We start from the raw sequence: 144,179 nt of genomic DNA, 5'->3' as shown, positions 1-144,179 counted from the left end.
TTTCAGGCTGAGTTTGCACCGGTGATTGAGGTTCGGCAGTTGGCGAGGGAGTTTTAGGACCTTCGCCACGCTATTTTCTGTGAAAGGGTATTGCTGGTTCCGTAGTATGTGGTGGATGAGGAGATGAAGAAGGCGAGATATCAAATATGGGCAGTCATCTACCACACCGTGGGGAACTTTTGTTCATCGAGTTTTGGCTTGCTTAATTCAAATTGATTACGATAATTACCTTAGTTAATATTATTTTAATTGTGTAAAATTTGAATATTTAACTGGGTAATCTGAAATCTGAAATCTTGAATTAGTGAATTATTCAAAATAAATTAACTAATTTCATTGATTGTTCAATTAAAAGATAAAGATAAATCATAAATGGTTTATTATTAATTAATTAAATGTTTAATTCAGATAATTAATTTTTAAGCCTTGTGTTTTAAAAAGTTTTAAAATACACCGGATATATATATATATATATATATATATATATATATATATATATATATATATATTGTTTTGGTCAAAAATTGATCAAGTGTAATTCGACCAAATTGTATGAGAGGCTGTGGTGTTAGTGTAATGTAAGTATCAAATGGTAATCAAAGTGAGACAAATGAGTTACAAGGAAAGTCCTTGATCCTTTGTAGGATATCTGGCATAAAACCTTGGGAGGTGATAACAATCACCTACCTTGATGTGTTTTATTGATTTTAATCCGAGGTTACAAAGATTATGAAAGTAATATGAGTACAAGAGTAATGCTAGGGCTAATCGTGTATGTTGTGTACTAGATACATGTGTTATTTATAGTTTAGTGTAAATAACAAGAAGTCCGATAATTTCGGGATCCTCTAGAAATCAGCATAAGAATGTTATTTGACTTGGTATTCCAGGTCTTTTGTCTGGTTGAGATGATTCTCCGTTGAGAATGGGTCTTGTGTTGACTACTTCTGCACATGTGAGAAAAATAAAGAAAATATAGTGATAGGGCTAGGATCCTCAACACATTTAGGATCCTCAAACCTCATCCGATATTCAGGATCCTCAACTATCTCAAGATCCCGACTATTACCGTTATTATTAATTTCTAACATTTATAACGGTTATTGTTAGGGCCAGGATCCTTACGATATTCAGGATCCTCAAATACCCAGGATCCTCAGCTACATCAGGATCCCAGTTAATTATCGTTATTATTTTTATAAATATTTATAACGGTCACATTTTGTCTATAACTAACACGTGTGCAAAAGTAGTCAAAGGAAGACCAATTCTCAATGAAGAATCATGTCATCTATGCTAAAGACCCAGAATACTTGGTCAAATAACGTTCGTGAAGCTGGTCATAAAGGATCCTGGGAATATCGGACATCTTGTTAGCTAAATTAGACTATAAATTGACACTTGTAATCTGCACACAACACACTGTTCTTTAGCTTAAGCTTACTCTATGAAATTCTCTGCTTATTATTATCAAGAACTCACTGTAATCTTCATATTTCATATCAATAAAATCATCAAGGCAGGTGATCATTATCACCTCCCAAGGTTTTATGCTGGAGATCCTAGTAAGGATCAAGGGCTTTCCTTGTAAACCATTGTGTCACTTTCTTTTACCACTTGCTTTTACACAATCTGAACATCACAACCTCTTATTCAATTTGGTTGGTTAGTACTTGTGTAATTTTTGACCAAAACAATTTGGCGCCCACCGTGGGGTCGTGGTGTTCAAAATCTTTGAAAAAATCATGTCTACACAACCAATCCTCTCTTCGTCCTCTGCTCCTTCCATTCCAACCAAAAACCTACCACCTCCTCCGAGTGGACCGCCCACTCAGAAGAAAACGCCCGACACTTCCAAGAAAATCACCCCTACAATCGCTAATCCAGGAAGTTTAGGATCCTCAGGGCTCCAGGATCCGACTGCCTCAGTCACTACTGCAGAACTTTTCGCTATGATGAGGAAAATGACGCAACAGGTGACCCAAGAGCAGGAGGAGAATAGAGCACTACTCAAAGAAGTGGAGAGGATGAAGGAGAAATTTTAGAAATCCCAGGAAACTACGCCCACAGTTGTCCAACCAAGTATCCTGGACTTCAATAATGTAGGATCCTCAGAAAATCGCCAGAAAGACACAATTCCTACCACTGTGGCGTCACCCTGGGGGGCAACTATGGACAACCGAGCATCCATGATCAATGATCTCAATGAGCCTTTCAACACTCCTAGAAACCTTTACTCTAGCAACTTCTTAAAAAACAATACTATTAATACTAACTACACTAATATTGATGCAGGAATAAACCCGAACATGGCTAGGGAACTTCAACAATTAAGACAAATGATCTCCAGCGTACCCGGAGTGGTCCAACCAATAGCAGAAGCATCCCCTAAAAGCCACATGATCTCGAGATTTGCTCCTGCGATAGCCGATACCAAAGTTCCTAAGCGCTTCCAAACTCCCAGCATGAAGCTATATGATGGGACTACAGATCCTGAATAACATATAGCCCAATACAGAGAAAGGATGGAGATCATTCCCATCCCAGGGCAATTGAAGGAAGCTTGCCTATGCAAAGGGTTTGGTTCGATTCTTATAGGATCAACCCTCAAATGGATACTAAACGTTCCCCCATACTTTATTACTTCATTTGCACACTTAGTCAATATCTTTAATAACCAATTTTCTTGTAGCAGAACCATTGAGAAGATCACTAGTGATCTCTACCGGGTGGTTCAGGATCCTAAGGAAAAACTTAGGGACTTTGTTAATAGGTTTGGCAGGGAAGCTCTGAGCATCCCCAACATTGACATGGCCACCACTGTGGAAGCTTTTAAAATGGGATTAAGAAAGGATTCACCCTTTTACGAGGACCTAGTGATGACCCCATGCAAAAGATTGGATGAAGTCAGGTGCCGGGCATTGAGGTTCATAAGGCTCGAAGAGGATAAGGAGATCCAGAAGAGAAGCAACCCTTTAGATCAACATGAGAACCCCAACAGGAAGGCCGAATCCTCGACTCAAAGATCCTACAAATCGAAGCCTTATTCCAAACCGGATCATCACAGGGTTAATTCCCTTGAAGATGGAGAAGAAGAAGAGCTTCCTAAATCCACCAACTATTGTTTTTCTGTGGATGTTTTAGGTGTAATTCATGCTATGTAGGATCTTGGAGATAAAGCAAGATGGCCAAAGAGAGATAACAAGTCCACCACTTGGAAAGACAAGTCCAAATGGTGTGCTTACCATGAAGACTTTGGCCACATGACGGAGGACTACATAGCTCTACAAAAAAAATCAGCTACCTCCTTAGCAAAGGACACCTCAAAGAGATCCTCGGGAGAAAAAGAGAAAAATCCAAGGAAAACAGCTAGGATGATCACATGATCCCAGAGAAACCAGGATCTCCACCCTCTGACGCTAAGATAATTAACGTTATCTCAGGCAGATCTAACATCTGTTGCACCTCTTATTCTTAGGCTAAAAGACACGCCAAAGTCTCCAAAACAGAAAAGGAGGATAGGCCACGAAAGACTACCATGGTTAGCAGTGAAAAAGAAATTACATTTGACGAGACTGACAAGAAAGGAATTCAGGATCCACATCATGACGAACTCGTGATAACACTGTACATGGCCAACCATTTCGTCAGAAGGATCCTCGTTGACGGAGGATCCTCGGTTAATATCGTACTCCTAGACGTGCTGAAAAGAATGAACATCCTAGAATCAGAGATAGTCAGAAGATCCTTAGTCCTCATAGGATTTAGCGGGGAAACAAAACACACAGTTGGAGAAATAAAGCTACCAATATACATAGAAGGGACCATGGATCCACGAGATGAAAGCGGTTCCATCAACATACCATCAGTGTGTGAAGATGACCACTCCATGGGGGATAGTGAAGATCATGGGAGACCAACAAGAATCGAAAGAATGCTACAAAACCTCTATCAAATCTACGACCAAACCCCAACAAGCATAACAATTAAAGTAGGGGCATGGCATGTTCTATAGACAAAGGAACAAGACGTAAAATAAGTGCCCCTGGGCATCGAGGATCCTGAGGCTAAAGTCCTCATAGGATCCTCAATGCCTGAGCAGATCGAGCAGGATCTACTGAATTTCTTAAGAACCAGAAGCAAGACATTCGCATGGAAACACTAAGATATGATAGGTATAGACAAGAGTATTATTACTCATAAACTTCATATTGACCCTTCTTTCAGACCAACACACCAAAAAAGAAGGAAATTTGCACCCGAAAGGATCCAAATCATCCAAGAGGAAGTAGAGAAGCTACTCAAAATAGGAATGATCAAGGAAGTGAAGTTCCCAAGATGGCTAGTTAACGTGGTTGTTGTACAAAAGAAAAACGGTAAATGGAGAGTGTGTGTAGATTACACGGATCTCAACAAGGCTTGTCCTAAGGATTCTTTCCCTCTACTACATATTGAATCTATGATAGATGCGACGGCTGTCCATGAACTCCTGACCTTCATGGATGCTTCAACTGGATTCCAACAAATCCAAATGGAACCATCAGACCAAGAAGATACTGCATTTATAACACCAATAGGTATATATTGTTACACCATAATGCCTTTTGGTCTCAAAAATGCAGGTGCGACATATCAAAGATTGGTGAATCGGATGTTCAAAGACGAACTGGGGGACACCATGGAAGTTTATATTGACGACATGGTAGTGAAGTCGATGAAAGTCGAAGATCATCTTAGAGACCTCAAGGAAGCGTTTGACATCCTGGACGAGTAAAATATGAAGTTAAACCCACTCAAATGTCACTTTGGAATGAAGTCAAACAAGTTCCTTGGATACATGGTAACCAAAAGAGGGATAGAAGCAAGCCCATAACAAATAAAAACAATCATGGAACTAAGATCCCCGTCTTCAACAAAGGACATCCAGAGGCTAACCGGAAGAGTAGCAGCACTCAACAGGTTCATTTCAAGATCCTCAGAAAGGTGCAAGCCTTTTTACTATATCTTGAAAAGGAACAAGAAATTTAAGTGGAAGGAGGAACACGAGAAAGCCTTCCAGGAACTCAAAAAATATCTAATCTCTGCTCCACTACTAGTGAAACCTATAGATGGAGAATCATTTATTCTCTACTTCTCAGTATCCTCAAACGCGGTAAGTGCCGTTCTGGTTAAGGATTTTAACGGGGAGCAACATCCTATCTACTACGTAAGTAAAAGTCTCATGGATCCTGAAACCAGGTACTCTCATCTTGAAAAATTAATTCTTGCCTTAGTAACTGCTTCTACCAAATTAAGACACTATTTGAAACACACACTATACATGTAAAAACTAACTATCCTATAAAAAATGTCATGAGAAAACCAAAAATGTCAGGAAGGATGGCAAAATGGTCGGTGAAATTAAGCACATTTGACATTAGATACGAACCAAGATCCGCCATAAAATCACAAGCATTAGCGGACTTTGTGGTTGACTTTAGGATGATCTACAAAACGAAGTAGACATGAAAGCCAGACGACTCCTAGAAGATGAACACCTGGTAAGATGGATGTTGTTCACAGATGGAGCTTCAAATCAGAAAGGAACAGGCCTTGGGATCATACTAAAGTCGCCACAGGGGGACATCATACCCCATACAATTAGTTGTGAATTCAACACTACCAACAACGAAGCAGAATACGAAGCACTCATCATGGGACTACAATTAGCTAAGGATCTTCAGGTATTTGTTGATTATTTATTACTAACCAATCACTACACTGGATCTTATGCAGTGAAAGGTGAAAAATTAGCAATATGCATAGAGATCCTCAATAAATTAGCTTATGATTTCGAAAACTTTAGCCTAACCCAAGTTCCCAGAGAGGAAAACACAGAAGAAGATGCACTAGCCAATTTAGGATCCTCCCTTAGGATCCCACCAGAGACGAAGATTAATATAACTCACATAATAACCCCATCCATAGAAACCCTCTCCGACAAGTCAGAAGATCCTAAGCGTCCAACAAGCATAGCAGCTATTTAAGATCCTGACCCTAGGATCCTTCCTCAAAGAGATCCTGACGAACAGGATCCTCAAAGAAGTCCGCGATCATGGACGCAACCCATTATGGAATATCTCCAAAATAGCATAATCCCAACAGGAGAAAAAAGTGAAAAAGCATTCAGGACGAGAGTCTCAAGATTGGTGTTAATCCAAGGTAAAATTTACAAAAATCTATGGCAGGTCCATACCTAAGATGCTTGGAAGATCCTGAAGTTGCAGAAGTCTTAAAGGATATACACGAAGGAGATTGTGGCAATCACACCAGGGGCAGATCCTTATGCTCCAAAATACTGAGAACATGATACTACTGGCCAACCATGAAGAAAGACTCCTTTCTACATGGTCAGAAATGTGATGCTTGCCAAAGACACAACAACATCCTGCACCAACCGGCAGATCCTCTACATCCTATTATCTCCCCATGGCCATTCATGAAATGGGGGATGGATATTGTAGGAAAATTACCAGTAGCCTCAGGAGGAAAAGTCTTCATGTTGGTGATGACTGATTACTTCCCCAAATGGATCGAAGCTGAAGCTGTCGCCCAGGTAAGAGACAAAGAGGTAGTATCATTTATTAAACGTAATATCTTGACCAGGTTCGGGATCTCGGCTGAAATCATATGCGACAATGGATCCCAAATTTATTAGTAAAAGAACAAGAGACTTTTGCACAAGCTGGGGGATCAAAATGATAATGTCCACTCATGTTCATCCCAAGCTAATGGTCAAGCGGAGTCCAACAACAAAATCATAGTTAATAATTTGAAGAAAAGACTGGACAAAAAGAAGGGAAGATGGGCAGAAGAACTTCCTTTCGTTTTTTGGGCAGATAGAACCACTTCCAAAGTGGCCACATATGAGACCCCCTATTCCATGGTGTTTGGGATAGAAGCAGTAATCCCTACCGAAGTAGTGATCCCAACGGCAAGATACTTGTTGCGAGACCAATAGAATAATGACAGGATCCTAGCACAGGATCTTGACACTATTGACGAGCTTAAGGATCTTGCCAAAATACGCATTACTACTCACCAACAAAGAATCACTAAGGCTTACAATAGGAATATAAGGGTCAGAAGGTTTCAAATAGGAGACTTGGTATTAAGGAAAACATTCCAAAACACAAGGAATCCTAGTGCAGGAAAATTGGCTCCCAAATGGGAAGGACCATATCTTGTAGATGCTGAAGTAGGAAAAGGAGCATACTGGCTAGAAACACCCGAAGGAGACGTTCTGACAAGATCCTAGAATGCCATACACCTTAAAGCATACTACATGTACGTAGGTTCAAATGATCCACAACAAAACCAAGGTACACATGTCCTTTACCTTAAAACTTTTATTATTACTAATTTTCTCCTCGAACACATTACTAACTTAAGCATCGGAGGGGCGTTAGCTAGACTAACGCACACCCTTAGCTAACGTTTCACACCCCCAAACCGGAACGACGGAAACGTTCGGGGATGAATGACTTCATGAGTAGTATTACAACAATGCATAATAGTAATCAAAGTACAATATTCATTACATTGATAAAACATAACTTTACATTCTTGTTCAAATAATTGAATATTTGACACCAAAAAGTATAATTAAAAGACATAATTATATGAAACTCTGTCTTCCTAAAAACTTGTGGATACCTGTTTATCGATTTCCTGAAATACAAGTAGTTTTGAAAAGAGTGTCAACAATTAAGTTGGTGAGTTCATAAGTATTTTTGTAAAATAACACTGTCATTTGTTTCTTAAAACGATAAGTGTATTCACCCAGAAAATCCTATATTTTCTGTTGTATATGTATTTGTGTTCTGAACTAGTATTATATAGTTTTAATTCACATAAAACTATAAGATGAATCTTTTCCCTGTAGTAAAATAGTATTTTGTGTCTTATACTATTATGAATTCTCTGTAGAAGTCTAGGTTTACCATTTGTAAAATACTGTTATAGTTTCATTATTTAATAAAACTATATAAAGTTGTTTCCTTATTCATACACTAATCGCGTTATTCAATACCAAATTGTGAGTTATCATAACCATGCTTGATGACCTAAGCCTCGCTTGAAACACGACGTTCTTCAGGCGTCGAAATATGGTACGACAATTGTCACCACATGTCTGCCGACCTAGTTGTTGCAAGTAGCTCTGGTGCAGGATTGTCAGTCCCGTATAGATCTATACACAAGTGTCACGCTCTCCCTCAAGGAGACTCTGGTTATAATTTTCAGGAGTTTTGTTTTATACTTAAATAAGTATTTGAAGCGTGTCTCACAAATGCTATATTGACGGTTACGTGTAAAATAAAGAATAATATGTTTGTAATAGATAAACCGTAAATCTCTAATAAATTATATTTAATATAATTTATATATTTATTTTTGTAAGTTATTCTGAATATATAAAGCAACACGTAAGTTCTATAAAGTGTATTAATAAGTGTGCATGAATCATAAATTATACCTATTATAATTTATATGCTTGTTTTTGTAATAAATCCCAAACTAGTAAAAAAAGTATGTTTATTTTGATAAAAATAACAATCGTAAATTATTTGAATAATTTTGTTATTTATACAAGATTTCCTTGTATTTTACTTGTATTACCGCTCCTAAAATATATAAAAATCATAAAAATGTAGAGGTATGAACTCACTTGATAGCAGTGGTGATTAGAGTAGCACTTCGTTGCTAGAAAAGGCTTTACTGCTGAAAACCGGGCTTTACGAGGGCCGGGTTTAGAAACCGAAAGACTCTTTTCTTGCGGACTTCTGGTGCCTCGGGATGTTCTTCGGGTGTTGGATATGTTACCGGGGCTTCGGGGGGGGGGGGGTGTAAGAAGGTTTGTGGAGGTGAAAGAAGTGAAAAAGGATGAAAAATGGTGTAAAAGTGGTGTAGGAACCGGGAGGGTTCACTCTTCCTTTTATACCCTGCGAGGGTTCTCGGCCGAAGGGAGAAAGGGATAAGAAGGACACGCGTCAGACTCGGAAGGGAGGCACGTGTCGGACCTCGGACGCGCCACAGACGCAACACGCGTCGGAACCGGAGTGGACCGCGCTTCAGATGCGTCACCAGCTCGGACATGGGGTGGACACGCGTCTCGCATGCGAAGGTGATATGTGGCCGAACCCGGAACTTGTCTATGCGAAATTTCTCGGTTTTTGTGCCCCGAACTTAAAAAATTCATAACTTTCGCATACGAGCTTCATTTTCGACGTTCTTTATATGCACACGTAGGTGAAATTATACTCTACGACTTTTGTTTTGATTCCGTCGGCTAATTTTGACTTTATTTATAATATTTTTATTTTTAACAGACCGGGACAGGAAAATCCGTTAAAAATTCATAACTTCTTCATCCGATGTCCGTTTTCGTCTGTCTTTTTACCGTTGTACTACTATTGACGAGACCTTCGATTCTCGTTTAGGTTGCGTCAGGTAAAAATCATCCGATCTTTATTTCGAGTTTCGGGTTGTGTACTATTTTGGCAAATCTTAGAAAAATCATAACTTTTTCATACGAATTCAGATTTGGACGTTCTTTTTATGGACACTCTTGGTTTAATGTATGCTAAAACTTTCATTGAGAGAGTTAAGGCTAAAAAGCAATTTATTGAAAAATCACTTTTTACGCTAAACAGTGTTTTGCCGGTTTTGTTGCGGATCTTTGATTGGTCATAACTTCTTTGTTATAACTCGGATTTCAGGGGTCTTTATATTTTCGGAAACCTTGTTACGATCTCTACCACTTTATTCATCCTATTTAAGATTATTGAACAATTTATTTTTGACGCCTATTTTCGTCTCAATAAACTTCTATTTTTATTATTTCAAAATAAGTTACAATTTGACCTAGACTATTATATTGACTTGAAATATCAGGTTGTTACATTATCCCCCGTTAGATGGAATTTCGTCCCGAAATTATTTCTAAAGTGGTACTCATGGACTAGGGCAAAGATGTGGATATTTTTGTTTCATCTGATCTTCCCGTTCCCAAGTGAATTCAGGTATTCGTTTGGCATTCCAGCAATCCTTCACTATCGGGATACGACTTTGCTTGGTTCTTTTGATTTCCCTATCCATTATTTATACTGGTTCTTCTACAAAGTGTAGACTTTTATTTAACTTGATTTCATCGAGTGGGATAATAAGTGTTTCATCGGATAGACACTTCTTTAGATTAGATACGTGGAAGGTGGGATGAATGTTACTAGGTTCCTGTGGTAGTTTGAGTTTATAAGCAACTGGACCAATTCTAGCAAGAATCTCAAATGGTCCGATGTATCTCGAATTTAGTTTCCCACATTTTGCCTAAACGTATTAAGTCCTTCCATGGTGAGACCTTTAACAAGACTCAGTCACTAACCTGGAATTCCAAGGGTTTTCGTCGTTTGTCCGCATAACTCTTTTGTCTATCCCTAGAAGCTTTTAGTCGTTCCCGGATTTGTACAATCTTTTCTGTGGTCCCTCGAATGATCTCATATCCAGTTAAAGTACTGTCGGGTACTTGGTTCTTGGCTAGTTGCGTATCACCCACTTCAGCCCAGCACATCGGTGATCTGCATTTGCGGCCATAAAGGGATTTAAATGGAGCAACTTTGATGCTGGTGTGGTAGCTATTGTTGTATGAAAATTCAACTAGTGGTAAATGGGTATCCCAAGCTTTACCAAAATCGATCACACAAGCTCTCAACATGTCTTCTAAAGTTTGAATCGTTTTCTCACTCTGCCCATCAATTTATGAGTGGTAGGCTGTACTCATGTCCAACCTGGTTCCCAAGGATTTTTGTAATGACTGCTAGAATCCTGAGGTGAATCTACTATCTCTATCAGAGATAATAGATATGGGTACACCATATGTCGTACAATCTTTCTAATGTATGTTCTGGTAAACTTCTCCATCTTGTCAGTTTCTTTAATTGGTAGGAAGTGTGCGAATTTGGTTAATCTATCGACGATTACCCAAATAGAGTCATGACCACCCGTTGTTCTGGGTAACTTGGTTATGAAATCCATAGTTATCCGTTCCCACTCCCATTTGGGTATTTCTGGTTGTTGCAATAAATCCGAAGGCTTTTGGTATTCTACCTTGACTTTGGCGCAAGCCAGACACTTGCCCACAAAGGTAGAAATCTCAGCTTTCATGTTCGGCCACCAATAGAATTTCTTGAGATCTAGATAGATGGGAATGGATAGTCATGGTTAGAGATTTTTCTCGGCAGCCCGAGTATTCTTTCTGACTTAGGGCGTCAGCTACTACATTGGCTTTACCAGGATGATAACGAATTTCACATTCGTAGTCATTTAGTAGCTCGACCTACCGTCGTTGTCTCATGTTGAGCTCCTTCTGATCGAATATATGTTGAAGGCTTTTGTGATCCGTAAAGATAGTGCTTTTCGTACCATACAAGCAGTGTCTCCAGATCTTCAGAGCTAATACTACTGCTCCTAACTCCAGATCATGCATAGTGTAGTTGACTTCGTGTGTCTTAAGCTGCCTTGAGGCATAGGCAATGACCTTTCTCCGTTGCATAAGAACACAACCAAGCCCTTGGTTTGATGCATCACATTACACTATGAAATCTTCTATCCCTTCAGGAAGGGATAATATCGGTGTGCTACATAGAGCTTGCTTTAGTGTTTGGAACACATTCTCTTGTTTTCCTTCTCAGCTAAAAGTCACACCCTTCTGAGTTTTAAAGCGAGAGATGATGTGGAGGTTTGTGTTGAGTTTGTCGTTTATATATTTGAAAAAGATGTTGTTATACGGTCGTTTAAGGTGAAGGGTCTTTATGTATCATAGGAAGTTGGTATGGTGAGGACCAAACCAATACATTTGTAAAGACGCCATTAGAACTTCTTATCCTAACAGATATTAAGTTGATTTGAAAGAAGTGATTATTAGAACGATGAACCATTCTATGTATATGTTTTCAGTGCTTTTAGTTTTATCCTTGTTATTACTACTGCGAACATTATGTACCGTATTTAGCGAGTACTAGCAGTACGAGTGTTCTGATAATCGAAAATGATGAACTTTCATAAAATAATCCCTAACAAGTCCTTCTATAATCGCTTGGTGTATACAAGTCATGTATAATTAAGATTGAAAATACTGTTGACTGAGTGACTCTGCCCTAAATCCACAATCAAACAAGGAACAGGAAGTGAGGTGGAATCACTCACTCTAAGCCTACAAATCTTAATTATAAATGACTCTAGTGTATACACTAAGCCATCCTAGCTCACCTGCAAGGATATTTAGTTTTTATATGAATGACGTGTTAATTTGAACAAAAAGACCATTTATGATTTTTAAATTTTTAATTGTCAAAAACTTTTGTGAAAATTCGACGCTTAGTTATTGTTAATTGGATACGTACCAAAGATACTAGTAGGTTCCTTGTTGCTCCTTTATGTCCTGTCATTAAACTCCTCCTGATTCTCCATCATTTCTCTCTATTGGACAATTTCTCTTGAAATGTCCTATTTCACCACATGCATGGCATACTTGACTTATACTAGCATCAGTGATTGAAGTGATGTGTTGGGCCGGAGTCCTACAGTGGATGGTGGTGTGCCCCTTCTTGTTGCACCTATTGCAATACATCTCCCGGCAGACTCCATGATGATGGTAGTTGCACTTGCCGCAGTGTGGGAGGTTTCCATGATATGTTGTTGTCCGTGTTGTAGTAGCAGGGCTAGAGGGGGTATTGACTGACACAACTTCTTGTCTTTTGGTAGACCCTTGAGTTGAACTGCCTCCTTTTTCATTCCCAAACTTTCGTTTCATGCTCTTAGGTTTGGGGTGTCCTTATAGACAGGCACTCGTTGGTGTCCTTGGTTATCACTGCGTTTGGAATTGTCGACATTATTTTCCACTTCCATTTGCGTTGTTGAGGTGTGTCATGACGGCTGCCACGACGGCTGTGACCGCAGCTTGAAAAGTAGCAGAGTCTATCTGTAGAATTGGTGTTTCACCGGTTGGCTGGTTATTTCCTTGTAAAGGCATGATTCTGTTACAAGGTGTGAAACAAGTTCGTAAATAACTATGGTCGTTTCTAATTGTATTCTCTCTATGTATATATACACATAAAATTTCATGTTTTGCTATATGATTCTCAATGTTTCGACCAACATCCCTGTTATGTTTTTATGGTAAAGAGTAAAAGTAGATATTGTATAAATGTTAATTTACCAAAACATATTATAGGCATCAAGGCCTTTAGTTGGCTCAAGTTTCATAGGTTTTGGAAAGGTATATCTCACTTGATTTACTAATACTAGTCGTGATGAAAGATGCGATAAGCTTAACACATGATGTGAGTAGTGTAGTCACTAACTCACTAGTCCATTTTAGTTAATTAGTTATTAAAGTAGTACATAAGGTGTCCTGCTACTTTATACATTTCGCGAGTAGTCTCTTTTGCTCTCTGTCCGCTATGATTACTCTAGTTTTAGTTGTAACGATTGTTATTTCTGGGTGGCTATTTCTTCCTATAAGGATTGTAGGTGATTCGTATTATTTTCCTGATCTTCCTGTATGTTTGGCATAGAAATCATATGGTCTCTTTGTTTTTCGTAGGTGTGTTGAATTTTGCACCGTCGTGTCCTGAGTTTCGTCATCGATCTTCGTTACTTCATGATAGAGAGTTCGAATTCGAATGTCTAAGTGGGCTTCTCATAGTAAAATTTGAGGTATTGCTCAATTATAGGGAGCATGGTGTAACGGGTGTATGATGAATGTGGATCATTGGTTGTCTTCTCCAGTCTATGCATGTAGTTGGGTTGCACATTGTAGGGATGTATCTTAGAAAGAGGTGAAAGAGTCTTATGCTTACTTCTGGTAAGGCAAGGTTCATTAATGATTTCACTAGCGCCTTTCCCTTTGTTTGATACTTTCTTAGAATCTTTCTCCTGAATCCCTTTCTGGTTCTTCCTCAACTCCTCTGTTGGTTGTTATGGTAAGGTTGCGATGTCTAGATATGTTGGTGCGAGAATAGGTGTGTCTAAAGGATCTATTAGATTACTAAGACATTTCTATTTAAATTTCTGAGGAGTGATCCTTATTGGGTCCTTCTATAATTACGTAGTGCATACTAGTTATATATAACTAAGATCGAATAGACCTTCAAATAAGTGATTCCACTCCAAGACCACAACCAAACAAGGAACAGGAAGTAGAGTGAAAATCACAAATTCTAAATCTATAAAATCTCAATTATATATAACCTTATCGTATACACTCAACAATTATAGACCTACTAGTAAGGGTCTTTTAGTTCTCACATATGTTATCTATACTACCTTAAAATATTCCTATAATATTTTAACTTTATGTAAGAGTTTCTTGGTATACGGAGTTGATATGTTTTTAGACTTGTTGTTATTGTATAGTATCATAAAATACTCATATAGTATTTTAAAATTTATGTTTGGTTCTAGTATTCCTTTGTATATAGAATTGGTAAGTTTTAGACTTGTTGCCACACCACAATCACTCCCAAACACATGTTGGTCGTATCTCAAATAAATATAGTTGATCAAGATATATTTATCCCAGATATAATTACATAATTGTCTAGGTTTGGTTGTAGTGTCCAACATCTAAAAACTTTTGTTTTGTTCCTGTTGTGATACTTGTTCTAGTATATATGTATGCGTGTATACTTTTATAAAAATATTATTATATTTAAAAGTGTAACTCTTGGTTAGAGTGTTTTAGCCCCATTGTATTTATAGTTGTATATCTTTTATGGGTTGATATACTTAGTTCACTATAAACATTGCTCTGATACCAATCTGTCACACCCCCAAACCGGAACGGCGGAAACGTTCGGGGATAGATGACTTCATGAGTAGTATCACAACAATGCACAATAGTAATCAAAGTAAAATATTCATTACATTGATAAAACATAACTTTACATTCATGTTCAAATCATTGAATATTTGACACCAAAAAGTATAATTAAAAGACATAATTATATGAAACTCTGTCTTCCTCAAAACTTGTGGATACCTGTTTATCGATTCCCTGAAAATACAAGTAGTTTTGAAAAGAGTATCAACAATTAAGTTGGTGAGTTCATAAGTATTTTTGTAAAATAACTCTGTCATTTGTTTCTTAAAAAGATAAGTGTATTCACCCAGAAAATCCTATATTTTCTGTTGTATATGTATTTGTGTTCTGAACTAGTATTATATAGTTTTAATTCACATAAAACTATAAGATGAATCTTTTCCCTGTAGTAAAATAGTATTTTGTATCTTATACTATTATGAATTCTCCATAGAAGTCTAGGTTTACCATTTGTAAAATACTGTTATAGTTTCATTATTTAATAAAACTATATGAAGTTGTTTTCTTATTCATACACTAATCGCGTTATTCAATACTAATTTGTGAGTTATCATAACCATGCTTGATGACCTAAGCCTCGCCTGAAATACGACGTTCTTCAAGCGTCAAAATATGGTACGACAATTGTCACCACAGGTCTGCCGACCTAGCTGTTGCAAGCAGCTCTGGTGCGGGATTGTCAGTCCCGTATAGATCTATACACAAATGTCACGCTCTCCCTCAAGGAGACTCTGGTTATAATTTTCAGGACTTTTGTTTTATACTTAAATAAGTATTTGAAGCGTGTCTCACAAATGCTATATTGATTGTTATGTGTAGAATAAAGAATAATATCTTTGTAATAGATAAACCGTAAATCTCTAATAAATTATATTTAATATAATTTATATATTTATTTTCGTAAGTTATTATGAATATATAAAGCAACAAGTAAGTTCTATAAAGCGTATTAATAAGTGTGCATGAATTATAAATTATACCTATTATAATTTATATGCTTGTTTTTGTAATAAATCCCAAACTAGTAAAAATAGTATATTTATTTTGATAAAATTTACAATCGTAAATTATTTGAATAATTTTGTTATTTATACAAGATTTCCTTGTATTCCCCCCTAAAATATATAAAAATCATAAAAATATAGGGGTATGAACTCACTTGATAGTAGTGGTGATTAGAGCAGCACTTTGTTAGTAGAAAAAGGCTTTACTCTTGAAAACCGGGCTTTGCGAGGGTCGGGTTTAGAAACCGAAAGACTCTTTTCTTGCGGACTTCTGGTGCCTCTGGATGTTCCTCGGGTGTTGGATATGTTATCGGGGCTTCGGGGGGTTGTAAGGAGGTTTGTGGAGGTGAAAGAAGTTAAAAAGGATGAAAAATGATGTAAAAGTGGTGTAGGAACCGGGAGGGTTCGCACCTCCTTTTAGATCCTGCGAGGGTTCTCGGCCGAAGGGAGAAGGGGATAAGAAGGATACGCGTCGGACCTCGGACGCGCCACAGACGCAACATGCGTCAGAACCGGAGTGGACCGTGCTTCGGATGCATCACCAGCTCGGACACGGGGCGGACACGCGTCTCGCATGCGAAGGTGATACGTGGCCGAACCCGGAACTTGTCTATGCAAAATTTCTCAGTTTTTGTGCCCCGAACTTAAAAAAATTCATAACTTTCGCATCGAGCTTCGTTTTCGACGTTCTTTATATGCACGCGTAGGTGAAGTTATACTCTACGACTTTTGTTTAGATTCCGTCGGCTAATTTTGAATTTATATTTAATATTATTATTTTTAACAGACCGGGACAGGAAAATCCGTTAAAAATTCAAAACTTCTTCATCCGATGTCCGTTTTCGTCTGTCTTTTTACCGTTGTACTACTATTGACGAGACCTTCGATTCTCGTTTAGGTTGTGTCGGCTAAAAATCATCCGATCTTTATTTCTAATTTCGGGCTGTGTACTGTTTTGTCGAATCTTAGAAAAATCATAACTTCTTCATACGAAGTCAGATTTGGACATTCTTTTTATGGACACTCTCGGTTTAACGTATGCTACAACTTTCATTTAGAGAGTTAAGGCTAAAAAGCATTTTATTGAAAAGTCACTTTTTACGCAAACAGTGTTTTGCCGGTTTTGTCGCGGATATTTGATTGGTCATAACTTCTTTGTTATAACTCGGATTTCAGTGTTCTTTATATTTTCGGAAACCTTGTTACGATCTCTACCACTTTATTCATCCCATTTAAGATTATTGAACAATTTATTTTTGACGCTTATTTTTGTCTCAATAAATTTCTATTTTTATTATTTCAAAATAAGTTACAATTTGACCTAGACTATTATATTGACTTGAAATATCAGGTTGTTACATAACGCTTGCTATGCAAAACGACATACAGTTAAGGATCCTCAAGAGTGGAGATCCTGAAACGTCGGGATCCTCACAATCGGAGATCCCGAAACGACTGGATCCTCAAGTTTGAACACCCCGAAGCACAAGGATCTTGACACATAAAGATCCCAATACTTGGTAAACTCCACTATATTTAACAATATAATCCCTAAACTATCATGTACACAAGCTAGAGACTGATCATCTCTCCTATGCCTAAGGGTACTTAATCCCCTCTAAGGTTTAAAGAGCTAATTACCTCTTTCACACGAACTAAGGTTTATACACCTCGCTTGAACGCATGATATCTAACTGTGGGATACGGATAAGGGGATCATTTCACGATTCAGTGGCTTGGCAACCCTCTTATCTTTGAACACAAGTTGAGATCCTTATGGTTTATAGCATTTTCATGTTATCCAGAAATCAGGATCCTACCCCAGTGATTACTTAAGGCTTATAACATTTTCATGTTATCGGGATTTTACCCCAGTAACTACATAAGGCTTATAACATTTTCATGCTATCAAAGATTGGGATTTTGCCCCAGAAATTACACAAGACCTACACCAACTTCATATTGTCGCATGTTGGGAATGTTCCCCAGAAAATCCTGTCAGATTGTAACATTTTCATGTTACCTACCCAATGAATTATATCTCAAGTAGGGATCTTCCCCAGAATATAACATTACCATGTTATCTATTTTGTCTAAGTGTATAATCCAAACAGGGTTATCCTAAGGAAATATTTCCCTTACAAGATCCAAAATCTTTAATTTTTAGGATATCTGACGGTAAGGATCCTCATCGACCTTCATTGGTAAGGGACCTCATTCCCAACATTGAATCAAAGTTCTCTCCTGAGTGGGAATTTATCCTCGGTAAATTACAAAATTCAAAGACTCATAAAGCTTAAAGAGAAAATCGAAGACAATTAACCATAAAGAAGAACCACAAGAGGAATATAAAAGGAAAATGACATATCATTCAAAAGAAAAAAAAGTTGCATGTCAACACAACCAAAAGGTTAATTGTCTTACATCACTAACAAAAACAAAAACCACTCAAACCAACTTTTTGCAGGCCTAGACCATAGTCTGGGCATCATCGGTCATGACCTTCTTTTCCCCTCCTCCGGTCAACATAAACACATGATCCTGATTGGAAACAGCAGGCTTATCAATCAGCTTGGCCAACGCCTCACGCCATCCCTCCACGTCCCAAGAGCTCGCATTTTCCAGATCCTCAAACAACGTGATCTTAGCCTGCAGAATAGCTATTGCGCGCTCGTCTTGGCATCAACAATCACCTCCTCGAGATCCGCAAGATGCTATTATTCCTTTTCAATTTTCTGCTTGCTCAATAACTCTACCCTTTGGAGAAGATCCTCATTGGTGACCCTCCATGTCTTTTCCTGCTCTTTTAGAACAAACTCAGCTTTATCAACACGGACCCTGAGGTCGTTGGTAACATGGGAAACATGAGTGAAGACCTAGAAGAAACATAAAAATCAGCATGATAGATAACAGGTATGATAGATTAATATGAATAATTCCTATGCAAAATCCTTACAGCTTGGAAAAATGAAGACAACTTGCCAAGAGCATCCTCGATGCTGAGATTCTCTAGACCAAAATCCACAGCTTCAGAAGTCTTTCGTTTTCGAAATCCTGAAGTCTTAACCGTAAGATATATTTGAGACCTCTTGGGAAGAAGAAGAATGACGCCTTTTTCCTGTTTAGCTTTGATTGAATAACTGTTCATATCATCTTCAAGATCTGCCAAACCAAAGCAGGCCTTGGATCGGGTAGTCTTAGAACCTGCTAGAGATCCCTATCGAGTCAGGATCCTCTAAAAAGATGTATCCAAGAAAAATAACGTTACCAGTGGCCATAGAAGCAGTAGTGGAAGAACCCTCTTGAAGGCTGGAATATTCAAGCTTAAATGATCTTTCAACTGCAGGAAGTGTGAGAAATCTGAAAATATTGTCCTCATAATCACCGGCGGTAGGAATAAGCTCCTCAAACCTAAACGCTACATCAAAACAAACAAAATAAGGGAAGTAAATTTCAGGATCCTTGATATCTAAATTTGTTTCCTATCCTTTTTATCCATGATCTTGGCAGGGAATCCCCCTCAGGAATCAAATCGCGCCTCACGAAGAAATATATTTCTTTCCAAGCGCCATCGTTTTGTTTAGATTTCAGAATGAGGTGGGGTTTGTTTGTCTTAACTCTTAACAGGAAACGAGAAGAACCAAAATAGAAAGATCATAGATGGAGGCAAACTCAGGTAATCCAATGTCCATATTTTTGGATTGATTCAGGTGATCAATCCAAAAGAGGATCCTCCAAACCACAGACATAGTTTGAATATAAGAGATTTGGGTACACAGAAAGAAATCACGAACAATACCAGTAAAAGGATAGGTTAAACCTAGAGTGAATGGATATTCAGGAAAACAAACCCATGTTGGAGACACAAAATCAGGTTGAACGGTAGCCTCGAAAGGACGAAAAACCACATCATAAGGGAAAGCCCCGATGGCTTTCAACGATTCCATGTCTTCATTGTCATAAGAACAAACCCCGTCAAAGCTTAAGATTCCTTGATTATTAATATCGTTCTCGGAAGGAATAACAATGCCAACTCGAGAACGCCTAATTTTCTTAGCCATGACAAGGAAAATCAAAACAACATGAGAACGAATGAAAGGGAAAAAGGATTACCTTCACAACGAGATGATGGCGACTTGGAAGAGTAAAAAGAGGAGTTACCGAAAGCCCTCATTTATAGCTAGAAAAAGACGACGGAGATGATTTTACCATTTCTCGATTATCTCAATAAAGATAAGACTTATCCCTTAAAAAATAAATTCAAATTCCTTTTACCTATTTACTTTAAGTTATCCCTTTAATATTTACAAAACTAACCCCAATATTTTCAGGAATAACTTGGGGGCAATTGTTAAGGCCAGGATTCTTACGATATTCAGGATCCTCAAATACCTAGGATCCTCAGCTACATCAGGATCCCGGTTAATTACCGTTATTATTTTTATCAATATTTATAACGGTCACATTTTGTCTATAACTAACACGTGTGCAGAAGTAGTCAAAGGAAGACCAATTCTCAACGAAGAATCATCTCAACTATGCTAAAGACCCGAAATACTTGGTCAAATAACGTTCGTGAAGCTGGTCATAGAGGATCCCAAAAATATCGGACATCTTGTTAGCTAAATTAGACTATAAATTGACACTTGTAATCTGCACACAACACACTGTTCTTTAGCTTAAGCTTACTCTACGAAATTCTCTACTTATTATTACCAAGAACTCACTGTGATCTTCATATTTCATATTAATAAAACCATCAAGGCAAGTGATCATATCACCTCCCAAGGTTTTATGACGGAGATCCTAGTAAGGATCAAGGTCTTTCCTTGTAAACCACTGTGTCACTTTCTTTTACCACTTGCTTTTACACAATCTGAACATCACAGCCTCTCATTCAATTTGGTTGATTAGTATTTGTGTAAATTTTGACCAAAACAATTATATTTCGTTATTAACTAACACATGTGCAGAAATAGTCAAGAGAAGACTTATTCTCAACATAGTTTCGTCTCAACTATGCTAAAGACCCAGAATACCAAGTCAATCAACATTCACAAAGCTGGTCATAGACGATCCTGGGAATATCGTACATCTTGTTAGCTAATTTAGACTATAAATTGGCACATGTATCTCACGTACGACACACTCTACTTACTCTTAGCTTACTCTACAAACTTTTTCACTTGTTCGTACTGAAATACTCTTTGTAATCGTCATTTTATATTAATAAAATCATCAAGGCAGATGATCATTATCACCTCCCAAGGTTTTGTGCCGGTGATCCTAGCAAGGATCAAGGGCTTTCCTTGTAAACAATCGTGTCATTCTCTTTACATTTTTCTATTGCACAATTCGAACTGTTGGATAAGGTGTCTAAGTCCATAACTATATTTGGTATGTACTTGACCCGACCCGACATGGTCCCTATGGGTTGCACTTCACCGGAACAAAATTTATGGACATTCTTTTGAGAATAGTATATTTATGATTTATTAATATATTATATGTTACAATATATTAATATGAAATCATATTATTTAATTAGTATTGATCAAAAATTAATTTGGAATTAATTTAGTGATAAAAAAGAAACTAATTAAATATGGACTCTTATATATATGGAATGGGCCAATGTTCATTTAGGATGGGCTAAGCTTGCATGGAAGTCCATGGATAGTCCATGGAGCTTTTAACCCATGGATCCTATGGAAATGAAAGGTCATGGGTATTAGGGTTTACATGGATGTAACCCTAGTCCACCATACAATATAAAGAGGTCTTTGGCATTTCAAATGGCACTAGTGTGTGAGATAACAAGGGTGGGCTGATTTCTAGAGTGCTTCATATTCTCTCAAAGTCTTCAAGTTGTTTTGGGTGATTTGTAATTCCACTTGAGGCATTCACATTATTGGTGCTAGGCTCTTAAATCTCCAAGCAATCAACCACAAGAAAAGGTATGTCATTCTACTAGTTTTATATTACAAGTACCCCATGATATGCTAGTTAGGATGAGAACCTTGGAAAAATCAAACTTTGCATGTATAATAGAGAAAACCTAGATCCAAGGTTTCTAGGGTTGCATGCACACCATAGAAGTGTTAGAATGCTCAAAACCCATCAGTGGTATCAGAGCCTAGGCTTGTTTCCATTATACTTGATGCAAGTTGCTGAAAAAAGTCGAAAATCTACTCACTGTTCAGTGAACTCGCCGAGTCCATGGGGGACTCGATGACTCCAAGTGGAAGTTCATCCTACTCGTCGAGTAGGTTCATACACTCGACGAGTAGGAGGCCCAGAGTGCAGAATTTCGAGTTTTATTGCTGGAATTGGACTAGAATCATTACCCTAAACTGTTTTGGACTTATAAAATCTGTTTTTGATGTGGTAATGATTATGCTAATCCATTTTCAAAGGTTATTATCAAAGTTTAAAGTTTTATATATGTTTATATGATTCTTGAAAACTGTTGATATGAATGTTCATGCTTATGAGTTTTGGTAGACCATAGGAATTATTTGCAAATTGTTTGTTAGTGTAATTCTTGATCTAAATGCCAATTAATGACCTCCTTAACTTGTCCTTTAGTTATGGAATTCCAAAAGTATTTTCTTTAAAACCATTAAACCTCATAAGTTATAGAAATGAAAAGTTTTGAATAGTTTCAAAACTTGCCCTCATGTTTTGGAATTTGTAAAGTCTCACACACACTTTAATTCCAATCCCTAGAATTTTAAAAGTTTAAAATTCAACCCTTATACTTTATAATATTATAAGTTAATAATATATATATATATTTATAAGATCAAGTCTGTCTTACCGTTAGTAGGCCTCGTTCACGAAGTCGTTCTATAAGGGGGGTATAAGGTTGTTGCCTATAAAATGACAGCTTAATGGGTGTCCACTCTCACCCACCGCTTCCTTGACTGGTGGAGGGTCGTTAGCCGAACGGGTAGGACAAAGACTATAATTCTCATTAAAATTATAATGATTATAAAGTAACTAAATGTTTAATAAATTCCCAATCTTAGTTACTTTAGGAAAATGTGAATTTCCTGCTAACCCATGAAATTACACTTTATACCTTACCAAGTCGTTAGTTGAGCGTGTGTGGTTAACCAACACACTAACATGGACTAGTAAGTGTGGCAAAGGGTAACTTAATGTTTATCATAGATTGGTGGAGCGCGTGTGGTTAACCGGCACATCGATTAGGTGATAAAATTAAGGGTACCAAGTTAATTTGCATGGTTATTCACACCTTGTTTGTGATCCTCGGCATCCTAGTCACAAACTTCAAAGGGCACAATCGAGATTTAAACATGCCATTGAATAGTTCAATGAATCTCAAAAGAATCTAGGAGTTTCAATCCAATTAAAACCTAATAATTTATTTCGTTTTTCATGTTGGAAATTGGTGAATCGTCATTCGCCTACCTTCAAATATTTTATAGCTTGGATTACGGCATCCCTCTTCCAAGTTATAAAGTATTATGTTGGGTCCTAGCCTTAATATTACATTTGGGTGTCTTATTAAGGACTCTTTATCTAATCTAAACTTGTCTTTCTTCTTTTCAGATGTCTTCCAACAATGCTTCTGGCTCAAACCCTACCGGCTCCTTCTCTCTCATGAATCTTTGTGGGAGAGTCATCTTTGATGGTTCAAACTTTAATGATTGTATTAGGAACATCAGGATGGTCACACGTTACAGGGACAAGGAATATGTCCTCGACAAGGAGTTGATGGAAATTGATGAGTCTTTTACTACTCACAGGAGATCGCTGACTTTAGGACTCGTGAGAGAGATGCCATGTGACAACCCGAAATTTCTATTTTGTACAACACTTAAACTCAATCAAATTCACACTTGTTTTCTGCTAACTTTTAGCACTGATAAGAGTCTGTTTGAGCATTCTGAGCCTAGTGCACCAAAGGAATGAGTGAAAGGAAGTGCCAATTGAAGTTGTAACCTACCAAACAAGCCATAAACCCTCAAATGAGGAGTTTACGACCAGTGATCATGAGTTTACGGCCAAGACTCATGGTGGCTGTAAACTCCATACTATATATATGGTCCTTCGTCATTTTCAATCACTTTTCACATTTCAAGCCTAGAAATCGGATTTTCTCTCAAGTATCTTAAGAACTTTCATCAAAATCTTCAATCTAGTAAGTAATCTTTCCAATTTCAACTTGATATCCTTCCATATCTAGTGAATATACATGATTTCATCCATAAATCTCTTCTTTTGGTTAGATCATCAAGTGTTCTTCATTTCACCAAGAACACCAAGAACACACTAGTGTTTTTGGACCTTAATCACCCTTTCAAGCTTCTATATCGTAAGTACTCTCTCCTAAGCTTTTTGTATACTTGTAATACTTGAAAAACACTTAGAAAACATCCATTTGAAAAGAACAAAGGGAGTTTACGGCCAAGACAATCTCCCTTGGCCGTAAACCCTAAAATGGTGCCATATTGACCGTAAACTCTTCTAGGAGCTAAACTTGTGAACTAGAATACTTCTTGGAAGACCATTAGACCTTGAAAGCATCTAGAATTCAAGAACAAAAGGTGTTTACGGCCAAGACAATCTTCCTTGGCCGTAAACCCTAATTAGTGTGGCATAAGGACCATAACTTCTTCCTAAGGCTTAGACATGAGACTAGATCACTTCCTTCATGATTATAAGACCTTATCACACAAAATGGTACAAAATACCATGAGTTTACGGTCGTAAACTCATAGGGCCGTAAATCCATGGGCCGTGAACTCATGGGGGTATTACCTTTTGGGCCGTAAACTCCTATGTGAGGCCCTACATCCCTTATATGCAACCCTATGTGGTTTAACACTTCATTACAAGTGTTTCCTAGTCCCTAAGTTTGTTCCATTTCAAGATTAGTTGTATAAACACTAATTATATACATATATGTATCATTATATACTTATTAGGATCTGTTGTGCTCAAGTCTTCACTTGACACTTAGCATCCTTCAAACTGATCTTTCATTCACATCACTCACTACAGGTGAGTTCATACCCCCGTATTTTCATAGTTTTTACTGTTTTAAGGGGGGGGGGGGGGGGAATACAAGTCTAACACAAAGATTTTGTGTTATAACAAATAATTTCAAATGGATTACAGTTATCAAAACAAATGGTTTCAAACATCTTATCGAAATAAATTTCAGTATCATCAAATCAAATGGTTTTAAGTGATTGTTTCAAAAAGACATCAAGTCACCAAAATGGATTTCAAAATATGAAACTTCTTTTAAATATTTATAAACTTATATTTTTCCCCAAAAATCATACTAGTATACATATATTTATATAAATAAGATTTAAAAGATTTAGGACTAATAACCCACTTTGGTTCCTTTTCCTTGTTTGGATGTGGGATTTCAAGTATCAATTATTTGTCCGAGTGTCATTTAAATTTTACTTATATATATATATATATATATATATATATATATATATATATATATATATATATATATATATATATATATATATATATATATATATATATATATATATATATATATATATATATATTGTATATGTATACAAGTATAAAAGTTTATTCATTTAGTTTCAATTACCCTTTTGTAACAAGTTGAGCAAGGGGTTGTATTCATTAAGACTAAGTATCAATACATAAAGTACATATAAATTATAATATGTATAATTTATGATTCACAGAACATTAATTCATGATTCAAGCATACTAGAGTACATTGTTTTACAAGAACAAAGGTTTAATTCAAAACTATCCAAGCGTATACACTCTTTCAGATACAAGTTAAGAGTACTAATTCAAGAACATACTAGTAATCATTTATTTCAGAATGATTGAGTTTTCATAATTATTATACATGTAACGTTTATATGCTTTTATGAGTCAAGTAGTACAGTTTGTTTAATTCATTTTAAACAATACAGTAAAGTCCTGATATTATGACCAGAGTCTCCAGCAGGGGATCGAAACAATGTGTGTATAGATCTATATTGGGATTGACAACCCCGCACTCGGACTGCTAGCTACAGGCAGGCATACACGCCTGTGAGTGACAACTGTTATCATCAACTTTCAGCGCACTCATAGCGTTGGGTCAGCCCACATAGTCAGTATGGTTATAATAACTCATTAAAAGATATTAACAATACGTTAGTGTATAGTTAACTAAACTTATGTACTATTTCAAAGTACTAGTTTACCCGATACAGTTTACAGTAATACATTACAGTTTACAATTACAGTTAATGAATTCAGACATACTCATAGATACAAGTTTACTAAAGGATTACAAATACAGAACATTGGTTTACAAATAGAACAATTTTATGCAACTAAAACTACTTTTCATATACAGCAGAAATATAAGGTTTTCTGGAAACAGTTACATATTCAAGAAATAGAAGACATTCTTTCAAAACATAAATACTTATGCACTCACTCAACTTTATGTTGATACTCTCTTTTCAAATTACTTGTATTCTCAGGGAACCGGTAGGCAGGTACACCCCGAGCTTTTGAGAAGATGGAGCTATTTATGTCTTATCTTCTTCTTTTGTACAACTATTTAGTTTCATAATACAAGGTTGAAACACATGTAAATATTTATACTTTTTAAAATACAGTGGTTGTTTGTACTCTGATTACTATAATGCATGTGTTGTGATACTAAAAATGAAGTCCTCCACCCACAGACGTTTCCGCCGTCTGGTTTGGGGGTGTGACATGCCACCAAGGTGGCATGTATCATGTTGGCCACAATGACAGCTGAACTCCAAAAGTCCTATGAGGACTGTTACCCTTTTGAGATGCACATGGACCTGATGGATAGATACCATCAGAGTACTCGTCAAGAGAGGTATGAAATCTTCTCTTCCATGATAGCAACCCGAATGAAGGATGGTGAACCCATCACGGGCCACATGCATAAAATGCAAAGGTTGTGGACCGCTTGCTAAAGTTGAATGGGAACTTCCCTGAGGAGCTGGCTATTGACATCATACTGCACTCCTTACCTACTTGTTATGATCAGTTCCGAATGACCTATCATATGAACAAGGAGGAGGTCACACTCAGCAAGATTCAAGGACTTTTGAAGACCGCCGAAAGTGGTCTCAAAGGTAAATCGGTTGTTACCATTCCTACTCCAACCACCGCCCCTGTACTGGTAATCGGGCAACGTAAAAGGAAAAAGAGGAAGACCCCTTCGAAGGGTACCAAGGGAAAGTCTCTTGATGGCTCCTCTTTGAGTGGAACCAAAGGTGGTTCTGCCACTCCCTCTGCCAACCCTAAAGAAGCTGAATGCTTCTATTGTCATGATAAGGGGCACTAGAAGCGAAACTGCCCAAAGTACTTGCATGATGTTAAGGATGGGAAAGTAAAACCCACCCATGCATGTATTTACTCTATATTGTCTAATAACTCACCACATACTAATTCTTGGGTCCTTGATACAGGGTGTGGAATTCACATTTGTTCTGATTTGTAGGGCCTAAAAATAAGTGAGGATGTGGAGCACGGGAAGATAAACTTAATCATGGGGAATAGGAAAGCTTCACCTGTCACCAAGATTAGAGTTTATTCTTTATTGCTGAGTAGTGGGTTAATGCTAGATTTGAATAAATGTTGTTACTCGTCTGAAATGGCGAGGAATATTATTTCTTTTCACGGTTTGTACAAACAAGGATTTACTTTTTCATTTGATAATGAATGTGGTGGTATTAATGCTTTTTATAATGGTGATCTTTATTTTAAAGCATTACCTTGTGATGGTGTATATGAAACTGTGTCGGTTGTAGACAACTTAGGAAATAATGTATTGCATATCGATTCTTCCACTAGTTTGGATAAGGCATCCTTGTGGCATTTTCGTCTTGGACATGTCAACAAGAAGCGCATAGCCCAACTCCAAAAGGCTGGAGTCTTGGAGTCATTTGACTTAAGGTCAGATGATAGTTGCGAATCTTGTTTACTTGGAAAAATGACTAAGTCACCCTTCACTGGTACTTGTGCTAGGGGTGAAGGTTTGTTGGACCTCATACACACAGATGTGTATGGAACCTTCAGAAATGCCACAAGGAATGCTAGCCGCTTCTATGTGACTTTTACTGATGATTACAGTAGATATGGTTATGTCTACTTAATCAAGCATAGGTCAAAAACCTTTGTGAAATTCAAAGAGTTTAAACAAGAAGTGGAGAATCAGCTGGGCAGGAACATTAAGATGCTACGATACGATCGAGGTGGAGAGTATCTTAGTATAGAGTTCCTTGACTATCTTAAGGAATGTGGAATCGTTTCACAATTGACACCTCCTAGAACACCACAGCTTAATGGTGTGCCTGAGAGGCGCAATCGAACCTTGTTGGACACGGTTCGTTCCATGATGAGTTGAGCTTTGTTACCAATCTCATTTTGGGGGTATTCCTTAGAGCCTGCCGCCCACATCCTTAATCTACTCCCAACTAAAAAGGTTGCCAAAACACCTCACGAGATGTGGACTGGGAAAACACCCACTTTAGACCACATCAAGATTTGGGGTTGCGAGGCTTTTGTGAGGCGTGGGACTCACGATAAGCTCGAAGCTCGTAGTGAGCGATGTATTTTCATCGGCTACCCATAGAAATCCTTTGGTTACCTCTTCTATAGACCCAGTGAAAATGTGGTCTTGATGGCAAGGAGATGAGTCTTTCACGAGAGAGAATTCATAAGCCAAGGAAACAGTGGGAGGCAAATTGACCTTGAAGAGCTTCAGGAGTCAAGTGGTGAAGGAACCTCAAACCCTAGCAATCAACCTGAGGAGGAAACTCCTGTTGAACCAACTGACGAGTTTGTACCTCTGAGGCGTTCCACTAGAGTTAGAAATCCGCCTGAGCATTATTATGGTTTCCATATTACTGCGGAAGGTGATACATTTATCAGTGATAGTACACTGGTAAATCTAGATGAACCTAACAGCTTTAAGGAAGCCATGGAAGGCCCTGAGTCTGCTAAATGGAAAGAGGCTATGCACAGCGAGATTCAGTCCATGTATGACAATCAAATTTGGAACTTGGTTGACAATGTACCTGGTCGTAAGACAGTCGGGTGCAAATGGATCTTCAAGAACAAGACCGACATGGATGGGAAAGTGCATACTTATAAGGCACGATTAGTTGCGAAGGGCTTCAACCAAACTCAGGGAGTTGACTATGATGAAACCTTCTCACCAGTAGCAAAAATTAAGTCTATTAGGGTTATGCTAGCCATTGCTGCATTTCATGATTATGAAATACGGCAAATGGATGTCAAAACCGCTTTCCTTAATGGAAAGTTGGCTGAGGATGTTTACTGTTGGATTAGATGTCTAAGCCCATAACTATTATTGGTATGTACTTGACCCGAGAGTAGCATGGTCCATTTGGGTTGCATATCATCAGGACAATTTGTTAGGATAGACTCTTGAGAAAAGGTTATATATGATTTATTAATATATTATAAGTTCTAATATATTAATATGAAATCATATGTTTTAATTAGTATTGATCAAGAATTAATTTGGAATTAATTTAGTGATCAAAAGAGACTAATTAAATCTATGGGGACTAATTATGGTAATTAGTTATATTTATATGTGTTGGGCTTTTGATCCATGTTGGACCAAGTTTATGTATGGACACATGAAGAGTTGGGCCACATGAACCATGGATCATAAAACCCATGGGTATGGATTTGGGTTATACCCATGACCCTTGGAATCCTACATATAAATAGATGAGTACATAGCCGAAAACGTGACACATGTTCTTGGAGTTCATATGGATGGTTTTTGGTGTATGAAGATTCTCTCTAAAATGTATTCCTTTGTCCATGATGTGTTGTGACTTCATTTAAGGCTTCCACACTATTGGGGCTAAGCTCTTAAGGCCAAATACATCAAGACTTCAAGCTACATAAAATGTATGTTACCCTAACTAGTATCTTATATGGTTTATGTCAAATGCATTCTAGTTATAGGTTTAATGCCTTGGAAACCATTTGCATGTATAATTAGTGAAAACATAGATCTAAGGTATTTAGGGTTGTATGTGCACCATAGGATGTTGTAGCATAGCAAACCCATCACTGGTATCAGAGCCAAGGCTTGGTTTTTAATTATACTTGATGCAATTGCTGAAAAAATCGATTTTATGGCTGTCTGGACAGTAGACTCGCTGAGTCCACTGATGGACTCGCCAAGTCCATGAAGTAATTCATCCTACTCGTCGAGTAGGTTCATAGACTTGACGAGTAGGAGGCCCAAGGTGCAGATTTTTGACTTTTAAGGCTGGAATTGGACTAGAATCATTACCCTAAGCTGTTTTTGAACCTATAAACCTGTTTTTGATGTGGTAATGTTCATTCTAATCCAATTTCAAAGATAATTGTCAATAGATTCATGTTTTGTATTAGTTTAATGGTTAGTCTAATTACATGAAAAAGTTTATTTGAATTGTCTTGTTCTTATGAGTTGCTTAGATTAATAGAAAAGTTATGTGAAATTGTTGTTTTTAATCCATTTTAATCTAAGAGTTGATTCTAAAATGTGTTTTTGTAACTTGTCCTCAAGTCACATGAAAAGCCACATTCAAGAATCATAAAACTCATAAATATTTCATAAGTTATGGAATTGAATAGTTTTGAATAGTTTCAAAACTTGCCCTCAAGTTTTGGAATTTAAAAAGTTTTCCCTTATGAACACTTTAATTCCAAGTTAAGCCCTTAGAATTTTAAAAAGTTAAAATTCATCCCTTATACTTTATAATATTATAAGTTAATAATATATATATGTATAAGAGCAAGTCAGTCTTACCGTTAGTAGGCCTCATTCACGAAGCCGGTCTATAAGGGGGGTAACAGGTTACTGCCTATAAAATTGCAGTTTAATGGGTGTCCACTCTCACCCACCGCTTCCTTGACTGGTGGAGGGTCGTTAGCCGAACGAGTAGGACAAGGACTTTAATTCTCCCTTCATTATAAGTATAATGATAAATACTAAGTAACTAAACACTTATAAATTTCCAATCTCAGTTACTTAGGAAAATGTGAATAAGGTGCTAATCCATGAAATTACACTTTGCACTTTGTTTGAGTTGTTAGTGGAGCGTGTGTGGTTAACCGGCACACTAACTGGTTTTAAAAAAGTAGAAAAATGGTTTCTTAAAGTTTATCATAGGCCGGTGGAGCGTGTGTGGTTAACCGGCACATCGATTGAGTGATAAACATTTAAGAGTACCAAGTAATTTGCATGGTTACTTCACACCTTGTTTTGTGATCCTCGGCATCCCAGTCACAAAACCTGAAGGGCACAATCGAGATTGAAACATGTCATTGAAAAGTTCAATGAATCTAAAAAGATCTAGGAGTTTCAAATCCAATTAAAACCTAATATATTATTTCGTTTTCATGGTGGAAATTGGTGAATCGTCATTCGCCTACCTTCAAATATTCTATAGTTTGGATTACAGCATCCCTCTTCCAAGTTATAAAATATTGTGTTGGGTCCTAGCCTTAGTATTTCATATTGGGTGTTATATTAAGGACTTTAAATCAACTATCTTGAATATCTCCCAAAAGATGTCTAGTTCAGACATCTATGATCTTCCCAAATCTCTTAGAACTTCACTTCCTCCACTTCCTCCCATTATTCACCCTAACCCACAAGTTCAAGGTCACTCAAGCCCTATTGGCAAGAAAGGTTTATGTGTGATCGCATCTTGGAGATGAAGTCACATATTGACAAGCCGGGAGAGTTGGGTGTCAAAGTCTTAAGAAAGTTGGATGTTCAATCACTTTCTAAGTCACATAGTGAGTTCCTTTGGGACTACTATGAAAAAGACTTTGAAATGACCGTTAAATGATCTTATCTATTTGCTTGGTGCTTCTGAATCAGCAATGATTTGGAGGACTAGTAAAGCAAGTTTGATTAAGAAGATCAACTTCCCAAACCTTAAATGGACATTGACAATGGTAACATTGGATATTCAGGAAAAAAGCTTTCTCTTCCCAATGGAAAGGGATCGGCCATAGTCAACTTGGTTGACCAAATGGTAAAGAGAAAGTCTAAGTCTATGATAGTCCCATGTAACATTTCCATAGGGTCCATATATGTATATTGCCAAAGGAAGGGGCATTGGTTACAAAACTGCCTATTTACCTGAAGGATCATAGGGTTGATCAAGTCAAGATGTTTTATTCCACTTCAGGTAAAGTCCACTATCTAACTCTGTTAAGTTTCTATTCTGAGATTCTTATTACATGATGTGACTGGGTCACATGTTGATGTTTTAAGAATCAAAGAAAAGTGAAGATAATTAAAGGAAGTATATGTTGATTCTGATCGCGAAGATGGATTTCGATCGCATGGTTCGATGATCAGAATTTTTGAGCTGTTGCTTAGGAGTTATGATACATTGCTTAGGAATAGATAACAACAAGTTTTTCATATGCTTTTGCACTGTAAGGATAAGTTTTTCCGCAAAGTTTTAAAATAAAAGGGAATTTTTTGATTTCATTTATTCTAAGTATCCTTACAATGGCATTTGTGAAAAATTGTTGCTTATATGATTCCATTGATAGCAATATTGGAATATGAATTTGATTATTTCATTTGTGGTAGTGTCTAAATTTACCAAAAAAGGAAAGATTCTCATCACCCAAGGTTTCAGTTGGATAGAAACTTGGGAATCATGCAAGTTGTATAGTATGATGAATGAGAATTTTCATTTTTTTGGAAAAATTAAGACTAGTTGCTTGTTCACATGTATATGTGACTCAAGTGAAGGACTAAGGGACCGAGTACAAATTCTTGTGCACTGGTCAGAGTTTACCACAAAAGATCGATAAGACTATTCGTCATGATTTACTAAAGTTTAGTAAAAATGGTTATACTTACAAGTTTAAGTATAATTCTGAAGCATTGGAAAAGTTTCGATGTATGGCAGAACGAATGAGAAGAATCAAAGTAAGCAGAAAGACAAAAGTTTCTCAAATCTGAAAAGATGGGAGAGTACTTTAATATCATGTTTTGTGATCATCTTAATGATTAAAGAACCATATCACAATTGGTCTTCTAAGGACATCTTAATGCATTCTTATGGCTAAGAAGAGGAGTCATGAATTGTTGAAATGGTTAAATCAAGAAGATGAGTCATACTTCATTCCAAAACAAGTCTTAGAGACATACTCCAAGATTGTAACTTGAGTGACACATCTTAAAGAAGGTTTATAACACTTGTCAAATGTAAGAGTAAAAGGTTCCTACTCTTGTACATTTGAAATTGCTAAGCTGTGATGTTTTGGATAAAACAAAGACCAAATAAGGCCAATTGTGTGAAGTGTTTTTCTTGATAAGAATCCGCACGATCTCTTGAATATTTGGCAAGAGGACAGTGGGAGTTTTAAAGATCCTGAAACACTTCAAGATCTAATCAAGAGTAAAACCTGTCGTCTATCACTAGCACACGACTTGAGGTTTATAACCTATCGTGTTGACATATTCCAATTTCTATGCCCATTCCAGTGAAAGTTGGCTTTGCATATGAGTTCTGAGAGTTCTCAATTGGTTGCATAACAACTTGGAAGCAATGGCAGGCACTGGTGCTGCCAGGTGGCAAGAAGTTAAGACTGCACAAGTTCAATCCATATAAGTTTGGATTTGTCATTAACCGTATCTTGTGATTATGGTTTTGACAAATTCACAAGGATAGGAACACATACACCATAAAAATCTAAGTGTCATAAGGTTTCTCTCCGGTTCATGAAAATGATGGTGAGGAAACACCTTCACTAAGTAGATTTTAAGTAGATAACAGTTGTGATATTTGCATTCTCAAAGTCGTTAGTGGAGCGTGTGTGGTTTACCGACACACTAACATGGACTTGTGAGGAATGGAAAAGGTATGAAAAATTGAGACTATGATTACGACATCCCTTTTTCGTAGTTCTAAAATTGTTTAGACACACATGTGTGCTATCTAAGGAAAGGTGTATGATCCTGATAAAGTTTTATCAAAGCATCTCGTATCAGAAATTTGAACTTTGGTAAGAAAGTCAATACAGTATTGATTTCTAGAAGTCCAACTGATTTCTGAGTACATGTCAAAGTTAGTGGGAGCATAAGTGTTATGCTAATAATTCTCATGTTAGAGGGAGCATGATAATTATGATTAGTATTGCAAGAAAACAATGTTAATTATAGAAAAGAAAAGTTTCAATTCGTGAAGTTGTAGGGGTTGAAAAGTTGTTTTGCTATAATTAAGGGAGAGGAAATTATACTTCATTTCAATTCTAAAAGCTTAGATTGAGGTTTTAATCATATTTAGTCAAGGATATATATGAATTTTGTATTGGAATGGCTCAACATAAGGAAATTCTATATATGGGTCCATTATTTGCATTCTAAAATTCGATTATGATTACGTCATCCCTTTTCATATTCTGAATTATGAGAACTTGGCAAATAGAAATATTGTAGCAAAAAGACTGGTCTAGTATCATGTCTTTATGTGAGACACCATGAATTGTCACACCCCAAAACCGGAACGGCGGAATCGTTCGGGGGTGGAGGACGTTATGTACAGTATCACAACAATGCAAAGTAGTAAACAAGCAACAATATCATCCATTGCATTAATAATATATTTTCATACAAGTGTGTTCTGTCAAGTTATATAGACACCAAAAATAATATACATCAAAATAAAGATGAGTCCTGAACGAGCTCCATCTTCGCAAAAACCTGGCTCCGGTACCTGTCTACTGGCGACCTGAGAATACAAGTTATTTTGAAAGAGTTTCTCAGCTTGAAAGCTGGTGAGATCATAAGTATATTAGTGTCTGTAGTTGTATGAAAGTGTTTTGTAAGTTTTTAATTGTATATGTTTGTAAAAGTTTGTAATTGTTTGAACTCTCCTAGAAAACCCTATGTTTCCTACTAAAAGTAGCCTTCTACCAAGGCATCTAGTATATGTGCGTGTGTCTCTTGTAAGAGTGTGTATTTTGCCAAATCCGACTATCATTAACCAAAAATATAGTTTTTACATTATTGTTTATTGTGTAAATATCACAAAGTAAATGTAATGGGAAAATGATATAGTACTGTAGTGTTGTATTAAGTAACTACTGCTGTACTAACTACTTTAAACCAATTGTTATTTAAAGTACCATGTGATCGGCCTGTATCCTGCTACCGACTCAATAGAAAAACGACGATGTAAGACGTCGTAAGAAATGACGTTTGGCACCCGTAGACTTGCAAGTCCCACTGTAGCGAGCAGCAAGGTGTAGGATAGTCAATCCAGTATAGATCTATACACAAACTCATACGCTCCCCATTTAAGGAGATTCTGGATACAAAAACGGTCATGGCAGGTAGTGCCATGCCCCGTTAGGTGGCTCACATAATTATAATAATGTATATGTAATGAATGCGCTAGCTGTATTGTATGTTCTATCTTTGTCTAGCCTGTATGTTCTCTCTGTATGGTATTGTTTGTTATCTCTTTCTCTGTATGGTATTGTTTGTTATCTCTTTCTCTGTATGGTAGTGTTTGTTATCTACTCTGTATGGTATTGTTTCATGTATGAACTGACTCTTTGTATGTTTCATTGTTCTAGTGATAGTATTAGTATCTTCCTAAACTACTCCTATAGTAGCTTACTAGTAATGTATGAACATGTTTGTATACCCTTGCTACCCAAAGGTATGGATCTGAATGAAAGAAGGAACCTTTGTATCTATATACATATACATAATATATAACTAGGATTCAAACGACCTTCGGACATATAACCCTAATAGCCTAAGTCTACAACCAAACAAGGAACAGGATGTAAGGTGAGCTATCAGTCCTAAGTCCTTTCAATCCTACTTATATAACTATATCTATATAGATACACATTTAACAGAATATAAGTTTAAAAGAGTTTAAATAAAAGTATTTGACATGAAAAGGAGTTTGTAAAACAGTTTGAAGTAAAACAGTTTGGTAACACAGTTTGAAAAGTAAGAAATCCACTTGTTTGGTAGTTATTAATCACATGTGATTGATATAATAACTATAATAATTCAACTTGTATTCCCCCCCATAAAAGCATTTAAAAACATTTAAAAGGTTAATTAAGGGGTATGAACTCACCTGTAGTGTGTGGTTTGGATGAACTGATGATATAGGATTGCTAGGTGTCAAGTGAAGACTTGTACACACACAATGATCCTAGTTAACATATAATAACACATATATGTATCCAATTAGTCTTTAAACAACTAATTAACAAAGTTAAGACATCCTAGGGCATGAAAAACACCTTATATAAGTGTTATAAGTGCTAAGGATTGAATCTAAATGTTGTAGGACATTGCTATTGAGTTTAGGGTTCAAGGGAACCCTTTATATGAGTTTACGGTTTTGTGACCATAACTCATTGAGTTTATGGTCGTAAACCCATGAGTTTACGGCTGTAAACTCATGCTTCTTTGACCATGAGTTGTTTTGAAGCTCTACAAGTGCTTAGAAGCATTTCCACTTGAAGTATAAGCCTATGGAAGTGATTAGGGCACTATTTCACTCCTAAATGGAGTTTACGGTCCCTGGACCATTTTCCTTTAGGTTTACGGCCGTAAACCCAAATGGTTTATGGTCTTTTGATGTTTTCATGTACTTAACTCATTAGGGAAGGGATCTATGCAAGTTTCCAAGGCTTAGAAGGGACTAGAGCACACTTTGGCACCCTTTTTAGGGTTTACGGTCCAAGGTGTTCTTGGACCGTAAACACCTTTGATCCTTGGTTTCCTTGGTGTTTTCTTGATGTATAGAAGTGTAACAAGCCTTAATATACTATAGGATATAAGTACTTACATGATAGAGGCTTGAAAAGGTGCTAAAAGTCCAAGAACACTAGTGTGTGTTCTTGGTGAAACTTAAAGATCTAACATTTTGGAATGATTTCACGGATGGAAGTGTGTTAAATCACTAGATTAAGTAATATATCAAATTAATAGGGCTAGAAACACTTACAAGTTGAAGATCTTGAAGAATTGTTGGATGATACTTTAGAGAGAATTGAGTTTGGATCTTGAATTTGTGAAAAATGGTAAATAATGACTAAGTGTCATATATATACCCCCAATTTAGGGTTTACGGCCGTAAACACCTTTGTTTAGGCCGTAAACTCCAAACTCTTGGAGCTTTGGGACTTTATTGTTGCACAATAAACCCTAGAGCATCCTCTCTCCTGGTACCTCCTAAAGTACTAACTTAAAAAGACTCGAACTTATTCCAAAAAGCTTGAAAGTTAGCAGAAACTGTTCTGACTTCTATTGAATTGAAATGTTGTATAGAATAGAAATTTCGGGTTGTCACATCATCCCCCCCTTAGAAGGAATTTCGTCCTGAAATTAGAGCTTAAGCACATAAGTAGTTACAAATAACTAAGTAAAAAGAAGAGGATATTTTAGTTTCATCTGATCCTCTCGCTCCCAAGTGAATTCAGGTCCTCGCTTGGCGTTCCAGCGAACCTTCACTATCGGGATACGACTTTGCTTCGTTTGGTTGACCTCCCGGTCCATGATCTCTACTGGTTCTTCCACGAAGTTGAGGCTCTCGTTGATCTTGATCTCGTTGAGTGGGATTACAAGAGTCTCGTCGGACAGACACTTTTTCAAGTTCGAGACGTGGAAAGTAGAATGTACGTTACTGAGCTCGCGCGGTAAGTTAAGTTTGTAAGCTACAGGGCCGATTCTTGCGAGAATCTCAAAAGGCCCTATGTACCTTGGATTTAGCTTTCCACGCTTTCTGAAGCGTATCAAGCCCTTCCAGGGTGAGACCTTCAATAGAACACGGTCGCCCACCTGGAATTCCAACGGTTTCCTTCGTTTATCAGCGTAGCTTTTTTGTCGGTCTCTAGAGGCTTTCAATCGTTCACGAATTTGAACGATCTTCTCTGTCGTTTCCTGAATGATCTCCGGACCTGTGAGAGTGCTTTCAGGAACTCGTCCTTTAGCTAACTGGGTATCACCCACCTCAGCCCAGCACAGAGGGAATCTGCACTTGCGGTCATAGAGGGCCTCGAATGGAGTATCCTTTATGCTTGTGTAATAACTGTTGTTGTAGGAAAATTCGACAAGGGGTAAATGAGTATCCCATGCTTTCCCAAAGTCGATCACACAGGCTCGCAGCATATCTTCCAAGGTTTGGATAGTCCTCTCACTTTGCCCGTCTGTCTGCGGATGGTAGGCTGTACTCATGTCCAGCCTAGTTCCTAGGGAACTTTGTAACGACTGCCAGAACCTCGAAGTGAATCTACTATCTCTGTCCGAGATAATGGATATAGGAACACCATGCAGTCGTACAATCTCCCTAATGTAAGTTCTTGTAAGCTTCTCCATCTTGTCTGTTTCTTTGATAGGCAGGAAGTGTGCGGACTTGGTCAATCTGTCGACGATGACCCATATGGTATCAAGTCCACCCGTTGTCTTGGGCAACTTGGTTATGAAATCCATAGTGATCCGCTCCCACTTCCATTCCGGTATCTCTGGCTGTTGTAGTAGACCGGAGGGTTTCTGGTATTCGACCTTGACCTTGGCGCAAGTAAGGCATTTACTTACGAAGGTAGCAATCTCTGCTTTCATGTTAGGCCACCAGTATAACTTTTTAAGATCCAGATACATCTTATCTGAACCTGGGTGGACGGAATAATGAGTGTTGTGCGCCTCGTTCATGACCAAGTCTCTGAAACCACCAAGTTTTGGGGTCCAGATCCGATCCATGAGATAATAAGCTCCAACACCCTTAACCTCCAAGTTCTTATCCATTCCTCTCAGGGATTCACCTGCCACATTTTCAGGTTTCAAAGCGTCGAGCTGAGCCTCCTTAATTTGCGTGGACAAGTGTGAATGGATAGTCATAGTCAATGACTTAACTCTACGACCATAATATTCTTTCCGACTTAGGGCGTCAGCTACTACATTGGCTTTCCCCGGATGATAACGAATTTCGCATTCGTAATCACTGAGTAGCTCGACCCACCGTCGTTGTCTCATGTTGAGCTCCTTCTGGTCGAATATATGTTGTAGGCTTTTGTGATCTGTAAAGATTGTGCTCTTTGTACCGTACAGGTAGTGTCTCCATATCTTCAGAGCAAACACAATTGCTCCTAGTTCAAGATCGTGGGTAGTGTAGTTGACCTCGTGTGTCTTCAGCTGTCTCGAGGCATAGGCAATGACCTTACCTCGCTGCATCAGAACACATCCGAGTCCTTGATTTGACGCATCGCCATAGACGACGAAGTCTTCTATCCCTTCGGGGAGGGATAGTATTGGTGCGGTACACAAGGCTCGCTTGAGCGTTTGGAACGCTCTCTCCTGCTTCTCTTCCCAGTCAAAGGCCACGCCTTTCTGGGTCAGTGTTGTAAGACGTTTCGCAATGCGGGAGAAGTTCTAAATGAACCTGCGATAGTAGCCAGCGAGGCCTAGAAATTGACGAATTTCTGTAGGCGTCTTCGGTGCTGACCAGCTCTCAATGGCTTTAATTTTGGAAAGGTCCATGTGTATTCCCTCTTCGCTAACCACGTGCCCTAAGAATTCGACTCGTCGGATCCAAAATTAGCATTTCGAGAACTTCGCATAGAGCTTCCCCGAACGAAGGGTTTCTAAGACTACTCGCAGATGTTGACTATGCTCCTCCTTACTACGAGAGTAGATAAGTATGTCATCGATGAAGACGATGACGAACTGATCCAAGTAAGGACGACACACCCTATTCATTAAGTCCATGAATACTGCGGGCACGTTTGTTAATCCGAACGGCATCACTACAAATTCGTAGTGCCCATAACGAGTTCGGAAGGCTGTCTTCGGAACATCCTCCCCTAGAACTCGTAGTTGGTGATATCCGGACCTTAAGTCGATTTTTGAAAAGAAATTCGCCCCTTGAAGTTGGTCAAATAAATCGTCTATACGAGGCAAGGGATAACGATTTTTGACGGTCAGTTTGTTGAGCTCCCTGTAGTCGATGCACATACGAAACGATCCGTCTTTCTTCTTGACGAACAAGACTGGAGCTCCCCAAGGTGAGAAACTTGGTCTTATAAAGCCCTTGCTGAGCAGTTCGTTAAGTTGACAGGACAGTTCTTGCATCTCTGCAGGTGCTAGACGATAGGGCGATTTGGCTACGGGAGTAGCCCCTGGAACTAAGTCGATTCTGAACTCGACTTGACGTTGTGGAGGTAATCCTGGGAGTTCTTCTGGAAAGATGTCGGGAAAGTCGCGTACCACTGGAATGTTCTGAATGTCTTTCGTTTCTTGGCTCACATCGACCACATGAGCAAGGAATGCGCGACATTCCTTTCGCAAGAATTTTTGAGCTTGAATGCTCGAGATGATACAGAGGTTCGTGCCGGGTTTGTCGCCATATACTACTAGAGTTTCGCCAGATGACAGATTAAGGCGGACAGCCTTTTCATAACACATGATGTCGGCACGATGAAGACTCAACCAATCCATGCCGATGATGACGTCGAAACTTTTAATAGATACCGGCATGAGATCGATCGAAAATGAATGGCTATCTAAAGTTAGGGTACACCCTATGAATATACTGTTAGTGCTCTCTGTCTTTCCATTAGCCATTTCTACAGTGAACGGTTCTTTGAGTGCTCGTGATTTTTGCTTAAGTAAATGAGCAAATCTTTGGTTCACGAAGCTCCTCTCCGCTCCACTATCAAATAGTATACACACATATGAGTTATCGAGGAGAAATGTACCAGTGACCACCGTGGGGTCGGTAACCGCTTCCTCGTGGCCTATGGCCAGAACTCTTCCAACTCTACCAGAATTCCCTGCCTTTGGGCAGTCCCTCTTGTAGTGGCCCACGTCGCCACAATTGTAGCAAGCCTGGCCCACACCAGCGCCGAGGACTTGGTTGAGTGGTCTCGCCGGAGCTTTACAGAAACGGGCGGTGTGCCCCTTCCTGCTGCAGTTCGAGCACTGCATTTCCCGGCAGGCTCCTGTGTGGTGGAAGTTGCACTTGTTGCACTTGGGCAAACTTCCGGCATATTGCCTTACTGGAGCAACAGCGGCAGGTGCTATTGCAGCATGTACTGCCACAATCTGCTGCTTTTTGGCAGCCTTCTTCTTTTTCTTGTCATCCCAAAACTTCCGCTTGGAATCATCGGTTCTGACGGGTTCTGAGATGGCCAGGGTTGTTGTTGCGGCCGAGGTACGAACCCCATGGTCTATGAGCCGCTGTGCTAATCGCTTGGCACTATCAAATGTAGTGGGGTGTGATGCCAAAACATTTCCCTGGTATGGTGGCATCAGCCACCATATATATCTCTCGATTTTCTTTCCCTCAGTATGAACCATGTTGGGACAGAGGGCCACCAGTTCACATAACCTGGCGGTATAAGAGACTACGTCGGAGCCCTTCATGGTTAGGCTCCACAGTTCCTCCTCCAGCTTTTGGATCTCGCCCCTCGGGCAGTACTCCTCAATCATGACGTCTTTCAAAGTTTCCCAGCGCATAGCATTAGCCACTATAAGAGATAGTGACTTAACATGGCTATTCCACCATGTTAGGGCTTTTACTTCAAAGGTGCAAGCAGCAAACTTGACCTTGCTCTCCTCTGGATAGGAGCAGATTTCGAAAACCGATTCGGTTTTCTCGAACCATTGCGAGAGGGCAATGACTCCGCCAGTCCCCTTAAAGGACAATGGCTTGCAGTTGGTGAAGTCCTTGTAGGAGCACTCTCTGGAGCGCACAGGGATTTCACCATGAGTAGATAGGACAGGGGTTCCTCCTCCAGTGGAACCTGAGGAATGATATTGAGCCATGGCTGTAGCCACAGCCGCAACTACAGCAACGTTTAGAGCTGCTGTATCGAATTGAGGAGCAGGTGGTGTCGGTGCGGGAGGATCGCGTCTTGTTGATTTACGTGGGGGCATATTTTAACTATAAGTTTAGAAAGATGAAGATATTGATAAGAATTTAATAGGAAGTAGATAAGAATGACTCATGGACTAACTCTCCATAGCCCAACAGCACAAGTGAATAGCACGATTGAATAGTATGATTGAATGAAGATCTAGAACTAGCAGATGATAGCAATTGCATATTGATGTCCATAAGATTAGATATCTGCCAATAATACTGGGATTACAGATGTAATGAGTTCGGGAAAAATGACCTAGAAGTAGGTCTTACATCAACCAAGATGGAAAATTTTGACAGACTACTACCAAATCAAGACCTAACGGGTCTAAGATTTACAAAGATAGGAAATTAGACTAGAGTTTTTACACAAACTAGGTTATATCCAAAAGAGAAGTCGATAAGACTCTATCGGCGATGAGAACTACTAGAGTGAGTTCTTGAATCTGACAGAGGGCGTTCTATGTCTCTCATGCGCCTATCAGATCTTGCTTGCTGAGCTCGAAGTTCCTTGACTTCAGCTTGGGTTTCAGCAAGTTCCCTCTGTAGAATTGCATTGCGGACCTGAGTCCTTTCATGAGCAAACTCTTGTTGGCGAATGTGGACAATGTTAATGCCAGAGTTGGCGTCAACCTCCACTACTCGGTCAATAGCTGCTCGACCTTGCTCAGTGTTCCAAGAAATCCTACAGACCATTATGGGTAGGACCCTGTCAGCTGAACCTCCCTCAGTGAGGTTGTAGAAGCTTTTGTCTCCATGGTAGGGCATAGGCTGCCCCTGTTCCTGACTCCACTTATTCAAGTTTGTGGCCCACAGAGGTGTGGGTCCTTGAAATGCTGGACGAGGGTTTGGGTTTTGGACAGCTGGGGGTTGGTTGTTGACTTCAGGCTCTGAGTCAGAACCATCAGAAAAGCCTTCAGCTTCGTGATCTACCAAAAGGATTGGGTGACCATCTTCTGGCTCTTCTCCCAGCCATCCTGCATTGCCGTTGTTGGGATAGTACGGGTCTCCGGGAAAATGGAATCCAGCCATTATATCTATGCGAGAAAAGGGATAAGGAAATAATCAATAGACGAACTAACTAGATAATTATAAGATGATCTTTATCAGTTACTCCAACATTTGCGTAGTGCATACCAGTCATAGGTAACCTAGACAGGATAGACCTTCGAATAAGTGACCCTAACTCTAAGTCCACAACCAAACAAGGAACAGGAAGTAAAGCAAAGATCACAGATTCTAAGTCTATGATATCCTAGACACATATAACCTTAGCGTATCCACTCCGCAACTATTGACATACTTAATAAAGACCTTTAGTTCTAAGATAAGTAATTAATAGTAACACAAAATACTCCTATATTATTTTAAGTTTATGTTCTGTTCTACTGTTCTCGTTGTAGAAGTGTTGGTAAGTTTTTAGACTTGTTGCAACCTCACGACCACACTTAGGCACATGCTAATCACTCCTCGGATAATGTAGTTGATCAGGCTACATCTTCTCAGGGTTGACCATATGTCTCTAAGTCTACTTGTGCTGTCCAACAATCGTAATACTTTTGTTCTGTCCTAGTGACACTGATTTTAGTATGAATGCAGGTATGTATACTTAGTTAAATATTTTATTATTTAAAAGTATAAACACTTTATCAGACTATTTTAATCCTGCTTGTGTTTATAGTTTGTATATCTTTTATGGGTTGATACACTCGATTCACTATAAACAATGCTCTGATACCAATCTGTCACACCCCAAAACCGGAACGGCGGAATCGTTCGGGAGTGGAGGACGTCATGTACAGTATCACAACAATGCAAAGTAGTAAACAAGCAACAACATCATCCATTGCATTAATAATATATTTTCATACAAGTGTGTTCTGTCAAGTTATATAGACACCAAAAATAATATACATCAAAATAAAGATGAGTCCTGAACGAGCTCCATCTTCGCAAAAACCTAGCTCCGGTACCTGTCTACTGGCGACCTGAGAATACAAGTTATTTTGAAAGAGTTTATCAGCTTGAAAGCTGGTGAGATCATAAGTATATTAGTGTCTGTAGTTGTATGAAAGTGTTTTGTAAGTTTTTAATTGTATATGTTTGTAAAAGTTTGTAATTGTTTGAACTCTCCTAGAAAACCCTATGTTTCCTACTAAAAGTAGCCTTCTACCAAGGCATCTAGTATCTGTGCGTGTGTCTCTTGTAAGAGTGTGTATTTTGCCAAATCCGACTATCATTAACCAAAATATAGTTTTTACATTATTGTTTATTGTGTAAATATCACAAAGTAAATGTAATGGGAAAATGATATAGTACTGTAGTGTTGTATTAAGTAACTACTGCTGTACTAACTACTTTAAACCAATTGTTATTTAAAGTACCATGTGATCGGCCTGTATCCTGCTACCGACTCAATAGAAAAACGACGATGTAAGACGTCGTAAGAAATGACGTTTGGCACCCGTAGACTTGCAAGTCCCACTGTAGCGAGCAACAAGGTGTAGGATAGTCAATCCAGTATAGATCTATACACAAACTCATACGCTCCCCATTTAAGGAGATTCTGGATACAAAAACGGTCATGGAAGGTAGTGCCATGCCCCGTTAGGTGGCTCACATAACTGTAATAATGTATATGTAATGAATGCGCTAGATGTATTGTATGTTCTATCTCTGTCTAGCCTGTATGTTCTCTCTGTATGGTATTGTTTGTTATCTCTTTCTCTGTATGGTATTGTTTGTTATCTCTTTCTCTGTATGGTATTGTTTTTATCTACTCTGTATGGTATTGTTTCATGTATGAACTGACTCTTTGTATGTTTCATTGTTCTAGTGATAGTATTAGTATCTTCCTAAACTACTTCTATAGTAACTTACTAGTAATGTATGAACATGTTTGTATACCCTTGCTACCCAAAGGTATGGAGCTGAATGAAAGAAGGAACCTTTGTATCTATATACATATATATAATATATAACTAGGATTCAAACGACCTTCGGACAGATAACCCTAATACCCTAAGTCCACAACCAAACAAGGAACAGGAAGTAAGGTGAGCTATCAGTCCTAAGTCCTTTCAATCCTACTTATATAACTATATCTATATAGATACACATTTAACAGAATATAAGTTTAAAAGAGTTTAAATAAAAGTATTTGACATGAAAAGGAGTTTGTAAAACAGTTTGAAGTAAAACAGTTTGGTAACACAGTTTAAAAAGTAAGAAATCCACTTGTTTGGTAGTTATTAATCACATGTGATTGATATAATAACTATAATAATTCAACTTGTATTCCCCCCCATAAAAGCATTTAAAAACATTTAAAAGGTTAATTAGGGGGTATGAACTCACCTGTAGTGAGTGGTTTGGATGAACTGATGATATAGGATTGCTAGGTGTCAAGTGAAGACTTGTACACAGACAATGATCCTAGTTAACATATAATAACACATATATGTATCCAATTAGTCTTTAAACAACTAATTAACAAAGTTAAGACATCCTAGGGCATGAAAAACACCTTATATAAGTGTTATAAGTGCTAAGGATTGCATCTAAATGTTGTAGGACATTGCTATTGAGTTTAGGGTTCAAGGGAACCCTTTATATGAGTTTACGATTTTGTGACCATAACTCATTGAGTTTACGGTCGTAAACCCATGAGTTTACGGCCGTAAACTCATGCTTCTTTGACCATGAGTTGTTTTGAAGCTCTACAAGTCCTTAGAAGCATTTCCACTTGAAGTATAAGCCTATGGAAGTGATTAGGGCACTATTTCACTCCTAAATGAAGTTTACGGTCCCTGGACCATTTGCCTTTGGGTTTACGGCCGTAAACCCAAATGGTTTATGGTCTTTTGATGTTTTCATGTACTTAACTCATTAAGGAAGGGATCTATGCAAGTTTCCAAGGCTTAGAAGGGACTAGAGCACACTTTGGCACCCTTTTTTGGGTTTACGGTCCAAGGTGTTCTTGGACTGTAAACACCTTTGATCCTTGGTTTCCTTGGTGTTTTCTTGATGTATAGAAGTGTAACAAGCGTTAATATACTCTAGGATAGAAGTACTTACAAGATAGAGGCTTGAAAAGGTGCTAAAAGTCCAAGAACACTAGTGTGTGTTCTTGGTGAAACTTGAAAATCTAACCTTTTGGAATGATTTCACGGATGGAAGTGTGTTAAATCACTAGATTAAGTAATATATCAACTTAATAGGGCTAGAAACACTTACAAGTTGAAGATCTTGAAGAATTGTTGGATGATACTTGAGAGAGAATTGAGTTTGGATCTTGAATTTGTGAAAAATGGTAAATAATGACTAAGTGTCATATATATACCCCCAATTTAGGGTTTACGGCCGTAAACACCTTTGTTTAGGACGTAAACTCCAAACTCTTGGAGCTTTGGGACTTTATTGTTGCACAATAAACCCTAGAGCATCCTCTCTCCTGGTACCTCCTGAAGTACTAACTTAAAAAGACTCGAACTTATTCCAAAAAGCTTGAAAGTTAGCAGAAACTATTCTGACTTCTATTGAATTAAATGTTGTACATAATAGAAATTTCGGGTTGTCACATGAATCATGTCCCATATGCTTCGGATATAGGATCGATTACATGTGCTATAATATTCATCCGTTCTAAATTTTCCAAATGCTCAAGGCATTAAGAAGGGAAAATTCTAGAATTGGAAATGACTAAAATGATTAAGCAATTGTCGAGGACAATCTAAGGTTTACCAAAGATTGGTTGCTCAGGGACAGTTGGAAGTATAGTGTTAATTTTGGAAGGACCATATTGACATATTATGAAAAGAGGTAACTCTTGTTCAGAAGTGATAGTCAAAATGGGAATATGGAAATGTTTCCACAGGTGGAAATTATTCAATCTGTGTAAGATTAGAAAAACTTAATGCAAGAAGGATATTTCCATGAAGTTGATCTCCATTGGAATACTCTGTAATGTCTGTTGACAAGTCTTTGTGACTTTGTGCATAATCATTATAAGAGGATCAATGCATATAAGTTTATAATCTAACAGATTTTGGTAAATGGCAGAACTTGGAATTCTTGCATTTGCGGTAAGGAATTGGGATTGTGAAATGAGAATCATTGGAATTATGTTCAATCGATCTATTTAACATAGTAAAGATCATACACAAACTTAGTGTGCATACTTGATGTATGGCATAACTAATGTTTAGACAAACATAGTGTGCATACTTGGTGTATGGCATGACTAGTGTTTAGAAAACATAGTGTACATGCTTGGAGCATGGGACAACTATTGTTTTAATTCAAGTATAACGTTGATAGTTGAAACAATATACAATCAATAATGGGTAATCAATATGGTGATAAATAATAGGTGTTTTATTTATATTTATAAGTTCTGAGACCATATTGGATTCGATTATTCTTGTGTTTCACTTTGCATGTTTTGACTTCCAGAATAACTAGGTCGTTCTTCCTGAATGACTAAGTTATTCAAACCATCCAAAGTCGGTCATATGTTGGAAGCAGATATGAATCAAGACTGTCATGGGTTGGCTTGTAGAGGTCTAAGATGTTGGACAAAGTGGTGCTACAACACTCATGAGTGCTCATAAGTTCTGAGTATTGGATTCAACCCGTGCTCATTTGAATAATTTCATGGATTTTATCACGAGTGATCATGAGACGATAATATATTATATTCTTCAAACCTAGAGATATGAGTTGTTACTATGAGTTGGTTGTACATTGATTGCACGAAAACGCATTGGTAACTCGATGTTATAAAACGTGCCGTTATGTATGATTCAAAAAGTAGTAGAACAAGCTATATGAGTCGAAGTTTATCCATTCCTTTTACCTTCGGGATAAAAGCGATATCTGTGGGCCCCTCGATGATTTAATGATGATACATGTGAGTGCTTGGCCAAGCCAGGACTGATTTGATCTGTTCAATCAGTCAGTCGTTATGAATCAGAAATCGGGAAACAACAAATGGACAGAGAGAATGATTTATAATCCATGTCTCAGTCTATATGATATCTAGAATGGAGGAATATATGATCCCTTATCTAATGGACAAGTCATTGACGAGATCAGAGTTCAGTTACAACGTCAGAGTTCAACAGCGGCTTTTGAGAGCTACGATTGCCAGTTGGTTCTTGAAGCCATACGCAATAATAGTTTTCGACTTATCCAAGTGGGAGACTGTTGGATTAATGTCTAAGTCCATAACTATAATTGGTATGTACTTGACACGACTCAACATGGTCCATTTGGGTTGCATGGCATCAGGACATTTGGATAGACCGTTTGTGAGGAGTGTTTTTCATAGTTCTAAAAAGTGTTTAGACACACATGTGAGCTATCTATGGAAAGGTGTATGATTTTGATAAAGTCTTATCAAAGCATCTCATATCAGAAATCTAAACTTTGGTAAGAAAGTCAATAAAGTATTGATTTTTAGAAGTCCTGCTGATTTCTGGATACATGTCAAAGCTAGTGGGAGCATAAGTGTTATACTAATAATTATCATGTTAGTGGGAGCATGATTATTATGTTAAGTTTTGCAGGTTAGCAATGTTAATTATAGAAAACAAAAGTTTTAATTTGCAAAGCTGCAGGGGTTTGAAAAGTTGTGTTGCTATAATTAAGGGAGAGGAAATTATGCTTCATTTCAAATCTAAAAGCTTAGATTGTGAGGTTTTAATCAATTTTGGTCATGATTACATTATTTGCATTCTAAAATTCTATTATGATTACGACATCCCTTTTCATAATTTGAATTATGAGAACATGGCAAATAGAAATAGAAATATTATAGCAAAAGACTGGTCTAGTATCATGTCTTTATGTGAGACATCATGAATAGTGTCCTATATGCTTCAGATATAGGATCGACTACATGTGTTGTAATATTCATCTGTTCTAAATTTTTCCAAATGCCTAGGGCATTAAGAGGGAAAAAGTACTAGAACTAGATATGACTAAAATGATTAAGCAATTGTCGAGGACAATCTGAGGTTTACCAAAGATTGGTTGCTCATGGACAATTGGAAGTATAGTGTTAATTTTGGAAGGAACATATTGACATATTATGAAAGGAGGCAACTCTTGTTCAGAAGTGATAGTCAAAATGGAATATGGAAATGTTTCCATAAGTGGAAGTTATTCTTTAAATCTGTGTAAGATTAGAAAACTTAATGCAAGAAGGATGTTCAAAGGAATGTACTTTGAATGTGAGACTTCGTTTCCATGGAATTTCTCTCCATTGGAATGCTTTGTAATGTCTGTTGCCAAGTCTTTGTGACTTTTGTGCATAGTCATTACAAGAGGATCAATGCATATAAGTTTAGAATCTAACATATTTCAGTAAATGGCAAAGAATCTTGTATTCTTACATTTGCGGTAAGGATTTGGGATTGTGAAATGAGCATCATTGGAATCATGTTCAATTGGTCTATTTCACAAAGTAAGGATATTAGACAAACATAGTGTGCATACTTGGAGTATGGCATAACTATTAATTGGACACACATAGTGTGCATGCTCGGAGCATGGCATGACTATTGTTTTAGTTCATGTATTAAGTTGATTAATCGAAATATTATACAATGAATAATGTGTAATCAATATGGTGATAAATAAAAGGTGTTTTATTTATATTCATAAGTTCTGAGACCATATTGGATTCGATTATTCTTGTGTTTCACTGTGCATGTTTTGACTTCCCGAATAACAAGGTTATTCAAACTCTCCACAGTCAATCATACTTTGGAAGTAGGTATTAATCAAGATTGTCATGAATTGGGCTTGTAGATTTCTAAAGTGTTTAGACATAGCAAAATTTGCTGCAACATTCATGTGTGCTCCTGGAATGAGATTCGAGTATTGGATTAAACCCACACTCATTTGAATCACTTCATGGATTTTATCACGAGTGATCATGAGACGATAATATCTTATATTCTTCAAACGAAGACGTGTGAGTTGTAGTTGCGCGTCGGTTGCACATTGACATATGTAAATGCAACCAGTAACTTGGTTGTTATAAAACATATCGTTGTGTGTAATTTGATGAATAAGTACACGCGAACATTTGGGTCGAAGTTTATCCATTCCTTTTACCCTTGGAGGGATAAAAGCGATATATATGGGCCCCTCGATGATTTAGTGATGACAAACGTAAGTGCTCGACCGAGCCTGGACTAGTTTGAATTTGTTCAATTAGTCGGTCGTCATAAATCGGAAATCGGGAAACAACAAATGGACAGAGAGAATGATTATAATCCATGTCTCAGTCCATATGATATCTAGAATGGAGGAATATATGATCCCTTATCTAACGGACGCGTCATTAACTAGGATAGAGTTCGACCACGGCTTTTAAGAGCTACGATTGCTAGTCGGGTTTTGGAGTCTTACTTGCAATAATAGTTTTATACTTATCCAAGTGGGAGACTGTTGGATTAGATGTCTAAGCCCATAACTATTATTGGTATGTACTTGACCCGAGAGTAGCATGGTCCATTTGGGTTGCATATCATCAGGACAATTTGTTAGGATAGACTCTTGAGAGAAGTATATATATGATTTATTAATATATTATAAGTTCTAATATATTAATATGAAATCATATGTTTTAATTAGTATTGATCAAGAATTAATTTGGAATTAATTTAGTGATCAAAAGAGACTAATTAAATCTATAGGGACTAATTATGGTAATTAGTTATATTTATATGTGTTGGGCTTATGATCCATGTTGGACCAAGTTTATCTATGGACACATGAAGAGTTGGGCTACATGAACCATGGATTGTATAACCCATGGGTATGGATTTGGGTTATACCCATGACCCTTGGAATCCTACATATAAATAGATGAGTACATAGCCAAAAACGTGACACATGTTCTTGGAGTTCATATGGATGGTTTTTGGTGTATGAAGATTCTCTTTCAAATATCTTCCTTTGTCCATGATGTGTTGTGACTTCATTTGAGGCTTCCACACTATTGGGGCTAAGCTCTTAAGGCCAAATACATCAAGACTTCAAGCTACATAAAAGGTATGTTACCCTAACTAGTATCTTATATGGTTTATGTCAAATGCATGTTAGTTTTAGGTTTAATGCCTTGGAAACCATTTGCATGTATAATTAGTGAAAACATAGATCCAAGGTATTTAGGGTTGTATGTGCACCATAGGATGTTGTAGCATAGCAAACCCATCAGTTTACATGAGTCATCAAGAGGGTTTTGTCAATGCAAAGTACACTAATAAAGTGTGTAAGCTTGAGATATCCATTTTTGGATTGAAACAAGCATCTCGCAGCTGGAATCTTTGTTTTGATGAGAAAGTCAAAGAGTTTAGTTTTTCAAAAAGCAAGGATGAGTCTTGTGTATATGTCAGATCTAGTGGGAGTATAATTAGCTTTTTGGTACTGTATGTGGATGACATACTACTCATAGGAAATGACATCCCAACTTTGCAGGAGATTAAGTCCTGGCTTGGGAAGTGTTTCGCTATGAAGGACCTTGGAGAAGCTGCCTATATCCTAGGGATAAGGATATTGAGAGATATGAGTAAAAGACTAATTAGACTTAGTCAGAGTACCTACTTGGACAAGGTGTTGAAAAGGTTCAACATGCAGAATTCCAAGAAAGGTGATTTACCGATCCAAAGCAATGCCAAACCGAGCAAGGCTTAGAGTCCGAGTACAAAGGCTGATATAGCTGAGATGAGTCGATTACCATATGCTTCCGCTGTTGGCTCGATCATGTATGTTATGACCTGTACCCACCCTGATGTGGCCTTTGCTTTGAGCATGGCCAGCAGATACCAGGGAAATCCTGGCAAGGCTCACTGGAGTGCGGTGAAGAACATTCTCATGTACCCGCGGAGGACTAAGGACTGGGTCCTTACCCTTGGTGGGAGTGATGATTTGATAGTAGTGGGGTATAGTGACGCTAGCTTCTAGACTGATATGGATAATTTCCGCTCTCAGTCGGGCTGGGTCTTTACCCTAAATGGAGGAGCAATTACTTGGAAAAGTTCCAAGCAGGAGACAGTAGCTGATTCGACATGTGAATTAGAGTACATAGCAGCAAGTGAAGCGGCAAAGGAGGCGATATGGATGAGGAACTTCATCGGAGACCTTGGAGTTGTACCAGCTATAAAGGAGCCTATGGAGATTTTCTGTGACAACAATAGTGCGGTTGCCTTAGCCAAGGAACCGAGAGATCATGGCAGATCCAGACACATTGACAGAAAATATCACTTCATAAGACACAAGATAGAAGAAAGACTCCCTGTAGCAAAGAGGGTATCGTCAGAAGAGAACCCAGCAGATCCCCTCACGAAGGGACTCACTAGGGTTAGGCAGTTGCAGCATGCGAGGCACATCGGGCTGAAGGACGATATTTGTTTTACTGATTAGATAGCTATTTCTGAAACTTGTAAAATGTAATTGACATTTGATGATTAAATAAAAGTTGTTATTTGTTTATGAGTAAAGTGTTACTATCTTGTGTCAATCGTTTACTATTATTTCAACTTTGCATGTTTTGACTTCCAGAATAATTACTTTATTCAAACTGTCCACAGTCAATCATACTTTGGAAGTAGGTATGAATCAAGACTGTCATGAATTGGGCTTGTAGATGTCTAAGGTGTTTAGACATAGCAAAAGTTGATGCAACATTCATGAGTGCTGATAAGTTCTGAGTATTGGATTAAACCCACGCTCACTTGTATCACTTCATGGAATTTATCTCGAGTGATCGTGAGACGGTAATATCATATAAGTCTTCAAACCTAGAGATATGAGTTGTTGACTATGAGTTGGTTGTACATTCATTGTACGAAAACGCATCAGTAACTTGATGTTATAAAACGTGCCTTTATGTATGATTCAACAAGTAGTTAGTACAAGCATATGAGTCGAAGTTTATCTGTTCCTTTTAGTCCTTGGAGGATTAAAAGCGATATCTGGGCCCCTCGATGATTTTGTTTTGACCTATGTGTCGGCCCCGGTCAGAACCAAATTGATGTGTTCAGTTTAGTTCTATGTCAAACAAATTGGAAATCGGGAAACAAAACAGCTGGACAATAAGTACGACGTTGTTCCATGTATTTGTCCAGCTGATATCTTGAGAACAGAGGATTATATGATCACTTATCTAAAATGGCACTTCATAGTTCAACAGAGTTTTAAGAGCTACGATTGCTGGTCGATTCCTGAAGTCATACTTGCAACTATAGTTATCAGGCTTATCCAAGTGGGAGACTGTTGGATAAGGTGTCTAAGTCCATAACTATATTTGGTATGTACTTGACCTGACCCGACATGGTCCATTTGGGTTGCACTTTACCGGAACAAATTGTATGGACAGTATTTTGAGAATAGTATATTTATGATTTATTAATATATTATATGTTACAATATATTAATATGAAATCATATTATTTAATTAGTATTGATCAAGAATTAATTTGGAATTAATTTAGTGATAAAAAAGAAACTAATTAAATATGGACTCTTATATATATATATATATATATATGTATATATATATATATATATATATATATATATATATATATATATATATATATATATATATATATATATATATGGAATGTGCCAATGTTCATTTAGGATGGGCTAAGCTTGCATGGAAGTCCATAGATAGTCCATGGAGCTTTTAACCCATGGATCCTATGGAAATGAAAGGTCATGGGTATTAGGGTTTACATGGATGTAACCCTAGTCCACCATACAATATAAAGAGGTCTTTGGCATTTCAAATGGCACTAGTGTGTGAGATAACAAGGGTGGGCCGATTTCTAGAGTGCTTCATATTCTCTCAAAGTCTTCCAAGTTGTTTTGGGTGATTTGTAATTCCACTTGAGGCATTCACATTATTGGTGCTAGGCTCTTAAATCTCCAAGCAATCAACCACAAGAAAAGGTATGTCATTCTACTAGTTTTATATTACAAGTACCCCATGATATGATAGTTAGGATGAGAACCTTGGAAAAATCAAACTTTGCATGTATAATAGAGAAAACATAGATCCAAGGTTTCTAGGGTTGCATGCACACCATAGGAGTGTAAGAATGCTCAAAACCCATCATGAACATCATAACCTCTCATTCAATTTGATTGATTTATACTTGTGTAATTTTTGACCAAAACAATTTGGCGCCCACCGTGGGCCGTGGTGTTCAAAATCCTCGAAAGATCATGTCTACACAACCGATCCTTTCTTCATCCTCTGCTCATTCCATTCCAACCAAAAACCTACCACCTCCTCCAAGTGGACCCCCTGGTCAGAGGAAAGCGCCTGATACTTCCAAGAGGAACACCCCCTCGGGCACTAACCAAGAAAGTTTGGGATCTTCAAGACTCCAGGATCCGACTGCTCCGGTCACTACTTCTGAACTCTTCGCTATGATGAGGAAAATGACGTAACAGCTAACTCAGCAACAAGACGACAATAGAACACTACTTAGAGAAGTGGAGAGGATGAAGGCGGAACTTCAAATATCCCAGGAAATGATGCCCATAGCTGTACAACCAAGGATCCTGAACTTTAACAATGCAAGATCCTCAGGAAATCAACATGGGAACACATCTACTGCTACTGCTGCATCACCCTGGGGAAGGACTATAAACAATCGAGCGTTTATGATCAATGATCTCGATGAGCCTTTCAATACTCCTAGAAACCTTGAATCTAGTAACTTCTTAAACAACAACACTATCAATACTAACTCTATGAATGTTGATGCAGGAATAAGTCCAAACATGGCTAGGGAACTTCAGGAGTTGAGATAGATGATCTCAAGCGTACCCGGGGTAGTTCAACCCATACCAGAGGCATCTCCAACAAGTCACATGATCTCGAGATTTGCTCTTGCGATAGCCGATACCGAAGTTGCTAAGCGCTTCCAGACTCCTAGCATGAAGTCTTATGATGGAACTAGGGATCCTGAAGAGCATGTAGCACAATACCGAGAAAGGATGAAAATCATTCCCATCCCAGTGCACTTGAAGGAAGCTTGCCTATGCAAAGGCATAAGTTCAACCCTCACGGGATCAACTCTTAAATGGCTGCTAAACGTTTGGTAGGGAAACTCTGAGCATCCCCAACATTGATATGGCGACTGCTGTCCAGGCCTTCATGATGGGTCTAAGGAAGGATTCACCTTTCTATTAAGATCTGGTGATGACTCCATGCAAGAGATTGGACGAAGTTAGGTGCCGAGCATTGAGGTTCATAAGGCTTGAAGAGGATAAAGAAGTCCTGAAGAGGAGCACCCCCTCAAGTCAATACGAGAATCCCAATAGGAAGGCCGAATCCTCGGCTCCAAGATCCTATAAATCGAAGCCCTATTCCAAACCAGATCTGATGGGTTTGAAGCATTCTAACACTCCTATGGTGTACATGCAACCCTATAAACCTTGGATTTATGTTTTCACTATTATACATGCAAATATTCAATATTCCAAGGTTTCATCCTAACTAGCATAATATGAAGTAACTATACTACAAAAGCCTAGTTAGATAACATACCTTTTGGTGTAGCTTGAAGTCTTGAACTTTAAGAGCTTAACCCCAATGGTGTGGAAGCCTCAAGTGGAATCAAAAATCACCAAAACCACCTTGGAAAACTTGAGAGAATAGTAAGCACTTCTAGAAATCGGACCACCCTTTGTTCTCACACTTTAGTGCCAATTTCAAGTGCCAAGGACCTCTTTATATAGTATGGAGGATTAGGGTTACATTCATGTAAACCCTAACACCCATGACCTTTCATTTCCATAGGATCCATGGGTTAAACACTCCATGGACTATCCATGAAAGCTTAGCCCAACCTAAATGAACTTGGCCCATTCCATATATATAGATATATATATATATATATATATATATATATAAGAGTCCATATTTAATTAGTTCCTTTTGATCACTAAATTAATTCTAAATTAATTCTTGATCAATACTAATTAAATAATACGATTCCATATTAATATATTAGAACTTATAATATAGTAATATAAATCACAAACATACTATTCTCAAAAGGCAATCCATATATAATTGTTCCGGTGAAGTGCAACCCAAATGGACCATGCCAAGTCGGGTCATACTTGCAACTATAGTTATCAGGCTTATCCAAGTGGGAGACTGTTGGATAAGGTGTCTAAGTCCATAACTATATTTGGTATGTACTTGACCCGACCCGACATGGTCCATTTGGGTTGCACTTTACCGGAACAAATTGTATGGACAGTATTTTGAGAATAGTATATTTATGATTTATTAATATATTATATGTTACAATATATTAATATGAAATCATATTATTTAATTAGTATTGATCAAGAATTAATTTCGAATTAATTTAGTGATAAAAAAGAAACTAATTAAATATGGACTCTTATATATATATATATATATATATATATATATATATATATATATATATATGTATATATATATATATATATATATATATATATATATGGAATGTGCCAATGTTCATTTAGGATGGGCTAAGCTTGCATGGAAGTCCATAGATAGTCCATGGAGCTTTTAACCCATGGATCCTATGGAAATGAAAGGTCATGGGTATTAGGGTTTACATGGATGTAACCCTAGTCCACCATACAATATAAAGAGGTCTTTGGCATTTCAAATGGCACTAGTGTGTGAGATAACAAGGGTGGGCCGATTTCTAGAGTGCTTCATATTCTCTCAAAGTCTTCCAAGTTGTTTTGGGTGATTTGTAATTCCACTTGAGGCATTCACATTATGGGTGCTAGGCTCTTAAATCTCCAAGCAATCAACCACAAGAAAAGGTATGTCATTCTACTAGTTTTATATTACAAGTACCCCATGATATGATAGTTAGGATGAGAACCTTGGAAAAATCAAACTTTGCATGTATAATAGAGAAAACATAGATCCAAGGTTTCTAGGGTTGCATGCACACCATAGGAGTGTAAGAATGCTCAAAACCCATCATGAACATCATAACCTCTCATTCAATTTGATTGATTTATACTTGTGTAATTTTTGACCAAAACAATTTGGCGCCCACCGTGGGCCGTGGTGTTTAAAATCCTCGAAAGATCATGTCTACACAACCGATCCTTTCTTCATCCTCCGCTCATTCCATTCCAACCAAAAACCTACCACCTCCTCCAAGTGGACCCCCTGGTCAGAGGAAAGCGCCTGATACTTCCAAGAGGAACACCCTCTCGGGCACAAACCAAGAAAGTTTGGGATCTTCAGGACTCCAGGATCCGACTGCTCCGGTCACTACTGCTGAACTCTTCGCTATGATGAGGAAAATGACGCAACAGCTAACTCAGCAACAAGACGACAATAGAACACTACTTAGAGAAGTGGAGAGGATGAAGGCGGAACTTCAAATATCCCAGGAAACGATGCCCATAGCTGTACAACCAAGGATCCTGAACTTTAACAATGCAAGATCCTCAGGAAATCAACATGGGAACACATATACTGCTACTGCTGCATCACCCTGGGGAAGGACTATAAACAATCGAGCGTTTATGATCAATGATCTAGATGAGCCTTTCAATACTCCTAGAAACCTTGAATCTAGTAACTTCTTAAACAACAACACTATCAATACTAACTCTATGAATGTTGATGCAGGAATAAGTCCAAACATGGCTAGGGAACTTCAGGAGTTGAGATAGATGATCTCAAGCGTACCCGGGGTAGTTCAACCCATACCAGAGGCATCTCCAACAAGTCACATGATCTCGAGATTTGCTCTTGCGATAGCCGATAACGAAGTTGCTAAGCGCTTCCAGACTCCTAGCATGAAGTCTTATGATGGAACTAGGGATCCTGAAGAGCATGTAGCACAATACCGAGAAAGGATGAAGATCATTCCCATCCCAGTGCACTTGAAGGAAGCTTGCCTATGCAAAGGCTTAAGTTCAACCCTCACGGGATCAACTCTTAAATGGCTGCTAAACGTTTGGTAGGGAAGCTCTGAGCATCCCCAACATTGATATGGCGACTGCTGTCCAGGCCTTCATGATGGGTCTAAGGAAGGATTCACCTTTCTATTAAGATCTGGTGATGACTCCATGCAAGAGATTGGACGAAGTTAGGTGCCGAGCATTGAGGTTCATACGACTTGAAGAGGATAAAGAAGTCCAGAAGAGGAGCACCCCCTCAAGTCAATACGAGAATCCCAATAGGAAGGCCGAATCCTCGGCTCCAAGATCCTATAAATCGAAGCCCTATTCCAAACCAGATCTGATGGGTTTGAAGCATTCTAACACTCCTATGGTGTACATGCAACCCTATAAACCTTGGATTTATGTTTTCTCTATTATACATGCAAATATTCAATATTCCAAGGTTTCATCCTAACTAGCATAATATGAAGTAACTATACTACAAAATCCTAGTTAGATAACATACCTTTTGGTGTAGCTTGAAGTCTTGAACTTTAAGAGCTTAACGCCAATGGTGTGGAAGCCTCAAGTGGAATCACAAATCACCAAAACCACCTTGGAAAACTTGAGAGAATAATAAGCACTTCTAGAAATCGGACCACCCTTTGTTCTCTCACTTTAGTGCCAATTTCAAGTGCCAAGGACCTCTTTATATAGTATGGAGGATTAGGGTTACATTCATGTAAACCCTAACACCCATGACCTTTCATTTCCATAGGATCCATGGGTTAAACACTCCATGGACTATCCATGAAATCTTAGCCCAACCTAAATGAACTTGGCCCATTCCATATATATATATATATATATATATATATATATATATATATATATATATATATATATAAGAGTCCATATTTAATTAGTTCCTTTTGATCACTAAATTAATTCTTGATCAATACTAATTAAATAATATGATTCCATATTAATATATTAGAACTTATAATATATTAATATAAATCACAAACATACTATTCTCAAAAGGCTATCCATATATAATTGTTCCGGTGAAGTGCAACCCAAATGGACCATGCCAAGTCGGGTCGAATACATACCAATTATAGTTATGGACTTAGACACTAATCCAACAGTCTCCCACTTGGATAAGTCTAAAACTATTATTGCGTATGACTCCAAAACCCGACTAGCAACCGTAACTCTTAAATCCGCTGTCGGACTCTGACCTTAGTTAATGACTTGTCCATTAGATAAGGGATCATATATTCCTCCATTCTAGATATCATATAGACTGAGACATGGATTATAAACATTCTCTCTGTCCATTTGTTGTTTCCCTATTTCCGATTTATAACGACTGACTAATTGAACAAATCACATCAGTCCAGGCTTAGCCAAGCACTTCAGGGTGTCATCAATAAATCATCGAGGGGCCCAAAGATATCGCTTTTATCAATTCAAGGGTAAAAGGAATGGATAAACTTCGACTCATATGCTTGTTCTATTACTTGTTGAATCATACACAAAGGCACGTTTTATAACATCGAGTTACCAATGCGTTTTCGTACAATCAATGTATAACCAACTCATAGGCAAGAACTCATATCTCTAGGTTTGAAGAATATAAGATATTATCGTCTCATGACCACTCGTGATAAAATCCATGAAGTGAGTCAAATGAGCTTAGGTTTAATTCAATACTCAGAACTTATGAGCACTCATGAATGTTGTAGCAACTCTTGCTATGTCCAATACCTTGGGCATGTACAAACCAACTTCATGACACTCTTGCCTTAATACATACTTCCAACGTATTATCGACTGTGGATGGTTTGAATAACTTAGTCATTCAGGAAGAAAGACCTAGTTATTCTGGAAGTCAAAACATGCAAAGTGAAACACAAGAATAATCGAATCCAATATGGTCTCAGAACTTATGAATATAAATAGAACACCTTTTATTTATCACCATATTGATTACACATTATTCATTGTATAATGTTTCAAATTTATCAACTTTATACTTGAATTAAAACAATAGTTATCCCATGCTCCAAGCATGTACACTATGTTTTCTAAACACTAGTCATGCCATACACCAAGTACGCACACTATGTTTGTCAATGATCTTTACTTTGTGGAATAGATCGATTGAACATAATTCCAATGATTCTCATTTCACAATCCCAAATCTTTACCGCAAATGCAAGAATTCCAAATTCCTGCCATTTACCGAAATCTTGTTAGATTTTAAACTTATATGCACCGATCCTCATGTAATGATTATGTACAAAGTCACAAAGACTTGTCAACAGTCATTACAGAGTATTCCAATGGACATCATCCCATGGAAACGACGTCTCAAATTCAAAGTACATTGCTTTAAACATCCTTCTTGCATTAATTTTCCTAATCTTACACAGATTTAATGAATAACTTCCACTTATGGGAATATTTCCATATTCTCATTTTGACTATCACTTCTGAACAAGAGTTGCCTCTTTTTAGAATATGTCAATATGGTCCTCTCCAAAAATTTACACCATACTTCCAACTGTCCCTGAGCAACCAATCTTTGGTAAACCTTAGATTGTCCTCGACAATTGCTTAATCAAATTAGTCATATCTAGTTCTAGTACTTTTTCCCTCTTAATGCTCTAGGCATTTGGAAAAATTTAGAACAAATGAATATTATAGCACATTCACTCGACCCTATATCCGAAGCATATGGGACACGATTCATGATGTCTCACATAAAGACATGATACTAGACCAGTATTTTGCTCTAATATTTCTATTTCTATTTGCCATGTTCTCACAATTCAGATTATGAAAAGGGATCCCGTAATCATAATCGAATTTTAGAACGCAAATAATTTTCCCATATATAGAATTTCCTTATGTTGAACCATTCCAACATAACATTCATATATATACTTGACTAAATTTGATTAAAATCCCAATCTAAGCTTTTAGAATTGAAATGAAGTATAATCTCCTCTCCCTTAATTATAGCAAAACAACTTTTCCCAATTGAAACTTTTGTTTTCTATAATTAATATTGCTAACTTGCAACACTTATCATAGTTATCATGCTCCCACTAACATGACAATTATTCACATAACACTTATGCTCCCACTAGCTTTGACATGTACTCCGAAATCAGCTGGACTTCTAGAAATTAATACTTTATTGACTTTCTTACCAAAGTTCATATTTCTGATACGAGATGCTTTGATAAAACTTTATCAAAATCATACACCTTTCCTTAGATAGCACACATGTGTGTCTAAACAATTTCAGAACTATGAAAAGGGATGCCGTAATCATAGTCTCAATTGATTTATACCTTTGCCACTTCTCACAAGTCCATGTTAGTGTGTCGGTTAACCACGCACGCTCCACTAACGACTTTGAGAATGCAAATATCACAATTGCTATCTACTTAAAATCTACTTAGTGAAAGCGTTTCCTCACCATCATTTTCATGAATCGGAGAGAAACCTTATGACACCTAGATTTTATGGTGTATGTGTTCCTATCCATGTGAATTTGTCAAAACCATAATCACAAGACAAGGTTAGTGACAAATCCAAACTCATATGGATTGAACTTGTGTAATCTTAAATTCTTTCCACCTGGCAGCACAAGGGCCTGCCATTGCTTCCAAGTTGTTATGCAACCAATTAAGAACTCTTAGAACTCATATGCAAAGCCAACTTTAACTGGAATGGGCACATAAATAGGAATATGTCAACACGATAGGTTATAAACCTCAAGTCGTGTGCTAGTGATAAACTACAGGTTTCCAAGACCCAATCCTTGACAAACAAATATTCAAGAGATCGTGCAGATTCTTATCAAGACAAACACTTCACACAATTGGCCTTAGTTGGTCTCTGTTTTCTCCAAAACATCACAAATTACCAATTTCAAATGTACAAGAGTAGGACACATTTTACTCTTACATTTAACAAGTGTTAATAAACCTTCTTTAAGATGTATCACTCAAATTACAATCTTGGAGTATGACTCTAAGACTTGTTTTGGAACGAAGTATGTATCACCTTCTTGATTTAACCATTTCAATAATTCATGACTCCTCTTATTATCCATATGAATGCACTAAGATGTCCCTAGAGGATGAATTGTGATATGGTCTCACAATCATTAAGATGATCATAAAACATGATACTAAAGTACTCTCCAATCTTTTCAGATTTGAGAGACTTTTAGCTTTCTGCCAAATTTGATTCTTCTTATTCGTTCTGCCATACATCGAAACTTTTCCAACGCTTCAAAATTATACTTAAACTTGTAAGTATAACCATATTTACTAAATTTTAGTAAATCATGACGAATAGTCTTATCGATATTTTGTGGTGGACTTGACCAATGCACAAGAATGTGTACTCGATCCCTTAGTCCATCACTTGACTCACATATACATGTGAACAAGGAATTAATCTTAATTTTCCAAAGATGAAAATTCTCATTCATCATACAATACAAGTTGCATGATTCCAAGTTCCTATCCAACTGAAACTTGGGTGATGAGAATCTTTCCTTATTTGGTAAATTTAGACACTACCACAAATGAAAGAATCAAATCCATTTTCCGATATTGCTATTAACGAAATCATATAAGCAACAATTTTTCACAAATTCCATTGTAAGGATACTTAAAATAAATAAAAGAGAAACTTTTCTTTTATTTAAAACTTGCGGAAAAAACTTATCCTTACAATGCAAATGCATAGGAAAACAATGTTGTTATCTATTCCTAAGCAATCTATCACAACTCTTAAGCAGCAGCTCACAAATTCTGATCACCGAACCATGCGATCGAAATCCATCTTCGCGATCAGAATCAGCTTACTCTTCTTTAAGCTTCCTCTTTTTTCCTTGATTCTTAAAACTTCAACATGTGACCCAGTCACATCATGTAATAAGAATATCCAAATAGGAACTTAATAGAGTTAGATAGTGGACGTACCTGAAGTAGAGTCAAACTTTTTGACTTGACCAACCTTATGATTTTTCAGGTAAATAGGACAGCTTTGCAACCAATGCCCCTTCCTTTGGCAATATAAGCATATAGACTCTTTGGGAATGGTACACGAGACTGTCTCATACTTAGCCTTTGTCTTTACCATTTGGTCAACCGAGTTGACTATGGCCGATCCCTTTCCATTGGGAAGAGAAAGCTTTTATGGATTTTCAATGTTACCATTGTCAATGTCCATGGAAGTTTGGGAAGTTGATCTTCTAATTAAATTTGCTTTACCAGTGCTCCAAATCATTGCTGATTCAGCAGCACCTAGCAAATAGATAAGATCAGTAAGGGTCATGTCATGGTCAGTTTCATAGTAGTCCCAAAGGAAGCTCACTATGTGACTTAGAAGGTGATTGAACAACCAACTTTCTCAAGACTTTGACACCCAACTCTCCCGTGTTGTCAATATGTGACTTCATCTCCAAGATGTGAGCACACATAGACCTTGCTTGCCAATAGGGATTGAGTGACCTTGAACTATTCAAGAACTTGTGGGTTTAGGAGAATAATTGGAGGATGTGAAGGAAGTGAAGTATGATTTCCATCAGCCAACCACGGGACATCATCTTCATTAGGAAAGCTTGTTCCATGAGATTTGGGAAGATCATAGTTGTCTGAACCAGACATTTACAATGGGAGAAATTCAAGTTAGTTGATTTAAAGTCCTTAATATAACACCCAATATGAAATATTAAGGCTAGGACCCAACATAATACTTTTATAACTTGGAAGAGGGATGCCGTAATCCAAGCTATAAAATACTTGAAGGTAGGCGAATGACGATTCACCAGTTTCCACCATGAAAAATGAAATAGAAATATTAGGTTTTAATTGGATTTGAAACTCCTATATCTTTTGAGATTCATTGAACTTTTCAATGACATGTTTCAATCTCGATTGTGCCCTCTCAAGTTTTGTGACTGGGATGCCGAGGATCACAAAACAAGGTGTGAATAACCATGCAAATATACTTGGTACCCTTAATATTTATCCATCGATGTGCCGGTTAACCACACGCGCTCCACCGATCCTATGATAAACATTAAGTTACCCTTTGCCTACCTTGTTAAATCCAGGTTAGTGTGCCGGTTAATCACACACGCTCCACTAACGATTTAAGCAGAGTGCAAAGTGTAATTTCATGGGTTAGCCAACTCCACATTTTCCTAAAGTAACTAAGATTGGGAATTTAAAAAAGGTTTAGTTACTTGATATTTATCATTATACTTATAATGAAAATTATAGTCCTTGTCCTAACCGTTCGGCTAACGACCCTCCACCTGTAAAGGAAGCGGTGGGTGATAGTGGACACCCATTAAACTGCCATTTTATAGGCAGTAACCTTATACCCCCCTTATAGACCGGCTTCGTGAATGAGGCCTACTAACGGTAAGACTGACTTTGATCTTATATATATATATATATATATATATATATATATATATTATTATTATTATTATTAACTTATAATACTATAAAGTATAAGGGTTGAATTTTAACTTTTAAAACTCTAGGGTTTGGAATTAAAGTGTGTGTGAGACTTTATAAATTCCAAAGCTTGAGGGCAAGTTTTGAACCATTCAAAAACTTTTGGATTTTCATAACTTATGAGTTTAATGAAGAGACTCTTGAACATCCATAACTTGAGGACAAGTTATGGAGTTCATAAAACAAAAAAGACTCTTCAATTTTGTAACCTATGCATTTTAATGGATCTTTAATAGAAATGACTTTAGGTAATCCATAACTTGAGGACAAATTATGGACTCCATTAAAAACATTTAGATCAAGAATTAACTAACAAACAATTTTGCAAATAATTCCTATGATCTACCAAAACTCATAAGTGTATGAACAATCATATCAACAATTTCAAGAATTACATAAACACACATAAAGCTTGAAATTTTGATAACAACTTTGAAATTGGTTTACCATAATCATTACCACATCAAAAACATGTTTTATAAGTCCAAAATAGTTGAAGGTAATGATTCTAGACCAATTCCAGCCTTAAAACTCGAAGATATGCTGTCAGGAGGTCCAACTCGTCGAGTGCATGAACCAACTCGACGGGTTGGATGAATTTAGGCATGGAATCGTCGAGTCCCTTAATGGACTCGGCGAGTCAGCTGTCCAGACAACATACAAACTTCGATTTTCAGCAATTTTCATCAAGTATAAAAGAAAACAAGCCTAGGCTCTGATACCACTGATGGGTTTGAAGCATTCTAACACTCCTATGGTGTATATGCAACCCTATAAACCTTGGATCTATGTTTTCTCTATTATACATGCAAATATTCAATATTCCAAGGTTTCATCCTAACTAGCATAATATGAAGTGACTATACTACAAAAGCCTAGTTAGATAACATACCTTTTAGTGTAGCTTGAAGTCTTGAACTTTAAGAGCTTAGCCCCAATAGTGTGGAAGCCTCAAGTGGAATCACAAATCACCAAAACCACCTTGGAAAACTTGAGAGAATAGTAAGCACTTCTAGAAATCGGCCCACCCTTTGTTCTCACACTCTAGTGCCAATTTCAAGTGCCAAGGACCTCTTTATATAGTATGGAGGATTAGGGTTACATTCATGTAAACCCTAATACCCATGACCTTTCATTTCCATAGGATCCATAGGTTAAACACTCCATGGACTATCCATGAAAGCTTAGCCCAACCTAAATGAACTTGGCCCATTCCATATGTATATATATAAGAGTCCATATTTAATTAGTTCCTTTAGATCACTAAATTAATTCTAAATTAATTCTTGATCAATACTAATTGAATAATATGATTCCATATTAATATATTAGAACTTATAGTATATTAATATAAATCACAAACATACTATTCTCAAAAGACTATCCATATATAATTGTTCCGGTGAAGTGCAACCCAAATGGACCATGCCAAGTCGGGTCGAATACATACCATTCATAGTTATGGACTTAGACACTAATCCAACAAGATCATCATAGGGTTAATACTCTCGAAGATGAAGGAGAGGAAGGGGAACCCCCTAAGATCATTGAATATTGTTGTTTCTGTGGATGTTTCAGGTTTAATCCATGCTATGTAGGATCTCGGAGACAAAGCAAGGTAGCCAAAGAAGGATAACAAATCTACCAGTTGGAAAGACAAGTCCAAATGGTGTGCTTACCACGGAGATTTTGGTCACATGACGGAGGATTGCATAGCCCTAAGAAAGGAGATCAGCTACCTCCTTATCAAAGGGCATCTTAAAGAGATCCTCGGAAGAAAGAAATAAAAGTCCAAGGAAAACAACCAGGATGGTCACAAGATCCCGGAGAAACCAGGATCTCCACCTACAAAAGCCAATATAATTAACATTATCTCAGGCAGATCTAACATTTGTGGTACTTCTTATTCTCAGGCTAAAAGACACGCCAAGGTCTCTAAAACAGAAAAGGAGGATAAACCACGGAAGAATACCTCGGTCAGAAATGAAAAGGAAATCACGTTTGACGAAACGGACAGGGAAGAAGTCCAGGATCCTCATCATGACGGACTCGTGATAACACTGTACATTTCCAACCACTTCGTCAGAAGGATCCTTATTGACGTAGGATCCTCGGTCAACATCGTACTCTTGGACGCACTGAAGAGGATGAACATCCTGGAATCAAAGATAATCAAAAGATCCTCGGTCCTCATAGGATTTAGCGGAGAAACAAAACACACCATCAGGGAGATAAAGCTACCAATATATGTAGAGGGGGTAAACTCTATACAAAATTTCTGTGTTATTGACACCTTATCTTCTTATAATGTGATATTAGGAAGACCATGGATCCACGAGATGAAAGCGGTTCCATCAATATATCATCAGTGTGTAAAGATGCCTACTCCATGGGGAACAGTGAAGATCATGGGAGATCAACAAGAGTCAAAGGAATGTTATAAAATCTCCATGAAGCCTGCGACGAAACCCCAGCAAGCATAGCAATTTGTCACAACTAGCATTTTGGCTAGGAAATTCTGTCTATATGTAATCAATTCTTGATGTATCTTGTAACTTCAAGTTAAGGATATACATGTTATTCATTTAAAAAAAACAACTATTCAAGTCAAAACTCACTCGTGAAGCCCAAAACCTAATCCTATACATTTCATACACTCTACTTGGGGTTGTAACCCTAATTTCCCGGTTTAAACAATTGCTGGGCCAGGAATCATTTATTGGGCCTAATGGACCAATACACCCACAACTTGATTATCTTGGGCTAAGAATCCTCATTTGGGCCCTAAATGGACCCACATTCATTAAACTATAACATTTTGGGCCATAAGACTTTTGTGGGCCTTATTGGACCTAAAATGTCTCACCTTGCTTTCATGGACATTATTGGGCCGTAAACAACTTCCTTGAACCTCAACGGGCCGAAAACCCATTCTTTTTGTCATGTTGGGCCATAAACATCTATGTGGGCCCACAGGGATCAAAACTCCCTAATGGGCCAATTGCAAGAACAAGCCCAAGGCCCATATTTTCCTCTTTCCCTCTCATTCTCGGCCATTATAAAAAAATAAAAATAATAAGAAAGAAAAAGGTGGAGACTATGGGGTGACACCTCATTAATGTATGGTGGTTATCTATGTCATTAGCATCACATACATCTAAGCATGACTCCAAATCCTTCATGTAAAAACCAACCTACTCACTATCTCTTCCTTCTTCTTATCCTCAGCCGAAGATCCCACCACCACCCTCACTTCATCCACAATTCAAACACCAAAAATTCTCTCTAAGAACTCTCAAGAAAAATCTCATCTTTCCCTCTCCAAATTCATTTGTGCTTGTGTGTGTTCAAGAAAACTTCATCAAAGATCACCATTCTTGGTAAGCTACTCTCTCATCAAGGTGTTTCACTTCATGTTCATGTTAAACTTACTTCTCTTAACACTCCATTTCATGATCCATGTTCCTTAGAACCCCATAAGTTCGAGATCTACTCAAAGGAGCTTGCTAGGGCCGAAATCTCTCTCATTTCTTCACCAAAAACCGAATCCATCAACCCAAAGTGAGTTAATACCCCCTATTTTCGGTTTTTACTATGTTTTGGGGGGAGGATACAAGTTGCTTTGTGTTAGATCTATGTGTTTATGCATGTTCATGTGTGTTTTCCAAGTTATATATTGTGATTATGTGTTGAAACTTTATAAATTTCGATAGATCTACTAAAACTTGGTGATGTTTGTAAATCAAAACACTTTATGAAACTTATCATGAAGATGAAAAGATTTAACATCTTAAGAATGTTTGAAACTAAGTAAAATCATTTAAGGGGCAATTTTTGACAAATAAACAAAAAGGTGAAGCCTTTAGGACGTTCACGGTTTTTCAAGGACCAAAAGAGTCATTTTTATATAAAAATGGGTCTTAAAGATATTGATGGTTTTAAAAGGGCCAAAAGGGTTAATTTTCACAAAATGGGCTTAAATTTGGGCCTTCACGGTTTCATGGGCTTAATTTGTAAATTTTTGACTTTTGTGGATTAAATTGTCATTTTAAACAAATTTGAGCCATAAATGGAAATTTTTGGTTAAAAGGGGCTGAAAATGTCAATTTTATTAAACTTGGGCCGAAAAGGTAAATTTCTATACATTTGGGCCGCAAATGTCAATTTTCATGAAAGATTGGGCCAAAAATGTTATTTTCAACAAAAGTGGGCTAAAAATGTAATTTTATTTAAAATAAGCCCTTAAATGTAAACTTTTGGTCTTATGGGACCTAAAGTGTCATTTTTACCAAAAATGTGCCTTAAATGTAAAAATTCTGCTTAATGGGCCAAAAATGTCATCATTTCAAAAATGGGCATTTTAAGTCATTTTGGTAAACAATTGAGTTTAAATAACCAACGTAATAACAAACAGACTAAATACGTCATTTTCACTTTAATTGGGCCTGGAATATGCATTACATGTTTATTGGGCCTTAGTGGTCAATTTACATGTATATTGGGCCTGGAATATACATTACATGTTTATTGGGTCTTAGTGGTCCATTTACATGCTTGTTGGGCCTGTAATATACATTACATGTTTATTGGTCCTTAGTGGTCCATTTACATGCTTATTGGACTTGGAATATATGTTACATGTTTATTGGGCCTTTGTAGTCCATTTACAAGCTTATTGCTCCTTGTAAACTTAGAACATACACGAAAACATTATTTACTGCGTTACATAGTGTGATACAATATTCGCGTAAACATAGTTAAGGTTCTTGTGAGACACGTTCTTTCATTAGTACCTATCTAGTGTACAACCTTTAGTCATGTAGTTATAACCAGAGTCTCCTGGAGGGAGAGCGAGAGTTTGTGTATAGATCTATACGGGGTTGACAGCCTCACACCTGAGCTGTTCGCTACAGCTAGACTAGGCCAGTCTAAGGTGACAAATGTCTTATCTTAAACAAGTCGACGCCTGAAAAACGTCATGACAGACAATTTCGTCATATCAAGCATGGTTATAACGACTCACATAGAAATTAACTCCACTGTAAAATTTATGGAATACATAAACAATTATACAGTTGCGATAGTATACAAACACAATTCTATGGTCTTTGGGTTTTAAGACCACAATCTTTTACAGGCAGAAAATATCAGATTTTCTGGGAAAACTTACAATTATACATTACTTTTTACTTACAACAGAAAACATGGGAATTCTGGAATACACTCTTTATACATTTTCAAAAAAAAAAAAACACATGCTTTAATACAAGATTTGATACAAAGCGTTCAAACCATTTAATTCTTTTTGAAGAAAATATCGGATTTTCTGGTGTTTACAAAGTGATACAAACTTTTTATACAAATATGCTTATGAACTCACCAACATTATATATGTTGACCATTTTCAAAATAACTTGTATTATCAGGAAATCGTTAAGCAGGTGGACATCGAGAACATGTGGAATTTGTTGCATTTTGTTGTTATCATAAACCTTATATGTTTGGGATGTAACTTTTGTAAACAATTACAATGATGTAAACCCAATATTATTGTATTATTGTACGTGTGATGATGATGATTGCCTTGTTTCAATTATATTCAATGTGATGATATTACAAGATGAAGTCACCCAAACCCCTGAACGTTTCTGCCGTTCCTCCGGTTCGGGGGTGTGACAGATTGGTATCAGAGCAATGTTTATAGTGAATTGGCATATATAATCATACAAGATATGCAACTATAAATACATTGGGACTAAAATACTCTGAACAAAAATAAAATACATACCTATGTGTGCATTATTACAATAACGATAAAAGTTTATAGACAAATTGAACATCGTGGTTAAACCCGGGCAGTTATGTAGTTGTATTGGGGATAAATACAGCCTGATCAACTATATTTATTCAAAATACGAACAACATGTGTTTGGGAGTGATCATGATGGGCAATGTGATGATTGCCTTGTTTCAATTATATTCAATGTGATGATATCTACACACACTCCCCTTACACATTTCTCACACCTCCATTTCTCGCGAAGACATCATGGTTGATTTCCAGCAAGGTGACCTTTACTATCAGGTCCTGGTGGCCCATGGTTGGATCAAGGAGGAACCTGGAATGGTTCAGGATGCAGGCCCAGGGATAGAACCTGAGGAGTATCTAGAGACAGACTATGAGGACGAGGGATCCGATGAGGAGACTGAAGATATAGTGGGCGTTGGGGAAGCCCCTAGTGAATCGCACCCTTTAGGGATGATACCAGATTCGCACATAGCACCGGAGGACCCCATAGATCGGACGCGCTCCTTGCAGGAGGATGTTGCCATTCTCAGGCAACAAATTTTTGCAGCAAAGGCAAGAGCAGTTCGGGCGGAGCAAGAGAGAGATGAAATCACTCGGGAGATGAGTGAGTTAGCCGACCGTTTAGTGCTCTATTTCGGCATCTGACACTTCCCTCCACAACTAGGATGAGCTACACCCCTCATCATTATTGTTATGATTCTCTTTTATGTACTATTGTATGTAGGACCGACTTTATGTTTAAGTGACTACACTACTCATAAAGCCGTTATGCTGTCGGATCATTTTTTCTCTATGTACTGTATGCCTTTTCAAAAGGCAAATTTTCATGCTCTGTACTACGAATATTATATCATTAATGAAGCAATTATGTTTTATTTGTGATGTTATAATCTGCTATGTGTTCTATTTTTTCTTATTTCATGATATTGCATGAATTCACTTATATGAACAACCGAACCATTGAAAACATTTGATACCAAAGGAACACGAAACCACAAACCACTATGTACTCACCATCTTTCTGTTCCATGACAGAAGATGCCTCGAAGATACATTCGTAGGAACAACAACACGGCACCACCACCACCTCCTCCACCAGAGATGAACTCTGCTGCCTTCCAAGCAGCAGTCTCGGCTGCAGTCACAGTAGCCTTGGCACACATTCAAACTGGGAACAATGGTGGTGGTAATGGTCACGAAACTGGAAGCTCGAATCAAGGAATGAACCAAGGTCCTACCAAGTTCTGTACCTACAAAGACTTCTACAGCGCCAAACCTCGAATGTTCAATGGGACTGGAGGCGTAATAACCTTAAAGCGCTGGATGGAAAAGATCGAGTCAGTTTTTGAGATCTGCGGATGTCCTGAAGAATGCATGGTGAAATTTTCAGCTTGCACGTTTGTCGACCAAGCACTCTCGTGGTGGAATGGTCATGTGGAGGCTATTACACTCCCTGTGGCGAATGCTATGCCATGGGGGAGCTCAAGGAAATGTTGATGGCAGAGTACTGTCCCCGTGGGGAAGTACAGAAACAGGAGCAGGAGCTATGGAACCTTACAGTACAAAACTCAGACATCGATGCTTACATCTCGAGATTCAGTGAGTTGGCACTTCTATGCCCGAGTATGGTCACCTCAGAAGGAAAGAATATCCAGGCTCGCTCAGAAGTGTCCTCAGACATCACAATCACAAGTCCCTGCTTCGTTCTTCATACCCCTTTTCAATACTGAGCACTAGGTCAACTTCTGACTCCACAGTTGAACCTCCAAAGGTTACCCATTGCACACCTAAACATGTCTCACTGACTTCATTCCCACACTAGCTATCTCGGCCCAGTGTGACACACAAGTCACGAAGTTCGCTTTTCCTCAAGCGAATACGAAATTCGTTTCAATCTCGACCTCTATCGTCTACTACTCATTAGCTCCATGCATTTCGTGGTTTTCTCACACCAACGAATTGACCCACTCAGGTCTAAGGCACCAGATAGGAGCAATACCCCTTCTAAATGAAATTCAGCTCTGAATCCGGAATCTCATTCTGCCGACTCAACGCACTACCAGAGCCAAACTCAAACTCGTGAGTTCGATCTGACCCAGAGCTGGAACCACTCGCCCCAACGAACCACTCAGCTCATGACTCATGACCAGCAACCCATGCGAACCTCACTGATCCACTTCTCTTTGGCCACGAAAACCACTACTCAATTCAGAATATAACGACTTCCGACAAACATGGAGACCCCATTCTCGCCCCTGGTTCGACCCCAGGCTTCCACACACTTAAATATTAGGGCTACCCAAGCCTAAAACTCTTCTGTGTCAAGCTCTAATCAGAGAGCACTTCATTACAACATTCTCTCGCTGACTAAGCTGACTAGTGGGTACTACGGCTCCCCGCAGTATCACAATGACCTATCACTGAATAGTGAGTACTACGGCTCCCCGTAGCATCACCACAACCTCTCACTGAATAGTGAGTACTACGGCTCCCCATAGCATCACCACAACCTCTCACTGAATAGTGAGTACTACGGCTCCCCATAGCATCACCACAACCTCTCACTGAATAGTGAGTACTACAGCTCCCCGTAGCATCACCACAACCTCTCACTGAATAGTGAGTACTACGGCTCCTCGTAGCATCACCACAACCTTTCACTGAATAGTGAGTACTACGGCTCCCCGTAGCATCACCACACCTCTCTGCACTGAGTCATTGAAACTGCAGCTGCACGCAGTCTTACCGCACTTACTCTTACCACTTCACAATCTCATCCTCAGGTTGACACCATACTGCGATCATTAACTCATGCTCTGCGGCCCAGCATAGATAGGTACACACACACCCATCCGGGCTAAGCATCACTACTTCGGACGACCATTGTCGTGACAAAACCTCTCTTTCTCGCTGCAATTCACATTCTCAAATAAATCCATTTGATGTCAATTAGCTGAAGGGCCCCCCACCAGAACCATAGACACTTGATACACCACTCGTCACCTTAAACTCAAACTCAAAATAATCCGAGATTTAGGACATTGAACTCGGATACCCCGGAATACCATCACAATGCCTCGCAGTATCTTGACTCTACCACTGATCCCATACTCAGATATCGCATTGCTTCCTCGGAATCTCGCAACCGGTCTTTCTCTCGTGTCTCTTGTAACCCCGGAATACTCTATCTCCCAACTTAAAACACGGAGAATTTACCAACGACTCAGAACACGTAGATGACAATCTGAAATTTCCTCCTCTATTGCTCAAAACTCATGCAAGAATACTCATAACGACCCTGAAGTTGGTTGCCCAATCAACTTCTTCCCTTCCCATACTGCATATAATAGCCCATACTCTGAACCAGAAATTCTCAACCGCCGAACTAACCTCACAAGCCAACCACCTCGAATTCACCATTTCAACCTTGAAGGATTCCTAACCACCACAAGGTCTCCGACCAACGGCCACTTGCCGTGGAGACTCTCATCCTTTCTCAAACACGTGCCACATGCACTATTTCACTCTGCACCTCTCCTTGACCACCAAAAACCCTGGTCTTTAGGAATCCGCACCGCAGGCCTCTCTATCCAGTTCTCTAACCGCTATTGAACAAATCTCGGATCTCCTCAAAAGTACCCGGTTCTCCCCCACTCAGGGTTCGAACCATCACCAATTGGTTCACCAAAAATCTAACCCACAGACTGCTTTTACTACTAACATCGCACCTACTCTTGGAAGGTGATACGCAATGCTCGATGATCTCCCCGATGGGGATCGAGCAATTCCAAATACCCCGAATCTCCGATGAAGTCCTCAGAAACCTCTCATCATGACTACCTCTAGTCATTCCGAACCTCGTACTATCCCACTACCGGACATCTCAACTGTCCAGTTGTAGCCCTGACTCTCAGTCTGAAAATAATGAATTATCATATTCCTCATCCTCGACTCTTCAACCAACGTTCCATCACGTGGGTTGTAATAAGAGTGGAGTCCTCATTACCACACTTGATACTCATCATAGACAATAAGAGCCACCGCCCCAATATCCTCTTCTTGATTGTCTGCCGCTGCAGCTAATACATGCCCTACTATGCTCAAATAGGGTGTATCCTGGTCCTTAACCATCTCAGTCCCCGCTGACAACCTGCTCTTGCTCTAACATTACCTCTCGGCAGACATACTGCCCGAATACTCTGATGGAAGGTCGCCATCAATGCTAACCCGCAGGGTTCTACCCCCAAGCTCGGAAACCGAATTCTCAACACCTCTTATGTTTCTAACAGGAAACGGAAATAATACCATCCATGTCACAGAAGGTGACATCTCCACTATCGGCTGATTGCTCAACTCATGCTGTAATCCTCCATAACCGCCATTTCTACTCATTCTTGAGTCTTGCGACTCCAATTGGCATCTCACCAACAATCCCTCAGAGCTAACTCGATTTCCCTCTCAAGGGATGCTCCACTAAACTCGTTCGTCATGGCCCTCTGGCCCCATACTTTTTCACATCTGATCTCAGTCTAACCAATTTCCACGGAATAACTGGTAGAACTAGTAACACTAACCGCCACGGGTCATGGTACTCGAACCATGTGGCCACCTCTCGATCTGCTATGAATCATGGTACCCGAACCATGTTATCTCTTCTCAACCCGTTATGAGTCATGGTACTCGACCCATGACATCACCTCTCGATCTGCTACAAATCATGGTACTCGAACCATGAAATCACCTCTCGATCTGCTACAAATCATGGTACTCAAACCATGAAATCACCTCTCGATCTACTACTTAAAACCTCCGGAATGTTTCCTGTATCGAGTATGGGTCCTCTGCTTTCAGTAGTACGGGCCCATACTACCTGCCACATCTACCCATACTTTCCATACGGACCATCCCCAAGTTCCTAAGTAGCTGCTCGGCCTTCTCAATCACCAGCCCCGTCATGCGTGTTCGCTCCTCTTGCGAAATATCCAACTCTGTCAGCGTACTCATCTGACTAGGGTCACCCCTTTCCTAGGCTCTTCCTAGATTCTCATACTTCTCCGCCATCAGCTGCTGAAGAACTCCTTATGATGCCAGCCATCTACCTCCTGAATATGGTCATATTCACTTAGTAGCTGACTCTCATCATCAAGAGTTCCACAAAGCACGAAGCAAGCAGCATTCGGGCATCGAATAATCTCTACCAACATGCAAAACCACTCTAGGTTATTACCCACTTGCTCTCCTCATACTCAAAGGATACCACCGAACTCAAGCAACTTTACCCCATGCGGGCGTCTGACTACTCTCTCAGTAGACTCCTCAAATGATCATCTAGGTATCTCTCCTAGATTACTCCTCTACTCAAATCCCTCTCTAGAGGATTCCTGTTGGATACTCTTACTCAACACATGCTCGAAAGCACCTCACAAATAACAATAACTCCTAGGCTAAGGCATCACAAATCAGGCCACTCTAGTCCTAACATATGAAATACCTAGCCTATAGCTAGCATGCATAATATCTCATAGCATATCTCATAAATATCTCATAATACAAACGTAAGGGTATTTTGGGAAATCACCGTTCGGGCTCTGGCCGATTGTACACACTGCTCCAACTCGTACTCTTTTAGAAACTCTTGCTCGTTTTAGAAAAATCATTTCCTTGAAATTTTTTCTCAAATCCTCAGTTTGATACCAACTTGTAACACCGTAATTTTTCAAACATATTTTTTTCATTTTAAAATCGCATACTTTTCAAAACAAATTGTATGGAAATCTCGTTTATTCAAATTACAAAACACAACTCCATTAAAAATCCAGGATCCTCAAAACATAGCTCTTTCTCTGGTGTGTACAATCAAGCTGGTGCCTTCCCGCGATCCTCTGAGATACCTGAAACACATAACATATAACACGGTAAGCACGAAGCTTAGTGAGTTCCTCAAAATACCACATATAACACATATTAGCCACTCGAGGCTATAACTATGTGGGCCCACTGACCCTAACTCTGTGGACCCTCTGGTCCTAACTCTGTGGACCCTCTGGTCCTAACTCTGTGGACCTTCCGGTCCTAACTCTGTAAACTCTGGAATACACACAGCATAATTCACATAGAAATAATGTAGTGCAGCACATCACATACATAGCATACAAGATACTCTGTCACAGAACTCTAATTACCATTCATGGTAAAGTATAGTGAGAAGACTCACCTGACCAGCAGCAAGTAAAGACCCCGCTCCCGGATTTCGAACTAGCCTCCACCTAACACAAGGGATGAATATCTCTAAGTGATACTCTAATCACAAATCTAATGACCAAAGGCTATTCTTCCTCTCTTTAACTCTTTGACGAGGATAAAAGACCATTTTACCCCTCCATGGTCTCTACTACTTATGTTGATCAAAGCCCCAAAGTCAACCGAAGTCAAACTAGAGTCAACAGTCCATGTTTGACCTGACTCGCCGAGTGCACCCTTGCGACTCGTCGAGTCCACTTACTTTCCTTAGAAATCTCGTGACAGTCCAGCTCAGCTCGTCGAGTTGACCCCCAACTCATCGAGCTATCGCCTGATTCGGTTCCTCGGGACAAACCCTAACCAACTCGTCGAGTCGGCTCATCAACTTGGCGAGTTCATTCAGACAAAATGTTCATTCAGACGATTTAAGGCAGATCCATCACCCCAAACACTAGATCTACCATCCTGAGGGTCGATTGTCACGTAAAGCTGCAAGCTTTACGTTTAAACATGGCATATAAGGCTATAAATGCCAATATAACTCTAACAAGGATGATTAACCACAATAACTCTTCTATGGTTAACTAAAGCTATAATCTTTGGACTCTCTGGACCTCACAAGGTCCAGATCTGAAGTCTAGGCCTCATGAGAGACCTTATGCATACAAAGTCCCAAAAATGGTGGAAGAAACCCTAATCTTCCATATCTACATGATCTAAGCCAAATAATAAGAAAGGTGCAAGCTTTTACCTCTTACTCAAGCCCTTGCACGAAGTTACACCAGATCCACTGATTCTCTAGCTCCCTTGATGGGTGATCTCCTCTTCTCCTCAAGAGATGCACTAGTTTACTCCAAGTTTTAGCTTTTAAGACTCTCATGGCTCTCCATACACGTTTAGGGTTTGCTCTCAAGGAAGGGTAGCTGCAAATGAGGCTATAAGTTCCTTTAGATAGGTCTCAAACCCGGGAAATTAGGGTTTCTCTGCCCAGCACCTACTCGGCGAGTCCCTCCTCGGACTCGTCGAGTCCTTCATTAAATTCACGCGATCAACTCGACTCGACTCGGCGAGTTGGTCCCTCAACTCGTTGAGTCCCTCCTCAAATGTCAAGATTAACATACACGATAATGTCCCTGGAAATCCGGATGTTACAGCCGTGGTCTTCACCCTGAAGATTTGGAGACACTACCTCTATGGTACAAAGTGCATCATCTTCACGGACCACAAAAGTCTCCAACACATTCTAAATCAAAAGGAGCTGAACATGAGGCAGCGAAGGTGAGTTGAGCTGCTAAATGATTATGAATGCGAGATCAAGTACCACGCAGGCAAGGCTAACGTGGTAGCCGATGCCCTGAGCAGGAAAGAATACTCGGGTCACCAGGTGAAAACCTTATCGATAACCATCCAATCTCCCCTAACTTCACAAATCAAGGACGCTCAATTAGAGGCATTGAAGCCGGAAAAATCCGCAAATGAAGCACTGCGTGGAATGGATAAGAATATGGAAGTCAAAGGAGACGAAGCTTACTACTTCATGGAACGTGTCTGGATCCCAAAATTTGGAGGATTCAGGGATGTAGTCATGAAAGAAGTGCAGAAAAAACGATAATCCGTCCATCCAGGTTCCGATAAGATGTACGTGGACGTCAAACAACATTACTGGTGGCCGAACATGAAAGCAGAGATTGCCACTTACGTGGGCAAGTGTCTCACTTGTGGGAAGGTTAAATTGGAATACCAGAAGCCCTAGGGATTGTTACAACAGCCAGTAATACCCGAGTGGAAATGGGAAAGGATTACCATGGATTTCATAACCAAATTACCTAAGACGGCGAACGAATTGGATGCTATCTGGGTAATTGTCGATAGGCTAACTAAATCCACCCATTTCCTACCGATAAAAGAGACGTACAAGATGGAAAGGCTAACTCGAATCTATATAAAGGAGATCGTGAGATTCCATGGGGTACCGATATCTATTATCTCAGATCGAGACAGTAGATTTACTTCACGATTTTGGCAGTCTCTCCAGAAAGCTATGGGAACACAATTAGCTATGAGCACTGCCTATCATCCTCAAACCGATGGCCAAAGTGAGCAAACCATTCAAATGCTTGAAGATATGCTCTGAGCCTATGTGATTAATTTTGGCAGGGCATGGGATACCCACTTGCCCTTAATTGAGTTCTCATATAATAACAGCTATCACACGAGCATTAAGGTTGCTCCTGTTGAGGCTTTGTATGGTCGCAAATGAAAATCGCCTCTCTGATGGGCTGAGGTGGGAGACACCCAGTTGGCAAGAGTTCAAACACCGAGCAACACTCTTACAAGACCCAAGATCATTTGGGAAACGACGGAGAAAATAGTTCAAATCAAGGCACGACTCCAAGCATCGTGAGACCGACAAAAGAGCTATGTAGATAAACGGCGAAAGCCTCTGGAATTTCAAGTCGGAGATCAAGTGCTCTTGAAGGTCTCTCCATGGAAAGGGATGATCCGTTTTGGGAAGCGAGGAAAACTAAACCCGCGATACATCGGACCATTCGAGATTCTTGCCCGGATTGGTCCGGTGGCTTATAAGCTGCAGCTACCTGCGGAGCTCAACAACATACACCCCGTGTACCACGTGTCGAATCTGAAAAAGTGCTTATCAGATGAAACCTTTGCCGTCCCTCTGGATGAGATCAAAGTAAACGATAATCTCCTGTTCATTGAAGAGCCAATTGAAATAATGGACAGGGAGGTGAGGCGTACGAAACAAAGCCACATTCCGATTGTGAAGGTTCGATGGAATGCTAAGCGTGGACCAGAATTCACATGGGAGCGCGAAGACCAAATGAAACAAAAGTACCCTCACCTTCTCTCTAATTCCCAAGAATAACTTTCAAAAGAATTTCGGGACGAAATTCCCTCTAACGGGGGGATGATGTCACAACTAGTATTTTGGCTAGGAAATTCTGTCTATATGTAATCAATTCTTGATGTATCTTGTAACTTCAAGTTAAGGATATACATGTTATTTATTTAAAAAAAACAGCTATTCAAGTCAAAACTCACTCGTGAAGCCCAAAACCCAATCCTATACATTTCATACACTCTACTTGGGGTTGTAACCCTAATTTCCCAGTTAAAACAATTGCTGGGCCAGGAATCATTTATTGGGCCTAATGGACCAATAAACCAACAACTTGATTATCTTGGGCTAAGAATCCTCATTTGGGCCCTAAATGGACCCACATTCATTAAACTATAACATTTTGGGCCATAAGAGTTTTATGGGCCTTATTGGACCTAAAATGTCTCACATTGCTTTCATGGGCCTTATTGGGCCGTAAACAACTTCCTTGAACCTGAATGGGCCGAAAACCCATTCTTTTTGTCATGTTGGGCCGTAAAGATCTATGTAGGCCCACAGGGATCAAAACTCCCTAATGGGCCAATTGCAAGAACAAGCCCAAGGCCCATATTTTCCTCTTTCCCTCTCATTCTCGGCCATTATAAAAAAAATAATAAAAAATAATAAGAAAGAAAAAGGTGGAGACTATGGGGTGACACCTCATTAATGTATGGTGGTTATCTATGTCATTAGCATCACATACATCTAAGCATGACTCCAAATCCTTCATGTAAAAACCACCTTACTCACTCTCTCTTCCTTCTTATTATCCTCGGCCGAAGATCCCACCACCACCCTCACTTCAACCACAATTCAAACACCAAAAATTCTCTCTAAGAACTCTCAAGAAAAATCTCATCTTTCCCTCTCCAAATTCGTTTGTGTTTGTGTGTGTTCAAGAAAACTTCATCAAAGATCACCATTATTGGTAAGATACTCTCTCATCAAGGTGTTTAACTTCATGTTCATGTTAAACTTAGTTGGACTCCAAGCTCCAAAGAAATTTCCTGCCAAGGTGCTCACGAAGGAAGAGCAACGAATTTAGTCCGCAGTCTTGTGGCCATCCACTCTGCCGGATGTGTTTCAAAGAAGTGTTGAAATGGCTAAGGCTAAAAGCCAATTGACTGCTGATGCTTTTCGATCCACCTCCTCGATGTTGCCTCCTATTCCGGCTCCAAAGATCGCTCCCATCGATGAAGGCTCCCCACTCCGAAAGCCAGATGACATTCCGGAAGAGCCCCTGCCTTCCTATTCTCAGCAGTTCATTATTGATGAAAATATGCAACACATCCTCTGCACTCTTCAGAAGCAACAAAAGGACCAAGGAAAGAAGCCCATTTCAGACCATTCCTTCAATACTCCTCACATAACGGAGAGGAGTGGCTGGTGTGAAGAAGAGATCGTTCAAGCTCTTGAAGAAATCATCCGGATTTAATCCTTTAAGGATGATAATCCACATCCGATGCTAGGGATCTCCCTACTTTGTAGAGATGGAATCCTAAAGGATGTTGATATAGTACCCTTCATGTACTATGACATTCCCAACAATGATTTAGAACAACTCGATCTTCTTCTCTCTCCATTCAGCAAGTTCTACACCAAATTCGCACCTCTCCATTCGGAGGATAATCCTAAAATGATCATCCGAACTGAGCGAGAAAGACTGAAGACCTTTAATGACAAGAACGCACTTCCTCTCAAAGAAGTGTGGTCTCAGAAAAGGATTACTAAGATCTCCGGATTCGGAAGAAAAGTTCTAACAAAATTTGATCTCAACTGCATTCAATTCTGATTTCACATCTTCCGGAACTAACCAACCTGCAAGACCATTACGGATGCTGATTTCCCTGCTCTTAATCCAAACAATATCTTGACCATTGTTGCTCACTTCCGAAGCATCCAGTCAGATGATCTCAACATGGGAGCTTACCATTTTGCCTTAAGCTTTCTTAAGGATTATGTTGCTGATTTTTGCAGATGCGATTATGAATTGGCCCACCTGTTCAGAACATATAAATTTTTAGCCAAAATCGACTTCAAACTTCCTGAAGCTGAAATACTCGCAGAAGGACCAATTGATGAACCGGTGTTAGGCTTTGTTTACTATCAAAGAAAAACAAATCAGAAGGACTTCTTCCGAGTCCAAGACAAGCACCTGGTTCCCACTAAGGCTCTTCAGAAGTTCATCAGTCGATCATCCAAGTCCGAAGCTCCAGAGCATGTAAAGGAAAAGTTCTTAATCCAACTTCATTGGTATATTGCGGTTAGAGAATGGCTGTACACGACATACGTTTTCATCAAGGAAGATTCAAGCTGAACTAACCAGATTGCTAAGTTCACTTAGGGGGAGATTGTTGGAACCTGAAAGTGAACCTCTAGCAATCACTATCCTTATATGTTCCGAAGTATTCTTGTATGTACCGAAGTCAGCCTGTTCCGGAGTCAGATGGAGTTTCCGAAGTCAGAAGTGTTCAAAAGTCATTTTAGTTCAGGAGTGAAAAAGGTGTTCGAAACCATGTCTATGTTCTGGAGTTGATGTTGTCTGAATATACTTTGTCAGTTTGTATTAATTGTATTTGTCAGTTATCTTGACATTTCATAGGACTAAATCCTTTTGTCAAACTTGGATAATTAGAGTGTCAGAAGTAACTCCATTATCCAGTCTTATGTATGTAAGTCAATTTGTACGATGTATCATGTTCTCCTATTTATAGGAGTTTTCAATGACAAATCAAGAGACAGATTGTTCATTAAAAGATAGCAATATTCTAGTTATTTCATCTTTCAAGTTATTCTCTCAAACATTCTTCTTGTTCCTCATTTATTATCTTTACTTTGATCATTCTTCTTACTCTTCATTAATATCTTGAATACTTTGTTGAATGCATTAACTCAGATTTGACTGGTGTAGCCAGACTTGACTGGAACATTCCTTAGCAAGAAGACATTGATCTTAAGCATTCATTCAAGGTTTGATTTTTCAAACCTTGTCCCTGCGCATCAGATCGTCCTTGTTCTCACAGTTTTCAGATGCAGCAGACTTCGAGGAGGAAGTCTAAGAAAAGTGGGGGAGAATTTTAACGTCTGGTTCCAGGTATGCATTTACTCATTAATTTATTTATTTTGGAAGGGTTACTTGATGAGTTAGTGGCCCTAACTTATCGAGTAGAGGGCATAATACACGCGGGGCTTAAGCTATCTACTCGACGAGTCAAGAGCCCTCGACTCGGCGAGTAGATCGGCTAGAGTGAAACCCTAATTCTGGGGTTTTGCAGCCTATTTAAGCTCCTTAACCCCCACCCCTTGGCCTCATTTCCAGCCTCCATGTCCAAAACCCTAATCCACGAAACCCTAGAGCTCTATTTGAGAGTGTGAGCCATTTTGAGTGATCTTTGTGTACTTTTGAAGTTTGTGGAAGAAGAAGAATATAGAGGGATCAAGAGGGAAAGAGTAGTCCAGAAACTACACTCCATTTGCTACATTTTCTGGTAATCAAGTTTCTATCTTGGCTATTAGTTCATTAGATCTGTTTATGTCCTTTTTATGAGGGTTTTTGGTCCAAGAATGATAGCCTTTGGAGATTTATCGACCCAAGTGGGTATCCTTCCATATCTAGGACCTAGAGGGGCTGATATGACATAAAGGTGCAAACTTTATGCCATTAGAGCCCCCATGCTAGCCATAGAATGTCATATTGGCCTTTTTAGCTCCAAAAGGCCATGCATGTGGGGAAAGGTGGGAACTTTACGTGTCCAAGTAGTGTTAGGGGTTTAGATATGAGGTTGAAAGCTGTAGTTTGGTGTATGGATGGCTTAAGGACCAAGTTCTAGGTCCCAAGGAATTAGGGTTTGAGCTAAACCCTTTAAGAAGAGGTATTAATGGGTAAAGTCAGAAACTTTACCCTTAAAAGGACATTTTTAGGGTTTATGTGAAGTATGAAGCTTGGATCTAAAGTGTAGGGGCTTAATCCATTAAGATAGCCCAAACAGACAGGGGAACTCGGTGAGTCCAGAAAGGGACTCGATGAGTTGAAGTCGGGTTGTCCCAATTCTATGCCAGATAGAACTCGACGAGTCTGTGAAGGGACTCGACGAGTTGACTCGGTTGATCACGAGTTTGAATAGCATAGGAACTCGTCGAGTTAGGAAGTAACTCGACAAGTTGAGTCGGCTGGGAGTTGACCTTAACTTTGACTTTGACCAGGATGTTGGCTTTAACCAGGGGTAAAATGGTCATTTTACCCTAAGAAGGATTATCAGATATTGATTAAGTGTTATTGTGAAATTGATAGCCGGGGAGTCGTTGGTGCAGCCGTCAGAGATTCCTCACACGAGATTTCACAGCTAGTATTCGAGATGAGTTTCCTCCAGTAGGAATGGGTCTAAGGCACCAAGGCCGGTCCGTTTACTTAGTGGTAGTTCCGGACTACAGTTCGATGCCGGGCGGGGACCGATGTTGGGTTATATGCTTTTCCAGACTTCGGTCCGATGCCGGGGCGGTCCTGAGGAATGCTTGTATGCTTGATGTCTTTGTGATTCTTGCATGTGTTTGTACTTGTATGTTTCCGGACTTCGGTACGATGCCGAAGCGGTCCCGAGGAATGTTGGTATGTTTCCGGATCACGGTCCGAATTCGGGCGGGGCCCGAGGAATGTTTAAATGTTAATGATATTTGCTTAGGTTTATGTGTATTATTTGATTATGTTCACATGTATTCCGAGATGTGCTCGATGCCGGGCGGGGCGCGATGCCGAATAGGGTTCAATGCCGGGCGTGGCCCGATGCCTGGAAAGCCGATGCCGAGCCTGACTCGATGTAGCAGGGGTGCGCACAAGATATGTTTATGTGATATGTGTATGGTATGTGGTAGTTGGGAAGACTCACTAAGCTTCGTGCTTACAGTTTTCAGTTTTGGTTTCAGGTACTTCCGCTAGTAAGGGGAAGAGCTCGGGATGACTGCATGGCACACACCACAATTTTTAGCCTGGGAGGATTTACTCTGATTTTTGACATATGATTTTGATACATTGACATATATTATGATATTTTGAGATACATGGTTGTGACTTTTATGTGATGGATGGTATTGATGGTTTTATTACTGATTTAAAACGAAAATTTTGGACTATATTTTTGGGATGTTTCAAAGAAGGGTTTTATTAAATTAAAACTCAAATACAACTTAACATCAAATATCGATAAACTGAGTGGAAGAAAAATCTCTTTAGGTACTTTGGTTTAGACTGGATTTCATCTCAAGGCTAATTACTCAAGTGCAATGGACATTCATTCGTTATTCACTGATTCCTAAAATGACTAGCATCATGGTCATGACTACTAATCCTTTGATTTTAACACAAATATTAATTCATTGATCAAGTGAACAAACAATCATGCAAATCAGTATTTAGTTCGTATTAAGCAAGATTTGATCTTATTTAACCCTAATGGTCATAGGAGTTAAATCATGCATAGAATGGCCATCTACTCATGCACACACATTAAAGTTCACCACTTTATTTCCTAACCCTAGGTTTTGGTCCAACTCAATTCATAATTACCAATGATCATGGACATCTATGATTCAAATTAGCACAATCAAAATGGTCATCTCAACTCTATTAAATAAGAATAAACAATCTAAATAGAAATTAATCCATAAACTCAAAGATTCATTCATTCATACACACAAAGTAAAGGGTTTTAACACCCAAATCAGATTGTATCACATAATGGAATCACAGTGGAATGCTAATCATGGTCAGCACAACAAACCACATGATCTCTTATATGAATCCTCTCTCTAATCCCCCCGATCTTCGCTCCTGTCAGCTTAACGACCTTCCATCCGCCTTCTAGACTCTCAAAACGGCAGAAGGAAGGTTACTTGTCGACCAAGGATCAATGAAAATTGTATTTTTTATTATGGTTATCAAAAATCACAATTTATAAGTTTTGGAACCGACTTACGTATGTTGGGCGTAAGTCGGTTTACGCAGGGCGTACTAAGAAAGAAGTTGTGATCTGGATCCTGACACCTATCCTAGTACGATGGGCGTACTTTGAAGTTACGTTGGGCGTAATCATTGAACTCAGCGTACATTGGGTGTACACCCATTATGCTGGGCGTAATGGGCCTCTTCAGCCTCTCTTCCACTTTCTGCAATCCAATTTCAATTTCCATCTTTTTTCGCATCGTTTCCACTCTAGCAACAATTTATACGTGTAAAATGTATATTTAAACATTATAGGTACCTCTTAGTTCTAAATAGAATAAAAAATTAGTATAAAATAATAAGAAAACGCCAGAAATATATAAAAAATAGACGTTATCAACGCATCATTAGATGCGTACATAGTCGCACTCGACGATCTATCTAAGGTGAACCTCAACTGAACGAACGTATCTAGAAAATTTACACTAGTCGCTCACGATCCTTTTATGTTCTCCATTAACCAAAACCCAATACCCTAAAACTTGAAAGCTTAAATAGATCTCTGACAATACCCTGCCATATTACTGCAACTCTAACTCTTAGAGGAAATCCTTAGATCCTTTCCTTGTAGGTCGAACTTTTATTTACATTACTACAAAAACATCTTAACTGACGAGGCGTCTCCATAACTATATATCTAACAACTACCACTGCTTACACAGTTTTTAACAAGGAGTCACACCTATACTTGAACTCTTTAAAAATTCATGCTAGGGACTCTTAGTTAATCTCAACTGCTACCGATAACATTAAGATCATTTGGTTGAGCTTGGATCAACAACTTATCCTACTAATCCTATCATGTATATTACTGATACATCTGTAACACTTAGAAGGTATTTACCGACTCTCTTAATGGACATAGTCTATCCCGAATGATCCCCTTCTAGGCATCTCTTATTTTACCTATACGCACACCTGTTGATGACTTAAAATGGTTTTATGACGGAAACACTCTCTATTTTGACATTGATCCTACCGCTGGAATTCCTTGCACGGGATAACTGAATCCCTACTGTGGTTTTAACCAAACTCTCTAAATCTGGTATATGTATTGAGTACTCGACGCTCTCTATGATGTACTACATGACCTATCGAATTCTCTATCTAGTAGCTCCCACACATCGAGGGTAAGTCCTACATCCTCGAAGGCACGAACATTGATGGTTCTCTTGGCTCTTTGAGCCGTACCTAATAATTTGGCCAATTCCTAAATCTTATCAAACTCTTAGGAGGAACGACCAACCTTTCCTTGAGAAGCACTCCAAGCAACTGATAGCCTATGTGTATTCTAGCAAAAAAACATCCTTCTTCTGAAATTAATAACATCCACTCACTTGTGCCACAACTCTCATGGACCTTGACGTTGAAATTGAAAGTCAAGTTACTCTTCTCACTTTCTCTTTAAGGTTTGGTCCCCCCACACTTGGGTTCGACCCATCATCTGCTGCTACTTGTAACCGATCAAAGCCCAAGTTGGCTTTGCTTATGTGACTTGTAGTTCCTTTTGATTTTGATGAAACACTTGGTTGTCATATGTAATGACCTTCAATATTCCATCAAAGTACCACTGCTTGCGCCTACCACAAGTGATCTCCTCACATCACAGACCAAAACAGATCAAAATCTTGACAAGGACAACATTATCAATAAATGCACCAATGCACATGTATAAGTAATGGTATAGGAGGACGTGACTAACTTAGTGCAAATACTAACAACAACGACAGTTGTTGGTTCAATCTTGTCACGTTCCAACTGCTCCTCTTGTAATGGTTCTCCCGACCATCTCTGAAGTACCTAGATGCAAAAGCATGAAATACATTTGCATGTATCTTTTTATACCAACTATAACGAACGCTGCTTCCCTAATATTCTAAGCGAGACTCTATAGGTCTTAACCTATTCGTCGATGGTTGTGCCTGAACCCGTACCTGTTCTTTCATCCCCCGATGGACCTTTAGTCCCAACTCTTGAGTCATGCACTAAAATTACCATGCATACACTCGTTTCTTCCTAACTTATCAAAACGTGATATCTTTCCTAGCTATAGTAATATACTTAACTATAGTAATATCTACCGACATCCTACCTCATAAATATATGCCATGTCAAGTACATACTATATTTAATAGACTCTATTTCTAAGATTCCTTCCAGTTCACCCTACTATTTTCCGAGGAAAAACTTTTATAAACATTAAGTATGTATCTGACGAATACGATTACATGCCTCTAAAATTCAAACAGTTTGTCGACTGAAAGATCTGACACTACAACGGTTGGAATCAAAAGAGAGTTGCGCAATAGTTCCAAATCAAGAAATCTAAAACTCTTTAATTATGGTAGCATGCAACCTAATGTACTTGTCAAATAACTAATTAATATCAATATAGGTTCTAAGCAACAATAACAAGAAAATCCCTAGGTTATGAGATGTGACAACCGTCAAAATTCGAGTCGGTTCTAGATTTGACTAAACTTAGTTGCACATATAGGCACGACACATACTAGACTTAGTAACAAGAATCTTAGTTATAACCTACTAGAAACTTGGAAACAAGTAGAATCGAAGGACAGTGTACTTAGATTTCACATTGGTATGTGAATTCTACAACTACTTAACTGTAATGACTATCAATATTCGGGTCATTCTTTGACTTGAACATCTTTGCATGAATCATGTAGACACATCATGCACTCGACCTAATGGTATAAATTAGGTCTGAGTCTCGTATGAACTTAAGTCAATGTTGAAAACTAGGACTAGTATACTTGATTCCTCAATCTCGCTTGAATCTCGAAATCACTACATAGAATGCCAATAAACCGGTAAAAATAAATTAAGAACATTAGTTCTAATTTGAATAAGATTTACTAAGCTCTAAAATAATTTGAGGTCTCAAAATTCAAGTGATTTTGATATCCAAAGATTTACAAACTCTCAAAAACCTTAAATGCCCTAAAAACCTAAATTTATAAAATTTAACCTTAAAAATTCTATAAAAATAATTATGAACCTTATAATATCACTTTAAGATAATTAAATTCAGGAAAAAATCATCAAGGAAAAATAAAATTAAGGTCATTAGTATTTAACCTTATTTTCTAAGCCAAAAATTAAGGTTTATGAATAAAAATTTGATTAAAATGCACATTTTATAAAAAATTGGTATTTTTATAATGGAGATTGAATTTTATAAAAATAAAAGAGAATGGGAGCCTCTCTCTAACTTAGAAATTCGGCCCCCTTTTCCCAAGAAAGATCATTCCCTAAAATTTGAATCATTTCTCACTTCTCCACACTTCACCTCCTCATTATCTCTCACACTCTTCATCACCACCACATTTTCTCACACCCTCACCCTAAGTCACGAAATTTTCCATAAAAATGGCTCCAAGAACACACCTTAAACTCTAAATCTTCATCATCTAGGGTTGTTCTTCAAGGTAATCACGAATATCCTTCATCTTCCTTCACTTTCTTTCTTGTTTTAAAGGTTTTTCTTGCAATTCTCCTTCTTCTACACCATTGTTTATGAACATTCATGAACATATCCATGAATTTCGAGTTTGATGATGATGGTGGTAGGGTTTCACCCAAGAACAACATGCATGTTGTTTGATGGTGAAATCCAAGGACCAAAACCTATGTCAAACCCTAAAATACAAATTTTTACAAGTTTTGAAGATTCATCTACCTTATGCATTAAAGTTTTTCCTTTGAAAGCATCACTATGAACAAAATATGTCCATGCATGGTCTTCAAACCGTGATGCATGTGATGAACATCAAGTTAAAGAGCTTGATGATCAAAGTATATTGTTAATAGTGCATGTAAATGATTTTATTCATAAAAAAATCTAGATATCCTTTTCTGTTCGAAATAAAATTCCTCAGATTCCCAGTACGATGATATGAGGATCTGGAAAATCCCAGGAGTTTTTATCATTTCTTTAATTTATTAAAATTGTTACAAGAAAACAAGGCCATAAATCATTTAAAATACTTTCTGAGGTCTATAAACTCTAGGTAAATTCGTGGATGACTCCTAACGTAAGTGATGACATCTCAGTAAGTTTCATCGATTTTGGTTACGGTTTGGTATGGTTTTGAGTTTTCTTTTTGTTTAATTTAAATAAATCATAAAACTACTTTAGGGAATGTGAAAAGGCTATCTAAGATTTTTCGCAGATCCTACCTCATGTGGAAAACTCATAAAAATATTTTCAGATTTTTTCATAATGCATACCTATTTTTCCCCGATTTTTGTATTTATAATGGGCTAATAATGGGAAAAATAGTTCTACTCATCCAAAAATTTACGCAAATTTACCAGAAGACCTTATAATATATTAGAACTCTAAATAAAAATTTGGATGATTTTTCTATTCAGTATGCTATTTTTCTTCTATTTTCTAAGATTAAATACACTTAAATCCACAAAATCGGATTACAATATATAAAAATCACCATTGGTATTTTTCCCGGATTATGTACTGTAAATGAAGTTTACAAAAATTTTGGTAATTTACTTTAACTTTTTGATAATTATTCACCAATTAATGATTATTCAAGAGAATAAAACAAAGAAAAATAGCAAGACTAATTGAAAAAGATCTTTTATTTTTTTCACAGCTTCTATATATATAATACAGTGTTACAAAAAGTTTGGGTAATTTTGGAAACTATTTTCTATTTATTTCCATTTTTGTTAGAATAAATGCACAAAAATCATAAAATCGGGTTAAACTATTTAGAAACCCATTTTTATATTTTTTTCCAGCTTAAGTATGGTTAATGGCAGTATTATAAAAAGTTTGAGAATTTTTATCATCTAGATGCTATTTTTCACGAATTTATATTGTTATGAAGCCTTAAAAATTTGGAAAAATAGTTAATCACATCAAAAATTCAAGGGAAAATTTCTGGAAGACCTCTACTGTATTTAGAATGAAAATGCAAAGTTTGAGAAGTTTTGGAAACTATTTGATAATATTTTGGATTTTTAGGAGTTTAAAACACCTTTCAATGTGTTGAAATACCCTCAATTAATATTTCAAAAATCTGGAAAATTAATATCCAAAATTGTCTTAATCACATGAGTTATAAACTTTCACCATTTCAGGAATTTTTTTACCAATTGATATAAAACCAATATTCGAACAAAATTTGGCATTTCTCTATATGTAGAATTTAGTATATTAGCATTAGATTTCGACATAGAAACTCACTATCGTGTGTTTGATGTCGTAGGATCCCGATAGTAAGGTGTAGGTGTATTCCGAGGCACCACTTGTAGCGAATTGAAACATTGTGAGTATTCACGACTCCCCCTATTTTCGGTTTTTATGTTTTGGGTGGAAAAGCATGTCCGAAAAACTATTTATTGTTCGTTGTATTTAAATTGATTTGTATCAAAGTTGACTGCTATATTTTTCTATGTAAGTCTATGCAACATGAAACATGAGGCCTTATTGTCTTAAGTCCCTTCCCTTACACTTTACTCCAACCATTAACTCTTTGAGCCAATGGTCAATATGGATAGCGCCATTAGGAATTGACAACTCCTCACTCGCCCGCTTGCTTGAGTGCATGATACCATATTAATGTTGGATTAATGTCTAAGTCCATAACTATAATTGGTAAGACTTGACCCGACCCGGCATGGTCCATTTGGGTTGCATGTCATCATGCATTTGGATAGACAAAAATGAGAGAAATAACACTTAAGGTTTATTAATATATTATAAGTTCTAATATATTAATAAGGTTATTTAATTAGTATTGATCAAGAATTAATTTGGAATTAATTAAGTTATCAAAAGGAGACTAATTAAATATATGGGTTGATTGTGTAAATCATTCATTCTTTTATATGTGGGCTTGTGATCCAAGATTCCTTATGTTGGACTAAGTCCATGGGGTGACCCATGGATACTCCATGGAGGTTAAAATCCATGGAGCATAAGGAATAGGTAAAGTTATGAGTTACATGGTGTAACTCTAATAGCCACCATATAAAAGAATCCCATGGCTCAAGAAATCATGACTAAGTGTGAGGAAAAAGGGCTACCCGATTTTATGAAGTGTTCCAATTTCTCTCAAGCCATTCCATGTGCATTTGATGTTGTGTGAACCATTTAAGGTGTCACACTTGGGGCACTAGGCACTCAAGCTTCATGAAGACATTCTACATCAAAGAGGTATGTAATTCTAACTTGAGATATTCATTTGAATTAGTGTTATTATGCTAGTTAGGATGAATACCTTGGAAAGTTCATATTTGCTTGTATAATAGAGAAAACGTAGATCCAAGGTATTTAGGGTTGCATGTACACTTAGGAGTGTTAAAATGCTCAAAACCTATCTGTGGTATCAGAGACTAGGCTTGTTTTCTTGTTATACTTGCAAAAACTGCTTAAAAATCGAACTTTTGTGCTGTCTGGACAACGAACTCGGCGAGTCCATCAGGGGATTCGACGAGTCCATGCCTTAAAAGTGGTCAAAACGATCCAACTCGTCGAGTTGGTTCAAGCACTCGACGAGTTGGACCCCCAGACATCATATTTTCGACTTTTTTGGCTGGAATTGGACTAGGAACATTACCCTAAGATGTTTTTGGACTTATAAACTTGTTTTTGATGTGGTAATGTTCATGCTAATCCAATTTCAAAGAGATAATTGTCAATAGATTCATGTTTTGTATTAGTTTAAGGTTTAGACTAATTACATGAAAAAGTTTGATTTGAATTATCTTGTTCTTATCAGTTGCTTAGATTAATTGAAAAGTTAATTGATTATGTGTTTTCAATCCATTTTAATCTAAGAGAAGATTGTAAAATGTGTTTGTGTAACTTGTCCTCAAGTTACATGAAAGGTCACATTTAAGTTTCATAAAACTCATAAAAGTTGGCAATGGTTACAAAAATGAAGAGTCTTGTCCTCAAGTTATGGAGGTTCAAGAGTCACTTCATTAAGTAATAAAATGTGTAACCTTAATTAATTCCATAAATTACAAAATAAAGAAAAGTTACATTCTTTTATTAGTTTAAAGTCTTCCATAACTTGTCCTCAAGTTATGGAACTTGAAGAGTCTTTTAATTAAAACTACTTTAAACACATAAGTTATGGAATTAATTAGTTTTGAAGAGTTTCAAAACTTGCCCTCAAGTTTTGGAATTTGAAAAGTTTTCACTTATGAATACTTTAATTCCAAGTTAGCCCTTAGAATTTTAAAATTTAAAATTCAACCCTTATACTTTATAATATTATAAGTTAATAATATTTATATATATGTATAAGAGTAAAGTCAGTCTTACCGTTAGTAGGCCTCATTCACGAAGTCGGTCTATAAGGGGGGTATAAGGTTACTGCCTATAAAATGGCAGTTTAATGGGTGTCCACTCTCACCCACCGCTTCCTTGACTGGTGGAGGGTCGTTAGCCGAACGGGTAGGACAATGACTATAATTCTCCCTTCATTAAAAGTATTAATGATAAATACTAAGTAACTAAACATTTATAAATTCTCAATCTTAGTTACTTAGGAAAATGTGAATTTGGTGCTAACCCATGAAATTACACTTTGCACTTTGTTTAAGTCGGTTAGTGGAGCATGCGTGGTTAACCGGCACACTAACTCGTATTTAACAAGGTAGGCAAAGGGTAACTTAATGTTTATCATAGTATCGATGGAGCGTGTGTGGTTAACCGGCACATCGATTGAGGGGTAAACACTTAAGGGCACCAAGTATATTTTCATGGTTATTCACACCTTGTTTTGTGATCCTCGGCATCCCAGTCACAAAACCTGAAGGGCACACTCGAGATTGAAACATGCCATTGAACAGTTCAATGAATCTCAAAAGAATCTAGGAGTTTCAAAACCAATTAAAACCTAATATTACATTTCGTTTATCTTGGTGGAAATTGGTGAATCGTCATTCACCTACCTTCAAATATTTTATAGCTTGGATTACGGCATCCCTCTTCCAAGTTATAAAAGTATTGTGTTGGGTCCTAGCCTTAATATTTCATATTGGGTGTTATATTAAGGACTTTAAATCAACTATCTTGAATATCTCCCAAAAGATGATCTTCCCAAATCTCTTGAAACAAGTTTTCCTAAAATGAAGATGATGTCCCATGGAAATCATACTTCTTTCACCTCCTCCAATTATTCTCCCTAACCCACAAGTTCCTGAAAAGTTTAAGGTCACTCAAGCCCTATTGGCAAGCAAAGGTCTATGTGTGATCACATCTTGGAGATGTAGTCACATATTGACAAGGCGGGAGAGTTGGGTGTCAAAGGCTAGAGGAAGCTGATGATCAATCACTTTCTAAGTCACATAGTGAGTTCCTTTGGGACTCCTATGAAACAGACTATGACAAGACCCTTAATGATCTTATCTATTTGCTAAGATCAACTTCCTAAAACTTTATGGACATTGACAATGATGACATTGGATATCCAGTAAAGCTCTCTCTTCCCAATGGAAAGGGATCGGCCATAGTCAACTCGGTTGACCAAATGGTAAAGAGAAAGGCTAAGTCTGAGATAGTCCCATTATCAAGGGTCCATTGCCAAAGAAAGGGGCATTGGTTGCGAAGCTGCCAAATTTACCTAAGGATGTTAAAGTCAATAAGTTTGACTCTACTTCAGGTAAAGTCCACTATCTAACTCTGCTAAGTTTCTATTCTGAGATTCTTGATACATGATGTGACTGGGTCACATGGTGATGTTTTAAGAATCAAAGAAAAAGTGAAGAAGCTTAAAGAAAGAATATGCTGAATTTGATCGCGTAGATGGATTTCTATCACATAGTTTGAAGATCGGATTCTTGAGCTACTTCTTAGGAGTTATGATATTTTGCTTAGGAATAGATAACAACAAGTTTTCATATGGAGTGTAAGGATGAGTTTTTCCGCAAAGTTTTAAAATAAAAGGTAAATCTTTTGATTTTATTTATTTTAAAATATCCTTACAATGCATTTGTGGAAAACTGTGTTGCTTATAAGATTCCATTAAGAGCAAGAGTGGAAATATGAATTTGATTCTTTCATTTGTGGTAGTGTCTAAATTTACCAAATAAGGAAAGATTCTCATCACCCAAGTTTCAATTGGACCGAAACTTGGAATCATGCAATTTGTAGAGCATGATGAATGAGAACCTTCAAGCATTGGAAAAAATTAAGACTAACTAGTTATTCACATGGATGTGTGAGTCAAGTAACGGACGAAGGGATCGAGTACACATTCTTGTGCACTGATTAAGTCCACCACAAAAGATCGATAAGACTATTCGTCATGATTTACTAAAGTTTAGTAAATATGGTTATACTTACAGGCTTAAGTATAATTCTGAAGAATTGGAAAAAATTTCAGTGTATGGCGGAACGAATGAGAAGAATCAAATTAGGCAGAAGGATAAAAGTTTCTCAAATCTGAAAAGATGGGAGAGTACTTTAGTATCATGTTATATAATCATCTTAATGATTAAGAGACCTTATCACAATTCATCCTCTAAGTGCATTCTGGTAGCTAAGAAGAGGAGTTATGAATTGTTGAAGTGGTTAAATCAAGAAGATGAGTCATATTTCATTCCAAAACAATTCTTAGAGTCATACTCCAAGATTGTAACTTGAGTGATATGTCTTAAAGAAGGTTTAAAAACACTTGTCAAATGTAAGAGTAAAAGGTTTCTACTCTTGTACATTTGAAATTGGTAAGTTGTGATGTTTTGGATAAAACAAAGACCAACTAAGGCCAATTGTGTGAAGTGTTTGTCTTGATTAGAATCCACACTATCTCTTGAATATTTGACAACATAGTCTTATATGTCAAGAGGACAGTGGGAGTCTTAAAAGGTCTTGAAAGTCTCAAGAACTAATCAAGAGTAAAACCTAAAGTTCTTCACTAGCACACGACTTGAGGTTTATAACCTATCGTGTTGACTATTTCTGTGTCCATTCATATTAAAGTTGGCTTTGCATATGAGTTCTTAGAGTTCTCAATTGGTTGCATAGCAACTTGGAAGCAATGGTAAACCCTTGAGCTGCCAGATGGCAAGAAATTAAGATTGAGTTCAGTCCATAAAAGTTAGATATTGTCATTATCCTTGTCTTGTGACTATGGTTTTGACAATTCACATGGATAAGAACACATACACCATTAAATCTAAGTGTCATAAGGTTTCTCTCAGATTCATGAAAATGATGGTGAGGAAACACTTTCACTAAGTAGATTTTAGCTAGATAGCAATTGTGATATTTGCATTCTCAAAGTCGTTAGTGGAGCATGTGTGGTTAACCGGCACACTAACATGGACTTGTGAGAAGTGGCAAAGGTCTAAACAATTGAGACTATGATTACGAAATCCCTTTTCATAGTTCTTAAAATTGTTTAGACACACAAGTGTGCTATCTAAGGCAAGGTGTATGATTTTGATAAAGTTTTATCAAAGCAAGTGGGAGCATAAGTGTTATGCTAATAATCATCGTGTTAGTGGGAGCATGATAATTATGATAAAGGTTGCAAGTTAGCAATGTTAATTATAGAAAACAAAAGGTTTCAATTGGGAAAAAGTTGTTTTGCTATAATTAAGGAAGAGGAAATTATACTTCATCTCAAATCTAAAAGTTTAGATTGAGGTTTTAAATCGTATTTAGTCAAGGATATATATATGAATTTCATGTTGGAATGGCTCAACATAAGGAAATTCTATATATGGGTCCATTATTTGCGTTCTAAAATTCGATTATGATTACGGCATCCCTTTTCATAATCTGAATTATGATGGCAAATTGAAATGAAAATATTATAGCAAAAGAGTGGTTTAGTCTTTATGTGAGACATCATGAATCGTGTCCCATATGCTTTGGATATAGGATCGATTACATGTGCTATATTCATCCTTTCTAAAATTTTCCAAATGTCTGGGGCATTAAGAAGGGAAAAGGTCTAGAACTGGATATGACTAAAAGGATTAAGCAATTGTCGAGGACAATCTAAGGTTTACCAAAGATTGGTTGCTCAAGGACAGTTGGAAGTATAGTGTTAATTCTGGAAGGACCATATTGACATAATCTGTAAGGAGGCAACTCTTATTCAGAAGTGATAGTCAAAATGGAATATGGAAATGTTTCAAAGTTAGAAATTATTCAATCTGTGTAAGATTAGGAAACTTAATGCAAGAAGGATGTTTCCAAGGAGTTGATCTCCTTGGAGTGCTCTGTAATGTTTGTTGTCAAGTCCTTGTGACTTTGTGCATAATCATTACAAGAGGATTAATGCATATAAGTTTAGAATCTAACATATTTCAGTAAATGGCATGAATTTGGAATTCTTGCATTTGCAGTAAGGATTTGGGACTGTGAAAAGAGAATCATTGAAGTTATGTTCAATTGATCTATTTCACAAAGTAAAGATCATAGACAAACATAGTATGCATACCTGGTGTATGGCACGACTAGTGTTTAGAAAACATAGTGTACATGCTTGGAGCATGGGACAACTATTGTTTTAATTCAAGTATAAAGTTGATAGTTTGAAACAGTATACAATGAATAATGTGTAATCATATGGTGATAAATAAAAGGTGTTTTATTTATATTCATAAGTTCTGAGACCATATTCGATTCGATTATTATTGTGTTTCACTTTGCATGTTTTGACTTCCAGAATAACTAGGTCATTCTTCCTGAATGATTAAGTTATTCAAACCATCCACAGTCGGTCATATGTTGGAAGTAGATATGAATCAAGACTGTCATGGGTTGGGCTTGTAGAGGTCTAAGATGTGGGACAAGGTGGTGCTACAACACTCATGAGTGCTCATAAGTTCTGAGTATTGGATTCAACCCGCGCTCATTGGAATCACTTCATGGATTTTATCACGAGTGATCATGAGACGATAATATCTTATATTCTTCAAACCTAGAGATATGAGTTGTTACTATGAGTTGGTTATACATTGATTGCACGAAAACGCATTGGTAACTCGATGTTATAAAACGTGCCTTTGTGTATGATTCAACAAGTAGTAGAACAAGCCATATGAGTCAAAGTTTATCCATTCCTTTTACCTTCGGGATAAAAGCGATATCTGTGGGCCCCTCGATGATTTGGTGATGACAAATGTAAGTGCTCGGCCGGGCCTAGACTGATTTGATTTGTTCAATTAGTCAGTCGTCATAAATCGGAAATCGGGAAACAACAAATGGACAGAGAGAATGATTATAATCCATGTCTCAGTCCATATGATATCTAGAATGGAGGAATATATGATCCCTTATCTAATGGACAAGTCATTGACAAAGGTCAGAGTCATCGGCAAGGTCAGAGTTCGACAGAAGCTTTTGAGAGCTACGATTGCCAGTCAGTTCTTGAAGTCGTATGCAATAATAGTTTTAGACTTATCCAAGTGGGAGACTGTTGTATTAATGTCTAAGTCCATAACTATAATTGGTAAGACTTGACCCGACCCGACATGGTCCATTTGGGTTGCATGGCATCATGCATTTGGATAGACTAAAATGAGAGAAATAACACTTAAGGTTTATTAATATATTATAAGTTCTAATATATTAATAAGGTTATTTAATTAGTATTGATCAAGAATTAATTTGGAATTAATTAAGTTATCAAAAGGAGACTAATTAAATATATGGTTTGATTGTGTAAATCATTCATTCTTTTATATGTGGGCTTGTGATCCATGATTCCTTATGTTGGACTAAGTCCATGGGGTGACCCATGGATACTCCATGGAGGTTAAAATCCATGGAGCATAAGGAATGGGTAAAGTTATGAGTTACATGGTGTAACCCTAATAGCCACCATATAAAAGAATCCCATGGCTCAAGAAATCATGACTAAGTGTGAGGAAAAAGGGCTACCCAATTTTATGAAGTGTTCCAATTTCTCTCAAGTCATTCCATGTGCATTTGATGTTGTATGAACCATTTGAGGTGTCACACTTGGGGCACTAGGCACTCAAGCTTCATGAAGACATTCTACATCAAAGAGGTATGTAATTCTAACTTGAGATATTCATTTGAATCAGTGTTATTATGCTAGTTAGGATGAATACCTTGGAAAGTTTATATTTGCTTGTATAATAGAGAAAACATAGATCCAAGGTATTTAGGGTTTCATGTACACTTAGGAGTGTTAGAATGCTCAAAACCCATCAATTAATCTATGGAACGATAAGCATAGATCTTGATAGGGAATCTGTCATAGGCTTGGTTGTGAACTCATTGTTTGCTCATATACATACAAACTTGTTATTTATTATGGCAACAAACTCGCTTATTAATTATAGCAATGAACTTTGTTTCTCATTATAGCAATAAACCTTGTGTCTCATTATAACAACGAACTTTTGTTACTAGAAACTTATTTACTCGTTTTAGTAACGAACTTTATTTCCCATGAGAATATGAACATTGCATCTCATTTGGGCAACATACTTTATCTCTAATGATGACAACGAACTTTGTTTATGCAAACTTATTTACTAAATTTTTGCAATATATTTTTATTTATGGAAACTTTTATCAAAACTTTGATTTCGATTCATGGAACCAATATTATTTTTAATCTGTGAGTACTTACCAACTATTCTTATCGTTGATGCTCGTTTTACATGCTTTTTTAGGAATCATCTATTAAGAGGCACGTAGATACACAACACTTGTAGGAACATTTGCATGTGTTGACTTTTAAATACATTGTAATCTCTTTTAAAAAGTTGTTCAAACTCATTGTAAATTTTTAATGATTTTCAATAATATGGTTGGTGTTGTCTTTTAACTTTTTCTATGAGACCCTTTGTACTGCCACGCCTCGTGTTTCTGCTTTAGCGATGTGTGACTGTTGGGTTTTGAGCATTCTAACACCCCTATGGTGTACATGAAACCCTAAATACCTTGGATCTATGTTTTCTCTAATATACATGCAAATGCTAATATTCCAAGGTATTACCCTATCTAGCATACAATCATAGATACTTGGGTAATAGTATAGATAGAATACATACCTTTTGTAGTGTAGCTGGACTCCATGGGGCTTGAGTGCCTAGTGCCTCAAATGTGACACCTCAAATGGCTCACACAACATCAAATGCTCTTGGAATAACTTAGAGAGAAATCCACACTTCAAGAAATCGGCTAGCCCTTCTTTTACACACACTAGTGGCCGATTTTGGTGAATAATATGATGCTTATATAGTATGTTACAATTAGGGTTACACCATGTAAACCCTAATTGTCATGACATTTCATTTCCATGACCCATGGGTTAAGTAACCTCCATGGAGCATCCATGGAGTATCCTATGGGTTTAACCCAACTTGATTATCCATGGAGCTTTGGCCCACTATATAAGTTATGGATGATTTACACAATCAACCCATATATTTAATTAGTCTTCTTTTGATCACATAATTAATTCTAAATTAATTCTTGATCAATACTAATTAAATATTATTATTCTTATTATTATATATTAGAACTTATAATATATTAATAACCATAAGTGTCTTATTTCTCTCATTTAGTCTACCCAAGTGCATGACGCCATGCAACCCAAATGGACCATGCCTGGTCGGGTCAAGTACATTCCAAATATAGTTATGGACTTAGACACTAATCCAACTGTCTCCCACTTGGATAAGTCTAAAACTATTATTTCGTATGACTTCAAGAACCAACTGGCAATCGTAGCTCTCAAAAGCCGCTGTCGAACTCTAACCATGTAACTGAATTCTGACCTTGTCAATGACTTGTCCATTAGATAAGGGATCATATATTCCTCCATTTTAGATATCATATGGATTGAGACATGGATTATAATCATTCTTTCTGTCCATTTTTTGTTTCCCGATTTCCGATTTATGACGATTGACTAATTGAACAAATCAAATCAGGCCTGGCTTGGCCAAGCACTCACATGTGTCATCACTAAATCATCGAGGGGCCCACAGATATCGCTTTTATCCCGAAGGTAAAAGGAATGGATAAACTTCGACTCATATGGCTTGTTCTACTACTTGTTGAATCATACAAAAAGGCACGTTTTATAACATCGAGTTACCAATGCGTTTTCGTGCAATCAACGTACTATCAACTCATAGTAACAACTCATATCTCTAGGTTTGAAGAATATAAGATATTATCGTCTCATGATCACTCGTGATAAAATCCATGAAGTGATTCAAATGAGCGCGGGTTGAATCCAATACTCAGAACTTATGAGCATTCATGAGTGTTGTAGCACCACTTTGTCCACCAACTTGGACCTCTACAAGCCAACCCATGACAGTCTTGATTCGTATCTACTTCAAACATATGACCGACTGTGGATGGTTTGAATAACTTAGTCATTCAGGAAGAATAACCTAGTTTATTCTGGAAGTCAAAACATGCAAAGTGAAACACAAGAATAAATGAATCAAATATGGTATCAAACCCAATGAATATAAATAGACCACTTTTATTTATCACCATTCTGATTATTCATTATTCATTGTTTCGGTTTTATCAACTTTATACTTGAATTAAAACACTACGTGTCCCATGCTCCAAGCATGTACACTATGTTTTTCTAAACAATAGCTTTGCAATACATCAAGTATGCACTCTATGTTTGTCTATGATCCTTACTTTGTGAAATAGATCGATTGAACGTACTTTCAATGATTCTAATTTCACACTCCCAAATCCTTATCTAAAAATGTAAGAATTCCAAATTCCTAACATTTACCAAAATCTGTTTAGATTTTAAACTTATATGCACAGACCCTCTTGTAATGAATATGTACAAAGTCACAAAGACTTGTCATCAGTCATTACAGGTTATTCCAATGGAGATCCATTCCATGGAGACGAAGTCTCAAAGCACATTGCTTTGAATATCCTTCTTGCATTAAGTCTTCTAATCTTACACATATAACTTCCACCTATGGAGACAACTCCATATTCTCATTTTGACTATCACTTCTGAACGAGAGATGCCTCTTTTCAGAATATGTCAATATGGTCCTTCCAATATTAACAATATACTTCCAACTGTCCTTGAGCAACCAATCTTTGGTAAACCTTAGATTGTCCTCGACAATTGCTTAATCCTTTTATTCATATCCAATTCTAGACCTTTTCCCTTCTTAATGCCCCAGGCATTCGGAAAATTTTAGAAAGGACAAATATTATAGCACATGCAATCGATCTTGTACCCAAAGCAAATGGGACACGATTCATGATGTCTCACATAAAGACATGATTCTAGACCAGTTTTTTGCTACAATAATTTTTGTTTGCCATGTTTTCAAAATTTGACTATAAAGAGGGATGTCGTAATCATAACCGAATTTTGAGAACACAATATATAGAATTTCCTTAAGTTAAACCAATCCAACATGAAATTCATATATATATTCTTGACTAAAATGATTAAAATCTCAATCAAAGGCTTTTAGAATTGAAATGAAGTATAATTTCCTCTCCCTTAATTATAGTAAAACAACTTTTTCAACCCTTGCAACCTCACGAGTTGAACTTTTGTTTTCTATAATTAACATTTCTAACTTGCAATACTTATCATAATTATCATGCTCCCACTAACATGATGATTATTAGCGTAACACTTATGCTCCCACTAGCTTTGACATGTACTCATAAATCAGCTGGACTTCTAGAAATCAATACTTTATTGACTTTCTTACCAAAGTTCAGACTTCTGATACGAGATTGCTTTGATAAAACTTTATCAAAATCATACACCTTTCCTTAGATAGCATGCATGTGTGTCTAAATAATTTCAGAACTATGAAAAGGGATGCCGTAATCATAGTCTCAATTGTTTAGACCTTTTGCCATCTGCTTCAAATCTACTCGGTGGAAGTGTTTCCTCACCATCATTTTCATGAATCGGAGAGAAACCTTATGACCCTTAGATTTTATGGTGTATGTGTTCTTATCCATGTAAATCGTCAAAACCATAGTCACAAGACAAGGATAATGATAAATCCAAACTCCTATGGACTGAACTTATGCAATCTTAACTTCTTGCCACCTGGTAGCTCAAGGGCCTGCCATTGCTTCCAAGTTGTTATGCAACCAACTGAGAACTCTAAGAACTCATATGCAAAGCCAACTTTAACTGGAATGGGCACATAAATAGAAATATGTCAACACGATAGGTTATAAACCTCACGTCGTGTGCTAGTGTTAAACTACAGGTTTTATTCTTGATTAGTTCTTGAGACTTTCAAGTCCTTTAAGACTCCCACTGTCCTCTTGACATATAAGACTCTCTTGTCAAATATACAAGAGATAGTGCGGATTCTTTATCAAGACAAACACTTCACACACTTGGCCTAAGTTGGTCTTTGTTTAACCCAAAACATCACAACTTACCAATTTCAAATGTACAAGAGTAGTACACTTTTACTCTTACATTTGACAAGTGTTTTGAACCTTTCTTTAAGATATGTCACTCAACTTACAGTCTTGGAGTATGACTCTAAGACTTGTTTTGAAACGAAGTATAACTCATCTTCTTGATTTAACCATTTCAACAATTCATGACTCCCCTTCTTAGTCATAAGAATGCACGAAGATGTCCTTAGAAGACCAATTGTGATGTGGTTCTTTAATCATTAAGATGATCACAAAACATTATACTAAAGTACTCTCCCATCTTTTCAGATTTGAGAAACTTTAATCTTTCTGCCTAATTTGATTCTTCTCATTCGTTCTGCCATACATCGAGACTTTTCCAATGCTTCAGAATTATACTTAAACTTATAAGTATAACCATATTTACTAAACTTTAGTAAATCATGACGAATAGTCTTAACGCGCTTTGTGGTGGACATGACCAGTGCACAAGAATGTGTACTCGATCCCTTTAGTCCTTCACTTGATTCACACATCCATGTGAACAAGTCTTAGTTTTCCAATGCTTGAAAGTTCTCATTCATCATACTATTCAACTTGCATGATTCCAAGTTTCTATCCAACTGAAGCCTTGGGAATGAGAATCTTTCCTTATTTGCTAAATTATGACACTACCACAAACGAAAGAATCAAGTCCATTTTTTTTTCAAATATTGCTATCAATGGAATCATATAAACAACCATTTTTCACAAATTCCACTTGTAAGGATATTTAAAATAAATATAAAATTAAAACCTTTTATTTTATTTCAAAACTTTGCGGAAAAAACTTATCCTTACAGTGCAAATGCATATGAAAAACTTGTTGTTATCTATTCCTAAGCAATATATCATAACTCCTAAGTAACAGCTCAAAAATTCTGATGCGATCGAAATCCATCTTCGTGATCAGAATCAACATGTACTTCCTTTAAGTTTCTTCACTTTTCTTTGATTCTTAAAGCATCAACATGTGACCCAGTCACATCATGTAATGATAATCTCACAACAGAAACTTAACAGAGTTAGATAATGGACTTTTACCTGAAGAAGAGTCAAACTTCTTGACTTAATCAACCTTTTGATCTTTCAGGTAAATAGGCAGCTTCGCAATCAATGCCCCTTCCTTTGGCAAGGTAAACATATGGACTCTTTGGTAATGGGACTATCTCAGACTTAGCCTTTCTCTTTACCATTTGGTCAACCGGGTTGACTATGGCCAATCCCTTTCCATTGGGAAGAGAATGCTTTTTCTGGGTATCCAATGTTACCATTGTCAATGTCCATTGAAGGTTTTGGGAGTTGATCTACTAATGAGATTTGCTCTGCCAGTGCTCCAAATCATTGCTAATTAAGCACCCCAAAGCAAATAGATAAGATCATTAAGGGCATGTCATAGTCCTTTACATGGTAGTCCATAAGGAACTTACTATGTGACTTAGAAAGTGATTGAACATCCAACCTTCTTAAGACTTTGACACCCAACTCTCCCAGCTTGTCAATATGTGACTTCATCTCCAAGATGCGATCACACATAGACCTTGCTTGCCAATATGGATTGAGTGACCTTTGAACTTGTGGGTTAGGGAGAATAATTGGAGGAGGTGGAGGAAGTAAAGTTCCAAGAGATTTGGGAAGATCATAGATGTCTGAACTTAGACATCTTTTGTGAGATATTCAAGATAGTTGATCTAAAGTCCTTAATATGACACCCAATATGAAATATTAAGGCTAGGATCCAACAAAATATTTTATAACTTAGAAGAGGGATGCCGTAATCCAAGCTATAAAATATTTGAAGGTAGGTGAATGACGATTCACCAATTTCCATCAAGATAAACGAAATGTATTATTAGGTTTTAATTGGATTTGAAACTCCTAGATCTTTTGAGATTCATTGAACTTTTCAATGGCATGTTTCAATCTCGAGTGTGCCCTTCAGGTTTTGTGACTGGGATGTCGAGGATCACAAAACAAGGTGTGAAGTAACCATGCAAATTACTTGGTACCCTTAAGTGTTTACCCCTCAATCGATGTGCCGGTTAACCACACACGCTCCATCGATACTATGATAAACATTAAGTTACCCTTTGCCTACCTTGTTAAGTCCAGGTTAGTGTGCCGGTTAACCACACACACTCCACTAACGGCTTAAACAAAGTGCAAAGTGTAATTTCATGGATTAGCACCTTATTCACATTTTCCTAAGTAACTAAGATTGGGAATTTATAAATGTTTACTTACTTAGTATTTATCATTAATACTTTTAATGAAGGGAGAATTATAGTTTTTGTCCTACCCGTTCGGCTAACGACCCTCCACCAGTCAAGGAAACGGTGGGTGAGAGTAGACACCCATTAAACTGCCAATTTATAGGCAGTAACCTTATACCCCCTTATAGACCGGCTTCGTGAATGAGGCCTACTAATGGTAAGACTGACTTTACTCTTATACATATATATAAATATTATTAACTTATAATATTATAAAGTATAAGGGTTGAATTTTAACTTTTAAAATTCTAAGGGCTAACTTGGAATTAAAGTATTCATAAGTGAAAACTTTTCAAATTCCAAAAGTTGAGGGCAAGTTTTGAAACTATTCAAAACTAATTAATTCCATAACTTATGTGTTTAAAGTAGTTTTAATTAAAAGACTCTTCAAGTTCCATAACTTGAGGACAAGTTATGGAAGACTTTAAACTAATAAAAGAATGTAACTTTTCTTTATTTTGTAACTTATGGAATTAATTAAGGTTACATATTTTATTACTTAATGAAGTGACTCTTGAACCTCCATAACTTGAGGACAAGTTATGGAGTCATAAAACCATTCAATGAAGACAAGACTCTTCATTTTGTAACCTTTGCCAACTTTTATGAGTTTTAAGAAACTTTAATGTTGCTTTTCATGTACCTTGAGGACAAGTTACACAAACACATTTTAGAATCCACTCTTAGATTAAAATGGATCAACAACACATAATCAATCAAACTTTTCTATTAATCTAAGCAACTCATATGAACAAGATAATTGGAATCAAAATTTTTCATGTAATTAGCATAACACTTAAACTAATACAAAACATGAATCTATTGACAATTATCTTTGAAATTGGATTAGCATGAACATTACCACATCAAAAACAAGTTTATAAGTTCAAAAACAACTTATGGTAATGTTCCTAGTCCAATTCCAGCCAAAACAGTCGAAGATATGCTGTCTGGGACACAAACTCATCGAGTTATTATAGGAAACTCGTCGAGTTCATGCCTTAACACATGAACTCGTCGAGTTTATAGCCAGAACTCGTCGAGTTTTCTGTCGGGACAGATTCTCAGCCTTGAAAAATAAGTTGCATCAAGTATAATTGAAAACAGCCCTTGGCTCTGATACCACTGTTGGGTTTTGAGCATTCTAACACTCCTATGGTGTACATGCAACCCTAAATACCTTGGATCTATGTTTTATCTAATATACATGCAAATGCTAATATTCCAAGGTATTACCCTATCTAGCATACAATCATAGATACTTGGGTAATAATATAGATAGAATACATACCTTTTGTAGTGTAGCTGGACTCCATGGGGCTTGAGTGCCTAGTGCCTCAAATGTGAAACCTCAAATGGCTCACACAACATCAAATGCTCTTGGAATAACTTAGAGAGAAATCCACACTTCAAGAAATCGGCTAGCCCTTCTTTTACACACACTAGTGGCCGATTTTGGTGAATAATATGATGCTTATATAGTATGTTACAATTAGGGTTACACCATGTAAACCCTAATTGTCATGACCTTTCATTTCCATGACACATGGGTTAAGTAACCTCCATGGAGCATCTATGGAGTATCCTATGGGTTTAACCCAACTTGATTATCCATGGAGCTTTGGCCCACTATATAAGTTATGGATGATTTACACAATCAACCCATATATTTAATTAGTCTTCTTTTGATCACATAATTAATTCTAAATTAATTCTTGATCAATACTAATTAAATATTATTATTCTTATTATTAATATATTAGAACTTATAATATATTAATAACCATAAGTGTCTTATTTCTCTCATTTAGCCTATCCAAGTGCATGATGCCATGCAACCCAAATGGACCATGCCTGGTCGGGTCAAGTACATACCAAATATAGTTATGGACTTAGACACTAATCCAACAGTGACATGAGACATCTTAAGTATCAGGAAATTCTAATTGAAAATTCATGAATAGATCCGTAACTTACATACTAGCATGTATTTCTAACAGTTTCATGTATCAGCAGACATAACAAATATGAATATTTTGGAAATCACTTAGCTTTATGAGCGTCGGCTGACTGTACGCATCACATTATTTCCTTTTATGTATAATTATTTTTCTAAAAAGGTTTATTAATTTCTCAGATCCTTAGTTTGAGTCTGGAATCACACGAGTGTTCTCCAATTCTCTCAAACCAGGGCTTTGAATCAATTTGTAATGTCCCGGTTTTCATAAAAATTTTTTATTTTTATTTATTCAATTAAATCATAGTATACTTAAATTATGCGGAAAACATGATCCCAATTCACGTATGTACAATCAATCCTTGCCCTTCTCATGATCTGAAGAAGTACCTGAAAACATTTATAATCAACTGGGTAAGCACAAAGCTTAGTGAATTTCCCAAAATACCATATACACAAATACATATAAATGCATAAAAACAATGGACCTCTACTATTCGTCGATCCACAAATAATATGTGTATCTTAGAATACGGCCTACTCGCCATTTCGTCTTCAACACTCGGGTCTAACGTATCCCAAGCTGTAACACCCGCAGATTCAGGCTAGTCAATTAAAAATAAAATAAGCTATAAAATTACTTTTGATAAGAAGATTATTTAGGATAAATAATCTTAACCACAGTTATAGTGTATGTGAAAAAGATTTTGTACATATAAAGAACGCTGAAATCCGACTTCGTATGAAGAAGTTATGCTTCTTCGAAGTTTCATGATTAAACCAGCACGATTCTACATATCGTGAAATGTAAATTTTTTATAAAATAATTTTTAGCCTAAGAGATCTAAATGAAAGTTGTAGTAGTCATTAAACCGAGAGGATACATATAAAGAACGTCAAAATCTGACTTCATGAGAGGAAGTTATGATTTTTCAAAGTTTCAATGTAGCAGTGCTGGCCGAGAAATCAAAATTCTAATCGTATGATTATTAGCCAAAACAATATAAATAATTCAATATCTCTTGAATACGAAACCATCGATAAAAAGACAGTCGAGAACGGAGTTCGTATGAAGAAGTTTTAAATTTCGCACGGATTTTAATAGTCTAAACCGATATAAATATGAATTTTTGCTAGAGCTAGAATTAGATATTAAGACGTTAATGAAATTGTAGACCTTGTTGAGAGCTTTCCGGGGATATAAAGAACGTCAAAAACCGGCCTCGTATGCGAAAGTTATGGCCATCCAAAGATTTCAGGAAAATACCAGCGTTAGTGACGTGGCAGCACTCCGGTGCTGCCACGTGGCGAATAGGCCGCCCACTCCTCCAAGAGACAAGGCGACATGGCACCACGAGATTTGGACACGTGGAACCATGAAAATACGACTCGTGGTAGCCTTTTAGAGGGGAGGATGTGGCCAAACTGGTCGACGACACGTGAGAGAAAGCTATAGGAGCCAGCAAGGATGATGTGCGCAGTGCGCTTCATACCTTGTGCGGCTCGCATGGTCGTTTTTAGCCCTATAAATAACTTGTTTCAACTTATTCCTTCCCCACACTTCTCCTATCATTGTCTGTCGAATTTTTACTTCTTTTGCCCAAATTTCTCTTAGTATTTAAGGAATTTTTGCAAGACTTTGAAGTCTCTAGGAACCCGACTAATAGAAGCTTTCGGTTTTGAGATTCCGCCAGTGCGTTTTCCCTGTTGTCGCTGAAACCTCTATAAATTAAGCTACACTCTTTTGCTTTCAGTGTAACTTATATTTATAGTCATAAGTCGTTATTATGAACCTATGAATAAGACTTATCAGTAATTCCAAGTCATTATACTGATTGACATACTTATGGGAGAGGTGTCTAGAATGTTCATGCTGGCTTGGTTGTTGGATTTCAAAAAGGTTATATGCTGAAATGATCCTGCCTCTCAGCTATCCTACCCTACTGATCCTTATTAGATAGAACTCTCAGTATTTATTAGGATTAGTGAGGGATATATACTACCATTAATGTTCAATTAGACTACGACTTAGTAATGATTATATTAGGTCACGTCGGAGGAAAAGATGAAGTACCAAGGCGAAGTTTTGTCTAAATTTTGAGGCATCCACTTTTCAGGTGAGTTCATAGTTACTTTCCTCTTACACATAGATGTGAAGTATTTAGATAATTAAGTGCTATGTGCACCAATTATCTGCAATATGTGTTGGATGAACTTATTTGATATGATTTTACTCTATTTTAATATATATAAGTATTTTCGTATACAAGGATATATAAATATATCTGTAACATCCCGTTTCGGGTCGTTAGTGGTTAGGGTTTGTGGGCTGCAACCCGGACATGAGGAAGTCTCGGGGTTGCGACGAGTTGCTAGAAGTGAAAGGCATCTCGTCACATTTCCGTGGGTATGAGGTTCTTTGGAAACATAGTCATAATGAGGAAGCGTTGGAAGTTGAAGTGTTGGCAGGATAAGTCCCTTAATTTGAGAAAGGTGGCAGCTGAGTACACTAGGCGTACGTGTGTGTACGCTTAGCGTACTCATGTGCGTGGTTTTTAAGAGGAGTCACCTAGTACGCTGGGCGTACCAGTGGGTACGCTGGGTGTACTAGGCACAGAGCGAAAACCTTAATTTTGGGTGTGTCCCTATATAAAGAATGAGATGGCCTCATTCCTGGCCACCACCCTCAGATTTCAAACCCTCCTAAACCCTAAACCTTTATTCATGGAGTTTGTGGATGCATTTGAGAGTCTTTGAGTGTTTTAAGTGTTCTTGTGAGATTTTGGAGTGGAGAAGGAGCATGGAATAGAATAGAGTTGGAGTCGAGGCTTTGGATCTGAGCTTTTCTTTGGATGGAGCATCATTTGAAGGTATAAAGCTCAAAGCTTTCCCATCCTTTTGATTTGTGTATGTTATGGTCCATTTTAAGGTTTTTGGTCCCAAAGCTTGAAGCTTTATGAGTTGTTGCACTCCAGAGCCTAATGTTTGTCCTTTAGAGTATTTCTAGTGGAGAGAATCCATAAAAATGAGGTCTTGGACGTTGTTATCAAGCCATGCATGATTTATGAGATTTTTGAGATAAGAGAGTGGGTGTTTTGTGTGTTTGTGACCATATCAGCCATGCAAAGGCTTAAAGTCACTGACTTTATGGAGTAAGAGCTATTAGGGAGTCCAGATCTGAGAAATGTGCTAAGGTCTTAACGGGTTAAGACCAAGAGAATGGACTAAGCAAAACTAGGCGTACGCCCAGCGTAATTCTAGTACGCCCCGTGTACTGGGTTGGTGTCCCCGATCAGATTCGTGCATGCTAGTGTACGCTGAGCATACCAAGGGAGGTACGCCCCGCGTAACCTCTCTGTGAGCTTTTGGGCTGAATTTATTATTGGGCCTTAAGGGTTGGGCATGGAGTTTTGGGCTTGTGTATTAGTGACTTTGAGCAGAGAAATATTATATTGTGCTTTGGGACCTTAGGTTGGGCTTGCCATTTAGATTGAGAGTTGGGCCTTGGGAGAGCCCATTTATTATTGGGCCTTGGTGGGCCCAATGGGTTTTAGGCTGTTAATGGGATGGTTAATGGTCTACCCTTAGACCTAATGAGTGAGAGTTTGGACTTAGTTCCTAATTGGGTTAATTGTGGGTTTGGCTCAGAGTTAGAGGCCGGTGCGCAGCAACAACGTTTTTACGGGCTATTCTTCATCCGAGGTGAGTCTTCTCACTATACTTACCATGAGTGGTATCCTTGTGTGACTGAGATGTCTTATGTGGTTATTTGTATGTTGTGATATTCTGCATTATGTCTCTGTGATTTATGCTGAGTATTGTATTTATAAGCTTATTGAGTTAGGACCGGAGGGTGCACCTGAGTTCTGGGACCGGAGGGTTCCACTGAGACACATTGACCAGAGGGTCTTTGTAACACCGGGTTCAATGTATAATTTTATTTAAGTTTTTATCTTATTTTTTTTTTGCCACGAACTCGGCGAGTCTGCGTCCCGACTCGCCGAGTAGCAGCAGGGTGGACACGGGATTTGAGCGGTGAACTCGGCGAGTCGATGCATGGACTCGGCGAGTCCACCTGTCTGGATGAAACTCTATTTTCAGACATTGCACCCTATTTTAGCCATTCTAAAACACCCATTTCGTCCCATTCTCTTCCAGAAGAACTGTAGAGCGAAACCCTAGCCCATTTTGATCCTTGTGAGTGATTTTGGCTTGGTGAAGGAAGTTTGAAGCTTAAGAGAAGAAGGAGGAAGTTGGAGGGTGCAAGGAAGTGTGGTAGATCCGAAATCTACCCTGGGAGAAGCTCCTAACCAGGTAAGAAAGCTCCTTCTTGATCTTTAGTATAATAGATTCCCTTTTTGTCCCTTATATGTGGATTGCAAGACCTTAAACCTCCCAAACTCCGTGTGTTTATGCCCTAGGAGCTTAGATTTATGGTTTGGAACCATTGCATGTCTCAGATTTGGCCAGAATGGGTGAAGAGTTGAAGGGTACTCGGCGAGTGCCAAAGTGCACTCGGCGAGTTCCATGAAGTTGGCCTTAGACTCGGCGAGTTGGATAAACAACTCGGCGAGTCCTATGAAGATTGTCTGGTACTCGGCGAGTCGTTCTTCCAACTCGGCGAGTCCCTTGAATATAGCCTTGAACTCGACGAGTTGTTCTTCCAACTCGGCGAGTCATATGAACAGTCACTAGGATAAGAAGGGTTTAAGTGTAGGAGGTCCAACCCTCCGTAGTCGCACGTGGAATTAGCAATTTAACGTGTAGCTATAGTCCCAGAATCTCCAAACCTCCAAGGTTGATGTTGGATGGAAGATTGGAGCGATTTGTGAGATCTGTTCGTCGGACTCGGCGAGCTCCCCCTTGGACTCGACGAGTCCAGTCGCGGGTTTGTCAGTTGTCCCCGTCTAGCGAGTCAGGCTGACTCAGTGAGTGGGAATAGGGACCTGATGAGTCAGAGTCGGGCTAGACATAGAAGGACTCGGCGAGTCGCCATATGGACTCGGCGAGTCCAGTCAATCAGAAGGTTGACTTTGACCAAGGAGTTGACTTTGACCAGTCATTTGACCTTAGGGGTATTTATGAGTACCTAATCCATGTTTACAGATTTATAGCCGGGGGGATTACCGGTGCGGCAGCCAGGCGTAGTCTGAGCAGGTTTTCGGCAGCTACTCTCGAGGTGAGTTTCCTTCCAGTAGGGACGGGTCTAAGGCACCAAGGCCGGCCCGTATAGACGATATGTCAGTATCGGAGTGTGGGCGGAGCCCGTATCTCATAGCTGAGTTTGATTATGTTATATGCCAGTATGATAGAATTGCTTATACTTGTTGTCTGTGTGATACTTGTATGTTATGGTTTAGTAGCGGAGTGTGGGCGAGGCCCGTATCTCTCAGAAGGTAGAGTGTAGGCGAGGCCCGTATCTCTATGGGTGTGGGCGAGGCCCGTATCCCTTAGCTATCCATTATATGATTGCATGGTATGTGGCATTATGGGGGAACTCACTAAGCTTCGTGCTTACGTTTTATAGTTTTGTTTTCAGGTATCTCTTCAGCTAGGGGAAAGGAGCTGGCGCGGTAGCGGCATATCACACACACTCTTGTTTCCGCACTATGGATTTTCTGGGATGTACTCTGAATATTTTACTATGATGTTACCGGTTTTCAGACATAAATTAATATTATGAATGTTTTGTAACGATGTTTTTATGTATTAACCTAATTTAAAAATGAAATTTTTAGTTGGTATTTTTCGGATGTTACAGTCTTATTTGAGTATAGCCATGAGAGGCTACTGAGATGTGTGTGGTATTTTGGGGAACTCACTAAGCTTCGTGTTTACCGTGTTATGTGTTTAAGGTTTTTCTCAGGATCGTGGGAAGGCACCGGCTCGATTGTACACACCAGAGAAAGAGTTATGTTTTGAGGATCCTGAATTATTAAACAAACATTTATGGAGATGCGTTTTGTAAACTAAATAAATGAGATTTTGTGAAATACGTTATGAGATTTATATGAATTTAAAATGAAAAATTTGTTTGGAAATTTTCGTTGTTACAATATCGGGTGATGAGAGATTGGAGATGACAGATGATTCGAAGATGCCCTATCCCTTACTTGTGATGTTTACGATGATTACGATGTAGTCACCTACTAGAGTATAGATAACGACCACAGACTAATCTAAACAGTCCAGTGGAAGTCCGGTAGGTTTGCAACTTGTAGGTGATGAATTACGAGCTAAGGCGATGTAAGAACCATGTATTCATGCGATGTACTCTACCGAAAAATTACAAATGCAGGGGATGCACGGACCATGTATTCAAGTGATGTACTACCGACGAATTACGAGTTCAGGCGATGTAAGAACCGTATATTCAATGTGATGATTAGGCGATGAACATTAGGAAAAGTACTTAGTAATGGAAATATAAACTGCGATGTCAAGATGTTACGAAGCTTATCTTGTCCGAAATGAAGACGTTTCCGAGATTAGTATTTTGATGTGATTGATTCTATACAAGAATTTAATGCTTTTTGTCTTTTGTTGATGGAACAGTTGTTAGGACCAAACCAGTAAGTCTTTCAAGTGTCAGAATTGTCAAACACGTAGTATTAACTAGTCCATAGAATGTTCTCGGATTGTACTATGTCTATCCTTTACTATTTAACACTACAAGAAAAAGACCCTTTTACGATGCGCAAACCACGACACTCATTGATTTATGTTACACAAAAGAGAGTGACATTAAAAAAGTGTCATCTCTTCAAACAATTTGAGGATTTAGGTCACGCATTATTGCGTGCCCTTAAATTAGTGTCATAAGAAAAAAAATAAAAAACACGAAGGGCGCTGTATCTTAAATGCGCGTCCTCTGTAAGTGTCGCTTTATAATTTTAATGAACGCGCGTTTAGTAGATACGGGGGGAAATGAAATCCCCAAAATTTTGAAAACCCGCCTTGTTCGTTTCTACCTTCTTTCTATCTTTCATCTTTGCAATCGATTCTCCCATCTCCCCCCTCTCCGATCCGCTTCTCCACTACTCCTGACCTTACTTGTTAATTGTCTCATCGGATCTCTGCTCTAGTGTCACTCTGAAGATCAAGAAATTTCAAGCCCTAGTCTCCCGAGACAGAGACGAAAAGAAAAGAAACATGAAGAATGCACCTATCATTGTTACGACTTATGATGCTTCTCAAATTCTCTCTGTTCGCTCTAGCCTCTGCAACAATCGACGATATCACCTCGCTTCGCCTGGCCTTGCCGGCAACCTCAGGTCCACCTGCACTCAACTCTCTCGTAACCCCTTCACCTATCAATATATCCCAGAACAACGCCATTTACATCAAAGTAATCCATACTTCCTTTTGGATTGTTGTTTGACAAACGCCAATCCACTGCTTCCCTCTCTATCCACCGTTCTAATATGTTGGTAAGGTGTATGCGTCAAATCTGAATCTATTGATGTCTCTTCAAGCTTCGCGCTCCAACCCAGAAGGCATCTCCGATATCCTTATCCCAAGTTTCAACCAGGTAATTAAATCTATTTGACCTCCAATCAACAATTCTGTGGTGGTTGATTGGCAAAAACTCACCAGTTCCTCAGACGATGAAGAGGTTGATTGGTAAAGGCGACTCTAATTTCACAGCAAGCATCGTGTTACTATACAGATTATCACTCACTGTAACATAAATTACACACGTAATCAGAAAAAAGAAAGACTATTTGAACTTCTTTTTCCTGTTATTTGCAGAGGTTTGGGAATATTGCTGGTGCATTTAAAGTCATGTCGATTGAAATTAGTGCCCTTGAAGAAGGGGAATTTGACACCGCTTATATGACTAAACTTGCTAAACTTGCCACTGCTGAGATCATTTCATCAAAGGTAATTTTGGGTCGAGTCTTTTCGGTATTGTTTCTCTAATGGTTAATCATTTCAAAATTTGTAATATAATGCTTATAATATTGTTTGGCATCTATCTTTTAATATGCCATGTAGGAAATAAAAGCTGATTGGCAAAGGGCTGCTTCATCTCTACTTGTTGCTATTGGTTCTCATTTACCTGACCTTATAAGTAGATAGAAACAGTAAAAAAGAATATCATCATTCTTTCACATCTATCTTTGTTCCAAAATGTATGTCTGATTATTCAAGCTTTCTGATTTACTTCCATATATGATGGAAGAACTATTTCTTCACTTGTGTGCACAAAACTCAGCTCTTCCAGGTATTGTTCAAATACTTTCAGACTTATCTACTTCTAATGGTTAGTCCTCTATCCAACTCTTTGGCATCCTTATGAGTCTTCTTTCATGTGCTCAAAACTAAGTCCTGAAACTGAATATCTTTTGGTGCTATGATCATTTATTTGAAGATCTGCAGTTTACCCCAAGACTTAAAGGTGTGCTTGTTGGGTTTTGAGCATTCTAACACTCCTAAGTGTACATGCAACCCTAAATACCTTGGATCTATGTTTTCTCTATTATACATGCAACTATGAATATTCCAAGGTATTACCCTATCTGGCATACAATCTTTGATACTTGGGTAATAAAACATGTTGGAAGACATACCTTTTTATGTAGCTTGATTCCTTGATGCCTAAGAGCCGAGTGCCCTAAGTGTGACACCCCAAATGGTTCACACAACATCAAATACACTTGGAATAACTTAGAGAGAAATGAACCACTTCATGAAATCGGCTAGCCCTCACCATACATACATAGTTCTCTCTTGGTGGCCGATTTTGACAAGAATAAGATGTTTATATAGTTTGTCACAATTAGGGTTACACCATGTAAACCCTAATTATCATGGCCTTTCATTTCCATGATCCATGGGTACAAAAACACCATGGAGCATCCTATGGGTTTTAGCCCAACTTGATAATCCATGGAGCATTAGCCCACTATACAAGTATGGATGATTTACACAATCAACCCATATATTTAATTAGTCTCCTTTTGATCACTTAATTAATTCCAAATTAATTATTGATCAATACTAATTAAATAATCTTATTAATATATTAGAACTTATAATATATTAGTAAACCTTAAATGTTATTTCTCTCATTTTAGTCTATCCAAATGCATGATGCCATGCAACCCAAATGGACCATGCCGAGTCGGGTCAAGTACATACCAATTATAGTTATGGACTTAGACACTAATCCAACAGTCTCCCACTTGGATAAGTCTAAAACTATTATTGCGTATGACTTGAAAAACCAACTGACAATCGTAGCTCTTTAAGCCGCTGTCGAACTCTGACATTGTAACTGTAATCTGATCTCGTCAATGACTTGTCCATTAGATAAGTGATCATATATTCCTCCATTCTAGATATCATATGAACTGAGACATGGATTATCAATCATTCTCTCACTCCATTTGTTGTTTCCCGATTTCCGATTCATGACGACTGACTGATTGAACAGATCAAATCAGTCCTGGCTTGGCCAAGCACTCACATGTATCATCATTAAATCATCAAGGGGCCCACAGATATCGCTTTTATCCCGAAGGTAAAAGGAATGGATAAACTTCGACTCATATGGTTTGTTCTACTCCTTATTGAATCATACACAACGACACGTTTTATAACATCGAGTTACCAATGCGTTTTCGTGCAATCAATGTACAACCAACTCATAGTAACAAATCATATCTCTAGGTTTGAAGAATATAAGATATTATCGTCTCTTGATCACTCGTTATAAAATCCATGAAGTGATTCAAATGAGTGCGGGTTGAATCCAATACTCAGAACTTATGAGCACTCATGAGTGTTGTAGCACCACTTTGTCCAACATCTTAGACCTCTACAAGCGAACCCATGACAGTCTTGATTCATATCTACTTCCAACATATGACCGACTGTGGATGGTTTGAATAACTTAGTCATTCAGGAGGAACGACCTAGTTATTCTGGAAGTCAAAACATGCAAAGTGAAACACAAGAATAATCGAATCCAATATGGTCTCAGAACTTATGAATATAAATAAAACATCTTTTTATTTATCACCATATTGATTACACATTGTTCATTGTATACTGTTTCAAACTATCAACTTTATACTTGAATTAAAACAATAGTTGTCCCATGCTCCAAGCATGTACACTATGTTTTCTAAACACTAGTCATGCCATACTCCAAGTATGCACCCAATGTTTGTCTAAACATTAGTTATGCCATACACCAAGTATGCACACTAAGTTTGTCTATGATCTTTACTTTTGTGAAATAGATCGATTTAATATAATTTCAATGATACTCATTTCACAATCCTAATTCCTTACCGCAAATGCAAGAATTCCAAATCCTGCCATTTACCAAAATTTGTTAGATTATAAACTTATATGCATTGGTCCTCTTGTATTGATTATGCACAAAGTCACAAAGACTTGTCAACACACATTACAGAGTATTCCAATGGAGATCAACTCCATGGAAATATCCTTCTTGCATTAAGTTTTTCTAATCTTACACAGATTGAATAATTTCCACCTGTAGAAACATTTCCATATTCCCATTTTGACTATCACTTTTGAACAAGAGTTGCCTCTTTTCAGAATATGTCAATATGGTCCTTCCAAAATTAACACTATACTTCCAAATGTCCCTGAGCCACCAATCTTTGGTAAACCTTAGATTGTCCTCGACAATTGCTTAATCATTTTAGTCATTTCCAATTCTAGAATTTTCCCTTCTTAATGCCTTGAGCATTTGGAAAATTTAGAATGGATGAATATTATAGCACATGCAATCGATCCTATATCCGAAGCATATGGGATACGATTCATGATGTCTCACATAAAGACATGATACTAGACCAGTCTTTTGCTATAATATTTCTGTATCTATTTGCCAAGTTCTCATAATTCAGATTATGAAAAGGGATGCCCTAATCATAATTGAATTTTAGAACGCAAATAATGGACCCATATATAGAATTTCCTTATGTTGAGCCATTCCAACACAAAATTCATATATATCCTTGACTAAAGATGATTAAAACCTCAATCTAAGCATTTAGAATTGAAATGAAGTATAATTTCCTCTCCCTTAATTATAGCAAAACAACTTGTGACAACCCGAAATTTTTTGCCTTGTAACGCCAGTACAATCAACCTTAAGTCAGACTCACTCCTGCTATCATTCAACACTGTGTAGAGTCGGTTTGGGTGTTTCAAGCCTAGTTCATTCAAGGAAGGAGTGTTAGGATATAGCTGCTGAAGTTCAAACCATCAAACAAAGCCATAAACTCCATCATGTGGAGTTTACGGCTGTAAACATGGAGTTTACGGCCGTAAACTCAACCATGGCCGTAAACCCCTCCTATAAATATAAGAGCACTTCGTTCTTCCCATTCGGTTCCTTCCTTGGCTGAAATCTCCCCATTCTCTCTCAAGTATCATCGAGACTTCACTCCAGATCTTCATCAAAGGGCCTCCAAAGTGTGAGTACTCTTCCTCTAACTAAGTTGTATGCTAGTAACACTTGATATACACTTTGAAATCGTCCAATTCTCAAGAACAAAAGGAGTTTACGGCCAAGAGCATCTCCCTTGGACGTAAACCCCTATAAGTATGCCATTTTGGCCATAAACTCTTCCTAAGGCTTGGATTTGAGGCGAGAACATTCGCTTGTGCTTTGTAAGACCTTGAATCATCACCAAACTCATCATCAAAGAGAGTTTACGGCCAGGAGTAAACTCCCTTGGCCGTAAACCCTTATAAGTGTGGTGTTTTGAGCCTTAACCACTTTTAGACCCTTGTTAAACCTTAGAACAGTTGAACCCTTGAAACTCCTTGCCTTTAAGACTCAAAATAAGACCATTTGGTGAGTTTACGGCCATATGGTTTACACCCTGGCTGTAAACACCTTAACACCGTCCAAAACATTGGTTTTGCTTATCCATGTGAAGAGCAATGGTCCCTCAAGATTCCCTAGCCTTCAAACAACCACTTATGCATGTTTGACCATGAGTTTACGGCCGTAAACTCCCTTGGCCGTAAACACATGGCCGTAAACACCAAACCATGGCCTTAAAAACACCTTTTAGATGAATCACATGTGATTCCAACACTTGGTCAAAGTGTTTCCCAGTCCCGGAAGGTGTTTCCTTGAATTTGGTTGCTTCTAGACACTATATTTATGTCAATATATGCCATTATATGTCATTTAGGACTCGTTAAGTTTCGGGACTTCATTCGTGGAACTTCTCATCCTTACGCGCATATTCGTTGAATCACCCACATCAGGTGAGTTCATACCCCTACGCTTTTTCCGAGTTTTTCATGTATTCAGGGGGGAATACAAGCAAAAGTACAAGGAAACTTGTGCTCAAAAATATATTATTTTGTTTAGGATAACTATATTTCTAGTATGCTTTTAACATGGAAAACAGTTTTTACCAAACGATTAAGAAATCAACTCGTAGAAACAGTTTTCAAAACTAGGGTAACGAACTTGTGAATCATGTCGTAAAATGTATCATTTTATAAAGGATTCCTGCAAATCATAAAAAGGATTTTCCTTATTATTACTTGTAAATTTGTTAGTCTAGTTGGAAACACGTCCTTGGTAACACTCACCACCGAAACAGAGTGTAGGACTAGCACTTATGACCAGAATCTCTTGTAGGGAGAGCGTGACTGTTGTGTATAGATCTATACGAGACTGACTATCCTGCACCTCGCTGCTAGCTACAGTGGGACCGGCAGGTCTACGGGTGACATAGTCATAAAGGATATTGGCTCCAGTACATGCCATATCAAGTTAATGTATGGTCATCACCCTCGCAACGTAGATAACAGAGATTTACTTTTCTAATAATGAATCAAGTGAACTAACCTCAAAGTAATAACCGATTTAATTACTGGAGGGTATTAATAATAATATCTTCAGGACTTAGTTCATCACGGTTTTCTTTTATTTAGTTTTTAAAGCGAATGTACCTCTCTGGGTGTAACCAAGGTTTTTAAAAGAAAACTGCTTTTATTAATACGAGTAGGGTAGATACTTGCATACCTCAGTTAAAACTAAAAATCAACCATCAACCTTTACGGAAAATATAGGATTTTCCCGGGATAAGCCGGCTATTCAAAACGGATTTGTTTATCATGAAATCAAGATATATTCCTATTCATTCCACGACACCTTGGATTGTACGTATCTTGGTACGAATCTGGAAGTCATGGAAGGAATGGGTTTTCAAATAGGATTTTATTAAGAAAATATAGGATTTTCTTGAGGAACACTTTTCAAAAAGATCAAAGAACATTTTCCACCAAAAACTAAACGCTTATGAACTCACCAGCTTTATGCTGATATTCTTTCAAAACAGCTTGTATTCTCAGGAAATTAGTAGACAGGTACTTCCAGGATTTTGGAGAAGTCGGCGCGTTAGAGTCACGTCTTTCGATTTTACTTTTGTTATGAATAAAACCTTGTATTAAAACAATGTAAACCTTTTTCAGATATGTATTCAATGTTTGGTTGTGTTTACTATGCTTGCTATGATACAACTGTTGTGATACTACGCATGACGTCAACCACCCCCGAACGTTTCCACTGTTCCGGTTTGGGGGTGTGACAGATTGGTATCAGAGCTATTGTTTATAGTGAACTAAGTATACCGAACCTTAGAAGGTATACAACTATAAACAGTAAGGGGCCTAAGTGCTCTAAACTAAAAGTATACTTTCAAAAATATAAGTATTATTATAAAAAGTATACAAGTATACCTAAGTACCCGAACCAGTGTCATAAGTAGAACGAAACAAAAGTAATTGGATGTTGGACATCGCAGTTAAACCTGGGCAGTTATGTAATCATGTCTAGGGTCAATATAGCCTGATCAACTATATTCATTCGAGACATGACCAACATGTGTCTGGGAGTGACTGTGGTGTTGCAGCAAGCCTAAAACTTACCTAAATACCAGAAGAGTCCTAGAGTCAAACATAAGGATTAAAATACTATAGGAGTATTTTAGGATGCTATAACGACCAAACCAGAAACTTACCCAAGAATCAATCATATAGCTATAATACTCTGGAAGTATTATTAGAGTCAATGCCTATTAACTATCCCTTTACTCGCATAGATAGCATGACCGGATTTCATCTCCCTGGTGACCCGTATTTTCCCAACCAAGGAAATGGTGGATGGCTCGATGATGAGTCAGAAGAACCTGCAATTCCCTTAGATGATCATTCCGCCGAGAACTATTCGGAAGGCTCCGACTTCGAGCCCGAAGTCAATAATCTACCCCCGGTGGCTCCTGTCCCAAATCCTAACCCTCAAGTTGGATTCCAAGGTCCAATGCCTATGTGGGTCGAGAGTTTGAATAGGTGGAGCCACGAGCAAGACCAACTCCTCCCATACGACAAAAACCGCAACTTCTACAATTTGAACAAAGGAGGCCCCGCGTACAGGGCCCTTCCAATCCTGATACGCCGAGTGACTCGCAATGAGGAACTGGGTATGGCAACCCTTCAGCGAACTATGGAGCTCGAAGTTGATTCGAACGCCAACACGGACCGCATTCGTCACCTCAAGATTTCTCATGCGAGAGCTGTAAGGAACAATGAAGCTCTGCAATGAGAGTTAGCTACAACCCGAGCCGAAGTCATAGAGCTCCGAGCACGTCAGTCAGAGTACGAGAGAGGCCTACTTGGTGTGGAGCATCAACTGGCCGAATTAAGGTTTCACTTGAGGAGTACCCGTCGCCGATAGGGGGATACTCTACTCATCCTTCCTTTTTGGTCTAAGGAATAACTTTCATATCTATGTTCTGAGTAGTTCTTTTCCGTAAACATCTCTGTCCTTCATGTTGCCAAGATTCTTTCTCTGTTAGAATGACTTAGACCTATTTTTAGGTCAAGGGTTCTGAAAAATGTGTAATCTCAGTTTCAGTTATGATGGCAACAATCATATTTCGGTTAAGGATTATCATTGTCAAAAGTATACCTTAGATCGGTAGCATGCAAATTAAGTAACTTTATCAAAGCCCTATCACCGTTTCGTCTCAAAAGCATGTGTCATAGGAAGTACTCTTACCTTAAGAACGATCATTCCTTTTCCCTATCGATTTCATATAAGTCTCCATAAAAAGCTACCAGGTCATAATCGGCATGAGATGGTTGAGCCCCAAATCATGCTGATGTCCCTTGCTTCGAAAGGGCGATTCGTCTCAATCTTTCCCTCTGACGAAGTCCTCGCTGGTTATAGTGATAAGATTTTTTCGAACCTTCGTATCATTTCCTGCGCCAAAGCCCAGAAGTATCTGCGAAAGGGATGTCATGCATTCCTGGCTCATGTTGTCGATGAGATGCAAAAAGTTAAAGGCCTCGAGAGCATCTCCAAATTCTGCAACTTTCCCGATGTCTTCCCCAAATACATTCCAGGGATTTCATCTGAGTGTCAAAGTTGAATCCCGTATCGACTTGATCCCCGGAACTACCCTTATAGCTAAATCTCCATATCGTCTAGAGCCGACGAAAATGTGAGAGTTATCCAGCCAGCGCAACGAGCTGAACAACAAGGAGTTCGTAAGTTTATTGTATGTGAACTTTATTGCGTTCAAATCTTTTTCTATTCTTGCTAGGACCACATCATGGGGATGTGGGTCAAATCAATGAGAGTCAGATAGCAAAACAGGAAACCTTAATGCATAGATAAACATTTAGGATACATCTAGAGGCAACCATTGTTGCTCACAAGCTTCTTTTCTTGACATGTAGCAGATCATGCCTCCGAAGAAACGTAACCAACCCACCGGTAGGACACCAATTCTCCATATGGACTCAGCTACGTTCCAAGCTACCGTCACAGCAGCTGTAGCAGCCGCCCTAGCTGTTCTTAACGCTAACAACACAAATGTGGGTGGAAGTGTTAATGACAATCCAAATCTTGGTGTTAACCAATCTCAACAACAAGTGCCTACTAGAAAGGACACACCTGATCTCCAACCTAACATCCTAAAACGAAAGTTCAAAGGGAGTTGTTCGACCCAAAGACCTACTGAGAGGAAACGAATTAGGATAGTCACTACCACAGTCATCCCTGATGTTCCAACACCAAGCATACCCTACTGTGGAAACCTCCCGCACTGCAACAAATGCAACTACCATCATCATGGAGTCTGTCGAGTGCTGCACTGCACCAGATGCAACAGGAAGGGGCACACCTCCAGCAGTTGTAGGACCCTAGTCAAGTTCATCACTCCGAATACCAATGTTGGGACAAGTCCAACCTGTTACCTCTGTGGTAGTGTAGGACATTTCAAAAGAAATTGTCCTAAGGCTAAGGATGGCAAGGAAGCTCGCTTCGCAAAGACCCCGACCCAACACATCACTTCCACTACCGATGTTAGCTTAGTTCAAGTGTGCAGTACATGTGGAGAAATGGGACATTTCAAAAGAGACTGCCCAACAGAGAAGAACAATGAGGAAACGGGAGGAGTCTGACCTCAGGGAATGAGGAAGCATCAAAGAACCCTGCTATGTTTTGGTATGTTTTCGCAAACCGCAATAACTGCTCATAATCGTGATTATCTCCCTCGTCCAAATTGAATCACGATGTTCTTATAGGATTTAAAGCATTAATGAGTAAATTATGATATCTTAGTGAATACGTTAGGTTCAGTTGTAGTTATACCTGGCTTGTGTACAGCAAACAATCATAGAGAGATCTAGTAAGAACCATTTCATGAAAGTTCATAGCTTCAAAACATCAGAACCCTCGTGTTAGTAGTACCTGTTAACTTCGAGTCAAACACAGAAAAACACCAGAGACAATCACCTAGGGGCATCAATGATCTAACAAAGCGATCCTTCCAAACCAAATTAACGCGCGATTCTACGTCGCCATCCTGCTTAGCCTGACTGAATCAATGTAATACCAAACCCTTTTGTCTTAAATCGTCCGATCGCAAAACTCTCGTCGCTCGTAACAGCAAACTAGAGGAGAACTTTGAAAATTCATCTCTTTTCGAAAACCGAAGGTATCCATACGAAGAGTATGAATCAGAACCAGCGGGTATAATAGTGAAGATCCGCTGAAACATTTGGCGAGAGCCCGAATACTAGAAGGAGAGACTCACCTGTGTCTACCTTCGAGAAGTAATCCATTTTCATGGTATACCTGTAATCATTACCTCCGACAGGGTTAGCTAGTTCACTTAGAGAACTTAGCAACATACATTCCGTCTTTCACGTGTCAAACCTAGATAAGTGACTGTCCGATGAGACACTTGCGATTTCCCTCGACAATATCGATTTAAACGAGAGTCTACACTTCGTGTAGGAATCATTTGAACTAATGGACCAGAAAGTTCAAGCGCACGAAACGAACGTCGTATCCGGATAGTGAAGGTTCACTGGGATACCAAATGAGAACTTGAATTCACTTGGGAGCACGAGAATCCAAGGAAACAAAAGTACCCCCCCCAATCTCTTTTAGGTCCACGAGTCGTATCTTTATTCTTGAATTTCAGGACAAAATTCCATCTAACGGGGGGATGATGTGACAACCCGAAAATTTTTGCCTTGTAACGCCAGTACAATCAACCTTAAGTCAGACTCACTCCTGCTATCATTCAACACTGTTTAGAGTCTGTTTAGGTGTTTTAAGCCTAGTTCATTCAAGGAAGGAGTGTTAGGATATAGCTGCTGAAGTTCAAACCATCAAAAAAAGCCATAAACTCCATCATGTGGAGTTTACGGCCGTAAGCTCAACCATGGCCGTAAACCCCTCCTATAAATATGAGAGCACTTCATTCTTACCATTCGTTTCCTTCCTTGGCTGAAATCTCCCCATTCTCTCTCAAGTATCATCGAGACTTCACTCCCGATCTTCATCAAAGGGCCTCCAAAGTGTGAGTACTCTTCCTCTAACTAAGTTGTATGCTAGAAACACTTGATCTACATTTTGAAATCATCCAATTCTCAAGAACAAAAGGATTTTACGGCCAAGATCATCTCCCTTGGCCGTAAACCCCTATAAGTATGCCATTTTGGCCATAAACTCTTCCTAAGGCTTGGATTTGAGGCTAGAACACTCCCTTGTGCTTTGTAAGACCTTGAATCATCACCAAACTCATCATCAAAGAGAGTATACGGCCAGGAGTAAACTCCCTTGGCCGTAAACCCTTATAAGTGTGGTGTTTTGAGCCATAAACACTTCTAGACCCTTGCTAAACCTTAGAACACTTGAACCCTTGAAACTCCTTGCCTTTAAGACTCAAATTAAGACCATTTGGTGAGTTTACGGCCATAGGATTTACACCCTAGCCGTAAACACCTTAACACCCTCAAAACATTGGTTTTGCTTATCCATGTGAAGAGCAATGGTCCATCAAGATTCCCTAGCCTTCAAACACCCACTTATGCATGTTTGACCATGAGTTTACGGCCGTAAACTCCCTTGGCCGTAAACACATGGCCGTAAACACCAAACCATGGCCTTAAAAACACCTTTTAGATGAATCACATGTGATTCCAACACTTGGTCAAAGTGTTTCCCAGTCCCGGAAGGTGTTTCCTTGCATTTGGTTGCTTCTAGACACTATATTTATGTCAATATATGCCATTATATGTCATTTAGGACTTGTTAAGTCTCGGGACTTCATTCGTGGAACTTCTCATCCTTACGCGCATATTCGTTGAATCACCCACATCAGGTGAGTTCATACCCCTACGCTTTTTCCGAGTTTTTCATGTTTTCAGGGGGGGAATACAAGGAAAAGTACAAGGAAACTTGTGCTCAAAAATATATTATTTTGTTTAGGATAACTATATTTCTAGTATGCTTTTAACATGGAAAACAGTTTTTACCAAACGATTAAGAAATCAACTCGTAGAAACAGTTTTCAAAACTAGGGTAACGAACTTGTGAATCATGTCGTAAAATGTATCATTTTATAAAGGATTCCTGCAAATCGTAAAAAGGATTTTCCATATTATTGCTTGTAAATTTGTTTGTCTAGTTGGAGACACGTCCTTGGTAACACTCACCACCGAAACAGAGTGTAGGACTAGCACTTATGACCAGAATCTCTTGTAGGGAGAGCGTGACTGTTGTGTATAGATCTATACGAGACTGACTATCCCGCACCTCGCTGCTAGCTATAGTGGGACCGGCAGGTCTACGGGTGACAAAGTCATAAAGGATATTGGCTCCAGTACATGCCATATCAAGTTAATGTATGGTCATGACCCTCGCAACGTAGATAGCAGAGATTTACTTTTGTAATAATGAATCAAGTGAACTAACCTCAAAGTAATAACCGATTTAATTACTGGAGGGTATTAATAATAATATCTTCAGGACTTAGTTCACCACAGTTTTCTTTTATTTAGTTTTTAAAGCTAATGTACCTCTCTGGGTGTAACCAGGGTTTTTAAAAGAAAACTTCTTTTATTAATACGAGTACGGTAGATACTTGCATACCTCAGTTAAAACTAAAAATCAACCATCAACCTTTACGGAAAATATAGGATTTTCCCGGGATAAACCAGCTATTCAAAACAGATTTGTTTATCATGAAATCAACATATATTCAAATTCATTCCACGACACCTTGGATTGTACGTATCTTGGTACGAATCTGGAAGTCATGGAAGGAATGGGTTTTCAAATAGGCTTTTATTAAGAAAATATAGGATTTTCTTGAGGAACACTTTTCAAAAAGATCAAAGAACATTTTCCACCAAAAACTAAACGCTTATGAACTCACCAGCTTTATGCCGATATTCCTTCAAAACTGCTTGTATTATCAGGGAATTAGTACACAGGTACTTCCAGGCTTTTGGAGAAGTCGGCGCGTTAGAATCACGTCTTTCGATTTTACTTTTGTTATGAATAAAACCTTGTATTAAAACAATGTAAACCTTTTTCAGATATGTATTCAATGTTTGGTTGTGTTTACTATGCTTGCTATGATACAACTGTTGTGATACTACGCATGACGTCAACCACCCCCGAACGTTTCCGCCGTTCCGGTTTGGGGGTGTGACACAACTTTTCAACCCCTGCAATTTCACGGATTGAAACTTTTGTTTTCTATAATTAACATTGCTATCTTGCAATACTAATCATAATTATCATACTCCCACTAACATGAGAATTATTAGCATAACACTTATGCTCCCACTAGCTTTGACATGTTCTCAGAAATCAGTTGGACTTCTAGAAATCAATACTGTATTGACTTTCTTACCAAAGTTCAAATTTCTGATATGAGATGCTTTGATAAAACTTTATCAAGATCATACACCTTTCCTTAGATAGCACACATGTGTGTCTAAACAATTTCAGAACTATGAAAAGGTATGCCGTAATCATAGTCTCAATTGTTCAGACCTTTGCCATTCCTCACAAGTCCATTTTAGTGTGCCGGTAAACCACACACGCTCCACTAACGACTTTGAGAATGCAAATATCACAACTGTTATCTACTTAAAATCTACTTAGTGAAGGTGTTTCCTCACCATCATTTTCATGAATCGGAGAGAAACCTTATGACACTTAGATTTTTATGGTGTATGTGTTCCTATCCATCTGAATTTGTCAAAACCATAATCACAAGAAACGGTTAATGACAAATCCAAACTCATATGGATTGAACTTGTGCAGTCTTAAATTCTTTCCACCTAGCAGTACCAGTGCCTGCCATTGCTTCCAAGTTCTTATGCAACCAATTGAGAACTCTCAAAACTCATATGCAAAGCCAACTTTCACTGGAATGGGCACAGAAGTAGGAATATGTCAACACGATAGGTTATAAACCTCAAGTCATGTGCTAGTGATGAACTACAGGTTTTACTCTTGATTAGATCTTGAAGCTTTTCAGGATCTTTAAGACTCCCACTGTCTTCTTGACATATAAGACTCACTTGTCAAATATTCAAGAGATAGTGCGGATTCTTTATCAAGACAAACACTTTACACAATTGGCCTAAGTTGGTCTTTGTTTTATCCAAAACATCACAACTTACCAATTTCAAATGTACAAGAGTAGGACACTTTTACTCTTACATTTGACAAGTGTTATAAACCTTTCTTTAAGATATGTCACTCATCTTACACTCTTGGAGTATGACTATAAGACATGTTTTTGGAACGAAGTATGACTCATCTTCTTGATTTAACCATTCCATCAATTCAAGATTCCTCTTCTTAGTCATAAGAATGCACTAAGATGTCCTTAGAGGATTAATTGTGACATGATTTCTAAATCAATAAGATGATCACGGAACTTGATACTAAAGTAGTCTCCCATCTTTTCAGATTTGAGAAACTTTTATCTTTCTGCCTAATTTGATTCTTCTCATTCGTTCTGCCATACATCGAAACTTTCCCAATGTTTCAGAATTATACTTAAACTTATAATTATAATCATATTTACTAAACTTTAGTAAATCACGACGAATAGTCTTATCGATCTTTTATGGTGGACTTGATCAGTGCACCAGAATGTGTACTCGATCCCTTAATCCTTCACTTGACTCACATATACATGTGAACAAGGAATTAATCTTAATTTTCCAAAGATGAAAATTCTCATTCATCATACTATACAACTTGCATGATTTCCAAGTTTCTATCCAACTGAAACCTTGGGTGATGAGAATCTTTCCTTATTTGGTAAATTATGACACTACCACAAACGAAAGAATCAAGTCCATTTTTCCAATATTGCTATCAATGGAATCATATAAGCAACCATTTTTCTCAAATGCCACTGTAAGGATATTTAAAATAAATATAAAATTAAAACCTTTTATTTTATTTCAAAACTTTGCGGAAAAAAATTATCCTTACAGTGCAAATGCATATGAAAAACTTGTTGTTATTTATTCCTAAGCAGTATAGCCTAACTCCTAAGCAACAACTCAAAAATTCTGATCACCGAACCATGCGATCGAAATCCATCTTCACGATCAGAATCAGCATATACTTCCTTTAAGTTTCTTCACTTTTCTTTGATTCTTACAACAACAACATGTGACCCAGTCACATCATGTAATGAGAATCTCAGAATAGAAACTTAACAGAGTTAGATAGTAGACTTCACCTGAAGTAGAATCAAACATCTTGACTTGATCAACCCTATGATCCTTCAGGTAAATAGGCAGTTTTGTAACCAATGCCCCTTCCTTTGGCAATATAAACATATGGACTCTATGGAAATGGTACACGGGACTATCACAGACTTAGACTTTCTCTTTACCATTTGGTCAACCGAGTTGACTATGGCCGATCCCTTTCCATTGGGAAGAAAAAGCTTTTTCTGGATATCCAATGTTACCAATGTCAATGTCCATTTAAGGTTTGGGAAGTTGATCTTCTTAATCAAACTTGCTTTACTAGTCCTCCAAATCATTGTTGATTCAGGAGCACCAAGCAAATAGATAAGATCATTTAAAGGGTCATGTCATAGTCTGTTTCATAGTAGTCCTAAAGGAACTCACCATGTGACTTAGAAAGTGATTGAACATCCAACTTTCTTAAGACTTTGACACCCAACTCTCCCGGCTTGTCAATATGTGACTTTATCTCCAAGATGTGAGCACACATAGACTTTGCTTGCCAATAGGGCTTGAGTGACTTTGAACTTGTGGGTTAGGGAGAATAATTGGAGGAGTTGGAGGAAGTGAAGTTCCAAGAGATTTGGGAAGATCATAGATGTTTGAACTAGACATCTTTTGGGAGAAATTCAAGATAGTTGATTTAAAGTCCTTAATATAACACCCAATATGAAATATTAAGGCTAGGACCCAACACAATATTTTATAACTTGGAAGAGGGATGCCGTAATCCAGGCTATAAAATATTTGAAGGTAGGCGAATGACGATTCGCCAATTTCCACCATGAAAAACGAAATAGAAATATTAGGTTTTAATTGGATTTGAGACTCCTAGATCTTTTGAGATTCATTGGACTTTTCAATGGCATGTTTTAATCTCGAATGTGCCCTTCAGGTTTTGTGACTGGGATGCCGAGGATCACAAAACATGGTGTGAAGTAACCATGCAAATTACTTGGTACTCTTAAATGTTTATCACCCAACCGATGTGCCGATTAACCACACACCCTCCAACGGCTTATGATAAACTTTAAGAAAACCTTTGCCTACCTTGTTAAATCAAGCTAGTCTGCCGCTTAACCACACGCACTCCACTAACCAACTTAAGCAAAGTGCAAAGTGTAATTTCGTGGGTTAGCACCTTATTCACATTTTCCTAAGTAACTAAGATTGGGAATTTATAAGTGTTTAGTTACTTAGTATTTATCATTAATACTTTTAATGAAGGGAGAATTATAGTCCTTGCCCTACCCGTTCGGCTAACGACCCTCCACCAGTCAAGGACGCGGTGGGTGAAAGTAGACACCCATTAAACTGCCATTTTATAGGCAAGTAACCTTATACCCCCCTTATAGACCGGCTTCGTGAATGAGGCCTACTAACGGTAAGACTGACTTGCTCTTATACATATATATATATATATATATATATATATATATATATATATATATATATATATATATATATATATATATATATATATATATATATATTATTAACTTATAATCTTATAAAGTATAAGGGTTGAATTTTTTAACTTTTAAAATTCTAAGGGCTTAACTTGGAATTAAAGTATTCATAAGGGAAAACTTTTCAAATTCTAAAACTTGAGGGCATGTTTTGAAACTATTCAAAACTATTCAATTCCATAACTTATGTGTTTAAAGTGGTTTTAATACAAAAAACTCTTCAAGTTCCACAACTTGAGGACAAGTTATGGAAGACTTTAAACTATTAAAAGAATGTAACTTTTCCTTTATTCATAACTTATGAAATATTTAAGAGTTTTATGATTCTTAAATGTGACTTTTCATGTAACTTGAGGACAAGTTACAAAAACACATTTTAGAATCAACTCTTAGATTAAAATGGATTGAAAACAACAATTTCACATAACTTTTCTATTAATCTAAGCAACTCATAAGAACAAGATAATTCAATCAAACTTTTTCATGTAATTAGACTAACCATTAAACTAATACAAAACATGAATATATTGACAATTATCTTTGAAATTGGATTAGAATGATCATTACCACATCAAAAACAGGTTTGTAGGTTCAAAAACAGCTTAGGGTAATGATTCTAGTCCAATTCCAGCCTTAAAAGTCGAAAATATGCTGTCAAGGGGTCCAACTCGTCGAGTGTATGGACCTACTCGACGAGTAGGATGAGTTTCCTCATGGACTCGGCGAGTCCATCAGTGGAATCGGCGAGTCCATCAGTGGACTCGGCGAGTCCAGTGCCCAGACAGCCCGAAAATCGATTTTTTCAGCGTTTTTCAGCACTTTGCATCAAGTATAATTGAAAACAAGCCTAGGATCTGATACCACAGTTGGGTTTTGAGCATTCTAACACTCCTAAGTGTACATGCAACCCTAAATACCTTGGATCTATGTTTTCTCTATTATACATGCAAATATGAATATTCCAAGGTATTACCCTATCTAGCTTACAATCTTTGATACTTGGGTAATAAAACAGGTTAGAAGACATACCTTTTTATGTAGCTTGATTCCTTGATGCTTAAGAGCCGAGTGCCCCAAGTGTGACACCTCAAATGGTTCACACAACATCAAATACACTTGGAATAACTTAGAGAGAAATGAACCACTTCATGAAATCGGCTAGCCCTCACCATACATACATAGTTCTCTCTTGGTGTCCGACTTTGTCAAGAATAAGATGCTTATATAGTTTGTCACAATTAGGGTTACACCATGTAAACCCTAATTGTCATGGCCTTTCATTTCCATGATCCATGGGTACAAAAACACCATGGAGCATCCATGGAGCATCCTATGGGTTTTTAGCCCAACTTGATAATCCATGGAGCATTAGACCACTATACAAGTATGGATGATTTACACAATCAACCCATATATTTAATTAGTCTCCTTTTGATCACTTAATTAATTCCAAATTAATTCTTGATCAATACTAATTAAATAATCGTATTAATATATTAGAACTTATAATATATTAGTAAACCTTAAGTGTTATTTCTCTCATTTTAGTCTATCCAAATGCATGATGCCATGCAACCCAAATGGACCATGCCGAGTCGGGTCAAGTACATACCAATTATAGTTATGGACTTAGACACTAATCTAACAGGTTTACTAATATATTATAAGTTCTAATATATTAATAAGATTATTTAATATATGGGTTGATTGTGTAAGTCATCCATACTTGTATAGTGGGCTAATGCTCCATGGATTATCAAGTTGGGCTAAAACCCATAGGATGCGCCATGGATGCTCCATGGTGTTTTTGTACCCATGGATCATGGAAATGAAAGGCCATGACAATTAAGGTTTACATGGTGTAACCCTAATTGTGACAAACTATATAAGCATCTTATTCTTGTCAAAATCGGCCACCAAGATAGAACTATGTATGTATGGTGAGGGCTAGCCGAGTTCATGAAGTGGTTCATTTCTCTCTAAGTTATTCCAAGTGTATTTGATGTTGTGTGAACCATTTGAGGTGTCACACTTGGGGCACTCGGCTCTTAAGCATCAAGGAATCAAGCTACATAAAAAGGTATGTCTTCTAACCTATTTTATTACCCAAGTATCAAAGATTGTATGCTAGATAGGGTAATACCTTGGAATATTCATATTTGCATGTATAATAGAGAAAACATAGATCCAAGGTATTTAGGGTTGCATGTACACTTAGGAGTGTTAGAATGCTCAAAACCCAACAGTGCTTTCCCGAGTTCTTCCCATTTTAGGGAATGTTGAAGATCAACATCGGCCAATTTTTGCAAATGGTATGCTGAAAGACCCTTTAACTCCTTGTTTCCATGATTCCTTTTCACTAATTCTATCATCTATTGGTTCTTTCAAACACATGCATATGTTATCTCTAATCTTACACTTATTTTTATTTATGTTATTCTTTTTTCCAGCTTTCAGGTGTTGGTGTCAAGCCTGTTGGCAATACAGTGTGGAGTACCCTCTTTCATCAATTCTTGATATTGATGTCACGTGAGAAATCATTTTTCTTTTTTATTGTTGTTTCCTTTTGATACTATGATATGTAAACACTATTTTTCTTTCTTTTTTATCTTATGGGTTTAAGTGCAGGCCGTTTCTAAATTCTGCCTTTGAGTTATTATTGCAAAATTGGGCAACTTCACGTTATCTTAAGGTTTGCAATTGTGAATTTGTGACAACCCGAAATTTTCATTTGTACAAACTGTACAGTCAAGCACTACAAATATTAGTCAAATTCATTTCAGTACATTTTTGGCCGGTTTAAAGTCCGTTTGGGTGTTTTATTTTAATTTTCGTCAAACGAACAAATAAATGGAAGTATCTTTTAGGAGTGTTGGATAGCAAATAAACAAACAACACCTTAGGTAGGTGTTTACGGCCAAACATGAGGAGTTTGGGCCGTAAACTCCCTTTGACCAAGAAATCATGCATATAGCATGAGTTTACCCTTCATTCCCTCATTTCTCTCTTTCTAGCTCAAGAACACCCAACTTTTCTCTCAACTATCATAGGATCATCTTCCAAATATTCCAAAAATGTAAGTGTTCCTTCACTTGTTTTGTTGTTATAACACCTTATCTAGTGTTTATACATCATTTAATCCATGAATTCTTCATTTCTACTTAGATCTTCAAGTGTTCTTCAAAACACCAAGAACACGAAGAACACACACTAGTGTTTTTGGGTCTTAAACACTCTTACAAGCTTCCTATAAGTAAGTACACTCCTCCTATCTAGTTGTTTGCTTAGTATACTTGCTAAACCATTGGAAAACATCAAAAATCCCCAAGAACACATGTGTTTATGGTCAAGGGATCTCCTTGAACCGTAAACACCATCAAGTGGTGTTTAAGTGCCACTAACACCTTCTAGGGCTTGGATATTGGACTAGAACCTTGCATGCATGAGCTAGAAACCCCAAATCATGAAATGGTTGGAGTGACCATGAGTTTACGGCCGTAAACTCATGGGTTTACGACCATAAACACATGGGTTTACGACCGTAAACTCCCAAGGGTGGTCCAAGGACCGAAAACTTCAAAGATGAGCCATTTTGAGCCCTAGTCCCTTCCTAAGCCTTTGATTCAAACCTAGAACACTTCCTTGAGGGGTATAAGACCTTAAATCACACAATGGTACAATTTACCATGAGTTTATGGCCGTAAACTCATGGGGGAAATGACCAAAAACCGTAAACACATGTAGGGTTACCAAATGAGAAGTAAACTCCAATGTGAGGCCATACTCTCCTTACATGCAACCCTTTAGCACTCCTAGCACTTGAAACAAAGTGTTTCCATGTATTAGGATGCCTTTACTTGATTAATTAGTTGTTAAATGACTAATTAGATACATTTATGTATCACTACATGTTACATAGGATCCGTGTGTGTGTTCAAGTCCTCACTTGACACCTAGCATCCTACCCGACACTTCCATCCAAACCACTCACTGCAGGTGAGTTTATACCCCTTAATTAACCCTTTTAAATGATTTTAAATGCTTTTATGGGGGGGGGGGGAATACAAGTTGAACATTTCTAGTTATTGCTTTAATCACATGTGATTAATAACTAGAACAAACAGAAAGTGACATACTACTTCTCGATACGACACTTCACAGTGGTATGACTGTGTAACCAGAGTCTCCTGGAGGGAGAGCGGGAATTATGTGTATAGATCTATACGGGACAGACACTCCCACATCCTGACTGCTAGCTACAGTCCCAGCCAAAGGGCCAAGGGGTGACATAATGCTACCTCACTATTTATGACCTGGAGGGTCATCCGTTATTCAGCTGTCGATCAGTATGGTTACATACGAGTTCACATTCAAACCTTAAATTTATTAAATAAGAATTTAAGGCAAATTTAGACTTTTCGAGGCGTATTGTTCATTTAATACCACCTAGAGTCTACATGTTACTACTTTAGACTCCCCGAGGTGTGTTGTACATATAGTACTACCTGGAGTCTGTATTTTATCACTTTACGACTAGCAGTGTCCCTGCTGAGGATAAATGTTAATTTTCCTTATTACACTTATTTTGAAATCACCTTACAAGAGTGAAGTCTAAAACTATATTTTCATACTAATAGTTTTCATTGGGGAAAAACCCTTACATTTACCAAAGAACAAACATACAAACAATCGGGTCTTGGTAGAAGACTACTTTTTACTAGGAAATATAGGGTTTTCTAGGGAGCATACTATTTACAAACATTTGAAATCAGTTACTATGTTACATTGTTACATATATTTTATACAAGCAACGACACTAAATACTTATGAACTCACCAGCTTTATGCTGATACTCGCTTTCAAAATAACTTGTATTCTCAGGTCATCAGTAGACAGGTACAGATGAAGCTTTTGAGAAGATGGAGCACATACAAGACTCATCTTTTATTTTGATTATACTTTTGGTGTCCTACAAACTATACAGAACACGCTTGTATTACAATTGTTATATTAATTCAATGGATGTTGTTGCCTGTCTTTACTATTATGCTTTGTTGTGATACTGTACATGGCGTCCTCCACCCCAGAACGTTTCCGCCGTTCTTGGTTTTGGGGTGTGACAGAATTACAACATCATTAAAATTACACAACTTGGGACTAAAAAACATAGTAATGTGGGTGTTTCTTTTAATGAAAATCTCTGCTAATATTGCTTTTTCTTTAGGTTCAGACATCTGCTGTAGAAACATTGGGTTAGTTGGTTGGGCTTGTTACAAAAACATATTAAGAGTGTAAGATCACAATATTTTGATAGTTTGTTCTCCAATAAATGCAGGGTTCTAATGAACTAATCCAATTTCCGTTTTGTGATTGTAGAAACATTTTTGAATGCTAATTGTTCAATGACAAATGTTATATGTTAAATTTATTCAGGATCTCACAGTTGTATTATCAACACTTCTACCAGTTGTTTGTAGTTATACTGACATCAAATAACGTTCAAATTTTTGTGTTGTCCTGGTGCTTTTTTTTCTCAATGACTATACAAATTCAAATATCTGAATTTTCATATCAAGAAATTGATGACCTTGTGAGCTTGAGGGACCCATTTAGACCTATAAATCTGTATTATTCCTTTCAGCATAAGAGATCAGAGGTTTGTAACTTTGTAATTTGTAAGTTGTATTTCATATATGTGTGATTGTGAATTGTTTGTATAATGTCGAACAAATGGTGATTCTTGAAGGTAAAGATTGGAGCTGTTTGTACAACAGAGTTAATTACCCTAACTATTCCTGAAATGGAGGTAAAGTAAGTTGAACCTTAATAAATTGTCCAGATGCATATCAGATATGTGTAGACATAGAGCTCTTCATAATGATAAAATGATACGTGAATATAGAACTCATGTTGATATTCCACGCCATGAGGTAATTGATTCAAAGAAAATTGAAGGGCTTGATTGAAATTTGAAAGCAAATGGAAGTGATTATCATTATCATTATCATTATCATTAGCATTCTGCACTACTTCACAGGTATGAACTCATTATCATTATCATTACTTTTTTTAATTAAATTATCTTATTGAGAGTATTCTTCTCCTACAAATGTCTTGGTATACTTCTTCAGAAAGTAGATAACAGGACCTATGTTCGTGATAAAATTGACTGGATGTACAAACAAGCAAATATCACCATTCGTGAAAATCGACTTGGTTTGGCTAAAGCCATGGGATTGGTATGTATGGAATTACCAAATTACGCTTGTGAAGTAAATTAATTCCATGTCAATTCCATTTCAGGTTGTAGCATCCCACTTGGATACTGTTTTAGACAAATTTAAAGACATTCTTGACAACATTGGAAAAAGTGTTATCTAGAGGTATATATTAATATTATATAACTTTTATTTATTTCTTATGCTTATTTTATGTTTAGTCTTATCGACAACAAAAGACTGTTTGAAATGCAGATTTCTATCCTTATTCTCAGATAAAACTAAGATTAAAGATTCTGATGACATTCATGCTGCATTAGCTCTCATGTATGGATATGCTGCAAGATATGCTCCTTCACCTGTAATTGAATCCAGAAGATGGAAGAAGTTGTGCAGAGCAACTGTTACATATCTTGAAACAAATCGATCACATCGTTTCTATACAAGTAACAAAGATCCATATTTCCAAAATAGTTTGTGTTTTATGTTTGTTGTTATTTGGATTAGGAAGATTTGTTTTTCTAGTTTGACTAATGTTAACAAAATAACAATTAAATGTGATTTATTTTGAATATTAGTTCAATTATTTCATGAAATGGATTGTTTTGTTATATAAGTATTTTATTTTGCATTATGAGACTTTTAAATGTGTTATTTAATTTGAAATTTAGTAAATCTATCAAGAATATATATATATATATATATATATATATATATATATATATATGTATGTATATATATATATATATATATATATATATATATATATATATATATATATATATTAAGACCTTTAAAATTATGACACGCAAAAGTGTGTGTCATCTTTCTTTATGACACGGGCTTTAATGATACGGAATGCGAGTCGTAAAAGTGCGTCGTAAGGTTTCGCCACACAAATGCATGTCGTGTTCTTTATGAAACGACCTTCCTTGACACGCCTTGTGTGTCGTAAGCGTGCGTCGTAAATGCGTGTCGTAAATAGACGACGCACAAAAGCGTGTTGTCTTCCTTTATGACAGGGGCTTCCTTGACACGCATTTGTGCGTCGTCTGAGCGTTGTACGACACGCATTGTGCGTTGTAAAAGGCTGTTTTTCTAGTAGTGTAAGGAGATGATGTTTCATTGTTTGTAAGTAAGAAATAGCAATTATTCTCTTCACATCAATTATAATTCTCTTGTAATTCAAATCTCTTTCATTTTCATTCTTCTTGTTCTTTAAATCGTATTTACTTTGTTCTTACTCTATTTTTCTAACTTGAATACTTTACTGAATATCATTTTCAAGTCTCGACTGGTTTACCAGAGTTGACTGGACCAACTTATTAGAAACAGATATTGATCTTAAAAGTTAATTCATGGTTTGAGTTTTCAAACCTTGTCCGCGCATTGAATCTTGTACTCACAATTGGTATCAGAGCTTTAGTGGTTGTCCTTGAATCCAGAAGAAAAGATTATAATTGATCTGAGATTACCTTGGTATCTCAATTATTTATGTGTTCAGGATAAAAGTTCTTCTATATACCACTTCTGCTCCAATACTTTTACTTCAATGGCTGCTCCTAATCCTACTAAAAAAAAGTATTCGATGAAAATAGCAAATAGCGTGCGTTGCCGTTCTCGTTCCCCATTTGTATTTATTGAAGAGTATGATCATTGGAAAGTAATAATGGAAAGGTTTTTACTTGGCAAAGAGAAAGGTGAAGAAATATGGAGATCTGTTAAAGAAGGTCATCATGTTTTGGTCAGACAAACAATCAGAGATGTTGCTGTAACTCTCATGGGCCAAGAATAAAAACGTCCAACACCTCTTACTGCTTCACACATCGAAAAGTTGCATGCTGACCAGATCACATTTTCCGTGATGGTGTTTGGTGTTCCCCCGTCTCTCTTTGAGCACATTAAGTTGTGCAAATCTGCAAAGGAGATATGGGACACTCTTCAGGACTTGTTTGAAGGGTCCGAAAATATGAAAGATAAGCGTCTGAATTCGTTTGTCAATGATTTTGATATCTTCACCACAAATCCAGGTGAATCCGTAGCCTCAGGCTCAAATAGGTACAAAATTATTGTCAACAATATGACTGCACATGGCATAATCAGAACTCCTCTCGAGAATAATCTGAAGTTTATCAATAGCCTCGAAAAATGTTGGGGGAACGTCAAATCATGACTTCAGCTTAATGGATCTCTGAAGAAACTAAAGCTTTATCAACCATTTGACGAACTACAAGGGCAAAAATCAAACATTTCTCAAACGTTAAGAGAATTGTCAGGAGGTCGTCTTGCCTTGGTTAGTTGTGTTAACCCACTTATTCTGAACCCGTCTGTATTAGATCCCTATGGAACTATCCCACATGTTTCTCCTAGTCAACAAAAATTTCCTACTCCACTATCTTTACCTATTCCGAATCGTTCATTTGATGAAAATCTTGATTTCGATCCAGCTGAGTCCAAACTTCATTTTCCACAAAATTTCACACTTTTGTCCATGAAATATAAACGTCACTGGAATCCTATTCATAAACCTTATAAAAACCAATTTCAAGCCCCTCATAAAAGTAATCCTCAACCATCTTCAAAGCCTTCAGAAAACCCACCTACTTACCGACCCAACATCCCCTCATCAAGCCACTCCTTCGAAACTCAGGAAATTCCGAAATCGGTCAAACCGAAGATAGTCTGACATAAGTGTGGCCTCGGTAACCATTTTTCCAAAGATTTTTTGGATGAAACCTCTAAAAAACCGAAGGTAAAAGATTTTGCATACAATGCCCGTAGAGCTGAAGACATGGCAATAAGTGAGAAAGCTTTTGTTACTACTGTATCAAGAGATGTTGAAGGGTACTGGTCTTCTGGGAATGAGGATGATGTGAGAACTGGAAGGAATTTGTTTCTTATGGCCAGATAGTCCATCGAATGCGATGAAGGATACTGGTCTTCAGGATCAGAAGATCCACTAGGAAGATGCATCGTCCAACAGGTAATATCAATGATCACTGAAAATAATTTTGATTTATCTATTTGTGAACCATATCTACCCAAATCCAATTAGTTATGAATGTCATTCATAAAGCCTATGAGTCTTCCATAGAAGTAAGTGAGATGTTGGAGAGTGAATTGAATCACCTTAGGTTACACTTTGAAGATCGAAAGCTTAAGATATAATCACTAGAAAGAGAGCTTGTAATGTATCAAGATGAATGTATCATTTTAAAAGAAAAATGTGAAATCACTTTTTGTGAAAGGAATATCTTAGTTTCTGATAACACACGTCTTAATGCCAAAATTGATGCTTTGCATAACTCAATTGATATTCTTGAAGAAAATGAACGGATGACACATAATTTTCTTCACCCATGGTCCAAAGCACCAAGCCTTGGAATTGAGTTCTCGAAACCTGTTGCTCATCCCTTGAAGGAGTTACAAAATCTAACGTTTATGGGAGACATTTCGAACCGCAAACATTCAGATACCCCTGTCTCACCACTGTTACCCCTTCCTGAGACTTCAGACCAGTTCCAATCTTTGATTCCTGAGTTCCAACCTATCATTTTCAAATGTCCTGATTCCACGCCTCTGATATCCATGGACCTGAATCAGTCTTTGGATTCATTTTCTGACACCAACCGTACTCAAATTCAAATTCCGAACTCTGGTCCTCCGAACAACTGTGTCATCGAGGAAATAATTCCCGAGACAATTGTACATGACTCTGACAACTCCGACTATGTTTGGGTGTATGTGACTATTCATCTAACTCTTGTATCTCTAATTTTGATGTGATCTCCAAAACAACTCTATTGCAAATTGTACCCAAGTTTTATAATCCATCATCTGGACAAACTTGCAAGTCATAATCTGACTCTCGGAAGAAACCTTGGTTAAATAAGAAAGATATTGTCCACCCTACGACCAAACCCAAGAATTCTCTTAAGAAATAAATCACGTTTAGGCAAGATTCCAGATTCATTGAAAAATCCGAAAAGAACGTGTCTCTCACTGTTAGTCTAGCCATTAGGAACCACAACACCTTTATGCCTCTTAAGATCCTTAAGAGTCCATCCAATCCTCCTAGTTCGGCTGTTCATAACAAATCTGTCACTAGTAGTCCGAAAAAACCATTGATGAGACTCCTCCTGAGAAAACTGACTCTCCTCGGATAGTTTCCTATGTGTTTATTGCTAAATAAGATGGCACGATTTTCAAACCGAACAAATTTCAAAACCAAATGTTCATTCATAAGTAGCTAGCAAAAATGTTGCTAAGAACACTATTGTTCAGAAATCCTCAAAATATTCAAAACAAAAGTTTGAGTGGAAAGTAAAAAGAGTTGAAAACACACCTGTAACATCTGTCAACACAGTGATTCCTATAAAAATTGTTGGTCCGAGAAAAGCAGTATCCAAACAACCTTTGGTTGAATATGATTTTTGGATAAATGAAAAGACCATGGCATTCTGCTTCTTTCCCAAAGACTCTCGGAACTAGACCTCCGAGATGCCTTTTGCTAAAAAGTCACAACACAAGTCAAAAGCTCGTGCCAAAGTCCCTAAACCTAAATCGGAGCCTAAAAACTCCAAAAACTCATTGATTTTCCAGGCACTCTGTGCTTCGGAACAAGATATAAAATGCTATATTGATAGTGCTTGTTCTATGCACATGACCGGGCATAAAGACTTTCTGCGTGATCTAAAGCTCGATCCCAACTCTGGTTACGTGATAAATGGCAAAAACTCCAATTCAAAAATATGAGGTTATGGCATCCTGACCAATGGCAATTTCTCTTTCTCTAATGTGGCGTATGTGGCTGATCTTAAACATAACCTGATTAGTGTTGCTCAACTCACTGATGCAAACCGAAGAAATGAATTCTACAAAAAGCATAACTACGTCATGACATAAGACCATAAACAATGTCTAATCAAATCTAATCGCAACAAAACATTTATCCATTAGACATCAACATGATCATCAGAAAACATCAACTGTGTCTTCTCTCAAAGGCCGTTCTTGAGGCATCAGAGGCTCGCTAATCTCAACTTCCGATATATGAATGATCTTGTTTCTGGTGAAATGGTTCGAGGTCTGCCTCTCCTCAAATTCGAAAACGATCAACTCTTTGCTGCATGTGAATGTGGGAAGCAGTCAAAGACATGTCATCCTGTAATTATTGAAAAATCACTTTCGGAACCATTAGAACTTCTTCATATTGATGTTTGTGGATCCCCACCGTAGAAAGTCTGCATCATAAAAGTACATTCTTTTGATTGTTGATGACTACGCAAGGTTCACCTGGGTCTTTTTCCGTTGGCTAAAGTCCGAAACAACCTCAGAACTTTAGTAACTTCATCAAGGGAATTGAAGTTCTTGTCAAACTTCCTGTTAGAAAAATCCGAAGTGACAATGGCTCAGAATTCACCAATGTCTCCATTGAGAAATTCCTCTATGATAAATGAAATGACCGCAATTTCTCTGCTCCCTACACTCCTCAACAAAAAAGTGTAGTTGACAGAAGAAACCGAACTCTTGTTGAAGCCGCTCGATCGATGCTGAACTTTGCAAATCTACCTCTCTATCTTTAGGCCGAAGCTATTTCCACTGCCCGCTTTACTCAAAACTGAAGCATCATCAATCGCCACCTCAACATGACACCGTATGAAGCCATGAATGGTCGCAAGCCGAGTATCTCATTCGTACATGTTGTCGGCTGTAGATGCTGTATGAAAAACAACCGTGATCAACTCACCAAGTTTCAACCCAAAGCTGATGAAGCAATCTTTTTGGGATACTCAGCCAAATCCAAAACCTACCGATTTCTGAATCGTCGAACTTGTGTATTTGAAGAAAGCTTTGATGTCACTTTTGATGACAATTTTGTTCGGAATTCTGGCCCAACTCATGTTACAAGTCACGTCATGGAGTCCGATGCTCCACCACCAGGATCTCCAAATTCCCAAATCATCTATGAAGTTGACTTCGAAAGCCTGTTTGGACCTTTAGAAAATGCTCTTGAATCAGAATCTCGATCAAGACCATCCTTATCAAATGCAACTCTAATTTCTCAAAACGTTTCTGGTACGACACCTACCTTTCCCCCATTTGATTTCGAACGTTTCAACCTTCTCATGTTGAGGGGAGAATGTTCATCCTTCCCTCGAATCAAATGTGGATGGCTTCCAAGATGCAGCAAATCAATTCGCCGAATTTGATCCCATTCCGAACAACAACGAAGACGATGCTAACTTCTTTGAATTTTCAAACAATGACGATGTCAACATATCCAGTTCAGAAGTTCGGGGGGAGAATCATCCTGAAATTCAAAATATTGAGGGGGAGCAACACAACCCCATTATTGATACCGGATCATCCGTTGCACAAGAACTTCCGAGATTACACATCTGGACAAAGGATCATCCTCCAAATCAAGTCATCAGAAATCCCAATGCTGGTGTTCAAACTAGTTCTACTTCAAACATCCAAAACGAGTGCCACTTCTCGGAATTCATCTCAATGGTTGAACCAAAATCCATCAACGAAGAATTAGAATATGTTGACTGGATTACAACCATGCAAGAAGAATTAGCAGAATTTGATAGAAATGAAGTGTGGACTCTCGTCCCTCCTCCTCCGGATCACCTTATTGTTGGCACAAGATGGGTCTTCCAAAACAAGCTTGATGATGCCAAAGTTATTATCAGAAACAAAGCAAGATTGGTGGCCAAAGGATTCACTCAGATCGAAAGAATCGATTATGACAAGATCTTTGCTCCTGATGCTCGTTTTGAAGCCATCCAAATTTTTCTTGCTTATGCAGCTCACAAAGGCTTTAAGTTTACCAAATGGACGTTAAAAGTCCTTTTCTCAACGGTGAACTAGATACCAAAGTGTATCTTCAATAGCCCCTGGTTTTGTCAATCTTTCATATCCGAGCTATTTTTACAAACTCCAAAAATTTGTTTATGGACTCAAGCAAGCTCCTCGCGCCTAGTACGACACTCTCACTGAATTTCTAAAGCGTTCCGATTTTTCAAAGAGGAATTCTTGATCCTACCCTATTCCGAAGATTGAATGGAAACCATATCATGTTAGTCCAAATTTATGTTGACGACATCATTTTTGGATCCACATATTCAATGATGGTTGTTGATTTTGCCAAGTTAATGGTTAGTCGATTCCAAAAGAGCATGAATCATGAATTAAGTTTCCTCCTCAAAGTTAAGAAAACCAACAGAGGAATCTTTATTCATCAGGAGAAATACATTTATGAACTTCTGAAAAAGTATTCAATGGACATCTGTGCCTATGCAAAGGTTCCTATGGGTTTCGGACACAAGATTTTCTCGGACCTATCAGGTGTTGCTGTT

The sequence above is a fragment of the Lactuca virosa genome, chromosome 3, assembly GCF_052849685.1.
Source record: "Lactuca virosa cultivar CGN04683 chromosome 3, Lactuca_virosa_CGN04683_v6, whole genome shotgun sequence".
Taxonomy (NCBI): Eukaryota; Viridiplantae; Streptophyta; class Magnoliopsida; order Asterales; family Asteraceae; genus Lactuca; species Lactuca virosa.
This window is presented reverse-complemented; position numbering follows the sequence as displayed.